This window comes from Muntiacus reevesi, chromosome 19 (genome assembly GCF_963930625.1).
Source record: "Muntiacus reevesi chromosome 19, mMunRee1.1, whole genome shotgun sequence".
In the NCBI taxonomy this organism is placed as follows: domain Eukaryota; kingdom Metazoa; phylum Chordata; class Mammalia; order Artiodactyla; family Cervidae; genus Muntiacus; species Muntiacus reevesi.
In genome coordinates this window covers 56,980,113-57,111,498 of record NC_089267.1, presented here as the reverse complement: position 1 = coordinate 57,111,498, position 131,386 = coordinate 56,980,113, and the positions used below count along the sequence as shown (strand labels likewise).

The window sequence follows — 131,386 nt, the reverse complement described above, 5'->3', positions numbered from 1 at the left end:
CTTTAGCTTCAGCATCAGTCCTTCTAATGAATATTCAGGGTTGATTTCCTTTAGGACTGACTGGCTTGATCTTGCAGTCCAAGGGACTCTATTAAGATAGTATTAAGTTTCATTAGTGGTTTTGGCCATTGTGGTGAGTTACTCGGTTTTCCTGGGTCTCTCCCAGATAGACGTGTTATGAAACTGATTGTCTCCTATTAGCCTTTCTCATATCAGGGCTTCCCTACTGGCTCAGTGGTAAAGAATGTGCGTGCCAATGCAGGAAACCCAGGTTTAATCTCCGGGTCAGGAAAATCCCTTGGAGAAGGGAATGGCAACCCACTCCTGTATTCTCGTCTGGGAAATCCCGTGGACAGAGGAGCCTGGTGGGCTACAGTCCTCGGGGTCGCAAGAGAGTCAGACACAACTGAGCGACTAACGCTTTTCACCTTCATGTCAATTTAATTCTTAGATCAAGCAGAAGAACCTAGAAAGGTAGAGGAAAACATCTTTCTCCCTGACAATGGCTAATGTCGTGAGAAATAAAATTTTAGGGTTTGATGACAGACTGGACATATTACACAAATGAAGTGATGAAGTAAAATTATTTTAAAGCAAGAAAAGAATATTTTAGCAAAATTTTCTCTGCCATCTCTGCCACTCTCCCTCCCTTTAATGTGCATTATGCACATGCCTTCTACTTTAACTGGGTCCCCTTAGAAGACATAGGAATGCCTACTCACCAAAAAAAAAAAGTAATTCCCTCCTGGCACTAGCGAGTAACCCCTTAGGAGATGATATTTTTCCCTTAATCCTTTAAGAGATCACGATGACCCACTACTCATCTTGTTGGACTATTTAAACTGTCAGAATGTCACTTTGATACAGATCCTTTTGTCTCAAAAACTTCTATAATCGTGCTTTAACATCTAAAAAGAGAATCGACCTCAGAGCTACTTGAAAAACTGTCTCCCGGCTTATAAACCCTCAGGTTGACTGGAATAAAATTTTAGATTTCTTTTCTTTCTATTTCTTTCTTAGATTGATTATTGATTCATTTTTTTCATCAACAGAAGCACCAAAAATGACCCTAGTTTTTCTTTCCAAACCAGAAAGTTGCCAAGTTTCCAACTAGCAAAAAGAATCCTAAGCCTATTTTTTTAATCAATTGGCTTTATTTTTTAGAACTATTTTATATTTACAGAAAATTGAGCTGAAAATACAGAATTCTCTCTCCCCCAACAGTTTCCTCATTATCGCCTTGCATTAGTATGGTACATTTATAAGAATCCTAAGCCTATTATTATGCCAGTAAATTTGGAAAACTCAGCAGTGGCCACAGGACTAGAAAAGGCCGGTTTTCATTCCAATCCCAAAGAAAGGCAATGCCAAAGAATGCTCAAACTACCGCACAATTGCACTCATCTCACACACTAGTAAACTAATGTTCAAAATTATCCAAGACAGGCTTTAGCAATATGTGAACCATGAACTTCCAGATGTTCAAGCTGGTTTTAGAAAAGGCAGAGGAACCAGAGATCAAATTGCCAACAGCCTCTGGATCATCGAAAAAGCAAGAGAGTTCCAGAAAAACATCTATTTCTGCTTTATTGACTATGCCAAAGCCTGTGACTGTGTGGACCACAACAAACTCTGGAAAATTCTTAAAGAGATGGGAGTACCAGACCACCTGACCTGCCTCTTGAGAAACCTGTATGCAGGTCAGGAAGCAACAGTTAGAACTGGATATGGAACAACGGACTGGTTCCAAATAGGAAAAGGAGTACGTCAAGGCTGTATATTGTCACCCTGCTTATTTAACTTATATGCAGAGTACATCATGAGAAATGCTGGGCTGGAAGAAGCACAAGCTGGAATCAAGATTGTTGGGAGAAATATCAATAACCTCAGAGATGTAGATGACACCATCCTTATGGCAGAAAGTAAAGAGGAAGTAAAGAGCCTCTTGATGAAAGTGAAAGAGGAGAGTGAAAAAACTGGCTTAAAACTCAACATTCAGAAAACTAAGATCATGGCATCTGGTCCCATCACTTCATGGCAAACAGATGGGGAGACAGTGGAAACAGTGACAGACTTTATCTTCTTGGGCTCCTAAATCACTGCAGATGGTGACTGCAGCCATGAAATTAAAAGACGCTTCCTTCTTGGAAGAAAAGCTATGACCAACCTAGACAGCATATTAAAAAGCAGAGACATTACTTTGCCAACAAAGGTCCAGCTAATCATAGCTATGGTTTTTCCAGTAATTACATATGGATGTGAGAGTTGGACCGTAAAGAAAGCTGACCACTGAAGAATCGATGCTTTTGGACTGTGGTGTTGAAGACTCTTGAGAGTCTCTTGGACTGTAAGGAGATCCAACCAGTTCATCCTAAAGGAAATCAGTCCTGAATATTCATTGGAAGGACTGATGCTGAAGCTGAAACTCCAGTACTTTGGCCACCTGATGTGAAGAATTGACTCATTTGAAAAGACCCTGATGCTGGGAAAGATTGAAGATGGGAGGAGAAGGGGATGACAGAGGATGAGATGGCTGGATGGCATCACCGACTTGATGGACATGAATTTAAGCGAACTCCATGAGTTGGTGATGGACAGGGAGGCCAGGCATGCTGCAGTGTATGGGGTCGCAAAGAGTGGGACACAACTGAGAGACTGAAATAGAGAAAACTACTGTAGAACTTATTTCCCTTATCTGAAAATTGATGCCTATGCCATATTTGGCCACTAGATGGCGCAGAACACTAGGAAATGCAGCCTCACCGGGTTTTGGTGGCCGAGAAAGTAGGTCAGTGAGTCAGGTTCTTTCATTCCACACGTGGGTGCCAATTTCAAAGGGTGAATTCGGCCCCGGTTCATCAAATTCATATTAACACAGATAAGCCTAGCCATCGAGATGATTAAGAGTAACTAGCAAAGCACCTGTGCCGGGCAGCTTATGTAAGTATTCTTACTGGAAAATATGAAAATTTAAAAGGGGAAAAAAAAATTGTCTTCTAAACATTACTGTCAAGGCATGAAGATTTTTAGAGATATAAATAACAATCTGCTTCTGTGTGCAGTAAAAAACTTCCCTCTACTGTCTAAATTATGCAGAACACTGTCTGCCTCTCCATCAGAGAATAATAAGCCTTTTCATGCGAACAGTGCCTTGCACAAAATGTTTGGAGATTTTCTGATTTGAGTTAAACCTCCCAGTTCTGTGAGGCAGACATTTCACAGATGAGCAGACAGGCTCAGAGGGGGTCAGTAACTTGTCCTAAATCTCGCAGCCAAAAGCTAGAGATCCAGGCTGTGAAGTGGTGAGCGATGCCAGAATCGCCAGCAGAGTCGGAAACCTTTCTTCTTACCCAGTCTCTGCCTCCCGTGCCTACTAGAGCTTGAGGGAGAAAATCACCCTTAAAATCCCGATTTCTGTTTTTCCACTTGAAAACTGGTGAGATGGTCTCTAAGGCTGTTGCTGCTGCTAAGTCGCTTCAGTCGTGTCTGACCCTGTGCGACCCCATGGACGGCAGCCCCCCAGGCTCCTGGCCCTGGGATTCTCCAGGCAAGAACCCTGGAGCGGGTTGCATTGCCTTCTCCCGTCTCTAAGGCAGTGTACCTTAAATTTAAATGTATTCAGTCCCTGGAGACCTTGTTAACATGCAGATTCTGATACCACAGATGTGAACTGGAGCTGAGTGCGGGTCTAACCAGCTCCCCAGGCGATACTCACACTGCCGACTGGAGGGCCCCACTGCGGAGCCTTCCGATCTCAGGCCGCCGGTCACTCTCATGCTGGCAGGTAAGAGCCTGCCTGCCAGCACAGGTGGATGTAAGAGAAATGGGTTCAATCCCTGGGTGGGGAAGATCCCCTGGAGAAGGGAATGGCAACCCTCTCCAATATTCTAGCCTGGAGAATCCCATGGACCGAGGAGCCTGGTGGGCTGCAGTCCACGGGGCGGCAAAGAGTTGGACACGACTGAAGTGACTTAGCAATGACTAGCACCCGCAAGGGATGTGCCAACCGTAAGAAATGAGCAAGCCATACACCTGCAGTCAGGCTGGCAGTTCGGTGGCTATTTGAAAGGATCTCTGTTCCCTGGTATTGATCTACATTTTATGTATCTAGATTAGTCGGAGCCTAGCAGATCCTGCTGAAGAATGCAACTGTCATTCCAGCTATCAGCCACAATTTCCTTATCATTTTTGTTTTTTATTGCCGATGGATAGCATACCTGGCATCCCAGATGGAGTCGCCCCAGATTTCCTACTTGACATCTGATATGAAGTCCGTGTTTTATATCTTTGCAGTGCAAAACCATAATCTCGACCTAATTACATGCTGGGACACAGGTAAGCATCTTACTCCCTAAATAAATAACCCCAAGATTTTATATGCTCTCCACCCTGGAACATGCCTTAATCTCCACGTGCTAGGGAGTCATTAACCACAGCGTGTGCCTGAGACCCATTTGTCTGAGAGATTTTGCATTTGTCCCATGCAGTGCTTTACGATTTATAAAAGCATTTTCACCCGACTCATTTGATCCTACAAAAATGTGGTGAATTAGATAGGGAAGTTACCATCTTCCCTACTGCGGAGGAAGAGGCCAAGTCTCCAGAAAGCTCGTGAGAGGCAGGAGCACAGCCAGGGTGTCCTGACTAAGCCCCACGCGCCTTCCCCTGCGCGACCCGGCTCTTCTCTCCACGTCGTGTTCAACGCACGCGTGAATCTGTGAGCAAGCAGTGAGTTGATGCTGTAGGTGAAACGAAAGGAAACAAGGAGGTGGCGTAAGCTTGGCATCACCGTGTTAGAAGAAACTAGGAAATAAGAGGAGAACGTTGAGGCAGGTTGATGGCTCGGAAAAATCTGAACTTTCTGGCGACCTGTTTAAAAACTCCAGGTTTGATTTCTACAGACCCACAACTTCAAAGGTCATTGACTCTTTGTAGAATGAATGTCTTAAATCAGGCCCCAGTTTTAGGCTCAGCAAAACTCCACTCAAGCCTAATTCATTCATCCTATTCCAATGTCTACAGAATGCTGACTGCATGTGAGAAAATTTAGGAAATGCAAAGATGAATACACATTCTTGGGCCACAAAAAGTTTCTTATTTAATGTGTCTGTGAGTCGCTCAGTCGTGTCCAACTCTTTGTGACCCCATGGACGGCAGCCCACCAGGCTCCTCTGTCCATGGAACTCACCAGGCAAGAACACTGGAGTTGGTTGCCATCTCCTTCTCCAGAGGATCTTCCCGACCCAGGGACTGAACCCAAGTCTCTCGGACTGCAGGTGGATTCTCTACCGTCTGAGCTATCAGGGAAGCCCACTAGAGGGGGTTAATTATTTCAATTACTCATGGACTGATTCATTTCAAAATGTGATGCTGAACCTTGCTAGATGCCAAACACTATCCCAGGTGGAGAGTAACGGCAATGAGTGAGACCAGGCCCTTGGTGTTTTATTCCCACCTGAAAAACGATGAGATGGTCCTTAAGGCAGTGCACCTTCCATTTGGATGCACTCGGTTCCTGGAGATCTTGAAAAGGCACTTTCTGATTTAGTTGGTCTGGGGTGGGCCTGGGAGTCTGCACGTCTAACCAGTTCCCCTGGTGATGATCACGCTGCTGATGGGAGGACCACACTATGACGTCCTCCCTGACCTCAAAGACTTCACTCGGCCAGTATTGTTGATGTTCAGTCGCTGTTGTGGCGGACTCTCTGTGACCCCACGGACTGCAGCACGCCAGGCTTCCCTCTCCACCGTCTCCCAGAGTTTCCTCAGGCTCATGTCCATCGGGTGGGTGATGCCATCCAGCCATCTCATCCTCTGTCATCCCCTTCTCCTCCTGCCCTCAATCTTTCCCAGCATCAGGGTCTTTTCAGATGAGTCAGTTCTTCGCATCAGGTAGCCAAAGTATTGGAGCTTCAGCTTCAGCATCAGTCCTTCCAATGAATATTCAGGGTTGATTTCCTTTAGGATGGACTGGTTTCATCTCTTTGCTGTTCAAGGAAATTTCAAGAATTTTCTCCAACACCGCAGTTAGAGAGCATCAATTCTTCAGCACTCTGCTGTCTTTATGGTCCAACTCTCACATCATATAGGATACTGAAAAAATCAGAATGACAAGTGCCACAATGCAGGTAAGGAGGTACCAAGTTTCAAAGAATCATAGAGAAGGGCATCTGTTCCAATCTTGAAGAGTCAGGAGAAGTTTTCAAAAGAGACGTTTAAGCTGATCCAAGCTGACATAGAGGGGAAAACATATGTACACAGTCTTAGGAGCAATGCTATATGATAGATACTTAATAGCCATCTCTCCAGGGGTAGGTGAGAAGGCCCAAATTTGTGGATTTTGCCAATTTCCTTGATATAAATACTCCCACCATGGCGGACTTTAGGCAACCATCAGGACATCACTGAACACGTGACGGGGAGAAGATGTGCACCGAACTCACAGGTGGCCAGAAGTCCCCTTCAGAGCATCACAGCCTAGAGGTCGTATGATGCTTGCATCCTATGGGGCGGGACCTCACTGTGTGTTGGCAGGGGTCGGGCGGCAGGCAGGGGAGAGGAGTGCAGGCTAAAAAGGAGAGAAGGCTGGAGGGACCACACGTGCCGTTTTCAGCAGCCTGCACTTCATCCCAAGGTAAATGTGGAGCCGCTGAGCAGTTTTGAAAGGGAGTGACTTGGTGAGAATAACACCTGTAGAGTGACGGAGGCTGACCACTGTGTGCTGGATGCGAATAAGAGGAGATGGGGCAGGCCTGGGGAGCGGAGGCAGTGAGTCCGGACAATATCTACACTTTCCTGCCAAGCAAACCAACCAAGGACGAAAGCAAAACTGTTGGGTAACTTGCAGCCCCAAATCCCTGATTCAGAGATTTTTTTTTTTTTTTTTAACATGAAAGAAAAAGTGATTGCCTTTCAATGAATAAGACAGGGAATTCCCTGTCAGTACAGCTGTTGGAACTCCTGCTCTCACTACTGCGTTACATCCCTGGGTGGGGAACTAGGAGTCCACAAGCCCTTTGCTTGCTGAACTAAGATTCAACAAACAAATGTATGAAATCAATAAAGAGCCAGTAAAGAGAAGAGAGGACCGCTGATGGAGGAAGGTCTCTGAGAGCAGGTAAGGCTGGGACCCCAAGTTCAGATGGCTTAGTACAGGGCAGAGTAGTATAAGGACCACGAGATTGAGGACATGCAGTAAACGCTGAAAAACAATCCAAAGCAGTGCTCGGAGGACGAGCCTCTTGTCCGTTCTCCTCAATGCTGCCCGCCAGCGCCCGCAACATGGTGAATGACAGCTGCTCAGTCAAGCCTGACTCTTGGCAACCCCGTGGACTGCAGCCTGCCAGGCTCCTCTGTCCACGGAATTCTCCAGGCAAGAACACTGGAGCCGGTTGTCATTTCCTTCTCCAGGGGGAGCATGGTGGGTGCTCGGCAATTATTTGCCAAGTGAATTAATTCAGGAACAGCTAAGGGGAACTGCGGATGAGACCCACGCTCGGCGCCAGATCTGTGAAAATGACGGTGATGTGTATGCTCTTGAATTCTTACAACTGCTCTGAGAGGGGGACGGTCCTTCCCACCTTACAGATGAGGAGAGAAAGGTGTGGAGAGATACAGAAATGAAGGCGTTCAGGATGCGCCACCCCAAAACATATTGCTTTGGTATGATGGTCATTTCAAGCAGAAGGAATTTGAGAAACAGTTCCTCTCTGAAAGGTTCTCCGATCTTCCCTTTTCTGCCTAAAAAAAGAACAAAGTTTCCCAGGAGGAAGTTGCCCTCGCTGTACCAGGAAGAGAAGAACATCCTCGTCCCCAGAGATGGGGAATCGACACTGAAATGTACAATCGGTCTGTACAAACAAACTGAAATAACCCTTCTCTTCCGTGAATTCCCCGCATGGGTCTCCTAGTCACTTCCCCCCGACGCTCTGCCCCAGCCCGGGTCCTTTGTTTGGTCATTTCTTCAAAAGTTATCACTTCTTTGTCTAAAAACTACAGAAACTTCTTGCTTTGATCACTTCTTCGGGTTGTCCTTCTCTTGTAAAATTGGATTAAAATGTGTACACTTTTCCCTCTGTTACTATTGTTTTATGTCTTTAATTCTTAGGCCCAGGTGTAGCCCCTAAGAGAATGGAGAATTTTTTCCTCCCCTACAGAAACTTGCCTGTAATCACACAGCTAATGAGTGGCAGACGTGTGATTTAATCCAGGTCACTCTGATTCAAATTCCTGCTTTTTAACAATGATGATGATTTTAAATGTCTGGCTTTCACACATTCTGTCATGTTGCCATTTTACCCTATTTGCAAGGTATTGATGCCTGAACTCACCCCAGACCAACTGAATCAGAATCCCTGGATGTGAGACACAGGTATCAGTGTATTCTAAAAATTTCTTCAGGTGATTCTAATGTGCAGAGAAAGTTGGAACCTACCTCATTAACTCATTTCTTAGTTTGAGACTACAGATCTTTTCTAGATCTGCCATTTTATTTTGAAGGAAAATTTTTGCAAATACACCAAACAAAATGTTTCACTTTATTTTCATCGAGTCAGCAAAGTACCAGGCCTACAGTAAGCATCCTCCAATTGGACAGTGTTATCTAAAGCACTAATTTAATACCATTATAGAGAAGTAGTAACTATTTGAAGTAAAAATTGAAAATACTTCAGAAAGAAAGAGGAAAACTTGTGCTACCTGACGTCAATAGAGTAAGTATGGAAGTGAAAGTGAAGCTGGGTCCGACTCTTCGGGACCCCATGGACTGCAGCCCACCAGGCTGCTCCATCCATGGGATTTTCCAGGCAAGAACACTGGAGTGGGGTGCCATTGCCTTCTCCAGGGGATCTTCCCGACCCAGGGTTCAAACTCGGGTCTCCCCCATTGTAAGCAGACGCTTTTACCGGCTGAGCCACCATAAACAAGCTAATTACAGAGAGACAGAGGGTAGCACTGAAGCGTGCAGCGTGTGGCACCGTCAATTCCAGCTCAGCGCTCACCGGCGGTGACCTTCAGCAAGTTAACCTCCCTGTTCGCTATCTCCCTCTCCTACACGATGGAGCTGCTGGTAGTACCTACTTCCTGGGATTGTTGAGAGAAATGAAATGAGTTCTTATGTGCAACCACGTGGAGCATGGGAGCATCTTGTGTCACTCAGGGTTGTAATTGGAGTAAGAAAATTTTTGTCTGTTTTCTTCCCAGCTCTATCTTCTGTCCTTAGAACAGAGCCTGCCACCATGTGGCCTTCCATCAATGCTTATTATTGTTATTTTAAAAATAAGATAATTATGTAAAATAACTGTCCAGCCTGTGTGTGAATGGCACTCAAAAATATTCACTGAATCTAAAACTAAAACTACAAAATTTACTCATAAAGCATGTTATGACATCATACTTTTGAGGAACTTGGTAAACCACTCTAAAATAAAGACACTGATAGCACCATTTAAAAAATATGATTAGATAGTCAAGCTTTAAATTTTACATGTTATCATCCAAATAATATTGACCTTAGGTTAGAATAAAAATATGCAAAAATAAAAGTGATTCAATATTAAGACTGTAGAATCACAGTGACTTTACCCTTTTTCTTAGTTTTGTTATTACATCATCATTTTATAGGCTACCTGTTTTTCCCTACTGATGTTAACTTCTCAACAGCAATTGAAAAGGAGAAAGAAAAGACAGGAAATATTCCAACAACTGAACTGCACTGAATAGTTTAATGTTGCCCTTTTAATGGCTGGAAATTTTTCATGAAACAGCTCTGGCCACGATTTGTGAAACAAGTAATTTAGGAAGCTAGTGCTTTATGAGCAATTCATAGCCCTTAAGGAAGTTGGAGCAATGAAATGTACACTGTTCCTATGAGTCATCCCTCAGATACTGGCATTTTTTTTCCAACAAGCCTCTGTAATGAGAAAAAAAAATTATCATTTCACACAAGCTTCTGAGGCCTGTTATCACTTTGTAAATTGAATAACCCTTGGAGACAAGGCAATTCTACTGGCCTGACAGCATGGAAACAGCTTCCAGACCAATCGACTCCTGGAAACTGTTCTTGGACCAATCAACCACCTAGAAACAGTACCTGGACCAATCACTGTTTTCTAAGGACTATTTCTCCTAAAACCTGCCACTGCTGCCTTGCAAACCAAAGAAATAAAATGCACCTAAATTATTTCTGTGCTGACCTGTGTCCTAGCCCCTTTGGCGGCCTATTTAACAGGTACCTGGAACTCTGTGCCCTTCAGTGGAATTTGTTCTGTACTGAATAATTTTTTTAGCCATGTCGTATCCTTTGTGGAATAAGGTAAGGAATAAATACATTTAAGAATATATCAGGTTGTACATTGTAGTGGTTTTGATGTTATTTTATGAGTGTTTCTTTGTTCGTTCAAACTAGGTGGTTGTCAGCCTTGGCTGCACCTTCAAATCACCTAAGGAGCTTTTAAAATCCTTATGCTCAGACCTCCCCCTACATCAGTTACGTTAGAATTTCTGTATCAGTATTTATTAAAGTTTTGCAGATGATTCTCGTGTGCATCTTAAATGGAAAACAACTGCTTAACTGGAGCTTAGCTAGATTAGAAGTTCTCCAGAGGCAAGACGATTTCTTGTGCTTTGCTTTATTTCACCCCATGCAGCCTAGTACAGTTTTTCTACCCAAACTAGGAAACTGGTTGATAGTAAAAACATAGGGAGTTACGGACCGGTATCTGGGATTTGGGGTAAGATCAGAATCATGTGATCCTCTGCGCACCGGAAGTTTACAAGAGCTTGTTCTTCTGGGCTCGGATCTGTGTTTGAGGTCCAATTCTGTCACCACCCAACTCTCTGTCCTAAAGTAAGTTAATCATAAAATGAGGAAATAAAAGTATCTATTTGAAAAGGTGTCGTAAGTGTTATACTAGATAATGTAGGGAGAGCCCTTAGCCTGACCTTTGGTACATACTCCAGAAATATCAAACTAAGAATAAAAACAAAATGATTGCAATGAGCCACTTGCAAGAGTAATCCTTCCTAAAAGATGCTGCATGCCATTCATGGGGAAATTGAGAAAGTAACTGCGGGAACAGTGTTCTAAGTGACTCTGCAGGCCTGTTATTTAACTAAACAGAAATGTAATCTGATCAACCCTCCTGTCGTCTGAACATTTCAGGTGACATTATAGTAATTGAAGTGTCATTGCCTGCACAGACTATAAAAAGAAAAATCACTATAGAGATAGAAGAAAACAAGAAAAAAAAGAGGGAGAGTTTATGGCATATGTCTAGCACGGTATGGGAGAAAGAACATCCCTTCCATGGTGAAAGCATTTTGACTCCAGCTCTGGGATACTTTCCTGGATTATTAAAATAAAATAAGTGTGCAGTAACTCCAGCTACAACTTGATTCTCTAGAATCAATGAGCCCTTTTGGAGGAATTCCCTGAAAAGTATGAGGCCTCATTTAATTACACAGCCTGATGGATCTAAGTGCCAGAATCATAGAGAAGCCCTATCTTTTGTCCTCAAGGAACCCCTCTTAAAGTGTAGGAGGAAAGTTTTCCAAACTTAATCACATTTACAGGCTTCCCAGGTGGCACTAGTGGTAAAGAACGCACCTACGAATGCAGCAGACTTAAGAGCCGTGAGTTCCATCCCTGGGTGAGAAGATTCCTGGTGAGGGCATGACAACCCACTCCAGCATCCTTTTTTTTTTTTTTCTTTTTTTAGATTTTTTTTTTTAATTGAAAGAGTATACCTTATTTGATCATTTCAACTTTCCCTTTGCAGGATGCTTACAGAGACCCTTTACATTTTTTTTTCTTTCCCATTTATTTTTATTAGTTGGAGGCTAATTACTTTACAACATTGCAGTGGGTTTTGTCATACATTGACATGAATCAGCCATGGATTTACATGTGTTCCCCATCCCGATCCCCCCTCCCACCTCCCTCCCCACCCGATTCCTCTGGGTCTTCCCAGTGCACCAGCCCTGAGCACCCGTCTCAGGCATCCCACCTGGGCTGGTGATCTGTTTCACCCTTGATAGTATACTTGTTTCAATGCTGTCCTCTCAGAACATCCCACCCTCACCTTCTCCCATAGAGTCCCAAAGTCTGTTCTGTTCTTCTGTGTCTCTTTTTCTGTTTTGCATATAGGGTTATCGTTACCATCTTCCTAAATTCCATATATATGTGTTAGTATGCTGTAATGTTCTTTATCTCTCTGGCTTACTTCACTCTGTATAATGGGCTCCAGTTTTGTCCATCTCATTAGAACTGATTCAAATGAATTCTCTTTAATGGCTGAGTAACATTCCATGGTGTATATGTACCACAGCTTCCTTATCCATTCATCTGCTGATGGGCATCTAGGCTGCTTCCATGTCCTGGCTATTATAAACAGTGCTGCGATGAACACTGGGGTGCACGCGTCTCTTTCAGATCTGGATTCCTCAGTGTGTATGCCCAGAAGTGGTATTGCTGGGTCATATGGCAGTTCTGTTTCCAGTTTTTAAAGGAATCTCCACACTGTTTTCCATAGCGGCTGTACTAGTTTGCATTCCCACCAGCAGTGTAAGAGGGTTCCCTTTTCTCCACACCCTCTCCAGCATTTATTGCTTGTAGACTTTTGGATAGCAGCCATCCTGACTGGCGTGTAATGGTACCTCATTGTGGTTTTGATTTGCATTTCTCTGATGATGAGTGATGTTGAGCATCTTTTCATGTGTTTGTTAGCCATCTGTATGTCTTCTTTGGAGAACTGTCTGTTTAGTTCTTTGGCCCATTTTTTGATTGGGTCATTTATTTTTCTGGAATTGAGCTGCAGGAGCTGCTTGTATATTTTTGAGATTAATCCTTTGTCTGTTTCTTCATTTGCTATTATTTTCTCCCAATCTGAGGGCTGTCTTTTCACCTTACTTATAGTTTCCTTTGTTGTGCAAAAGCTTTTAAGTTTAATTAGGTCCCATTTGTTTATTTTTGCTTTTGTTTCCAATATTCTGGGAGGTGGGTCATAGAGGATCCTGCTCTGATTTATGTCGGAGAGTGTTTTGCCTATGTTCTCCTCTAGGAGTTTTATAGTTTCTGGTCTTACATCCACTCCAGTATTCTTGCCTGGAGACTCTCATGGACGAGGGCCTGGCGGGCTACAGTCCGTAGGGTCGCAAAGAGTCAAACACAACTGAAGCGACTTAGCATGCACAATCACATTTATTTCCCAGCTTGTTAGGGCAGGAACTTCTCCTTTGATTAACCTCTGTTAGTCACAATAATAATGCCACCTCCCATGTACATGAAGGATGTGATTCTTCCAGTATCTAAAAGAAGTCTTCAGCTACTGGCTTATGAGATTTCATTTTTACAGAGATATAGCCCCTGCCCCTCCATCCAGCTAGGAGTTTCACAAATATATATCATTGGTCATGAGTGAAATTGCAAATTTCTCCTACTACTACGAATATACAGGGAGGGATTAAACTTGCTGTGAAAACCGAAGGCCGTTTTTATTATATCATCCAGGAAGTAAAGCATTATTTAATGAATTAGAAACTATTTTCTAAACTATACCCCTGTGTCTTCAATGTTATTGCAGCCCCTTAGCAAGTTTTTCATAATAAATAATTCTCCTGTGACTTGAGAAAGCTAATATAGCAGCACAGATGCATAATTTATTTCCCAGAACATGGATAACACAGGCTCAAAATTGTAATTTGTCACAGATATATACTACGAATGTGATTATATACAATGGCATTTTTTCATACATTGTCTAGTTCTTCCAGTCACATGTGTTATTAACATGATTGTCATTTTTCCCACTGGATTCCCTTGACACCTTTTTTGAAAACCAATCAACTGTAAACATGTCCGTCTACTTCTGGATTCTATTCTGCCCCCGTTGATCTATTTACACCAACATCACTCTGTCTTGAAGACTGTAACTTTTTAGTAATTCTTGAAATCAGGAAATTCTGACACCTTGACAAGTTTGACAAAGTTCTAAAACTTTGTCTCTTTTAAAGTTCATTTTCTCTGTCTTTTGAAATTTCACAAAAAATTTACAAATCAGCTTGTAAATTTCTTTTTAAATGACCCTGCCATGATTCTGATTGGGATGGTTTTTACTCTAGATCAGTTTATGAAGGATTGACATCATGATAATATGAAGGCTTCTAATCATGAGCAATTTCCAGTTTCTACTCTATTTAGATTTTAATTTCTCTCTATAATATTTGTATTCTTCAGTGTAGATGTTCCGCACATTTTTTGTTAAATTTGTTCATTCTCAAGTATTTTGTTGTGCTGCTTTCGTAAATGGTATTTCTTTTTAAATTTCACCCGTGGCCCAGTAGCATAAAATAACTTGGTGAATGTCTGATATGCACTTGTAAAGTCTGTGCACTCTGCAATTTTTGGATCATGTAAATGTGTCAGTTAGGTCAAGTTGGTAAGAATGCTGTCCAAATCTATATCCTCACTGATTATCCTAACACATACTGAAAGAGAAGTATTAAAACCTCCAAGTGTGACTCAGATCGATTTCTGTCTTGTCAATTTTTGCTTTCGTATACTTTGATGCTCTGCTCTTAAGTGATCACACAGTTTGAACTGTTGTATTTTCTTGATTGATTGACCTTTTATTGTTACAATATCACTCCTGGTTCCTGAAAATACTCTTTGTCTTTAAATCTACTTCGCCTGATTTGTGGAAATACAGAAACACTAGCTTTCTGACGCTTAGTGTTTGCACGCTATAGAGAAACAGCTTAAAAATTAAAGAGGTTAAAAATTAAAGAAGGTTAAATGAAAAATCTATGTGTGTCTCTGTTTAAGTGTATTTCCTGTGAACAGATTATAGTTGGGCCTTGCTGGCAATCTTTATCTCTTAATTGGAAAGTTCAGTCCTTCACATTTGATATATTTATGTGGTAGGTGCGGCTTCCCAGGTGGCACAGTGGTAAAGAACCCGCCTGCCTGTGCAGGAGACACAAGAGACCTGGGTTTGATCCCTGGGTGGGGAAGATCCCCTGGAGGAGGGCATGGCAACCCACTCCAGTATTCTTGCCTGGAGAATGCCATGGACAGAGGAGCCTGGTGGGCTATAGTCCGTAGGGTCACACAGAGCCAGACACGACTGAAGCATCTTAGCACGTATGCATGCACACATTATAGGCAGATTTCAGTCTCCTATCTTGCTATTTGTTTTTAATTTGGTCTTCTTTTGGGTTGAGGTTTTTTGGTTTGGGTTTTGTGTGTGTGTGTGTGTGTGTGTTATTGTTGTTTATTTTTGTGTACTAGCTTATCCCTTCTATTGGCTTTTTAGCTCTTTTTTTTTTTTTTCTTTGCCGGATAGCTTGCATGATCTTAGCTCCCCAACCAGGGATCAAACCTGCACCCTTGACAGTGAAAGTACCAAGTCCTAAGTACTGGACTGCCAGGGAACTCCCCTTTAGGTAATATTTTTAAAGTGATTACTAGAAATTACAATATACATCCTTAATTTATCAAAATCTATCTTGAATTGATATTATACCACTTCACATATACTACGAAAGCCTTACTTATAACAGTATATGATAATTTTTGGTAAAAGTTGTACCTTTTTTGAAACTTCAAATTTTCATATACATGTTTATCAACATCCATCAAATGGAATACTTAAGATGTTTGTATATAAAGAACTATAAACAAATACTAAGCTCTAGATATTGGCATGCATACTGAAGTGTCCGGGATGAACTTGACTGATGTCTCTAACTGCTTTAATAGGCATCAAAAAATAAGGTGGATTGATGGATGGTGAGAGGAATGGCTAGATGGATAGACATGTGACAAAGTAAAGCTAGCAAATTTAGGCAATTCTTTCCATTCTTCTGCTTGTTTGAAAACTTTTATAATAAAATGTTGGATTAAAAAGCCAATTTTCTAATATGGCCTAAAAATCAAATTTTAATCTATTTTGCAACAATTAACTACATAATGAAACCTTAAGGGCAAAAGAATTATGCACATAAAGTGTTCTGGTGATGGCCTTCCACACTAGCCCAGTGATTCCTTGACCTTGGTTTTATTTTTTAATCAAAAATTTTTAAATTTTATTTATTTATTATTATTATTGTTATTTGACCACACCATGTGGCTTGCAGGATCTCAGTTCCCGGACCAGGAGTCGAACCCGGGCCCACGGCAGTGACAGCCCTGAGCCCTAACCACTGGAAGCCGGGGAAGCCCCCCCCGACCTGTTAGCTCCTAGCTTCCCCGCACTGTGGCACGGCTGCAGATCCCACGCGGGCTACCCAGCAGTCTCACAGGCAGCCCTCTTCCCGCTGCACGCCAAACACAGCGAACTTCCAGTCCCCAGGTGCCCTGGGATCCAGCTTGCCTGAGCCCCCAAGCCTCCGCAGACACCTTTCCTCGCCTGGAATGCTGCCCACCCCTCCAGCCCGCTCCATGTTTTGGAAAAGTCATGCTCACCGTTTGGATTTCAACACAAATGTCATTTCTCCTGAAATGAAGCAGAAGCAATCCCTCCTCTGCCAAAGGAGGTGGGGTTCCTGTCCTGGAGGAACTAAGGGGAAGCCCCTCCCAGGGCTGGAATTTCTCTGAACCGCTCACAGAATCAGAGTTTCCTTCTCAAGGAAGGCCGGCTGTGACCTCTGTAAGTTGTCCTTAGGCGAGGCATTCCCCTTCCTCATTATGCAGGCGTGTGTGAAACACCTAAAAATTCCCGATTATAGACCTGTTTGGGTTTTAAAACCGTGGTTGCTTGCTTTTCACGTTACATCATCAGGAGAGAAAAATGCCCCTCCCCTGTGTCCTAAATGAGCGAAGAGAGGTGTGATAGGGTATTACCCTGGACGCCTGGGAAGCAGCGCAGAGGGTCGGAACACTAGCAGCACACCCGCGCGTGCACACACACACACACACACACACACACTCACACTCCTCAGCAGCCCGTCGGCTGAACCCAGCCTCTGCAGTCTGCCCAGTCGCCCGCACCCCCTGCAAGGCCATCTGCACCTGTGCAGAGCTCCACCCTCGGCCAGAGATGGAAGCAGTGCCTTTGTAACAATGGTGACGAACTGGAGTCACCAGGAACAGACAGCCAGTGAAAACGAGGCTTGCTTTCTACCCCTGGGGCCCTGAGTTGCCTGTCTTGTTAGAAGCAAAAGACAGAGCCAGACTTGATTCTGAAAAGAGAAGGAAAGCAGCTCCAAACTTGACAAAGCCCAGAGCGGCCTTCAGCGCCACAGCTCCCTGTGGTTCTCTTCGTAAAACCAGCCCGTCCTTCCGGCCCTGTTCCTCTCTGCATCAGCGTCTAAGCTCCATGAAGGCAGAACCACCATCTGTCTGGCTCCCTGTGGTATACCTCAGCAGGTAGTGCAAAATAAGACTTTCATAAACGCTGGTTGAAGAAAGACAAGGCATCCCTGTCTCTCTTCTTCATTGCAATACCATTCTGTATCTTAATCATGGGCTTCCCGGGTAACTCAGCTGGTAAAGAATCTGCCTGCAATGCCGGCAATCCCAGTTCAAATCCTGGATTGGGAAGATCCCCTGGAGAAGCAATAGGCTGCCCACTCCAGCATTCTCGGGCTTCCCTGCTGACTCAGGTAGTCAAGAATCTGCCTGCAATACGGGAGACCTGAGTTCGATCCCTGGGTTGAGAAGATCCCCTGGAAGAGGGCATAGCAAACCACTCCAGTATTCTTGCCTGGAGAATCCCTATGGACAGAGGAGCCTGGAGGACTACAGGGGCAAATGCTCAAAATTCTCCAAGCCAGCCTTCAACAGTACATGAACTGAGAAATTCCAGATGTTCAAGCTGGATTTAGAAAAGGCAAAGGAACCAGACATCAGATTGCCAACATCTGTTGGATCATAGAAAAAGCAAGAGAGCTCCAGAAAAACATCTACTTCTGCTTTATTGACTATGCCAAAGACTTGACTGTGTGGATCACAACAAACTGTGTAAAATTCTTCAAGAGATGGGACTATCCAACCATCTTACCTGCCTCCTGAGAAATCTGTACGCGGGCCAAGAAGCAACAGTTAGAACCAGACATGGAACAACAGACTGGTTCCAAATTGGGAAAGGAGTGTGTCAAGGCTGTATGTTGTCACCCTGCTTATTATATGCAGAGTACATCATGCGAAATGCAGGGTTAGAAAAAGTGCAAGCTGGAATCAAGATTGCTGGGAGAAATATCAATAACCTCAAATACACAGATGACACCACACTTGTGGCAGAAAGTGAAGAGGAACTAAAGAGGCTCTTCATAAAAATAAAGGAGAGTGAAAAGTCTGACTTAAAACTCAACATTCAAAAAACGAAGATCATGGCATCCGGCCCCATCACTTCATGGCAGATAGATGGGGAAACAATGGAAACAGTGAGAGACTTTATTTTCTTGGGCTCCAAAATCACTGCAGATGGTGACTGCAACCATGAAATTAAAAGATACTTGCTCCTTGGAAGAGAAGTTATGACCAACCAAGACAGCATATTAAAAAGCAGAGACATTAGTTTGCCGGCAAAAGTCTGTCTAGTCAAAGCTATGGTTTTTCCGATAATTATGTATGGATGTGAGAGTTGGACCATAAAGTAAGCTGAGCGCCAAAGAATTGATGCTTTTGAACTGTGGTGTTGGAGAAGACTCTTGAGAGTCCCTTGGACTACAAGGAGATCCAACCAGTCCATCCTAAAGAAAGTCCTAATGTTCACTGGAAGGACTGATGTTGAAGCTGAAACTCCAATACTTTGACCACCTGACTCATTTGAAAAGACCCTGATGCTGGAAAAGACTGAAGGCAGGAGAAGGGGACGACAGAGGATGAGATGGCTGGATGGCATCACTGACTCAATGGACATCAGTTTGAGCAGGCTCCAGGAGTTGGTGATGGTCAGGGAAGTCTGGCGTGCTGCAGTCCATGGGGTCACAAAGAGTCAGACACGACTGAGCAACTGTCATTACATTATCTTAATCCTGACTGCCACTGTATTGTATGCATTCTGCACTGCATTCATTCATTCTTTTCTTTAATCATTTATTCAACTGGCATTTATACATCTGCTAAATGTTGAGGGAGCAAGTATTACTAGTTCAGACTCCTTACCCTTAAGAAGCTCATAATCCATAAGAAGTCCAGAGACCAGCAAGGAAACCACATGTGGAAGTGCCTCATGCGGGGCATGAAGGAGACAGACAGGAGTGTAAAATAGCAGTGAGGAACTCTCCCCTATCAAACTAGCAAACATAAAAACAGGAGAGTAATAGTCGGTCCCCACTTGTTCCTTTCTAACAGAAGCCTCAGTTTTTCTTTGGGTGTTCCTGCTTCATACATGCAGTCAGATGACTCAAGAGAAGCTGACTTTATCCGAGAAACCAAAGGCAGATTCCTAATAAACCAAAGATCACAGTCCCATTCAGCGGGTGGCCAGTAATTGGCTCAAAAACGCAGGCTTAAGGTTAGAGTTAGATTCCCCCAGCAACTATTCTATGTCCAAGGAGAGGCACATGACCTACAAGTGCTTTTAAATTTGACCCAGTCAGACCTAAAAGTGGAACTTTATTCCATCATCAGGGTAGCATTTCACCCCTTCACAAGCCAGGAAGAGGCTATCTCAGCTTTGATGTGAGGGGGCCCTGAGGACAATGTCAGCCCATGGCGGGAGTGTGGAGCAACTGCAGAGAGGAGAGAGCTATAGAAAAACAGAGGAGAAACTCAAATTATAGCCTGCCTGAAGCCTGCCCTACTTCTGGGCTCTTGTTACAGCAGTGATTATGATGCATTCCTTATTGTTCGGGACATTCTGAGATGGCTCTTAACTTGGATCCAGAAGTACTCTAACTGAAAAAGCAAAGGCATTGTGAAGCTGTGTAATAATACAGGGAAATGTTTAAGCTAATACTACCAGCACCGCCCCCCCACCAAAAGTAGACAAGTAATGCACACATAGGGATTACAGCAATATTTTAAAATCTACAAGAATGAAAATACTTAAAATAGTATAGAAGTGGTTTAAAAAAAATAACCATGATTGTATTTGGATAGGTGTTAGTCATTCAGTCATGTCCGACTCTCTGCGACCCAATGGATTGTACCCCACCAGGCTCTTCTATCCATGAGATTCTCCAGGCAAGAATACTGGAGTGGGTTGCCATGCCCTCCTCCAGGGGATCTTCCCAACCCAGGGATTGAACCCAGGTCTCCTGCATTGCAGGCAGATTCTTTACCATCTGAGCCACCAGGGATAGATGTACTATTGAGGAATAATTTTTAGCTCTCACAACTTTCTGTAATAAATATATGTTACTGTTATGGTGAAAAATGTTTGAAGATTTAGTGGAAGCATAAAGGAGTGGATGCCTCATATCTGCAGTAGTTGGAGCAGGCTTTACAAGGAAGTAAGGCAAGCTGATGCTATCAGGAAAAGTCATTCACCCGAGGCAATTCTAGGTCACACTCACTTTCTTTGTTAGATTTGGGCAAAGAAATGAACTCTTACCAGCCTCGTTTTACTTTTCAGCCTCACAGCAGGCAGACTCTTAGCTCTCCATGCGTGCTAGGTTCATTCAGTCGTGTTGGACTCTGTGACCCCGTGGACTGTAGCCCACCAGGCTCGTCTGTCCATGGGAATTCTCCAGGCAAGAGCACTGGGGTTGGCTGCCATGCCCTCCTCCAGGGGATGTTCCCAACCCAGGGATCGAACCCGCATCTCAAGTCTCCTGCATTGGCAGACGGATTCTTCACCACTATGGCCACTTGGAAAGCCCCCTTAGTTCTCTGACCAGGGATCAAACCTGCGTCCCCTGCATTTGAAGGCCAGAGTCTTAACCAATGGACTGACAGGGAAGTCCCTCAGGGTCCTCATTTTAAGCTACGGATAATGTGACCTGCCTCACAGAGTGTTAGCTGGAGGTGATGTTGGTAGCGACTGATGTTATGTCAGAGGCAGAGTCATGAATGTGCATGGCCGGTTCAGAGAGATTAGAATATTTTAGTATGTTTGGAATACAGGGCCCATGTCAAACCTGGAGCAGTAGCCAGTTCAAGAAGGGCCTTGCGTGTCCCGTGAGAGATAGAGCTTCCAGTAACCTGAAGCCTTATCCCGTTTGGGAAAGTCGGATTCAGCTGTCACTGGAAATTGTTCTAGGATTCCACCTGGGCCCACTGTGGTTGCTTAGGCATGTACTGAGCCTGCTACACACCGTCTATATTACAACCTGAGAAAAGGCAGAAGTGCAAATGCTCCCCAGGGCAGGGTGCTTCCTACCATGAGAAAGTTAATTCATAGCTTGCACCAGGAGGCTGGCAGGAATACAGAAGAGCTATCAGCTTCTGAGGCCAACTGGCCATCCTGAGAGGGACTGGGATGTCTCTCCTCAAAAAGGACGCTGGTCCAGTGGCAGCATCAGTATGCTAGCGTGGTAGGCCGCTTCAGTCATGCCCGACTCTTTGCAGTCCCAAGGACTGCAGCCCTCCAGGCTCCTCTGATGGTAGGATTCTCTAGGCAAGAATACAGGAGTTGGTTGCCACGCCCTCCTCCAGAGGATCTTACGTCTCCTCCATTGGCAGGCTGGTTCTTGACCACTAGCGCCCCCTGGGAAGACCACGGCAGCATCATTTTAGGGTGTCTTTATGGGAGCGTGAGGACAAGGAAAGCAGAGGATGCTGCCAAGTCTTTTTTTTTTTTTTAATTGAAGTATAGTTGATTTACAATGTCTTGTTAGTTTCAGGCGTATAGCACAGTTGATTCATATAAATATATTCTTTTTCAGATTCCTTTCTCTTACATGCTATTACAAAATATTGAGTCGAGTTCCCTTTACTATACAGTAGGTCCGTTGGTTGTCTGTTTTATATGGCAGTGTGCATATGTTAATCCCAAACCCCTAATTTTCTCTCCTCCCACCCAAGTCTTGTTTTGTTAAGCACAACGTTTACCAGATTGGAAATCACACCATTTGCCTGTGGTGTTTAGAGCATCTTTCTATCACCTCCATTACTTGTCAAGGAATTTGCTTGTCTCCTGTAGGCCAGTGGTTCTTCCCTCTTGTGGAGCCACAGACCTTTTCAAGACTGCTATGAGGGCTATATACGCTCTCCCAAGGAATGGACATAGTCATGTCAGTTGTCTGCACATCTTCAAAGGGTTCCTGGCCCCTTATCTGCTTGATATCTGTGGACCATGAGTTAAGGACCTTAGCAGCAGAGAATGGTGAGTCCTGGGAGGGTTTCATGAAAGGGAGTGGCCAATCACCCCAGCCGTGGGGTGAATCCAGAAATGGATTCGGAGGTCGGGGGAGTGAAGGTGGTGCTCGTTTTAAAGAACTCACCTGCCAACGTAGGAGACATAAGAGATGCAGGTTCAGTCCCTGGGTGGGAAGATCCCCTGGAGCAGGGCATGGCAGCCCACTCCAGTGTTCTTGCCTGGAGAATCCCACGGACAGAGGAGCCTGGCGGGCTACGGTCCACAGGCTCACAAAGAGTCGGACACGACTGAACTGACTTAGCACACACTCACAGCGTGGACAAGAGACCCAAGGCAGGAAAACCACTTCTGAGGCCGCCACAAACTTCCACAGGCCTGAGCCAGAGCCCAGCCACCGGCAGGAGGGAGAAGGTGGCAGCACAGCCTTTGGGGAGGTCTGTGGGGGCTGACGGAGCACCTGAGCCAGACGGTGGGTTAGGGGATCTTCATTTACCTTCAGTCGCCGTGGCTGAAACTTGGGAACGCCGGGAGAGTCAGTTCTGAGCCGCTTAATGTTTAGGCCTCTTATGCCCTCTCCCCACAAACACCGAAACCCAAATGTCCAATCTGGCAGAGGTTTATGACCTGTAATAGTTTTTTAAAAATGAAAATAACACAGAATAAATGTACTGAAAGTTCTGGTCCTTTGGAAGTATACTCCATGATAAACCTCCTGTCTCGTTTCTTTTCTTTTTTTCTATTTCAGAAGCTCAGTCGTGTCCTACTCTTTATAACCCCATGGACTATTCTCCAGTCCAGAATACTGGAGCAGGTAGCCTTTCCCTTCTCCAGGGGATCTTCCCAACCCAAGGATCGAACCCAGGTCTTAACTTCAAACAATAAAAATAGAAACAACTTCTCAGAAAGCATCATTCTATATTCTAACATAACTCTAACTTTTGGATAATGTTAGCTGAAGTAGCCACCCAGAAACAATCAATTTTCAAAAGAACATAGAGTACTCCTACAGAGACTTTTTACCGATATGGGTTTCCTTTTTTAACTTAATGACTCACCAGTAAAATCCCTTAGAATTGGAAGGCTCTGTCCTTGGTGAGTGTGCCAGTGTGAGTCACTGATTTATCCCCTGAGTATCGTTTGGAAGAGACTGCTGTGTAAAGCTGAGAGCTGTAAACCTGTAAACCATGAGTCTTTTTAGTCTAGTTTCCCTAAAAATCAATGGTGTGCAGCGCTTGAGAGCGGAATCATGAATGGAGTGGAGGAGAGGACTATGGAATCTTTGCTGTGCTAATCTTCTATGTAAAAATGTCTACTGAACCTACATTCAAAAGATCAGTGGCAGATTCAGCATGAATAAAAGCAGAGAACCAGGCCCTGGGATGGGCAGACCGAGGTGGTTGACCATGATTACAAGGACTGATGTCGTGAAGCTGGGTAAATGATCCTTTGTTGTTGCTGAGTCACTCAGCCGTGTCCAACTCTTCGAGACCCCATGGACTGCAGCCCACCAGGCTCCTCTGTCCATGGAATTTTCAAGGCAAGAGAACTGCAGTGGGGTGCTGTTTCCTTCCTCAGGGTAGAGGGTGGGCAGTCAATAATCCTGAATTTATCAAAGGGAAGGAACACCCCCCAAAAAATTATTCTTGTAAATATATCACTACAAAATATACTGAGTGTCATGAAGGCCATGTGCATGGTACTCGGATAATGTCTAACTGGGGATTGACTTGGTCTAGGAATGTTGGAGAAATTTTCTTTCGTTTTTTTTTGAGGCATTTTCTTTGGATGACTCAGTTTTCCATTGCTGCACAACTAGCTACCCCAAAATGTAATGACTAAAAGCAACCATCTAGAAGAGGAGCCTTTTACTCTACTTGCTCACAACTGTGTGATTTGGGTGGAGCTGGTTCGCTCCCCTGCTGGTCTTGTCAGGGGTCACTCTCGCAGCTGCGTGCAGCTGGCCCGGAGGCTGGACCACAGCTAGGGTTCTCAGGAGGAGCCTCTCCATCTGGTCTCTCCAGCAGGGGAATCAGGCCTTTGTTACAGTGGCCCAGTCTTCCAAGAGCACAAAAGTAGAAGTTGCCAACTTTTCTTAAGGGTCAGCCTCGGGGCTGGCACAGCCACTTGGGTGCTGAATTCTGTTGCTTCCCGCAGTCACAGCACCAACCCAGAGGCAAGGGGAGGAGGCTACAAAAGGACACGAACCCTGGAAGGTGTAATCCCCCGGGAGCCACGCTGAAACAAACTACCAGCGACACCAGTCAGGGAACTGGTAGATGAGTAGGAGCTACCTGGACAGAGAGGGTGGAAGACTGTTCCAGGCAGGGGCAATGAGAGGCGCAAAGGAGCTTCTAAGTGACTGAGAGAAAACCGGCGAAGCTGGAATACAGAAAGCCAGGGGAGGCTGCTTACAGGCCGCAAAGGGCCAGACCACACCACGCCATTGCATATTTCTTAGCTGTCTTCCATGTGCAAGCGGTAACATTCCAGGAGAAACTGGCCTAAGCAAAAATATAAGCAAAAACCAAGAAATCAGTAGAAAAAGAGAGAGGGAGAGAGAGAGAATTGCTTAGTTCCTGGTCCTGAAAATTGATTAGTTCATGGCCCTGAAAAGGCCAGGGCCAGTTCACTTCAAGTATGGCCGTATCGGGACTTCCCTGGGGCCCAGTGGCTGAGACTCCGCCCTCCCAACGCATGGGGCCTGGGTCAGATCCCCGGTCGTGGAACTAGATCCCATGTGCCACAGCTAAAGATCCCATATGCAACCACGAAGACCTGGGGCAACAAGTCAGCAGACAAGTATGGCGTTATCTGTTGAGGCAATCTGAGAACGAGTTGGAAAAGAATTTCCAGACACAGAGCATTTCAGAAGGGAGTGAATTAAGAACAAAGAGCAGAGATAAAGTGGTCACTGCAAGCACAGGCAGGTCGACTTCCCGACAGACCAGGAAAAGCCGACACCTTTCATGGGTTAGTAGCCAATTTTTAGAACTTCAAGACGAAGAGCAGTCCTCCTGGAAGGCTGGCGTTAGGTGATTGGTTAGGGCGCTATAGGGTGACTACTGAGGTGGGCCTTTTTGCCTGATTTGGGTCAGGAAGGGTGCTGGTGGTGGTCAGGCGGCCTTTCAGCAAGGTTACAGAGAGGCTCTGTCAGCTTTTGAGGTGACCTTCGTTCTGGTTCTGCTTTTGCCGCCTTGGTAAAGGCCTCGCACCAGCAGAATCCAGGGCTGGGATGGCGTGGCCAGGATCCGTCTACCTCCGCCTCTTAGCTCTGCCTTCCTCTTGGCTGCCTTTTCTCTCAGCCACTGAAGCTCTAGTTTCACATCCTCCCAGATTTAAGTCCTATAGAGAAGAGAGCTCTTTTCTCTCTGATTAAACATTCAATGGCCCAGGACAGTATCAGAACCAATCTGGGGACCAATAGGAATCAGATGGCATGCTCTAATTAGGATAACTTAGAAAGAATTCATTTATAAGAGGACCATCTTATACGAGTGAGTGCTGTGTGGAGCTGGCTCGTAATAGTTTATAAAAACTGACTCAGCATTTCCTCCCAACTCTGTGCTCGGTGTTTTCACACTGGTGTCTTGAGATGGGCCATGATAGGAATACTTAAACCGGAGCGATCGGCAGGCGCTACAGTTAAGGCTCTCCCACACCCCTCGGCCCCAGCTATCTACCAGCATATCCCCAGCCTATTTTGAAGATGTGGGAGAGATACAGGGATCCTGCGAGGACCCAGGGCTAACAGCAGTAAAGGTCCAAAAGAGCAGGAGGAGAGGGAGGTTACCAGAATCCAAGAGAGAGGAGTTGTGACACCAATAGTCTGAGGGGTATCACAGGAAAGGAGCTGGAGAATAAATATCCCAACCTTATTTTCTGCACCAAACAGGGTAATATTGTTTTATAGATTCTAGAAAGAAAAAACTGAAATGAACTAATCAGTGTTTAATCAATTCATACTAACAGAATGTAGAGTATTTAGCTGCCAATTAATTTGCCTAATGTCAAAGTACAGTGCTGGCTTGAGGAAGTCCCCATCATTTCCTTACTGGAAACTCCCGTGGCCTGACAGTTTAGGAGCCAATCCTACTCTTGTCATGGACTTCCTCCTCTCACTGGTTCCAAATTCACTTCTACGTATAACCTGAAGAACTTTTCCCATTGATATGGGAATTTAGTATACAACAAAATGGTGTTTAAAACCTTAGGGAAAGATAAAGTCAAAGGGTTAGTCGCTGAGTCATGTCCAACTCTTTGTGACCCCATGAACTGTAGCCCGCCAGGCTCCTGTGTCCATGGGATTCTCCAGGCAATCTGCAGTGGGAAAAAAAAAGAACACTGCAGTGGATTGCCATTCCCTTTCCAGGGAATCTTCCTGACCTGATCGAACGGGTCTCCCGCATTGTAGGCAGATTCTTTACCATCTGAACCACCAGGGAAGAGAAAAGATAAAGTACTTAATAAATAGTATTAGGACAATTGTCTAGTCATTTGGAAAATAAAATCAGATCCCTACCTTATACCTAAAGTGTATGTTAAATGTCCTCAAAACAATCTGTACAATGATTCTCAATTTTCTGTGGTCCTTATTCTCTCTATAGTTTCCTTTTGTGACTTTTTGCACCAGATAACTTTGTGTAAGTTATATTAAAAAGATTAAAATGTGCATGAGAAAATAAACCATTCCCTTATGGTAAATAGCACTAAAGCCATTCATTCTATTTAATCCAAAAGTTTAGTTGATGAGGCTACTTATATGTGTAATTCAAAAGCATTTCAAAAGACATGAATCCAAATGGTGAGATTTTTCTTGTTTTTCTCTTTAAATTCCACTCAAGGGCACTGTTTATTTTAACAGAGACAGGCAGTTTACAAGTGCAAAATTGTAAAAAGCTGTATTTGGAAAACCTGAATTAACAGAGACACCACAATCTAATGTATTCAGCAATGATTTGTGCCTCTTAGAGGTAGTTCAGGCCACTGCTGCCTGGCTTGACCCCTAATTCAGCTCTGTCTGCAGTATTTACATTTCTGGTAGGCACAGCCTTTCAGAGTAATGAATTCTGCATTTTCATGCATGCTATATAAACAGGTATTTCCCTTTTATTTTTATTAGAAGGATTTTCAAGCTTAAGAAATGTTACCTATTTTTTTTTTCAGGTTTGAGAAAGTAATCTGTGATTATTCTTCATGAATTTAAGACTTAAAATTTTTTTTTCAAATAGAATCTTTTTTATTATTACTACCAGACCTACCTAATTCTTTCTGCCTTGATCATCTTTAACATCCTTCTCTGGGTTTTTTTCTAGCTCTGTCTTACACTAGAGAGACCAAAATCCTATGAAATATTCATCATGTAAAATATTCCAGGACCAGGCACTCCGTTAATTATAGTCACCGCTCTTTTTCTACAACAATCCCCAGTCTTTTCATTCATTTCTCTGATATATCTCGCAGACCTGTGCTTGTCAGAGACAGAACCTTATTGGAGAGTTCACAACCTGTGCCTCCATTCTGGCATGAACTGAATCCAACCAAAACAAAAGTCACCCTTGATACCATAATCTTTCCTTCACCAAATATTTATATGAGTTCAAGAATGTGCCAAGCATGGTGCTAGGCATGTAGACATGGGACTAGGCAGTGTTTCTAAAATATTAATAAGAAGTAAGAGCACCTTGCCTTTTCCTTGGCAGAGACGGCCTTGTTGAACTGGGTTTTGTGTCTGTCTATTCTTCATTTGGTACCTTCACTTGAATCCTGACTCTTCTGCTTGCCAGCTGAGATGATGGGCAAGTTATTTTAAAATACTTTATATTATTTTATATAGTAAAGGGATTTCACAGATGTTAAGCTAAGGATCTTGAGCTGGGTAAGTATCCTGGGTAAGTACCAAACTGTAGAGTTTGGTACCCAAGGCTTCACCCTCCTGAAATAAACACAATTTGAAGTAAGGGTTTGTTCACATTCATCACAAAGGAAAAAAAAAATCATCAGACCCTAAGAAACACACCTAAACAGCCTAATGGGGAAACATATGAAATTAAAAATCATAGATAGATATAGATACGTAAATGTTATGGAATTCACTCCATCTCCTATTAATGTAGCGATTTAATACACACTTAGGGGCTTAATTCAACACCAATTTATTCTCTTACAGTTCTGGAGATCAGAAGTCAGAAATGAGTCCTAAAGGTTGAAAGTCGATACGTGTGGCAGGGCTGGTTCTTCCTGGAGGCTCCAGAGGAGAATCTGTGCTCATTTCTCCCAGCTTTCCAAGGCTGCCAGCAACCTTTGGCTCACGGCTGCCTCACTGCAGTCGCTGCTCTATCATCACACTGCCGTCTCCTCCTCTCTCTGACCCTCCCGTTTTCCTCTTATGAGGCCCCTTGTGATTACTCTAGACCCACCTGGATAAACCAGGATACTTACCCAGTTCAAGATCCTTAATTAACATCTGTGCAGTCCCTTTACTATATAAAATAATAGAAAGTATTTTAAAATAATTTGCCCAATATCTCTGCTGGCAAGCAGAGGAGTCAGGATTCAGATGAAGGTGTCTGCCCAGAGCCTCTGCTCCAAAGCATGATGCTGTCAAAGAAATGAAAGAGAGGGCGTTCCAGGACAAGAAAACAGTATATTTAAAGGCCAAGAAGCTTGGAAGAGCTAGCACCTGCAAGTTGTAACCGGGGTCAGGATGTGAAGGGAAGAATGAGGGAGAATAAAGATGGTAAGGGAGACAGAGATTCAAGGTGATGGACTCCGTGGGAGAGCGAGTGAGGAATATTTTTTCTGCCAATAGTGGCAGATCCTTAAAAGATTTTACAAAGAAAGATAACCTGATTTGATGGCTGTTTGGGAAAGATCACTGGTGGCAGCATTTTGGAAGAAAATTACAGAGGTGTGAATTGAGTGACAAAGTTATACTAAAGATCCAGGTAAGAGCTGATGGGAGCCTACACTGAAGCCTGGGAGGACAGGAAGACCGATCAGAAGAGTCATGGAAGAGGTAGAATCGGCTGGATTTTGCTGACAATATCCATATGAGTGTGAGGGAGGTAAAGAGGGCAGATTTAAGCACGTCTCAAGATTCTGGCGTGGCGACTGGGTGTCGGTAAATTAACAAGGCACCTCCCAGCTGCTGCAGTGGGGAAGAATCCACCGCCAATTCAGGAGTCAGAGGAGACTGGGGTTTGATCCCTGGGCTGGGAAGATCCCCTGGAGGAGGACGTGGCAACCTCTCCGGTATTCTTGCCTGGAGCATCCCGTGGACAGAGGAGCCTGGCGGGCTACAGTCCCTGGGGTCACAGAGAGTCGGACACGACTGAGTGACTGACCACGATAGAGAACAGTTAAGTTTCACTATTAGGTGGCATGACAGGCCTTCTATTTTGATTAAGAAGAGTCATGGAGAGCTTTCTACGTTCTGAGAAACTGCACTCCTACGCTGCCAAGAGACAACCCTCTCGCCAGTGACTCAGGTCCGACAGCCAGTCACAGGGTCCTTGCATCCTAGCCACCTGCTCTGACCTTATTCCCACCACCTACTGAACTGAAAACAGTGATGCCAACACAGTAAACCGCCCCCACCCACAGCCTAGTCCAAACCTGCATGGTCTTGCTCTGTGACTAAGCAGACATTCCAAGAAGACTTCAGGAAAGAGTAAAAGCTTTTCTATCTCCCTGGGAGGGATGAGGCTCCCTGTGGGTCTAAGATAAATAGTGTCCACGAAAGTGAGCAAAAGCACAAGGCAGCTTAAAATAAAGCCCTGACTTGAGAAGTATATTCCGTTCAGAGGAAAGTGATACCATTTTTACTCTCCTAAAACAGTCAGGAAAGATACTATTATAACTTTTATTGAGCATCTAGTGCCAAACCACCACCTTGAGAAATATTGTCCCATTTTCCAAAAAAGGTAAAAGGACTTCCGTAAATCATCCAGATGCTTAAAGGGGAAGAACCTGGGTGAGAACTTAGGAAAGACTGTCTTCAAGCTGGAGCTCCAGGAAGGCTTGGGGAACGAGGGTGGGCAGGTGAACGGGGCAGCAGATCAGGGAGAATCACAAGAGGAAAAGCAAAGGGGCAGGACTCGGCACGTTTTAATTATTCCCCAAAAGAAGCCCTTCTGACTGGAGACTTTCAGTTCGCCCACAACTGCTTGGTGTTCTAAGCATTTCATCATGGCGGTAAACATCAGATATTGTTTCATAACACAGGCATACGCCTGGAATATTCAGTGACAGCTCACTGCCATGAATTATTATTGCAAAATAGCAGCTGTGAAGAGATCATGAGGCAGCGGCCCCTCCTCTGTACGCTTGGGTATGAACTGCGGGCTTTCCAAGTCCATAGGAACCAGGCCAGACGCTCATTCCAGTTATGGAGTTTCATTGGTCACCTTCCAGATAGTCGTTTTATTGGTGAGAATGATGACTAACTAGCAGGCTGATTTACATGCAAGTTCCTACTTGGCCTTTTTCCTGTCAGCAAAATCTACTAGTGTCTTCTAGCTAACTTCCAACTTCAGTATAAAAAATAATTACACTCCAGGCAGTGAAATACATCCAAGGGACCAGCAAAGAAAGGTTAAGGAGGAGTCCAGCCCAGGGACAACGTGGGCTGGACGTTACCAGGAAAAGCAAGAGCAAGCTAGCCAAGAAGTGTCGCAAGGAAAGAATTTTCTGGAGCCTTACACAAACTGTGGTTACTATCCTGGGCAATGTTATAGTTTCACTGCTGGTTTGTATTAACTAGTACTAGAAACACATAGTAAGTGACCTAATTCTTTTCCAGTGGATTTTCCCTTTTTTAGAGCTATACCCTGGTTGGCTGCTTTGTTTAATAATTTACTAAATCAACAGTCAGTATGACTTTGAGCTCAACCCTGAATTAAATTTTCAAATATGTTTTTATAATATTTAATAAATATGAATTCAGTTTTTCTAAGGATTTTTAGGTATAATTTTATATTTCATGAAATTTACCCATTTTAAGTATACAATTCAATAACTTTTAATATTTTTACAGAGTCGTGCATTAATCACCACATGAAGAATTCTTTGGGTTTTTGGCCATACCAGATGGCTTATGGGTGAGATCCCTGACCCGGGACTGAACCCAGGGCTATGGCAGGGGAAGAGCTATGTCCTAACCACCAGACCTCCCGGGGACTCCCGAACATTCATTTTTGAGCTTATTTTTTATTTGAATCTTTCAATAGATGATAATTTTCAAGAGTAAATGATAAGCCACAGAAAGGTCTGTCATCTAAGTTACTGACTCAAGTTTTATTGAGTTTTTGTGAGTGGCCAGAGGTCTCCTGTCTGTCCTTTCAGATGCCTGTGTTTGAAGAGAGTGTGTCCAGATAACGTGGTTTATTGTTCCGACTCATCCTGTGGTTTCCCTGTTACTTGATCTTCCCTGAAGTAAATGACCGCTGAGTAGGCTGAGGACTAAGGAGGCCTGCCAGTTGGCCTCATTATCACACGTGGCAACCAGCGACCAAACAAGTCTTGATGTCACTAGTAAGTGCTTTGTAACCAAGCATTGCAACGATTCTTGACAGCAACTGTGTGAAGTCCCCTCATGGATCAACAGTGCCACGTATTTCTATTCTTGCTTTAGCATTGATTCCAGTTCCCTTCACCTGCCTACATCAATCACTATGACCTTGAAGTGTGGGACGAATCTCTTTCCAGTTTTCCTCTTTCCCACAGGGACCTCTGTGACCTTGATTCTGGCTTTATTTCCTTTATGCTTAAAATGATAATCCATTTCCTCTGCCAAAGGCATCTTCATTACTGTCTCCTTGTCCCCTCTCTTCACAAACTATTCCTATAGCACATACCAGCATTTTAGTTATGGGCACCTCATACTCTGAAATTGAAAACTTGGTCTGTGGAGCTTCTGAATTCTAAGGTTCTATAGTCAGTTCTTCCAGGAGTTGCCTTCAAAATCGTCTTAAGCAAACCACTTTCTGACCACTGCCTCCAGTCTTTGCAGCTCTGACTTCAGTAATTCTTTCTTTGTCTGGGATCCATAATCCGTTAGTCCTCAAACTATTTCACTGTCCATAACATCATCATGTCTGTCCTGAACTATCTTCCGTCCATGATTCATTACTCCTACACCTCTCCCTTCAGCAAACTTGCCTAACCCATGGCAAAACCAGCTGTCCGTCAGCTCCACCAGCGCAGCTGGGTGAGGCTGGAGGACCACCGGCCGTGTGGAGAGGCTGACGCTAAGTCACGGCCGCCAGCCTCACGTCCCCTTGGTGCCACCTGGCAGCCCTATACCATTGTCCTCCGTCGTGCCCTCTGCCCCTCTCCAAGGCAGCTGTTTCACACCTTCCTTTCTCTCCTAAACCTCACATGGATGACCTTACCTCCCATTTCCTTAAGAAAAGAGAAGCAACCAGAAAAAAGCCTTCTAGGACCTCCCGTTATCACACTGCCTTATCCTCTATCACATGTCGCCATAGATAAACTATCCAAGCTCCCCGTTCAATATCATTGTCTCCGCTTGTGCACTAGATTCGCTGTTCTCTCACCTACTCAAAGACGTGGCTTCAGAAATTATTCCTCTCTCCCTTGCATACTCGAATTTTCCTCTCTACTAGATCATTCTCCTTAGTCTATGAATATGTCCTAAAATATCCTCATCTTAGCACATAACAATATTTACCTCTCAATTTCACTTTCATCCCCCTTCTGGTGGCTCAGATGGTGAAGAACCCACCTGCAGTGCAGGAGACCAGGGTTTGATCCCTGAACTGGGAAGATTCTCTAGAGAAGGAAATGGCAACCCACTCCAGCATTCTCGCCTGGAGAATTCCATGGACAGAGGAGCCTGGTGGGCTACGGTCCATGGGGTCGCGAAGGGTGGGACACAAGTGAACAACTAGCACTTTCCCTTTCACTTTCCCGGCTGCCACACTATCTATCTGCTTCCCTTTTAACAAAACTTCAAAATATACATTGTCAGTGCGTGCTGTCTCCAATCTGTCTCTTCCCATTCTCTTTGGCATCTCCTCTAATCAACTTTTCATTGCTTTTGTCATGATCCCCTGTGAGGTTCATGCTGTTAACTTCGACAGTCAAACCAGTGTTTCCACAGCTGATCTTTCTCCGTTCCCCAGAACACTTTCTCCCCTTGGCTTCCAAGACAGCTCTCACTGCCGCTCTCTCTCACTGGCTGCCCTTTCTGTCTTCTCTGCTGATTCCTCCTCTGTGGATCCAGTGTCTCAGGGCTGAGTACTCAGAACATTTTCCCTCCTCTTGCTGTACCCCCAGATGATCTTAAGCAGCCTGTAGCTTTAAACACTATTAGTATGCTGGTGACTCCTAAATATACATCTCAAGTCAGATCTCTCCTTCGACCTCCAGATTCATATTCAATTGCCTGCTTGAAAACTGCCAACGTATGTTTCTCAGGCCTATTGAATGTGTATACCCAAAACAGAATACCCAGTTCCCAACCCCCAGATTTGGGCCTCTTGCAGTTTCCTACATCGCAGTGATTGGCTTATCAGTTGCTCAGTCCAAACATTTGGATTCACCTTGATCTCTCCCTTTCTCTCACGCTAAGACTGCATACTTAAGATTGGGACCTGAACCCACAACTTCTGGCTTAGGAGGAAGCTTGAGCCCACAATCTCCCAGCTGAAATTGCACACCTAGGTCTCAGGAATTAATGAAACTCATGCTCTTTATATTTGGGTGCAGAAGGAATTCAGCAAAGGCAAAGTGATAGGGGAGAAACGGATGTGTTGAGAGAGTCACACGCCATAGACAGAATGTGAGAGCCATGTTGGAAGGTGAGAGATCCCAGAATATGACATGGTGAGCTCTTATGGGCTGGGTAATTTCATAGGCTAATGAGTGGGAGGATTATTCCAATTATCTGGGGGAGGGGAGAGGACTTCCAGGAATTGGGCCACCGCCCGCCTCCTTTTTGGACTTCTATGGTTGGCTTCAAAACTGTCACGGCCCTTGTTGCTGGGTCATTTAGCCAATGTACTGCAATGAGCATATAGCGAGGCCCAAGGCCCATGGAAGTAAATCTTTCACCATTTTGGGTCTAATAGGTTCTAGCTAGTGTATGTCACATCTTCACCCACAGCACAATGAAAGATCTGCATGATGCAGCGAAGATCCTGAATGCCACAACTAAGACCCAACACAGCCAAATAAATAAAGAAATTTTAAAAGTTAAAAAACAAACAAATAAATAGGTGCTGAAGGTTTATTGTAAGACAAGCACTTTGCATGCTCTTAATTTTGACTGTCTAAATATAAACACACTACTAAAGTGTTGTGGCCTTTTCCTTAAAAAGACAAAATAGAAGTCACAGAGGAAATGTCTCATTTAATTTTCTGTACACGATCCTGAATATTTCACTTTTATTCATATTGAAATAATCAGTGCTGAAAATCTTTCTAAAAGGATTTATGCCTCATGGAAATCTAACCTTCAATATTCACTTTAGAGGAAGAAGCACCTACTTAAGATTTTCAAATAAGATGACCTTGTAGGTTTTCTTCCTAAAAATTAAAAAAAATAAAACTAGAGTTTCCTTCAAAGATATATTACCCAACCTAGCTTGGAACACACAGCACCCAGTATCAATTCTATGCTCCTTTCTGCGGTTCTGTGGGTTTTACCGTGTTATTCTGTAACACTGTGTTTTCTAGCAAACGTCCTTCCTTAGCCTCGGGGCCTCTTCCTGCCTCTTCCTGCCTCTTCGGAGGAGGGGCCGCCAGCCTCTATCAGATCTCCCCTCCCAAGCTCCCCTCTTCCGGGTTGAGAGGTTGCGCATTATTTGTTGAAATCAGCTTCTCCCACACAGACCTGGTGGTTTCAGACGTGGGAAAGCACCCGCGCGGAGGGCAGACTTTCTGAGGCCAGCCTTGCAGGGCTGCCCCATGAGGGGGGAGGGGGGCACATCAGGTGCTCCGGCTCCTGATCCCGGCCCCGCGCGGGCCCTCCGGCTCCTGATCCCGGCCCCGCGCGGGCCCCCAGGCTCCTGATCCCAGCCCCGCGCGGGCCCTCCACTCCTGATCCCGGCCCCGCGCGGGCCCTCCTGGCTCCTGATCCCGGCCCCGCGCGGGTCCCCCACTCCTGATCCCGGCCCCACGCGGACCCTCCGGCTCCTGATCCCGGCCCCGCGCGGGCCCCCAGGCTCCTGATCCCAGCCCCACGCGGACCCTCCGGCTCCTGATCCCGGCCCCACGCGGGCCCTCCTGGCTCCTGATCCCGGCCCCGCGCGGGCCCTCCACTCCTGATCCCGGCCCCGCGCGGGCCCTCCACTCCTGATCCCGGCCCCGCGCGGACCCTCCACTCCTGATCCCGGCCCCACGCGGGCCCTCCCGGCTCCTGATCCCAGCCCCGCGCGGGCCCTCCACTCCTGATCCCAGCCCCACGCGGACCCTCCACTCCTGATCCCGGCCCCGCGCGGGCCCTCCACTCCTGATCCCGGCCCCGCGCGGGCCCTCCGGCTCCTGATCCCGGCCCCGCGCGGGCCCTCCACTCCTGATCCCGGCCCCACGCGGACCCGCCACTCCTAATGCCAGCCCCGCGCGGGCCCTCCACTCCTGATCCCGGCCCCACGCGGACCCGCCACTCCTGATCCCGGCCCCACGCGGGCCCTCCCGGCTCCTGATCCCAGCCCCGCGCGGGCCCTCCACTCCTGATCCCGGCCCCGCGCGGGCCCTCCACTCCTGATCCCGGCCCCGCGCGGGCCCTCCACTCCTGATCCCGGCCCCACGCGGGCCCTCCCGGCTCCTGATCCCAGCCCCGCGCGGGCCCTCCACTCCTGATCCCGGCCCCACGCGGACCCGCCACTCCTAATGCCAGCCCCGCGCGGGCCCTCCACTCCTGATCCCGGCCCCACGCGGACCCGCCACTCCTGATCCCGGCCCCGCGCGGGCCCCCCGGCTCCTGATCCCGGCCCCACGCGGACCCTCCACTCCTAATGCCAGCCCCGCGCGGGCCCTCCAGATCCTAATCCCGGCCCCGCGCGGCCCTCCGGCTCCTGATCCCAGCCCCACGCGGACCCTCCACTCCTGATCCCGGCCCCGCGCGGGCCCTCCACTCCTGATCCCGGCCCCGCGCGGGCCCTCCGGCTCCTGATCCCAGCCCCACGGGCTCCCCGGCTCCTGATCCCGGCTCCGCGCGGGCCCCCCACTCCTGATCCCGGCCCCACGCGGGCCCCACGGCTCCTGATCCCAGCCCCGCCCGGGCCCTCCGGCTCCTAATCCCAGCCCCGCGCAGGCCCTCCACTCCTGATCCCGGCCCCGCGCGGGCCCTCCACTCCTGATCCCGGCCCCGCGCGGGCCCTCCACTCCTGATCCCGGCCCCACGCGGACCCTCCGGCTCCTGATCCCGGCCCCACACGGGCCCTCCAGCATGTCACACGTTCATCCAGGGCTTCAGTGTCCCCAAGTTAAACACATGGGCCAGGAGCCTGTCAAGCCCCCTGTCCCTGTTCCTCAGATGCCGTGGAGATGGGAAAATGTAATGATGGATTCCTCTGAGGCTGTCAGAGGGGAACCGAGGGGATATTGAGGATCATCGTTTTCTCTTGGCAAAGAAAGCTGTAAATGGTGAATAAAAGTTCATCTACTCGTGTACAGAGTTGTGCTGAGGCAGTCTGGGGAAGAGAAATAGTACCTTAGAAAGGAGATTTAAAAAAAAAAAAAAAAAGAAAGGAGATTTTTCTTTCCATAATACCAAATAATGGAATTTTCAAACACTTCTCAGAAACGCTAGTAACTAGATTTCTTGGAGTCATTTTCAGAGCGGTTATATCTTTTGGGTTTGGGGTTGGTGGGTAATTTCTATTTCCTCTTTTTTATCTTTTTATATATCCTCTGAATCTTTTACTAATATATATTAATTCTGTGATCAAGATAGGTATTTTTTAAAAGAAAGAAGTAAATGGCTTTAACTGTGCAAATGGAGGACAGAAGAGAGAGAAACTGTAAAACTAATAATGATGAAACTGACATTTACTGAATATCATTTGTTACTACTGGCTAGTAACAAGCTCACTTACTTCTCAATTCTGAATATGTAAACGTCCTATTTTACATATAAGAAAAACAAGGCAGAGAGGAGTCAAATAACTCTTCTAAAGTCAGGGAGCTGGTAAATGCAGGCACTGGGGCTTCACCAGGATGGTCTAACAGAAGGGCCTCTGCCGTTTTATCCCCATGCTCTGCTGCTTTCTAAACAGTCTACAAATTAGTCAGAACATTGTTTAACTTTAGAGGACAGGGTTTTTTTGTTGCTGTTTTTTCTTTTTTTTTTAGGACAGTTTTTTTTTTTTTTTTAATACAAACTACATTTTATTCAGGTTAATATTTCCTGAACACACATGACAAAAGTTAAATGGTTTAGAGTAGCCTGTGATTAAAGTTTGCGGTGGATGGTGGAAAGGAGGGATTGAGAGTTTGGGGTTAGCAGACACAAACTTACACAGGGAAGATGAACAACATGGTCCTGCTATGTAGCAGAGGAACTATATTAAATATCCCCTAATAAACCGTCCTGGAAAAGAACAGACACATGTCTGACTCGGCAGAGATTAACCAGCACTGTAAGGCAGCGTGTGCCTGTGTGCGTCAGTCGTGTCCGGCTCTCTGCGACCCCGTGGACGGCAGCCCACCAGGCTCCTCTGTCCATGGAATTCTCCACGCAAGAATACTGGAGTGGGTTGTCATTTCCTACTCCAGGGGATCTCCCCGACCCAGGGATCTAACCCGCCTCTCTTTTTGTCTCCTGCATTAGCAGGCCGATTCTCTACCACTGAGCCACCTGCCTCAGAGGCCTAAGCAAACCCAGATGGGACCTATAAATACCTCAAGGTTAAGAAAGCCAAACCTCAGGACCACCAGTCACAAACAGTAAGCAAGCTTTCCCGTATAAGGCAGGAGTGTAAGCTGTAGCCAACCCAACAGTTTCCTTGCTCTGAATCTACCTTTCCTCTGTAAGTTTTCCCCTGCTCCTATTGGTGGACAGCACTACTAAAGACTTCTATTTTGGTGCTGCTGATTCCAACTGATTTCTGCTCCAATAAACTCTTAAAATCTTTAATACGCCCCAGTTTGTCTTTTAACAGCTGATATCTGGATCATTTTGCGTAGGCACCTCAAAGAGATTCGGAAGACGATTCGAATGGTTTGGAGGGTTGGGAAGCATTAGGAGCTGCCAATCAGCTTTCAAAAATGTGTGTACAGGCACTTCCCTGGTGGTCCAGGGGCTAAGACTCCACACTCCCAATGCAAGGGACCCGGGTTCAGTCCCCGGTCAGGGAACTAGACCCCACATGCCACGGCTAAGAGTCCACATGCAGCACCTAAAGATGCCACAAAGCGGGCTTCCCTGGAGGCTCAATGGTAAAGAATCTGCCTACCAATGCTGGAGACACGGGTTTGATCCCCAACCTGGGAAGACCCCACATGCCAAGGAGCAACTGACCCTATGTGCCACCACTGTTGAGTCTGTGCTCTCGAACCCAAGAGCTGCAACAAGAGAAACCCCTGCAATGAGAAGCCCATGCGCTGCAACTGCAGAAAAGCCCAAGGAGCAGCAAGGATCCAGCACAGCCAAAAATAAATAAAATTACATGGAGTTATTTTTTAAAAAAGATCTCACATACCACAACAATTTATTTTATATATATGTGTGTGTGTGTGTGTGTGTGTGTGTGTGTTGGCCCTGCCAGGCAGAGCTTCCCTACCAGTGATTGAACCCAGGCCATGGGAGGGGAAACCCCAAATCCTAACCACTAGGCCATCAGGGAACTCCCCCAAAAGAAAAAATTTTTTAAAGTACAATCTATCCATAAGACAGAGGATGAGATGGTTGGATGGCATCATCGACTCAATGGACACCCATTTGAGCAAACTCCAGGAGTTGGTGATGGACGGGGAAGCCTGGTATGCTGCAGTTCGTGGGGTCGCAGAGTCGGACTCAACTGAGTGGCTGAACTGATCCATTGGACAAGATTCTATCCGCAGAGCAAATGGTCCAGGAGAAACCGCACAGCCAAGGGGGCCTCATCACCATGATCTCATTTTGTGTCAACAGCGTGGTCCCTGTCCTGCTCACAGCCAGAACTCTGACTCCTGAGGGCTGCTAACTGTCGGTCTTCTTTCTCCTCTCATCCTCCACTTCCTGATTTTTCAATCTGCTCTCTCCCATGGCTGGATCCATTCCGCTTTGTGTGTGTGTGTGTATGTGTGTGTGTGTGTGTGTGTGCGCGTGTATGTGCGCGCGCGTGCACGCACACTCCTGTGAGTGCTCAGTTCTGTGTGACTCTTTGCCACCCCATGGACTGTGCCCGCTAGGCTCCTCTGTCCATGGAATTTTCCAGACAGTAATGCTGGAGTGGGCACCTATTTCTTACTCCAGGGTATCTACCCAATCCAGGGATTAAACCCGTGTCTCTTGCATCTCCTGCATTGGCAGGCAGATTCCTTACCACTAATCACCTGGGAAGCTTCACACCACCTTTCAGGATGCCGGATGACAGAAGCAATTTCAAGGTTCAGAACTGAAGAAAGGCCTCAGTCTCAGTAAACATTAGCCGGATGAATGAGTAATGACTATAGGTGTGGTCATTTCACCTAATATCCCAGGGTGGGGAAGGACACAGGACTGCAAGATATAATAAAGACTACCTATGCTAACCAACTAGGTTCTAATTGTGGGGGGTGGGGGAGCTTAGAAGGGCGGCAGCTTGGTTCACTGGAGCCTGCAAGCCAAGTTCGGACTCTGACTTTGCTCCTTCCTTGTCGTGGAACTTCGATTTCTTTCCTTGAGCCTCAGTCAATAGGCTTATTTAAAATGCCTAGCTCAGGACCCAGGTGGCGCAGTGGTAAAGAACCCACCTGCCAACTCAGGAGTTGCAGGAGCCGTGGGTTTTATCCCTGGGTCAGGAAGATCCCCTAGAGAAGGAAATGGCAACTCACTCCAGTATTCTCGCCTGGGAAATCCCATAGACAAAGGAGCCTATAGTCCAAGGGATTGCAAGAGTTGGGCAGGACCGAGCAAACACACACCACTCAGGACTTCCTTGGACGCCCAGTGGTTAAGACTGTGCTCTCAGTGCAGGGAGAACGGGTTTGATCCCTGGTCTGGGAACTAAGATCCCACATGCCACACAGCTCAGCCTTAAGAAAGAAAAATGCCTGACTTTCAGGGATGCTATGTTTTGGGCATGAGAAGTGTCTCCTCGGGCTCTTCTCTGGTCCTTGCTTTTATTCCGGCTGCATAAAGGAGACCCCAAGTTGATGGGTTATGAATTGGGCCACAAGTGAATGGGGCTCTCTTTCTTTCTTATTTATCTTTTCTGAGGGTCAGCATGGAAGGAGACACCCCGCCCGCCCCCTCTGCCCCCAACACACACACTCACTGTTTCTCTCTTAACCCTCCCTTCTCTTTCTGGGTGTATGTTTCAGAGTAATAGGAGGTCAGATCGATCTCAGCTCTTTCTTTCCAGGTGGCTGAAGTGGCAGAGAAGACAGGAAGCATTTCCTTTTTAAGAAAAGACCTGTCCGTCCTGTTGTCTTTTCTTCTGGCATCTCATCGCTTCAACCCCCTGTCTCCCATGTGACCAACTGGTCATAACACTTGGGTTTAGGATTAAAAGAAGGAAGGGTCTGATTGAGTCATTATCGCTGGAGTACCCTGCCCCAGGGTTTCACATACAAGTCCAGCAACAATTAATGGTTAAAGCATATTCAGATTGAAATTTGATGACAGGTCATCTCAGACATGCAAAGAAAATGCTGAAGATGGAGCTTCAAATTGCCAGTGAAAGTATCTCAGTTTTCTAACGTGAGACAGTGTTATGCCAAGGTGACAACTCTCTGCCAAAGCTGTTTCTCTCACTTTTTTCTGTTCCTCCTGGAGACAGTGTCTAGAGGGTGCTGCTTAGGTGACCTCATCGTGACTCTTCTCTGGACTGTCACCACCGTGTGCTGCAAGAACGCCAGTCTGGTCTTGTCCTTGAGCTGTCGATCCTAAAGTCTGCTCTCTGGGCTCTCCTCCTTTCCCCCCATTCCTGTGACTGGCAGGAACTTCTCTTGCATCACATCTGCCTCCTCACCAAGGTGAAATCTGTAAACACCTACTTCCCACAAGTGTAGCAGCAGAATGGCTCCTGGGGAAACATTGTTTATGGAATAGAAAACACACACACACATAGATCCCTCCACACACACACACACACACACAATCTTTGTCACGCTGCATTCCTTTATCGCTGTCTGTTGTCTGAATATCACCTTTGGAAATCGTACGGGGAAAGAAACCTGGAATTTGGGATTATTCCCCAAAATTCATAAGGTCATGCTTTTAAATAATTTCTAGTATCGCTACGTGTGACTTCATTTCCCATTATACTCTTTCATGCTCTCCCCATAACCGAACATTCAGGGATTTTCCATTTTGCTTGCTACCGTAACTGCAGCATCTGAAATAGCACATGGCCCACTGGAGGTGCTCACTAAGGATTTGTTGAATGACTGAGTGGTCAGTCACATCCTCTGTGTTTGGACTTATCCAGTTCCACTCTCGGGGCAGTCCCACTTCCCTTCACTCCAGGTCCCTGCAGAGCGGTGCACAAGAGCTTGCACGCTGCCGGGAGCAGTCACCAGCTTGGAGGCGGTAGTTGAAGCGGTGGGTCTTAGCAAGGTCCCCCAGGAAGAGCAAGAAGGAGCCTGTGTGGGGCCAAGAGTGGTCCTAGAGCAGCAGTGCTCAAACTTCTGAATCTCAGAACCTCTGTACACTTCAAAGAATTGCTGAGGACCCCAAGGAACTCTCTTTACATGGGTTATGTCAATACTTCTTCTACTAAAAGTAAAACAAAAAATTAAAAATATTTATTAATTTATTGAAAATGGACAAAAATATTACATGTTAGCATAAATAGTATATTTTAAAAACAATTATATTTTCTTTTTTTAATTGAAGCATAATTGACTTAAATATCATGTTAGTATCAGGTATATAGGACAAGTGATTTGTTTATATGTTAATATATGTAGTCTTTTTCAGATTCTTTTCCCTTATAAATTACTACAAAATATTGACTATGTTTCCTTGTCCCATTCAGTAGGTCCTTGTTGGTTATCTGTTTTGTATATAGTAATGTGTATAAAGCATAGCTGTATTTTCCAAAACAGAAGTTACCAAGAGGAGTGACATTTACTTTTTTTCAAGTCTCTTGTGTCTGGTTTGAAAAAGGCAGCTGAATTCTTATATCTGCTCCTCTGTTCAACCAGCTGTGATATATTTTGGTTGAAATCAGGTCTCACATAGAGATAGAGTTGAAAAGGGGAGGATCCTGCGGACTCCGGTGGTTTCTGACCGAATTCTGAAAACTGCTGTCCTGAAGCGACACTTGCGGGACATTCTTGGTGGCTCAGTGGTTAAGACTCTGAACTTCTACTGCATGGCGCAGGCGTTCAGTCCCAGGACAGAGAACGAAGATCCCTCAGGCCTCAGGGCCTGGGCAAAATAATAATGACAATGATGGTAAAGTAGCTGTTTAAACTTAACCAATAAGCAGACTGTTGCCGCAGCAATAGTGACCCTCTCTGTCACAAAGCTCCTCGCTCTCCTTGGGCAGTCGCTAAGTCGTGTACGACTCTCTGCGACCCTGTGGGCTGCAGCTCGCCAGACAGATCTGTCCATGGGATTCTCCTGGCAAGAATACTTCTCCAGGGGATCTTCCCGGACCAGAGATCGAATGTGCGTCTCCTGCATGGACAGGCGGATTCTTTACCTGGGAAGCCCCCCGAGTTTTAGCCCTCCAGAAACTCCAGATCCTGCTAGAAGAGCAGAACTCCCGTTTCTCACCTCCCCTGCCTCCCATTTCTCCACTTACGATTGCCCGGTTCTTCAATCATATGTGACAGCTGGCAGTCTGGAACAGAAAAGATAGATGAAATATACGTTCCTGAGGGAAGGTGCTGAGGGAAGAGGGGAGTGGACTAGACATCCTAGGAAGGGGGTTAGGGGAAGAAAACACGCTACCCATCTTCAGCGAGATGAGGTTAGGAAGTGCAAGCGTGTTTATGAACAAAGATGACTCAGTGCCTGGGCGGAAACAAGGAAACAAACAATAAAGCCCAACCTGCTGGGTGTGTGTGCAAAGAACCGGTTCTCAGAGGGGGAGGAGTTGGTGTTATAAATTAACAATAGCATGATTACGCTTTTACAGCCTGCTTCCTACTTATTGGGGGAACTGATGGAAAGAGAGCTGACAACCAAACTGAGCTCTGAGACTCGTGAATTCTCAGCACACTGGCGTGGCCTTGCTGCCCCGGGTGGGAAGGCTTTAGGCAACAAGGGTTTGTAAACCGTTCCCCTCGGGCCGGCACCACCACCTACACCTCCGCCGTGCATCCTGCGCGTCTGCTTTATGCAGGGAAGGCGCCGGCAGCAGCCGACAGGGGTCCTAGCCAGGTCCCCGGGACCACCTGCCACGTGTGGCCCAGCTCTGCTTGGACGGCTGTCTCCGTGTGTGTGTGCACATGTGCACGCACCTGAGTGGTTGTATGCTGATGCAACTAGAGGCAAGAGCCACACCCACATGGAAATAGAAGATTTTTGTGTCTAAGAACCTCTTAACCTGTTAGCTCAGTGAATAAGTAGAAGCAAGGATTGGGTTTTTTGTTTTTTAATATAACAACTTATTGAGATAAATTTGAATGCCATAAAATTTACAGCTTTAAAGTTTACAATTCAATGAATTTTAGAATATTTACAGAATTATGCAACCACCATCAATATCTAATTTTAAAACATTTTTATAAAAATAAACACTGTTTCTTTTCCAAAAAGAAACCCCACTGAACATGTTTTCAAGGTTTTTATCCATGCTACAGCATGTACCAGTATTTTGTTTCTTTTTGTGGGCAAATAATACTCTATGGTTTGAATATACCACATCTTAGTGATCTCTTTATTCATCTACAGATACCCATTAATTGGCAACCATTTGGGTTGTTGTGACTATTATAAATAAGGCTACTATGCATATTTATGCCACAGCTACTGAGGCACGAGACACTGGAGTCTGCGCCACAGTGAAAGATCCCGCTCAATGCAATGAAGACCCCAAGTGCTGCAACTTAGACTGGACGCAGCCAAACATAAATATTTTTTTTAAAAAAGTCAATCTCATCCAAAAATATCCTCATGGAAACATCCACAACAGTGTTTGACCACATACTGGAGAACTGTGGCCCAGCACGTTAACACATACAATTAATCTTCGCATTTGGAAATTTAAAAATAAAAAAATTCAAAATAAAGTAAAAGTAGTGTTGCAGTGAAACACGAAAAGTTTTGTTTTTCTCTTCGTCCTTTGAGCCCTTCTCTGATTTAACTGGTCCCGATCTTCAGTCTGCATTGATAACTAAACTTCCTTCTTTTCAGAAGACTGACCTGTTAGGTAAACTACATCACAGAACAACTGCCCTCTAACTCTGCATGAACCACATTATGCGCCCGTTATCTTTTAAGTTTATGCTAGCCGCCTCCTGATGCTTAACTTTATAGCCCTCTCTCTACAAACCACCCCTTATAGTTTGTTTTTCTCTCTTTCTGCAAATTGCAGTGCAATCCCAAAAAAACAATGGACCCTGCTACTGGGACCAACTGTTAGACCCAAATGACCGGCCTACCTGATGCCAGCTATTGAGTGTTTTTGAAACCATGCAAAAAGAAAGAAGAATACAGGATCCTTACATCTTTGCTCTTTGTTTCCAACCCCTGACCAACTTTAGGAACACCCTCGATTCCCCATGGAGGGGAGACACAATCCGTGAGTCACGAGCCTGCTTCTCTCCTGTGCTGGCTTGAGGATTAAAGCCATCTTTAGATTTTGTACAAACTCTGTCTCCATATTTTCTTTCTGGTAGGCAGAGGAAGCCAAGATTCTGGCAGCAATTATAGCTTCTAATTAGTCTCCTTGCCTTTCAACTTTGGATGTCTTGGCACTCTCTAACTCTGCCAAAATACACTCCCCAGCACAAGACAAAAATACTTCCCCACCTTCTTGAGGTACTCACAACACCAGAGTTCTCCAGCAGGGCCCTGAGTGCCCCTCTCAGTAAGACCTTCATCGAAATTTCCAGTTTCTCCGGATTATTTTCTTTCCTACCCATACCTGCCCTGCATACTGTCATCTCTCCACCTTTGCTTTAAGGTTGAAGTCCTGTTCAGTTCAGTTCAATCGTTCAGTTGTGTCTGATTCTTTGCAACCCCATGGACTACAGCACACGAGGCTTCCCTGTCCATCAACAAATCCCAGAGCTTGCTCAAACTCATGACCATCAAGTCGGTGATGCCATCCAACCATCTCACTCTCTGTCATCCGCTTCTACCCCTGCCTTCAATCTTTCCCAGCATCAGGGTCTTTTAAAATGAGTCAGTTCTTAGCATCAGGTGGCCAAAGTATTGGAGCTTCAGCTTCAGCATCAGTCCTTCCAATGAATACTCAGGGTTGATATCCTTTAGGATTGACCAGTTTGATCTCCTTGCATTCCAAGGGACTCTCAAGAGTCTTCTCCAACACCACAACTCAAAAGCATCAATTCTTCAGCGCTCAGCTTTCTTTATAATCCAGCTCTCATATCCATACATAACTACTGGAAAAACCATAGCCTTGACTAGATAGACCTTTGTTGGCAAAGTAATGTCTCTGCTTTTTAATATGCTATCTAGGTTGGTCATAGCTTTTCTTCCAAGGAGGAAGCATCTTTTAATTTCATGGCTGCAGTCACCATCTGCAGTGATTTTAGAGCCCAAGAAAATAAAGTCTGTCATGATTTCCATTGTTTCCCCATCTATTTGCCATGAAGTGATGGGACCGGATGCCATGATCTTAGTTTTCTGAATGTTGAGCTTTAAACCAACTTTTTCACTCTCCTCTTTCACTTTCATCAAGAGGCTCTTTACTTCCTCTTTACTTTCTGCCATAAGGGTGGTGTCATCTGCATATCTGAGGTTATTGATATTTCTCCTGGCAATCTTGAATCCAGCTTGTGCTTCATCCAGCCTGACATTTCACATGATGTACTCTGCATATAAGTTAAATAAGCAGGGTGACAATCTACAGCCTTGACGTACTCCTTTCCTAATTTGAAACCAGTCCGTTGTTCCATGTCCAGTTCTAACTGTTGCTTCTTGACCTGCATACAGATTTTCAGGAGGCAGGTCAGGTGGTCTGATATTCCCATGCCCTTCAGAATTTTTCACAGTTTGTTGTGATCTATACAGTCAAAGGCTTTGGTGTAATCAATAAAGCAGAGATAGATGTTTTTCTGGGATTCTGTTGCTTTTTCTATGATCCAATGGATGTTGACAATTTGATCTCTGGTTCCTCTGCCTTTTCTAAATCTAGCTTGAACATCTGGAACCCCATGAACAGCATGAAAAGGCAAAAAGATATGACACAGAAAGATGCAGTCCTATAGTCTACTTTTTAAAAAATCATGCTATTTCTTTACAAAGAAAAATAAGTGTGGTGTCATAAATCAAACTCCCTCCACCCACCCTTGCTTCCTGTCCATGTCTTCTCCCTTCCGGCAAACTTCTAATCTTATTACGGTTCTTTTAGTGTCAACCTTCATATTTTAAAGTAAAACCCTAATAATGATATATTTGGGGAGATTTCCTGGTGGCTCAGTTACAAAAAATCTGCCTGCCAATGCCAGAGACTTGGGTTTGATCCCTGGGTCAGGGAGACCCCCTGGAGAAGGAAATGGCAACCCTCTCAAGTATTCTTGCCAAGGAAATCAGAGGAACCTGGCAGGCTACAGTTCATGGGGTCACAAAAGAGTTGGACAGAACTTAGTGACTAAACAACAATAATATATTTATTTTTTGGCTGAATATAAACTGATGACTTTCTCCTATGATGAGGTTTTCACTCTGTTATCACCTAGATCCCATCTATACACATACACTTATGTGTTAAAAAAAGAAAGAAAGAAAGGAAAAAACCCTGAATATTCATTAGAAGGACTGATGCTGAAGCTGAAGCTCCAATACTTTGGCCACCTGATGGAAAGAGTCAACTCATTGGAAAAGATCCTGATGCTGGGAAAAATTGAAGGCAAAAGGAGAAGAGGGTGGTAGAGGATGAGATAGATGGCATCATGGAATCAATGCACATGAATCTGAGCAAACTCTGGGAGATAGTGAAGGACAGCGAAGTCTAGTGTGTGAAGAGTCAGACACGACTTCTCGACTGAACAACAACAAATACCTGTGTACCTATGTTCTCCTTCCCCAGCCTACTATGGGTAAATCTTGTTTGAATTCTATTAATATTTGTCATAAAACAAAAGCAGACTGAGTAAATCTAAAGGACTAATTGGCTTTATTATTTTTTTTTTTAAGATTTTTTGATGGGGATCATTTTTAAAGTCTTGATTGAATTTGTTACAGTGCTGCTTCTGTTTTACGTTTTGGTGTTTTGGCCTCGAGGCGTGTGGAATCTTAGCTCCCCAACCAGGGATGGACTCTGCATCCCCTGCGTTGGAAGGGAGAGTTTCAGCTGGACTGCCAGGGAGGTCCCTGATGCTCCAGAGGCGTTTGTGTAAAATGGAAGGTTTCTATAGCAGAAAGAGGGTGGGACAAGGAAATGACAAGAGTGGATTATTTCAGGGACATCACCCTCCATGAGAGGAAGGCTGGGGGTCAGGGTGTGGGAGGGGAGGGCCTTAGGCAGGTTACTACACTAGTCCTACCAGGAAATTTCACACTCAATGGTTTTCAGACCTTCTGGGAGAGGTTAAACCTCCATTAGATTAGGTACTATGTCTTGGTGTGATTTGCCACAGTGACTTCAGGGCTTGTTGCTTCTTTTTAACAGGTATTTACATGTAACCAGTTTTACTCTGAATATAGTCTCTTGCTTTGGGGCTTTTTCTCTTCACCACTGCCTTGCTCCTACCTTGACTGTATTTTCCTGGTTTCATTTTCCATTTGTTACTGCTGTTCGGGCGCTAAGTCATGATCCCAACCCGGGGATCGAACCTGAGTCTACTGCATTGGCAGGCGGATTCTCTACCACTGAATCAGCAGGGAAGCCCATTTCCCCAGCATTCATTAGTCCCCAGGCTCTCTGCCAAAAATGTACATCTCGTTGCAATTCCTTCAAACATATTGAGGACTCTATCCATTTCACCTTTTTCTAAGCAATCCTCCGCTCCCCCAGAGTCATCCACCTTCCTGCCGCAAGCTGTCTTGCCTTCCAGGCCACAGTACGGCTGCTGCCCGGAGCTCACCTCTCAACCTGACCCTGAGAATTCCTTCTACTCCCCTCTGGTGTGGGATCTCACGTTTCCTAGGTTCCATGACTTCCTCTTTGTCATTTTATTCTCTTCAATGAAGCGCCTCTTCTAGTAGCTTCCCAACGAAAAAAATGCATGGGAGAAATTTCACAAGTTGTTCTGTATTTGAAGATCTTTTATTGCGCCATATGCTTGAATGATGGTTTGGGAGGTATCTTAGTTCCAGCAGCTATAACAAAGTACCGTAGACAAGGACTTCCCTGTAGCTCAGATGGTGAAGAATTTGCCTGCAATGCAGGAGGCCTGGGTTCGATCCCTGGGTGGGGAAGATCCTCTGGAGAAAAGAATGGCAATCCACTCCAGTATTCTTGCCTAGAGAATCCCATGGACAGAGGAGCCTCGTGGGCTACAGTCCATGGGGTCACAAAAACTTGGACACAACTGCCTGACTAACATACACAGGTGGTTATAAATAACAGAAGTTTCTTTCTAACAGTTCTGCAGGCAGGAAGTCCCAAATCAGGGTGCCAGCCTGGATGGGTTCTAGGGAAAGCCCTCTTCTGAGTTATAGGCTGCAGAATTTTCATTGTATCCTCACATGGGAGAGAGCACAGACAAGGAATCAAACTCTCGGAACTGTTACAAGGGCACTAAATCCCATTCATGAGAGCTCCAAGTACATGACTGTATCACCCCCCACCCCCAAAAGCCCCACCTCTTAATATTATCAGGCAGGGGAAAACAGGTCCCATACAAAGTATCGAGATCAGAATACTATCTGAAATATCAGCTTGAAGCCAGAAGACAATGGAATGATGACCTCCATCCCTGGTCCTGGCAGATTCCGCATGCCAAGGAGCAGCCACAACTATGGAAGCCCACACTCTAGAACCCATGCTCTGCAACAAGAGGCGCCACCGTGATGGGAAGCCTGCACAACACGGCTGAATCTCTCAACTAGAGAAAGCTCATGGGCAATAACAGAGCCAGCACAACCAAAACTAATTTTTAAAATTTCTCCTACGTTCTCTGTGTCCTGCAAGTACCTTTTATTCCTGCTTGTTTGTTTCTCGGTGATCCTTGCCTGACTGCTTGCAGTTCAGGGAATAGCAAAAAGAAGCCGACGGTAAGCTCAGTGTACATGGCATGAATTACTGGCCAATGAACATCTTTATGAGATGATCTGGCTGGGCTGTCTCTTAAAGAATCTTTGCTGTCAGTATTTACGCTAATCACATATGCACTTGTGTATATGCAGAATAACTGTAATATGCTTAACTTACTAATTTTGCGGAAAGATCACTCTCATCTCTCCTGAAATTCAAAAGGCTGATGACATCAGTTTAGATTACAGAAATGAGTCATACTTGGCTGCAAGTCATAATCAATATCTCAGAGAAAATTTGGTAAAATATCAATATCACAGCTTCATTCTGAGTTTCCCTGTACTTTTCTTTGGCTCTGCAATTCAAACATTGTTTTGGTCTCCCTCTCTGTGTTCAGCAATGTAAAAAGAAAAAAAAAAGATATAACTCAGGGATGGTCAGCTTCATTTTCTTATACAAATCTTAAATTTCTGAGGATGGAATAAGGACACAGGAAAGATAACTCAGGCAGTGCTGATTTGGTTGCTTTGGACAAATCTTAAATCTTTCTGGATATGGTAAGGACATGGAAAATCTTCTTTCTTAGGAAAAATTAATAGAAAAATAATTGGCCAAACTTCATTTTTCTTTTTTGTGCTCTAGGGTTACAAGCTACAAAAACAAAAACAAAAACAAAAAAAACCCAATACTCTACATGATCCAACTTAGACCTGAAAATCAAGAGCATTTCTTTAAAACAAAGATTCATTTTGGAACCTTTTACCATCACATAGTTGAAAGAGCCCTGAGTCTGAAATTCTACCTTATTATCTCACCCTAAGCTGGAATCAAGATTGCTGGGAGAAATATCAATAACCTCAGATATGCAGATGACACCACCCTTATGGCAGAAAGTGAAGAACTACTAAAGAGCCTCTTGATGAAAGTGAAAGAGGAGAGTAGAAAATTTGGCTTAAAGCTCAACATTCAGAAAACTAAGATCATGGCATCCAGTCCCAACACTTCATGGCAAACAGATGGGGAAACAGTGGAAACAGTGACAGACTTTATTTTGGAGGGCTCCAAAATCACTGCAGATGGTGACTGCAGCCATGAAATTAAAAGATGCTTACTCCTTGAAAGGAAAGTCATGACCAACTTTGACAGCATATTAAAAGCCAGACATTACTTTGTCCACAAAGGTCCGCCTAGCCAAGGCTATGGTTTTTCCAGTGGTCATGTATGGATGTGAGAGTTGGACTGTGAAGAAAGCTGAGCACCGAAGAATTGATGCTTTTGAACTGTGGTGCTGGAGAAGACTCTTGAGAGTCCCTTGGACTGCAAGGAGATCCAACCAGTTCAATCTGAAGGAGATCAGTCCTGGGTGTTCATTGGAAGGACTGATGCTGAAGCTGAGACTCCAATACTTTGGCCACCTCATGCAAAGAGCTGATTCATTTGAAAAGACTCTGATGCTGGGAAAGATTGAGGGCAGTAGGAGAAGGGGATGACAGAGGATAAGATGGCTGGATGGCATCATTGACTCGATGGACATGGGTTTGGGTAGACTTCGGGAGTTTGTGATGGACAGGGAGGCCTGGCGTGCTGCGGTTCATGGGGTTGCAAAGAGTCAGACACAACTGAGCAGCTGAGCTGACCTGATCTCACCCTAAGCTCAAATACAGTAAAAACTGGGGCACTGTACTATTTCATAGAAATGAGGTATGCTATTTTCTTCATGGAATTTTAGCTGACTAGGATAAGATTGAATTGACTGTTCGGGAACCTGAAAAATAAAGGCAATTTGACAGGGCGTATTTCTATTCATTTTCCTTAATTTATTTTAAGTTTTCTGGAAGTAGTTTAAGTATTTTCTGGAAATGTCAAATGAAATAAGCAAAGATAAACAGATTGGTTTAAAAGTGGATTTTCATGTTTTTACTGAACAAAAGTAAGAACACTTTTTCTATAAGGGGTTCATAGGCAAATTAAAAAAAGAAACCAACTTAATTATTTTGGGTTCTTTTGTTTATGAGAAACAAAACAAAATTTTTAATTCATTTGGCTTTAAAAGGAAGAACATCAAAAATAAAACCTTACTAAACCCCAACGATCATATTTTCTCCCCAAATTGCCCCTCTGGATTTTCACAGTCTTGTCAAACTACTATTTCTCTCCAAACCAACCATTAGAAAGTCAGGAAGCATCCTGTCCACTCTCCCTTCTCCTTGCCTCCTCTTCCTCATCCTCCCCCCATGTCTGGTCTCCCATCTCAGTCACCAGGTCACAGGCTTTTATTTCCAGGTCTACCTTTCCATTTCCTCTGAACTATCTTAGTCCAAGTCCTCAGGTGCCTCCCAGGTTAGTTAGTGGAATTTGCCTCACTGCCTCCAATCTGTTTTTAGAGGAACTTCAAGCTTCTTTGCCTAAAGAGTCTGGGAAGTAAAGGAGTGAAATGATCTGGATGAGAACAAGCAGGATTTTATTTTTTTTAATTGAAGGATAATCACTTTACAAAATTTTGTTGGTTTCTGCCGAACATCAACATGAATCAGCCGTAGGAGTACATCTGTCCCTTCCCTCTTGAGCCTTCCTCTCATCTCCCTCCCTAACCCACCCCTTTAGGTTGTTACAGAGCCCCTGTTTTTTTGTTCCTAAATTGTGTTAATTGGAGGATAATTACTTTACAATATCTTGATGGCTTCTGCCATACATTGACATGAATCAGCCATGGGTGCACACGTGTCCCTCGATCCCAAAGCCCCCTCCCAACCTCCCTCCACAACTTATCTCCCGGGCTGTCCCAGAGCACTGGCTTTGAGTGCCCTGCTTCACGCATCGAACTTGTACTGGTCATCTCTTTTACCTACTTGTTTCAATGCTACTCTCTCAAATCATCCCACCCTCACCTTCTCCCACATAGTCCAAAAGTCTGTTCTTTACATCTGTGTCTCTCTTGCTGCCTTGCATATAGGGTCATTGTTAGCATTTTTCTAAATTCCATATATGTGCATTAACATACTGTAATGGTGTTTCTCTTTCTCATTTACTTCACTCTGTATAATAGACTCCAGTTTCATCTACCTCATTAGAACGGAGTCAAACTCATTCCTTTTTTATAGCTGAGTAACATTTTTTGTGTATATGTACCACACTTTCTTATCTGCCAATGGACATCTAGGTTGCTCCCATGTCCTGGCTATTATAAACAGTGCTGCGATGAACATTGGGGTGCACGTGTCTCTTTCAGATCTGGTTTCCTCGGTGTGTATGCCCAGCAGTGGAATTGCTCGGTCATACGGCAGTTCTATTTGCAGTTTTTTAAGGAATCTCCACACTGTTCTCCATAGTGGCTGTACTAGTTTGCATTCCCACCAACAGTGTAACAGGGTTCCCTTTTCTGCACATCCTTTCTAGCATTTATTGTTCATAGACTTTTTAATGGTGGCCATTCTGACCAGCATGAGATGATACCTCATTATGGTTTTGATTTGCATTTCTCTAATAATGAGTGATGTTGAGCATCTTTTCATACGTTTATTAGCCATCTGTATGTCTTCTTTGAAGAAATGTCTGTATAGTTCTTTGGCCCACTTTTTGATTGGGTTGTTCATTTTTCTGATATTGAGCTGCATGAGCTGCTTGTATATTTTGGAGATTAATTCTTTGTCAGTTGTTTCATTGCCATTATTTTCTCCCATTCTGAAAGTCAGGCAGCCTTTTTAAAGGGCAGCCTCTATTCAGCTCTAGCCAACAGTGGCTTCAGCAAGCATGATGGGACAATGTTGCTAGAAATCCAACTTTCTCAGAAAAATCAGAGATTTCAAGAGTTTCCACAAGTTCTCGCACTTCTGTTGAATTTCTGGGAATTATATATCCAAACAGAGGGATGTGTAGTGCCTGGAAAATAGGTTATGCAATATACTGGGCTGGCCAAGCCAATCAATGATTGTCATGTCCATAGTTCCTAAACTGGTCCTAAGTGGTTCCTTAGAAAGTGCCTCGCCATCCTGGCTCATCATTCTCGGCAGGAGAGTCCCAGAGAAGATCTAGTAAGAAAGTTCTGTTGAACCAGGATGATGGTGATGAATCATCCAATCGTCCAGTGAGAACCAATCCAAACTGGACCAACCAGCTTCCCTCTGGAGTTTGAACTCCAGATAAACAGTGTGTTAATTGGTAGTGATACTACGTCGAGGCAGAAATATACAAAAGCACGGAGTAGCTAAATCATGGAGATGACAGGACATTAGACCAAGCAAACATCTTCTGTTTGGGAGTCACAAAATAAACCTAGTTATCTAGGGTTGCGCTGGATGCTGAAGAAGTTTTGAGTTTCTTCATTCCAGATCTTTTAGGCACTGTACAGTAATTCCTATTCTTCCCATGAGTTCTGTGTATAAAGGTTTCCTAGGGCCCTATGAGGCCTGACATGTGGTCAGTCTTCTCTCTCTTAATACTGTGTCCGTATCATTAAAACAGATACCTTGTTACTTTAGGTAATCTGAGTGAATTCTTGCAATGAAGAAACACAACAATGTATTTATTCAGTGTTCTTTTTTTTTTTTTTTTAAGAGGTGATTTTCTCAAACCTTGATAAACTGCAAAATGCTTGTCCTAACTACTTCTTTTCTGTGATCCTCTGCCTTTCTCTCCAAATTGTTTTGATGTTTAAAACTGTTCTGTAATACTTACTAAGAACACTGTTTACTAATGGAAAAATATATCAGCAAGTCTAATTAATGTGCCAGTCTAAAAGTCTAAAAAATGTGCCAGTATTTTAGAGTGCGTGGGAAGCCTGGCGTGCTGCAGTCCATGGGGTGGAAAAGAGTTGGAGGAGACAGAACAATACACCTCAGGGGTGTGGCCCTCAGGCAGGTTACTTTATCTTTCAGTTCAGTTGCTCAGTCTCGTCTGACTCTTTTCAACCCCATGAACTGCAGCACGCCAGGCTTCCCTGTTCATCAACAACTCCTGGAGCTTGCTCAAATTCATGTCCATCGAGTCGGTGATGTCCTCCAACCATCTCATCCTCCGTCGTTGTCCCCTTCTCCTTCTGCCCTCAGTCTTTCCCAACCTCAGGGTCTCTATCAATGCTCTTTGCATCAGGTGGCCAAACTATTGGGGCTTCAGCTTCAGCATCAGTCCTTGCAATGAATATTCAGGACTGATTTCCTTTAGTATTGACTGGTTGGATCTCCTTGCAGTCCAAGGGACTCTCAAGAGTCTTCTCCAACACCAGAGTTCAAAAGCATCAATTCTTCAGCACTCACTTTATCTTTAGAGACTTTATGTATCATTTACATCTACAAGTAGATAGAATATCTCCTTTAAAGGATTGAAGAATTAAGTGATAATAGATGAAAAAGTGCTTTGAAAAAGTAGAAACTCTAACAAAAACAAAAGAACAATTAGCTCATTCCAGAGGTTCCACAATCTTTGCCTGCTCTTTTCCACCAGCTCTTGCTAGGCTATACTTTTTACTTGGATCTTAAACCCAACTTCAGTTTAGAGACCTGAGAACTTCAATTAAAGGTTCTCTAAGATCTTTGACAACAAAATCTTTTACAGGGATTCCCAGGTGGCTCAGTGGTAAAGAATCCGCCTGCCAATGCAGGAGACATGGGTTCCATCCGCGGATGGAGAAGGAAATGGCAACCCACTCCAGTATTATTGCCTAGAAAATCCCATGGACAGAGAAGCCTGGTGGGCTACAGTCCATGAGGTCGCTAAAAGAGTTGGACACAATTTAGTGACTAAACAGCAACAAGATCTTTTACAGGACTGGAAGTATATGACTCCCATTCATCCCATGATCATGAACAATTTACTATGTAGTAAGTGTTGGAAACACAAAAATGAGTAAAATCCAGTAAAAAACGTGAAATCCAGCAATGAAAAATAATGAAATGTAGCATTCACAAAGTTTATATAAAGTTATTAGGAAGCATCATTCTGGCTATTGCCTCTTTTCGACTCTGCTATCAATCACAAAATACTTCTCAAGCACACAAAGCTGAAGAATACTGATTAAACGGTGGTAAGATACAGAGAAGTTGAAAGATTATTGTGGCATTCTAATAACCTATAATCTAGTGTTGCAAGCAGTACGATGGTGTTAAAATTTAGCCTTGCCTAACGTGGAGTTCAAATTCTGTTAGCTTACTTATTGTATGACATTTGACAAGTACTTTTTGCCTCTCTAAGCCTGCTTTCAGGATTCCCTGGTGGCTCAGAGGGTAAAGAGTCTGCCTGCAATGCAAGAGACCTGAGTGTGATCCCTGGGTCAGAAAGATCCCTTGGCGAAGAAAAGGGCAACCCACTCTAGTATTCTTGCCTGGAAAATCCCATGGAAGGAGGAGCCTGGTGGGCTACAGTCCATAGGGTCACAGAGAGTCGGACACTGAGCGACTTCACTTTCACTTGCAAGCCTCTGTTCTCTCCTGCTAACCAGGGATAAAATATAGTATTTATTCCTGAGAGTTCTTTCGAGGTTCAAACGAGATAATTTACTTAAAAAACAGGTCATGGCATATAAGTGCTAGATATATAGCCACAATTCTTTCTGTGTGAGCGCAGTACGGGGAGATGAAGAATTTCTATCAACACAGAGCAAGTAAAATGCAGTGTGTCGCAGAACTGTTTCACTTTCTCCCTTCGAGACGCAACCTTCCTCCTTTGCTTCCTTCTCAGTACCAAGCACTGTTTCGCGATCCAAAGTCCCACCGTATGCAGTCAGCATTTCCAACGCGCAGTTACGGATTATGGAGAACTTTTTATATATTAAGAAGTGAGTTTCATCACGTCACTCTCTTAATTTTTGTCCCGATTACCATGGCTAATGAGCAGCGTTTCTCTCCCAGGTTAATGAAAAAACGTGAGCCACACTTCATCAAATGTCATGTAAATGTGGACTGGTTTTCCGACTGCGAGGAATGAAACTCTTACAACGTACTCTGAAATCTTAAAATTAAAAAAAGAATAATTGCACGATAATAATGCGATTATGTTGGGCTTGAAATAAACACTTCCCCAAGGTCAGTGGCTGGGGAGTAGGCGTCAGTGGTCTTGACGCTTTCGGATTCTTTCTCCCTGGCTCCGGCCCCCAGCCCCCACGCCCAAAGCAGCCTAGATCTGGCTGGCTGATCACGCTTTCAGGGCAAAGTGCGAGGGTAAGTGAGGGGGAGCCAGGGTGGGGGGCTGGGCAGGCGGGGCTGAAGCGGAACTTCATTGTTCGCGGGACCGACTCTTCCCGACAGAGCCCGTCGGCCGCGCCTGCGCAGTGCGCGCTCTTTGTGCCCGGCTGCGGCAGCGGGTTGTTTGTGTGCGTCTCTTCCAGGCGGTGGAGGCGGAGCCTGATGGGCGTGACCTGCCCTGTCGCGCCCCGATTGGGCTTTCTCAGGAAGGTGGGCGGGCGTAGGGCGGGGCTTCAGATAACAACACTCAGAGCGGAGGCTGGGGAAATTTGTTGCTGCGCCGCCACCGCCCGAGCCATGGCCCGCGACTCACTCCGGCTCTCTTAGCAGCAGCCGCCGCCAGCGCCGCCGCCCTGGGGTCTGTGGCCTCGCTCGCTCCTTCTGCTCCTGCCGAGCCACTTTTCCGCTCAGCGCTATGACCGTCGTTTCTGTGCCTCAGCGGGAGCCGCTTGTTCTGGGCGGCCGCCTTTCGTCCATGGGCTTCTCCAGCCGCGGTTACTTCGGCGCCCTCCCGATGGTTACCACTGCTCCTCCGCCTTTACCCCGGATCCCGGACCCCCGGGCGCTACCTCCCACCCTCTTCCTCCCTCACTTCCTAGGGGGAGACGGTCCCTGCCTGGCCCCGCAGCCTCGCGCCCCGGCACCTCTTCCCAGCTGCAGCCTCGCCGCGGCGGGGGGCACCCCTCGGGCGGCACCAAAGAAGCGACGAAAGAAGAAGGTGCGGGCCAGCCCGTCGGGGCAGCTACCCAGCCGCTTCCACCAGTACCAGCAGCACCGGCCGAGCCTGGAGGGCGGGCGGAGCCCCGCGACGGGCCACTGCGGAGCGCAGCAAGTCCCGGACCAGGCCCAGGCCGCCGCCTGGGTCCCAGCTCCTGCGACCGCAACCCGAGCTGAGGAAGCGAGCCCCTTACTTGGCCCGCTGCCGCCCGCGGCGCCCGGCCAACCCTCGCTGAGAAGAGAGGTGAGGGCCGCGAGGGGGGCAGGGGGGCCGTTGGCGTTCCGGCCGCGAGGCGGCCACGGCGGGCCCCGAGCTCTGGGGCCCTGCGCCGGGGGGCGGGGGCCGGGGGCCGGGGCGAGGGGCGGCTGTTTACTCGGGAGGGAAGTTTCCGTGACGCCGGCTCCCTTCTGGCTGGGGGGAGGGGGAGGCTTGCGCTGGCGCCGCTGATTGGCTGCGCGGAGCCGGCCAATGAGCGGAGCCGCTGCGCCCAGCAACAGCCCGGATTTAGAAGGCTGGCGGCCTTCCAGGGGGTTTCGGCGTCGCGGGCGCGCGGGGCGCGGGGGAGGGAAGCGGCCCGCGGGGCTGACGTCAGCGCGCGCTACGTGCGGAGCGCTCCGGCGCCCATGAAGGAGGCGGGCGGGCGGCGATGGGGGCCCGCGGCGCGAGCCGGCCGCCGCTAGCGCCCAAGCCGGCCGGGACGCGCGTCCGGCCTCTGGGCGCCCCGTGTGGGGTGCGCAGCGGGCCGCCAGCCGCTCGCTCGCGTTGCCTCTTTGTTGCGTTGTGCGGTGCCTGGTGTGGGGCGCCGCTCCTTGCCGGGCCGGCCTCCTTAGCTGTACTTTTCCACTTTGCAAGTTGGCAGCGGCGACGGTGGAGCTGGGTTGTCTCTGAAGCGGTAATTCTCTGTGTCTGTCGGGTGAACGGAGTTGACGGTTTAACCGTCCCCACTGTGCCAGGCTTCCTCAGTGGAAGGCAGTGTTATGCCCAAACGGATGAACTTTTCGAAAGAAAAGTTATCAGTTGAATTGACGTTATGATGCCCAGTTGCTGTTAAAGGACTAAGATAAAACTGATTAAAACTTAGATGGTATTAAGTCGCTAAGGTAACATTTACATCGAAATAAGACACTTTTCCTTTAATTTCAAAGGTTTTCATAATAATGAAAATAAGTTAGTGCCATTTGTTGAAAGAATGTTTGTTTAAGAGGTTTGTAGCTTATCTAGCTGTGCCCTTGCAAAAATTAAATTTGTCCACTGTGAGTCCTAAAAATTTTGTATAGGTTCTTTTTTCAACTCCATGGCCTTCCCTGGTGGCTCAGACGGTGGAGAATCCGCCTGCAGTGCGGGAGACCCGGGTTCAGTCCTTGGGTCGGGAAGATCCCCTGGAGAAGGGAATGGCAACCCACTCCAGCATTCTTGCCTGGGAAATCTCATGGACAGAGGAGCCTGTCCGGCTAGAGGCCGTGGTGTCACAAAGAGTGGGACACGACTGAGCGTCTTACACTTCCATGGCTCTTCTGAAGTATTAGTGATAATGTAAAAACGAGCTTTTATACTTGTTACATAGTAAGATTACTTTTTCTAGAACCATATTCGAATCTGGGCGCGCTCTGGTGCAGTTACCACTTTTGACTTCCTTAAGTTACCTTGTGCTCTGGCTTGCTATTTGTGTCCTACTTCCCTAGGGCATTAGAAGTTTTGAAAGGACAGTGATCTAACAGATTATCTTGTCTTTCCATCCTCTCATCCTTTCCTATAAGGATCACTTGAGTTAGGAAAGTGAGTAGAATTAAGGCAGTAAAGTTCTTGAAGCAATTGTTAAAACAGAAAGTAGGGGGCAGGCGGAAATCGCCTTTACCGTTACGTATAAAAGTGGAAAGGATGATAGAGTTTTTTTAGTATTTAAGTTTCTGAAATTTTATTTTCAGAAGCTGGGAGATCATTTTTAATGTATATACTTAGTAACCATTGTCAAAGCATTTTCTCACTCCTCACATTTCCTGGCTCCTGCTAATCATATTTTTCTGAAATATTTTTTCGAGTACCTGTCTTACAAGGTAGATAGTGTATCTGTTAACATAGTTTTTCTTTCAAATCTGCCAAAGCATTTGAAAATTTCTCTTGGAAAACTCCGACTGTAAAAACACTGACCTTTGTTAGGAGAGGTTGGCATACTTGTTTGGCAGAGAGCTCATTACTTTTCTTTCCAGAAAGATGAACTTAGTTACCTTGGGCCTTTTACTGTGCGTTTTAGAATCAGCTCATACAGTGCACTAGTAACAGTGATTTAACTATTTTCAGTGGTAAAATTAGATGTGTGCATATTTGGACATGATTGCTTAAGTGCAGCAAGCACATTTAATCAAGACAGTGAATGAAAGTCCAGGAGAACTTTAAAAAAAAATAAATAATAGATACATGGTGAGGTTCATGACTGCTTTTTTATCATGAGACTGTATTCACTTTTATTTTTATTATGTTCCTTGTCTTTGTAGGTTTTAAAATCAAAGATGGGAAAATCGGAGAAAATTGCCATTCCCCACGGCCAACTTGTTCATGGTATACCCTTGTGTGAACAACCAAAGATAAACAGACAGAAAAACAAATATAACTTACCACTAACCAAGATCACCTCTGCAAAACGAAATGAAAATAACTTTTGGCAGGATTCTGTTTCATCTGATATAATTCAGAAGCAGGAAAAAAAGCCTTTTAAAAATACTGAGAATATTAAAAATAAGCATTTGAAGAAATCATCATTTCTAACTGAAGTGAGCCAAAAGGAGAATTATGCTGGGGCAAAGTTTAGTGATCCACCATCTCCTAGTGTTCTTCCAAAGCCTCCTAGTCACTGGATGGGAACCACCATCGAGAATTCCAACCAAAATAGGGAGTTGATGGCAGTACACTTAAAAACTCTCTTAAAAGTTCAGACTTAGATCTCAGTATGTATGTAAAACATAGTTTTTCCAAAATCCCTGGACTCCTTGAAAAGAAGTGGTACAGAAATGGAAAATTGCCTTGTTAACATACAAGGGCAGAAGATGAGTTTAAAAAATTACAAACAGCTTGTATTATATTTTATATTTTGTAAATACTGTATACCATGTATTATGTGTATATTGTTCATACTTGAGAGGTACATTATAGTTTTGTTATGAAAGTATGTATTTTGCCCTGCCCAAACGGTAGGTGTTTTGTATATATACAATGGAGAAATTTTAAGTGTGCTAAGGCACATATAAGACCGATTTATTTGCACAAGGTACTGAGATTTTTTTCAAGAAACAGCTGTTGAATCTCAAGGCGAAGATCTCAATGTGAACAGTTTACTAATGCACTACTGAAGTTAAATCTGTGGCACAATCATTGTAAACATAGGGTTTGTCTATGTTTCTCTAAATTGATTTCTGCCTTCTAATCTGTAATTACTGGAAAACTTCTATTCCCATTTTTACCAAACTTAATTTCTGGTTTTTGGTTTATATCCATTCAGATTTAAAATTTTAATGCCAACAAAATCGGTTGTAATCAAATTTTAAAACAATAATAATAATTTGGCCCCCCCCTTTTAAGTCTTGACTCTTTGTGTGTGATTGTTTTTCATGTTTGAATGTGTAACTAGGAGATGGATTTTAGCTTTCCATTTCACTGGCTAAATGTTTATACTAATTGTATGTCCTCTTGAAATTTGGAGAGTCTAATTTAACACTACTACCTCTAAGGGGAGGAATTCCCCATGTTACCAATGGAAATAGTTGTGGGCAAAAGTATAGCTGATTTAGTTTATAGCTTAGAATATGTTTTTATTTTTGAACTGTTTCGTACCATTTGACTTACCACATTTACAATGAAAGAAAATGGCACTTGTTTGGTTTTCAGATTTTGTTTTCAAACTTTCAGTATACTGGTTTTCAAAATCAGTATATTGATACTGAATGGGATACTTGAATCAAAGCAAATATAACATGTTAAAATAATAGATGGAGATTTTGGAATCTGAAGCTTGCTTGAAGTTACTGTAGCATATGTGTTTTTTACTTTAAAATTCAAACTTCTACTCAATAGTGTATAAGGTCTATTCCAATAAGAAATTCTAGAACACAGTTTTCCCTTTTCATTATACAAAGACAAGGTTATCCCAAACAGTACAAAGGAAAAAGTGGTCATGAGTCATTGATCAATATTTAGACATGTGAAAATGTAAAGTTGTTAAAAGGTTATATATGATTTTATAAAATAGTTTAGATGAGAAGGTGCTACCATTCTGAGGGGAAGAAATGAGTCATAAGTTTCAATTTCTTGGATCCTTTGGTTCACACAAGGGAGGACCCAACTTTAGAATCCTGTTGACTTGACAAGCAGTGCCAGGATGGTATGATGACTTGTTACTGCCGCCACAAAATCTCAACAATTTACAACTTGTAAACAACCCATCCAGCCATTTCGCTTTGGCACTGATTGTAACATGCCTTGTTCTTATGAATTTAGAGAAAGTTACACTTAATTTACATACAGATCTATATAGCTAGATTTTTAAAAAGCATTTAGAGAAACTAAGATACAGGTGCACTTTCAACCTTGTAAAGACTTTTTTTTTTTCTTTTAGCCGAGAGGAGTGTTAATACACTGGTAAAGAAGATGGCTAAATTTTTTAAGGGATGATATAAGGAAGTTATAAAAAATTTTACAGTTTGAAAAGTGGTTGAAAATAGACTACAGATATATTTAGTGAGAACGTGTTTACAAATTTAAGTTGAATAGGTTTGGTTTTACAGTAAAACAGCTGTTTAGCAGTCTTAGTCTCTTCAGACTACTGTAACAAAATACTAGAGACTGGGTAGCTTGTAAACAAAATTCCTCAGTTCTGTAGGCTGGGAAGGCTTAAGATCAAGGCATCAGCAGGTTTGGCGTCTAGGGCTTCCCAGCTGGTGCTAGTGGTGAAGAGTGTGCTTGCCAATGCAGGAGATGGAGGCTCCATCCCAGGATCAGGAAGATCCCCTAGAGGAGGGCATGGCAACCCACTCCAGTATTCTGACCTGGAGAATCACGGGTGGAGGAGCCTGGTGAGCTACAGTCCATAGGGCTGCAAAGAATCTGGACAGGACTGAAGCGAGTTAGCACGTAAGCATACCTTCATGAGGTTTGTAGCAGGTGACCTTTGGCTGTGTCTGCGCGTGGCATGGGCGGGGGAGCTTTTGGGCTCCCTTTTATAAGGACTTGAATCCCATTCATGAGGGTTCCTGTCCTCCTAATCACTTGCAAAGTCTCCACCTCCTATTACTATCACCTTGGGGGCTGGATTTCAACATAAAAATTCAGACCATAGTGCAGCCTCATTATTCAGCAATTATTTTTCCCCTATTGGAGTTTCTTGAAATATTTCCTCCCAATGTTCCTGTAATTTGTTTTGTGGGGGTATAAAGTACACTGCAGTTTTCTGCTACAGACCTAAATTTTAACTAATGGCCTAGTTTAACATTGCAAAGGAGTAAAAGGTGTATGTGAGTGGGAAAAAATTGTTCCATGCAGTGGCACTTCCCCTGCAAAACACATATGTGACTAGAATCTTATACTGAAGTGTCTTTAGGTAAATTTGTACAATTTGATACTGAGTTTATTCAGTTCATACCACTGATGCAGTGATAATATAGAAAGTTGCTTTTATTTGCATTAATCTTGGTGCTAAGTAATTTGTGTCCTTGCAGAATGAGAAAGGAAAAAGTAATAAAAGACCAAATTACAATATTAAAAGATTGATGGGAGCCATTCTTTTCAAACTAAAGGTGGTTTGTGGTTTTTAAGTTAAAATTCAAACTTGAGGGTAGTTTACAAATTTGAAGATCTGAATGTATTATCAAGTAATTTGCATTTTACTCTTAACCGGCTTTCAGGTTTCTAGGCATTACTATACCCCGTTCCTTCACAAATTATAAAACTAGTACAAATGTGGGAAATGAATGGGATCCAGTTATGCTGTACTTAAAACCACTTGTATTTCTTTTGCCTAGTACTTCATCCATAGTATTTGTTCTGTCTTCACCTGCCTTCCTTAAAAGCCCTGACTCAGCGTTCGGTGTGGAGAAGGAACCAAACGCAGGCCCATCCCAGTGCTGCTGTCCCTCAGCACCAGGGCCCAGCATGGACCTAGTAATCGGGGCATGGTGGGCATCCACCTGACAGGGAAATGAGGATTACGAGGAACTGTGAGTGTGGTGGATAAACTAGACCCCTCTGATGCCTCAGCTCCCAGCATGTTCTCAAGGGCATTTCACTGGGGAGGAATAGGGCTGTCATAGCTCAAAACCACCAACCTCTGCCCTATTTATTCCTGGTTCCTCCAGAAGCAGTGCTGGGGAGAAACATGAATATTCAGTGGTTTGAGATTACCAAAAAATGCAAGGCAAGTATTTCATGGGGGAAGCTGGTTTTGTGATTGAGGCGGTGGGTTAATTTTGAGTTGAGTCCACAGGGCCGGAACGGGATGCGACTGAGCGACTGACCCTTTCCCTGAGCTCCTGTGGTAGCCTAGATGGTGAAGAATCTGCCTGCAGTGCCAGAGACCAGGATTCAATCCTTGAGTTTGGAGGATCCCTGGAGAAGATGGTGGCAACCTATCCAGTACTCTTGCCTGGGAAATCCCATGCACAGAGGAGTCTGATGGGCTACAGCCCACGGGGGTGCAGGCGAACATGGCTGAGCAACAGACACCTTCTCCATTAAGCAATCAGTTCTAGAGAGGAAGATGCGAAGGGACTTCTGTGTGATAGTGGCATTTTTGTATGAGTCTTCGTTCCCGCTCACATAAATGCAGATGTCTTCCTTACAGATGGGAAATTCATTTTAGGAGTGAAGCCCATAGTTAAAAATTCCCCCAATTGTTAAGTCACCAAGTTTAGTTTTTTAAAATAGTATGTTGTAAATATTACCACTAATTGGCCTCCATGAGTTCTGAAGTCTCCAAAATCTAACATTCCATCAGATGGCTCATTTATGTGCATATGCGCATCCTTAGTATAATAAAAATCCTAACAATGAAACTAATAGTCCTTGTCTTGGATAAAAACTTCAACCACTACTCCCCTCTTTGTTTGAAATACCTGTTTTGTGTCATTTTTGAGCAGCATGTCTACTCTTTGGAGTGAGGGGAATTAAGTGTGAAGTTTGTTCAAGAGATAGCTAACTGTTGGACAACACAGGTTCAAACTGAGCAGGTCCACTTTACACACGTATTTTTAAAATTTTAAATACTTCATGATCTTCAGTTGGCTGAATCCCAGGATGTGGAACCTTGGGTATGGAGGAATTACAGATAAGACTATAATTTATATGCATGTCTCCTTCAACTGCACCCAACCTGAGTTGCTCAGGGGTCAACTGTACAAGGATAACTGGCAAAACTAAAAGTTAACAGCATAGGTAGGTGAGGAAGAAATGGCCACCGTAACTAAAATACAAGCTGCGTTCCTTCACCCTACACCCTACCGAATGTCTTTAGAGGAGGTAAAAACAAGTCAAGTCACTGTCTTCCAGCAGGTGGTTACTATAGTGAGTAGGGATCATCTCCTTGGGAATCAGACACTCTGGAAGGAGCATTGCGTGGGGCCTTAAAATAGTCTATGACATGCAAAAAAAAGCTGCATAACTGTCAGAGGCAAAAGTTTTAGCAGTCTTCTATGAAAAGATGTGGACTACCCAGTAGCTTGAGAAGTGCAGAGTCGGAAGATCCAGTCTTGAACGGTGTATTGGGGTAATAATATGAGGGGCTTTAAATTCCATGTTTAAGAGTTTCAACTTTATAAGCATGTCAGTCATCAGAGGTTTATGAACAAGGTAGTAAGATTCTAAAAGAAAATATAAAAAGTGGAGTATAGTTTGGAAAGGGAAAGCTTGGACACGAAAGCCACTTGAGATTGAGTAGTTTTTTTAAAAACCTAAAGGACATTATCAGAGGTTATGCAGAGGCATGGACTTGTTTGGGAGATGTTTTGGAGGTAGAATTCAGAATCGAGAAACTGAAGCATAAGAGAGCCATTAGGAAGATAAAGCCAGCAATTAAGGAACTCTGGAAGGGGCTGGAACTGTAGAGGAAGGTAATTTCGATTTGCATGTTGAACTGTGCGACGTGTGTAGGATATCCAAGTGGAGATACACAGCAAGTAAGGTCAGGTAAGGCCAAGAGGCACAGCCGTGGTAACTGCGCAAAAACTGCACTAATTACAACATGAATATGAAACAAGTATTGTCTTCCTGTGTTTTCTCCTTTTCCCCTCCTTAGGTTAGCACCTTTACCAGTACTCCTGACCTCACCCTTTCTGCCTCCTATGGACTCCAGACTTCCATCTATGATAGTAAATGGTTTAAAGTGTTTCCTCTGAAACAGTATTAAATGATTGGTTAGTTACTACTGACCTGTAAAAGTCCATTAGTAATGGTTCGATACTAAATTCTGGATTCAAAACCGACAGCAGGGGGCCGGTAGCTGAAAAGGAGGCAGTTTCTTTCCCTTTTCTGAATTTCAAACTGGGTAAAACTGATTTTTTATAATACAAGTTTTTTGTAAATCTTACCCTTTCTAATGACCGTCCCATTTTATTGCTAAATATGTTTTTCTTTATCGGACGGTGGAAGCCCCGGACTCCCATGTCCTTTATGCAGCGGATACCCGCTTCGGGCTGAGGGAGTCAAGCAGATGTTCTTACACGTGGGTATGAAAGGCTGACAGTCTCATCATCTTCCTCTGTATTTATAATTTTGAGGGGCATTGCTGAATGAAAACATGTAGAAATCACAAGCCTGCTCTACTAGCCCTGAGGTAACTCCTCCAAATTGTTTTTGTGTACTTTATTCCTCTCCTGAATCCATAAATCTTTAAAGTTTCCAAATAGGGAAACTATGTCTCTTATGAAATGAATTGCTGTAAGCACACACTACCCGTGTAATTCGAGCTCACTTGTTTTTGTATCTGAAAGGAATTTCGGAGTACATTTTATAGACTGCTTCTTATAAACACTCATAAAAAATTAATCTTTGAAGGAAACTTTCTTGATAATTTTAGGATTCTCTGAAGGTATGGGATGAAGTTTTAAGAGTTAGCTATAATCTACTTTATGCTTGAATTAAACTTTTTCTTTAAATCTCTTGGATTAGATGTTTTACTCTGACAGTTTTCAGATTACTTTTCATATCCTTTGCAATTTTCTTGGGAGTTCTAAATTGAATATGCTAAGAAGTATGAGTAATATTTCCAACACCCAAGAATTGTATTTGCCAAAACTAAACTTGTGAATTACAATTTAAGATTTATAGGTGTTACATTTACTAAGGGTTCATTGTCAAGGTCTTAGAATTCATTTTCTAAAGGAGTTTGTTGTTGTTTAGTCATTAAGTCGTGTTGGGACTCTTTGGGACCCCATGGACTGTGGCCCACCAGGTTTTTCTATCCATGGGATTTCTCAGGCAAGAATACATGAGTGGATTGCCATTTCCTTCCCCGGGGGGCTCTTCCCAACCCAGGAACTGAACCCACATCTCCTGCTTGGCAAGCAGACTCTTCACCACTGAGTCACCAGATAAAGTGAAAGTGAAAGCAGGTCAGTCGTGGCGAAACTTTGTGACCCCAAGGACTACACAGTCCATGGAATTCTCTAGGCCAGAACACTGGAGTGGGTAGCCTTTCCCTTCTCCAGGGGATGTTCCCAACCCAGGGATCAAACCCAGGTCTCCCGCATTGCGGGCAGATTCTTTATCAGCTGAGCCACCAGGGAAGCCCCATTTATACAGCGCTGCGTGCTGAGCTGTGTCTGTCTTCGTGACCCTCTGAACTGTAGCCGGCCAGGCTCCTCTGTCCATGGGATCCTTCAAGCTACTCCTAAATCGTTACAGATAGTTCCTTTGTTCTAAGATTAGAAATTAACCTGATTAGTTGTCAAAGCCGAATTACAAACCAGTCTAGAATCTTGAGGAGAATGTGGCAGGATGAACACATTCTGGTGACTCTCTGATTATTTCTGACAGGGAAATGTTTGATTTCATTGAACTCAAATTGCCTTCAAACAAGAAAATCTTTACTTCACTCTTCTTGGCAGTACGGAGCCAGAGGGCTTTGGCTCTTCCTATCAAAATCTTGGGAGAGATCTACAATTTGGGAGATCTTCTTGCTATAAAATGAGGGCTGTCAACAGTCCCTTTCAACGTTGAAATTACCCTTAAAGTGACCAGACATTAAGGCTCTCACATTAATAGAACAAAAGGATTATCAAAGGTTAGACTTCCCTTTCCAGCCAGCCTTCCAAGGGTGCTAGTCACTGCGCTCAGTCCAGTCTCTATTTGTGTGTTTCTTAGGTTACTGTAAATCATCTGACCGTTGAAACTACACCCTGAATTTTAAAACTAAGAAAACAGGATTATGTTTATAAAAGATAATCAAGATTTTTTTTATCAGTCTTTTGCTAACTGGAAAAGCCCACTTATGAACATTCCAATTTTCAAAAACTTACTAAATGTTAAAATCAAAATAACTGAGGAAAGGATGTGATAAAGCAAGCATAATTTACTGTTCAACTGTAGACTCTACGTAATTAATGAGTATATGGGTATTCATTGTAAGATTGCCTTACTAAAGAGTTCTACAACAAAGTGTTAACAGAATTGGGGAAAATGAAGGCTGCTTATACACGGTAAAAATTATAATATGCTAGTAGCTTCCCTGGTGGCTCAGTCAGGAAAGAATCCGCCTACAGTGCAGGAGACCTGGGTTTGATCTCTGGTTCGAGGACATCCCCTGGAGAAGAAAATGGCAACGCACTCCGGTATTCTTGCCTGGGAAATCCCACGGACAGAGGAGCCCGGCAGCCACAGTTCATGGGTCGATCTAGCGATTAAACCGCATCACTCCTACATTATACACAAATTAAGTATTTGCCAACAATTCCAAAAATTCATCTACATTAAATATAAAGCACTAAACAGTCAATCTTTTGAGGCTGTAAACTGGATGCTTTTTCTTTGCACTTTCAACTAGGCCTCTTAGTTGCTCATAACTTCTAAAATAACACAATCTAGTCAATGACTGAAATACCGAAGTCATTGTAAATACCTGAAAAATTAGAGGAATGATCATGTCCTTAAGCACTGGCTTATTGGGGAAATGTGACAATTGTTATCTAATGTTAATGCTGAAATAAATTTTAAAGCTTGGAACTAAAGTTGGAGGAGGAGGAGGAGGAGGTAGGTGGAGACTGCAGAGATTCTGCAGGGCATTTATCGTCACTGCCCATGGTTTGCGAGGAAAGTTAAAAAATCATCTACAGTGGGATAACCTGCACTTCAAGCAGTGTGAGGAAATACCTGTTTGATGAGATGCCCAAAGGAGAAGAAAGGGGATGGCTAGAGGGCTGGTTGGCACCGAGGTGACCAGAAAGCAGACGGACAAAGCAGTGTGCAACTCTCTGTCTCCTACTCTTTAAAATCTTTAATGCTGAATTAACATCCGTGGAACTAATGAAAAGTTAAAAGCGTTTAAATTTATTCTTCAAGTGTAGTTCCACTTTCCATGATAGATATTCATGTAAAACCACACATTTTAGTCAAAAGTAGGTAACAGGTGATGGACAAAAGTGTGGTCACCGAAACCTCTTTGAGTATTAGTTATACTTGACTACTGGCAACCAGCTAAGAGAACCTCATACAAGTGCTTTTCATGCATGAGATACTGTAGAATAAAATTTTATTATCCATGTTTTTAAGTGGCATTAAAAAAAAAAAACCCACACAGATTATATGACAAGACTAGGGGATGAATTATAAAGTATAAAACAATACCAAAAATGGTTAACTTAATATACACATTAAAAATTATAATGAATATCTTAACAAACCTAGAGCCTGAGTATTTCTAATTCAGCTACATTGAACATTTTAAGGCCAAAGTCTTATGGTTTACTGACAGTGATGAATGTAAATAGTTTTCCTTAAGGTTCTTATGAAATTATGTTTCAGTGTTAAAATAAATTTAAGTAACACACTCCTCATTTTTAAAATGTAAAAATGCCCTGAAACATTCAACCAATTATACAGCTTACATCAGAGTACTTTTCCTCAAGGTGTAAAGTACTGCAACAAAGCGGATGCTGCCTCACAAATAGGAATGGTTTTTAGTTTCGCCTCACAAAAAAATCATTCATTTTTCTTACTACTGAAACAGGCTATCACTTGAGCCTGGAAGACTGTTTTATATTGAGATTTCTGTTGAAATAAGTCAATGTAACAGCATGTTAAGACTACTCATCAGGAGTACGCTAAGAAAACTTAGAGTGTAGTTGTTTCTTTAGGAAACAGCTGCTCATAGCAAAGAATCCTGAGTTTCCTCAATCTACATCCATTTCTAAAAAGCATATAGTTCTTAGGATTCGGGAAGCTGTAACTTTGCTTGTTTCAGTGATACTTTTTCTGAGAAACTACTCATCCTATACAAGCTGCAATACATAAGATCGAATAGTGATAAACATGTGGTCGATCCACTTCTAGCAAAAGCACTGATTACTGGCTAGATATTCTCTTATTTGGAGACTGACCCTTTAAATTTTCTATCCAGAAAGAACCTGAAACCTGACACACCATTAAGATATTCTTGATTTTAATTTATAGTCTATTTAAATACTAGTTTACAAACTAAGTAGACTTTAAGAGGTAGGTTTAATATGGTGTTTTGAGTTGTGTGAACCAAACATGCTTAAAATTGTATAATACATGTAAAAATGGTAGCCATCAACCCCCTTGAACATCTACAAGTTGATACTAATTTTTTTCATATATTCAAAATTGTGGTAGAACATAAGCTTCAATTAAGAGTAATCATATAACCTTTCCCCCAAATATAATTAAAACAGTATACCATGTTTTGTGGGGGGATTATTCCTGGGGTATAGTAGCCTAGGTGTATTTTAAATTCCCAGTTACTTCACGACTCCTTTATAGCCCACCCACCTTCTTTGTGGGCTGTCCCAGTCTGAGTTCCTGGGATGGGATCAGAGCACCAGGAACATGCTCTGAGTTGGGGGTGGAGCCGGGAGGGATTCAGGGAAGCCCAGTCAAGAAGGAAGTGCTTACTCCCCTAAAGCTGTTTATGTGAGGCAATGGGGCCTGGTCTGGGATGCACAAGCTTGGTTATTTGCTTGATTTAAGAGCATCTTGTACAAGATACAAATTTTGCAGAGGGCCTAAACTGACCTGGAAGACCAATGCTGGAGCAAATGCCATGATCCTAAATATTCTATTTTCATCAAGGGAGTGATTCAGATGCTAAGTTCATAACCTTCACTTAATGCTTAAATGTTTTCTAACTGAATATATGAGTTTTGAGACTAATATCTGGATGTATCACTGAACCACTGGCTTTTAAACTACTAGGAATCACGGACTTGTTTTAAAATCTACAGGTGCTAGATCTGAAGCTTTGGTTTCATGACCTGGATTAAGATCCTCTGCATAAGTAGCAATGTTATACAAGTACCCCAGATACTTGGCCACCCTGTTTGGAAAACAAATTTAATTTTTAACTCCAAATAGGAAATTACAATTTTAATGTAGTTTAGAATTATGGGCTTCCCTGAAAAGCTCAGTTGGTAAAGAATGCACCTGCAATGCAGGAGACCCTGGTTTGATTCCTGGGTTGGAAGATTTGCTGGAGAAGGGATAGGCTACCCACTTCAGTATTCTTGGCTTTCCCTCGTGGCTCAGCTGGTGAATCCACCTGCAATGCAGGAGACCTGGGTTCGATCCCTGGGTTGGGAAGATCCTCTGGAGAAGGGAAAGGCTACCCACTCCGGCATTCTGGCCTGGAGAATTCTAGGGTTGCAAAGAGTTGGACATGACTAAGCAACTTTTACTTTTCTTTAGAAGAACTGTAAAAGTATTTCTAAATGTTTCTTCTTTTAAACTCTGATTTTGCCTCATGCAATGGAACTGGAATAAAGACAGCTACTCGAGTATATTTATAATAGAAGAGCATGTCTTAGAATAGTAGTACCTCAAGTAATATATATTTATCTCAGATAACACATAAAGTCCTAAAATTAGTTAATATTTTACATTTAAAGATAAATAGCCCAGTGGCACAAGATTAAATCCTAGACTCCTGATAAAGAATTTTAGCGTGTTTTCCCATTATCTGTCTGCAGCTGCGAAATACCAGTTGCTATACAGTAATTATGTGTATTACTTATAAGAGAAAGAAAACAAGCAATCAAAGTGGCCATCTTTACCTTCTCTGACATATCTGATCCTCTATGAATCCTGAACAAATGGAGGTAGGAAGTGCCCCTATATTTAAAGTGGGCAAGTACCTAAATAAATATACTATCTTTAAAGGAAATGATCACAGATAGGTAATACATTTGCTTTATTTAACAATCTTACCCTAAGCATCCTCTCTTAAAAGGCCCAAGAAACAATTCTATAGCAGAAGTGAATCCTAGAACAGATGTACCCAGAATACAATTTTCCAGGGTATCAGCACAGTTGTTAATCACAGAACCCAGTTTCACTGAAGCCTATAATCGTTTCTTTTCCTAATTCTACTATCTCCTTTTCCTCTAAATATAAAAGTTTAGCATGTATCTGTCAAAGACTCGTCTTCCACAAAGACAAGCGTGGTGATGGGGGAGGGGAGTATGGAGCCCACCACCGCCCGGCTACAAAGTCCGTTGTGTGGCCTTGTTTGGGCAGGTCACTGAAGCTCTCTTCATCTCACCTGGTCTGCAGTGGTACTGCCCTTACCAAGCTCTTGTGATGAGTGAGTAATGTAAAACTTCACAGAGCACTGCCAAGCACAGAGTGAACAACCATAAGTTTAAACTGTTATCATTCGTTTTTCCATCAAACCAAACAGTATCCTCATAAGCAGTCTAGCAATTACAATGGACAACCAAATCAGAGTAAATCGAAGGATTAAGCATGTTCAGAAACACGGACTTACTAACTTTTTACTAAAATATTATTAAATGTAGACACTATAATCACTTGTAGTATCCACAATAACTACATACATGTGTACATAAACCAAAACATTTATTTAGAAAATACAAAAAATTACTGTTTGTCTTGCTCTTTCTTCAGACTATCCTTTCAATTTTCAGTAGTGCCACATAATTTTATAACTAAATTTTATTACATCTGAACACTTCAAAGAGCTGTAGTTTTGAAATAAATTTTGCTATGATTAAATAGAGAAAATCTATTCAGAAAGTACAGAATACACGAATTTATGGTACTTATCCAATTACCACCAGCATATAAATTATTTTGTAAAGTTATTTCTTACACACAGGATGTAAAATGCAAAAAAAAAAAAAATGGAATTTGTATTCAAAACAAACAGAAGAAACACTGGCTCCTATAAGCTAAAAATATAAGACAGATTTTTTTTCTTAACCATTCTAGATACAAATATTAACTATATGGGCTGAGAACTTTTAATTTCAATATAATTCAACAAGGTACACAGTAAAGCTCTATAAATATATCCCCTATAATAACCATATGCAAAACCATTTTATCACAAATACTACCAAACCCTCTGAAAAACGTAAACTATTTTTAAACACATTTTTAAAGAAATTCTGTTTTAACAACTACAAAAGAATATCAATAAAGCTATTTGGCTTTAAAAAATGAAGGGCAGTGTAATGTAAATCCCAGTACTGCGAAGCTGTTTTCTGAGAATGCAGTCTTGAGTTTAATACAAGGTACTAAACATTTTCAAAAATAAACAAAACTTATTCTATACCATTTACTCTTGAACAAAAGCTCTGAAAGGAAACCACTAAGTAACAGATGAAAAGCAGGTATGTAGAATTAACGGTATAAAATGTGATTTTATACAAAATGTACCATCTTCGTATGTATAAGGCTTGATATGAATATTTTTGGACTATGAGTGTTGCACATTTTTATAGCAGTCTCAAACCGTTCAAAATGCAGTATTTTTAAACGTTTTGGTATTTCTGACAGGAATGAACATGATACAGATACAACTTAATATCAATTTATCTATACTGCTCCACTCAGGAACCTTTTTTGAGCTTAGGAAAGAATTTCTTTTGAATGCTTGATCTCTACATAAACTCTACTTTTAGAAATGTCAGTATTTTATGATATAGAACTAATGCCACCAGGAATTGGCCCAAGTTTAAAGAGAAAGCACAAAGGAGACATACAGTGTCAAACAGTCTTAAGTCTGCCTTATGCAATTATACAGTCGTCATTACTTTTAATGAAAGTAAAGTGCTTTATAAAGTAAAAAATATTTTTTTTACTTACTGTTAATACTTAATATCCAAATCAAATTTTCTAATTTAGTTCCACTTTATACATTTCTTCTAAAAAGTACTCTTCTGCCACGATGTAAGCAAAAAAGGCTCCATAAAATGGGACACCACTCACATCATACTTGTGGTGTGGGCCCTTACACGGAGACCAAATCTTCATTAACCCAAGTGAGAGAGCCTTTATTTCTTATACATGCCCAAAGTAACTAATTATCAACTCACATTTTCTGTAAGCCTTCAAGAATTTTTATTCAACACAATGAGAAGTTTAATGCCTATATTAAAGCCACGGAGCACTCTTCTGTTGCTGCTCACCAGCTGTTTTTATGACGATAACTCCGCGACCTGGAATGTGATCCAAAGTGAGAGTGTTTCGCTGTCTGTGCTTTTGTTTCAGAATTGGTATACGCTTTGGGAGATTTACATGGGGATCTTGCTATGGAGTCAGAATGTCTTCCATGTGATCTTGATTTTGTTCCTGAGCTAGTCTGCTTCTGAGGTGAGCTTGACTGTGATTTTCCTATTGACTTGGACCTTTTCTGCAAGGACTTGGACCTTGACCGTTCTCTAGAACCAGAATTCCTTCTTGGAGTTCTTGACTGCCGTGCTGAGGTAGACCGCCTGGGTAGTGATTTGGAGCGAGATTTAGACTGGCTGTAAGAAAATCGCCTGTGTCGAGACCTGCAAACACCCATAACGTCAGAGTATATATTTCGTACAGAAATAGTTAATAGGTTAGGAAACAACACTTTCAGAAACTTACATACTTTACATAACATTGGTTGCACTTTTGTCGGAGAAAAAAATTCTAATTTTATTATGCGTGCTTTTGGTTCAAAAATTATGTACAAGTTTGTAATATTTGACCAAAAGATTCTGACTTTCCTGGGTATCTTTTATGAGTCAGTTCTGAAAAATATATTTTGCATATTTAGTCTGGGTTACATAACCCTAAGAGCTAAGAAAATCTGAAAGGGAAAAAAAGATAAAAAGAAAATATTTAAAGAATATTAAATAATGTTAATAAAAACAAAAACCTAGATGGAGGACTTCTGAACCTTGCCATGACAGAGCAGCTTGTTCTAGACCAATCTTACCACTAAAAAAAAGCTGTATTAAAAGGTTAGACAACACTTACAAAACAACTGTTAAAAGGCATTGGAGAATAACCATCAAAAGCAGAAGCTGAAGGGTTACAAGCCACGAGGTTACAGAGGTAAGGGCCACCAAGGGTTACAAACGGTCTCTTTTCCTGAGACCGTTTTCCAAAAGCCAGAAGGGAGAATTAAGCCCAACTAGAAAATAGCTACTGGACTAAGCTGAAGAGACAGAGATTAGAATTCAGGGCCATCAAAATGGCTAAGACTTAACAGACAAAAATCCCAGAGATGAGGAAAATGCAGACAAACCACCCCATCCCAATCTAAACTCTGCCTATAAATTTTCCTCAAGTCACTGGCCACCATCTATGTTGCACATGTAAGACTCCAAGAGGTTAGCAAAAAACAGCAGCTGAAAGATTGAACATCTGAGTGAACAATGCAAAGAAACAGAGGAAAACAACAAAATGGAAAAGACTAGAGATCTCTTCAAGAAAATCAGAGATACCAAGGGAACATTTCATGCAAAGATGGGCACAAGAAAGGGCAGAAATGGTATGGACCTAACAGAAGTAGAAGATATTAAGAGGTGGCAAGAATACACAGAAGAACTATACAAAAAAGATCCTAATGACCCAGATAACCACTATGGTGTGATCACTCACCTAGAGCCAGACATCCTGGAGTGTGAAGTCAAGTGGCCTTACGAAGCATCACTACGAATAAAGCTAATGGAGGTGATGGAATTCCAGCTGAGCTGTTTCAAATCCTAAAAGATGATGCTGTTAAAGTGCTGCACTTAACAGGTCAGCAAATTTGGAAAACTCAGCAGTGGCCACAGGACTGGAAAAGGTCAGTTTTCATTCCAATCCCAAAGAAGTGCAATGCCAAAAAATGTTCAAACTACCAAACAATTGCGCTCACTGCACATGCTAGCAAGGTAATGCTCAAAATCCGTTAAGCCAGGGGTCAACAGTGCAACTTCCAGATGTACAGGCTGGATTTAGAAAAGGCAGAGAAACCAGAGATCAAATTGCCAACATCCACTGGATCATAGGAAAAGCAAGGGAACTTCAAAAAACATCTACTTCTGCTTCATTGACTACGCTAAAGCCTTTGACTGTGTAGATCACAACGAACTGTGGAAAATTCTTCGAGAGATAGGAATACCGGATCACTTTACCTGCCTCCTGAGAAAACCATATGCAGGTCAAGAAGCAACAGTTAGAACAAGACATGGAACAATGGACTGGTTCAAAACTGGGAAAAGAGTACATCAAGGCTGTATATTGTCACTCTACTTATTTGATTCATATGCAGAGTACATCATGCGAAATGCCAGGCTGGATGAAGCACAAGCTGGAATCAAGATTGCCAGGAGAAATATCAATAACCTCAGATACGCAGATGATACCACTGTGATGGCAAAAAGTGAACAGGAAAGAGCCTCTTGATGAAGATGAAAGAGGAGAGTGAAAAACAGTCAGAAAAGGAAGATCATGGCATCCGGTCCCATCACTTCATGGCAAATAGTAGGGAAACAACGGAAACAGTGACAGACTTTATCTTCCCAGGCTCCAAAATCACCGCAGATGGTGACCACAGCCAAGGAAATTAAAAGATACTTGCTCCTTGGAAGAAAAGCTATGACAAACCTAGACAGCATGTTAAAAAGCAGAGACATCACTTTGGTAACAAAGGTCTGTATAGTCAAGGCTATATGGCTTTCCAGTAGTAATGTACAGATGTGAGAACTGGACCATAAAGAAGGCTGAGTGCCAAAGAACTGATGCTTTCCAGTTGTAGTGCTGGAAAAGACTCCCGAAAGTCCCTTCAACAGCAAGGTGATCCAAACAGTCCATCCTAAAGGAAATCATTCCTGAATATTCACTGGAAGGACTGAGGCTGAAGCTCTGATACTCTGGCCACCTGATGCAAAGAGCTGACTCACTGGAAAAGACCCTGACGCTGGAAAGGAGTGAGGGCAGGAGAAGGGGTGACAAGGTGAAATGGTTGGATGGCATCAACTCAATGGACATGAGTCTGAGCAAACTCCAGGTGACAGTGAAGGACAGGGAACCCTGGCGTGCTGCAGTCCGTGGGGTCTTGAAGAGTCTGACAGGAGTGAGTGGCTGAACAACAAACAGTGTAACTACGTACAAAAACCACTGAGGTCAGAGAGGTTAAGCAACAGTCTTAACCTTTAGAACAATGCAGAACTGTAACGAGAGCAAAGCAGAACTGTACTGTCTTACAAGAAAATGTGGTTCTTTCTATTCCTGATACTCCACAATGATTGGAAACTGGCAGTCTTTTTTGTTTATTTTTCTCCAGACAAGTAGTATACTTTACTGCCACTAGAAGGCAGAATATGCTGTGAATATTCACTTCTCTAGATCAATCAGGAGAAAAGTTGGTTGATTAAGGCTCTAATGCATTTGGAAACAGCTTATATTTTTAATCAATCACATGGACAATTTTCTCCTTTTCTTTTACTCTTTTTCACCAAGACCACTGGTTATCATTTAGTAAGTTAGGACAGTACTGCTTTAGGTACAATATTATATCTAGTTTGATTTTTTTGTATATAAACCATTAACTTATAGTAATGTGAAATGCTGAATATCATTCATATGACTCATGTCCTTTGTGAAGTCAGAAGCAATACCAGTGGTACTGGTGTGACTTTGCTACACACATGGCATATAAAATTTCTTAATTTGTTCTCACCACATTTTAGGTTCTATAAATGTAACTTGTATTTGAGTATATTGGTGTCAAAATCTCAGATAATCAATCAGTAGTAAGATGGCTTTCCTTTAGCCATGTAACAAAATGGATTATTCTCCACAGATTCACAAGAGGTCTATACTCTTACACTATCAGACCAAGTATGATAAAAAGAATCAAATTCCAGACCGAAACATAACTGTTCCTAAATATTTCTTCATCCACCTTGGAGATGGCTCAATCCTGACCTGGGTTCTCCTGGCTTATAAAAGGAGCTCAAGGCTTCCTCTTACTTGCATGCCTCCCTAAGAATATGCCAAAATCAAAACATTTGTTTCAAACCCAAGGTGAAGGACTGATCTGACATGTTAAGATTCTAGGGCTCTGAATAGGCCACATTTTCTAGTAATCAGGATTCTCAGATATTTCTCTCTTCCTGTCTTTTCTTTCCACTTGGCTGGAGGGACTGGAGCCGGGCCACTTTAGTCTTGTTTTTAGAACGAGGTACTTGGGGAAAGACTGCCTAGCTCAGGAACACACACTCTGTGTTGGGCTCTTCCTTGTATGGGCTCCTGGGAGCTGAGGAACAGAGGGAGTGGAGTGAAAGTGAGCAGCTCTGCAGATGAGCTCTGATTTGAGGTTATGTTGTCACTGGACAGCTTAGATATACTATATATGGCCCAGGAGAGCCAACTCTTTCTTTTCTTATCACTAACTGTGCCATGTGGCATCTGGGATCTTAGTTCCCCAACCAGGGATCAAACCCAAGATAAGTCACCTGCAGTGGAAGCCTGAAGACGTTAACCACTGGATTGTGAGGGAAGCCCCAGGAGTCAACTCTTTATTACTCATAGAAAGAGGATATTAGCGTAAACGCTGATCAATCTTTAAGGACAGAATTCACCTTAAAATTCTATATGCCTATAAAAAAAATTACAGCATTAAAACTCAAGAGAAAAACAGTTAAGTGGTAGAATTTAGGCATGCTAATACAATTTCAGTTATGACTAAAACAACATCACCAAGCAATTTCCACTGCAATTTCCTATTATTCTAACAGAAACTAAATTCTAGCAGGAAAAACAGACAACTTGTAAATATCTTCTTCTGAAAAATCTACTACTTTTATATTTTCTTCCTACAACGCTAGCATACTTGGAATTTATTCTTGAAATAATTTGCTTTCTACAAATACACTGATTCACATTTTGATCAACTTCCTTTCACAAATGATTACATTTTATTTCATATGAGTTTTTAATTATCAGGCCTCAGATTCTTAATTTGGGGGTTCATTTAAAAAAATTTTATTTAAAATCCTCATATTATTGTCAAGTATACATCTTTATTAAATTTTTGCTTTTTCCCCTCAGTATATATTATCTATTAAAAAGGTTAAACTTAAGTCAGGCATAAAATGAACACACTGGAAGGTAGCTAACAAACCCAAGTTAAAATAACAATACATTATAAATTGAGAGGAGCATATCCTTCTTAAAAAGTTGATTCTTTATGTATATTAAGTAAAATGATTCTGGTGTCCTGTTTTTGAAAATTCTTTAAAATGTTTTCTGGAAACAGCAGAAAATTAAGTTTTCAATCCCCTTTTATTTTGTACTCACTCTTTAAGGCTATCCGACCGCCGCCTATTTCTTCCCCATGAGGAACTTCTACTTCGGGTTCTTCTTTGGCTAGGGCTTCTTGATCTCCTATGATCACTTGGAGAACAAGGGTGACGTTCTTTTGATTTCATCTGCCCTGGTGCTAGAATATGAGGTTCAAGATTTATAATTCATTACCTGAAAACCTCAATAAACAATCATTCAATAAATAAGCCACTCAAATAGCATTATATTCTGAAATAATTTTAAACTAAAAAAATCTGTCATTGTTGAAACTCATCCTGCTAAAAAAGCAAGATCTGCTATTAAGTCACACTTACTTTTGCGATCACCTTGTGCAAACTGTATTTCAATCTGACGGCCACATACCCACTTTCTATTGAGGTTATAAAGCGCGTCTTCAGCATCACGAACATCTTCAAATATGACTAGCTGTTAAGGACACTTTGAACATCAGATATCAAAAATATTATTTTTTAAAAATAATTTACAGATGGCATGAAATTATTAGGAAAAACAAGCTCAAGTTTTTAAGGTCATATCTCTAACATAATTGAAGAATCAGAAAAAATATCGTTATCAAATGCCCATTATGATTCTTAAAAGTGAGTCTGAAAATGAACAGAAACAAATCTCTAACTGTATTTTTAATGTATACATTAAAAGTTGTAGAATGCATGTAATTTGAAACATGAGAATAAGTTCAATACCGGCTAGTATTATCAAATAAAACATTTAGGCAGGACTCACTCCCTTCTCAGATGAAAGATTTACCAGGTTTTTCAGTATTTCAGGTAAAAATCAGTACACAGAAGCCTTCATTCTGAAATTAAAATTACTCTTTCATTAAAAGGCTTTTTAAATTAATTTAGGAGAAATTACTTATAAACAAAAGTATACACATATAAGTGAGCTAAAACATATATTCAAAACTGATTTTGTCCTTTCAAAGTGATCATATTTGACTTTGAACCTACTGCTGTAAAATACCTTTATGTTTTTATTGCTTCGGATATAATTATAAAAGAAATAAACAATCTGTTAACATCTGGAATTATATATCCCACTGAATTCCTTTATCTATGTAAATTATATAATAAACCTAACTAAAATGGAAACAAACTATATAAACCAACTAGCTGTATTTCAGGAGGTTGTCACTGGTTTAACTTTTTGAAAACAGAAAAAGCTTAAGTAATGCAATACAAATGAGACTTAGGCAATTACCTCAGTGTCACTTGATCTTGAACCTTGACCTTTATTCTTTAGGGCTTGCAAGACGGACTTTATAAGAGACGCAGAACCAACAAAATCAGACTTGGCTTTGATCCTGGAACTCTGAGTAAATAGGAAAGCCGAAGTCTCAACCTGGTGTTGGCTCCGTCCTTTGCTCGGTAAGGACGTCCCCTCTTCCAAGTCTTTACATCTGTGTCCACCCTCCCTCTTTACTCCTTGACGCTTGCGCTTTAGGTGCCTTTTGTCTTGCCTGCTCGGTTTATGCTTGGATTCTAGCTAACAGGTTGGTTCAAACTGAGGGGCGCTTGCCAGCTACTGTGGACTGCTTTAGATTTTCTGAGATAAAGAAATAAACACATTTAATTAGGCTATATTATTTCATAAAATATGCTGAGTATGTGTGTGTATACATACATGATATGCACATGTATGTAGTCTATGCACATGCACACAGTAAAATAAAGGATATTGAACATAAGCAAATCCTCTTGGGCGGCGGGTGTAGAAGTCAAGTGGAATGTAAACGTCTACTATAGGGCCATATCGACCAAACTCACGGCGCAAGTCCTCAGGCCTGAAGTATTTTAGAAATAAGGTAAAGAAATATGAATAGCTGGATTTAAATATTTTGCCTACAGAAATTCAGTTGAAACCTTCAGCAGAAAGTATATTTTCCGGACTAGAATTATCTAAAATTGTCTCTCATAGGAATCACCCAAGGTTTAGAAAAGAAAGGAAAAATAAAACAACAAATTCTCAGTTCTAAGTTCTAGAGATTCTGATTCAAGAGATCTGGAAGTCTGTATTTTAATAAGCACTCTAAGTGGCTTTTATGTTTAGTCAGGTTTGGGATACTGATCCAGCATATTCACTTAATTTTTTTGCTTTTTTACTGAAGCATAGTTGATTTACAATACTGTGTTAGCTTCAAGTGTACAGCATAGTGATTTAGTTTTTATATATTTTCTACATATTCCTTTTCAAATTCTTTTCCCTTATAGGTTATTATAAAATATTGAGTACAGTTCCCTGTGCTAAAACAGTAGGTCCTTGTTGGTTATTTATTTTCTATAGAGCATATGCACTTTTGAAAGTTACTCCTATTACAAGACTTTTCAACTGTCAAAATACAGAGTACTACTAACTATTCATTAAGAACACATTCATTTGTCTCACTATAATTTCATATTTATGTTAAATGTTTTCAGATAGAAATAAGATTCTAAAGAAGTCCTAAAGTTACTTCTCAGGCTTTAAAAGAAAAATCGATGCTTTATTAGTAAACATAAAGAAAAAAAACTACCAGAGCCTCAAATCTGACAAGTATTTTTGAGTCACTTACATGCTTTCTGCTGTCATAGGTACTAAAGAGGGGACACCAAGGAAACACAAACCATAATATTTCTCTTCAGGAGTTACAATTTAACTGGAGAGACAGAACATTAAAAACTGACAGTTACAATGCATTTATATACCAGCCACTGCTCACCTTAAGACCACTTAATTCCCATAACAGATCTTTACAAATGTTGCTTACAGATGATGGTGCAGACAGATGAAGTCACCTAATGTCACCGAGTCAGAAAGAGACAGAGCTGGAAGCAAACTCCCACAATCTGACACTAGTCTGGCTTCCTAATGACTATATCCTACTGCCTCTTGGAGCTCATAGAGATTCAAAATCAGCTATGAGCACAAAACACAGCTTGGAGGAATTAAAAGAGTATTTCAAAACATACTCCGTAGAAAAAAGGGCCCAAAGATGAGCACAAAGCTTCTAACTTGAGCAAATGGAAGAAAGACGGTGTCCAAGATAAAAATTAGATAACTGGAAAAGACAGTTAGATTGAAGATTGAGGAGAGGCAAAAGAAGAAACTTTCACGTTTAGAAATGCCAAATTTGAGGTGATGGTGAAACAGCCTTAAGAGTTCTATTCTATGAGCAACTGAAAACTGTGGTTATACAAATTCAATTTTATTTTTTCTCAAGACTGTAAGTCAGTGATTAAAGCTAGAGATATGAATTTAAGAATTACATAAAGATTCAACTAACACTAACCAAGTAGTCAATATTACGTTGATATCATGACAATTTCATTTTATTTTTATTATTTTATTTTTAATATTCACTATATCATGCTTAACTGCCTGCCTTTCCTGAGTGACTGTTACCTTTAAATTTAGAGGACAATGACAATGTCTTTTTCTTTCATTTATTCATTCAACAAATACTTACTGAGTATGTACTATGGACCAGGCTCTAGGAATATGATGGAGAACAAGAAAGACACAATTCCTGCTCCCGTAAAACACAGACTACAGAGCAAAAAATCTCAACCATTCCTGAATATTGGAATCATCTGTAAAGGAGATGTCATGGAAGCAGGCATTCCAGCCTGATCCTTTAATCCCTGACCTAATTTGCGCTTCCCATGGTGAGCCCCAGTTATGCTTAATTTTTTAAGGGTTTCATAAGCAATTCTGAGGCTCAGGGTTGAGAATCACTTCTAAAGCAGATGTCTTCACTAGTATATCTCGTACCTAACATAGTTGCTTGGCATATAGGAGACCTCAGAATATACCTGCTGTATTAAAGAATGAAGGACACATTACTGTACCAGTCAAGGAGACTGAAAGTGAGTTACCTTGCCCAAAGATACACACAGCCAGTAGCAAAGCTAGAATTCAAATGAGTACCTTCAGAGGCAACCAATTCCATCAACCAAATGTGAGTGGCTGACAGAAAAGGATACTAGATATATAAAGGAGGCTAGGGCAATGTGTCATAGAGACTTAGAACCCCAGAAGTCTGAGGGAATGAACCTTCTCAAAAGAACTGGCTCTTATTCAGTCTCCTCTTCATCTTAGCTGTTAGCTGTTTTATTTTTTTCCATTTATTTTCGTATTTCTGGTATAATCTATTTTGATGTTAAACACCCATGTATCCATCAACATTTATTATGCCTTAATACTTACTATACTTGTATTTTCAGTATTTTTTAAGAAGATACTATATTCTTCTCCCTCAGAAATAATCACTGGTGTGCATCATTCCTCTACATAACTTTGTATTTCTACTGCAAATCTATATAAATGGTATTAAATCACCTATAAATGATATCAGATTACCTGCAAAATTTTGCACCTTGCCTTTTCCACCCTTGAGATTTCTCCATGGTGCTCTAGTTCACTCATTTTAACTCTGTATTGGTATTGTTATGGATAAACCACAATTTTACACACACTTCTATGGGTGAGCATTTAATATGCTTCCTTTTTTTTAACTGCAAATTGTGCTTAGCATAGTTTTCTGGGATGCACCACTAGCCATGCAATTGATGGTCTGGAGAGTATACATATCTTCAGCTTTCCTACATGTTCTCCAAAATGGCCAAATCAACTTATACTCCTCAAGACATGCATCAGAATGCCTAAGAATCCAACTCCTCACTCCCTGCCATGCTGAAGGATATAAAGTGAATGGGTATCTCATTATTTGAATTTTAATTTCTGTATACACCAGTTAGGTTCAACATCTTTACATGCTTATGGGTCATTTATTCTAGGGTCAGAATTTCTGGGCTAAAGAGGATATATACATTTAATTTCTATGAAACAGCCAAACAGTTCTGCAAAATGGTTGTTAACATTTTATACTCCCACCAACAACATGTACATTTCAGTTCTGCCCACTCTGTCAGCACTTTGTATTGTCAGTCTTTTGAATTTTAGCCATTCAAGAGGGTGTTAAGTGGAATCTTGCTGTGGTTTCAATTTGTACTGCAATTTTTGCATTTCAATTTGTACATCTGCATTGTACAAATGATGCTGAGCACTTTTTCACATGCTAATTGGACATTCACATGTATTTCTCTTGAACATGTAGGAGCTTTTTGTCCATTTTTAATAATAACATTTGTCTTTTCATTGTTGACTTATACAAGCTCATTACTATTTCTAGAAAAAGTCCTTTGTGAGATATAGGCTTTCTGAATACTTCCTCCCAGTCCCTGGCTCACCTGTTTACTTTCTTAATGAACAGAAATTTTAATTTTGGAGAAACCTGATTTTTCAATATTCCCTTTTAAGGTAATGACTTTGTCTTATAATAAATCTGCCTGTCCCTAACTCATACAGATATCTTCCTTTGCTTTCTTCTAAAAGCTTTACAATTTTATCTTTTACATATCAATTAATGATCCACTTCAAATTATGTGGGACAGGGGTTGAAGTACATTTTTTCCCTATATAGATCCAGTTGTTACAGCGTCATTTGGTGGAAAGTTTTTTTTCTAAAGGCTTTAGTGCCTTTGTCAAAAATCAATTGACTCTATATGTGTGGTTTATGGACCCTCTTTCTGTTCTATAGATCTATTCGTCTATCCTTAGGCCAATAACAAAGTTTTGATTATTGAAACTTTTTAGTAAATCTTTAAGCCAGGGAATATAAGCCTTCCAGCTTCAGTGACCTTTTAAAAAATTATTTTGGCTATTCAGATCCTTTGCATATTAATATATTTTAGAATTAATTTGTTCCTATTTTTAAAAAGCATTTGATCAGGAATGCCTTGAATCTATAATATAATCAACTGGGATGGAACTGATAACATAACAGTTCACCTTCCAATCTAAGAACACACACTATATTTATTAATTTATATTGGTCTTTGATTGCTCTTGGCCATGTGTTGTTATCTTCAATGCAAAGGTTTTTACGTGGTTTTGCAAAACTTATTCCTAAGTATGTTTTTTGATACTAAGATAAAAGGAATTTTAAAAGTTTTTGTTGTTTGCTGTTAGTATATACAAATAGAATTTTCACTAAATTTACTTCATATTCTGGTGACTTAAGGAAACTATTAGTGACTGTAGCTTTATGTAAACAAACATGTCACCTAAGAATAGGGACAGGTTTTACTTTTACCTTTATAATTTTTATGTCTTTATTTTCCTTGCCTTGTTACATTGGTTAGGACCTGCAATAAAATGTTGAATAGTGGTTGTAAGAGTTGACATCCTTGTCTTGTTCTGATCTTAGGGAGAAAGCATTCAGTTTCATTATTAAGTATGTTGTTAGCTAAAGGTTTTTCATAGATGCCCAAAAGCTGAGGAAGTTCCCTTCTATGTGTGTGTGTGTGTTATTTGGCCTGCACAATGTTTATAAACATTTAACAAAAAGTGCTGAAACATGGAAATGCCAATATTTTTATAGCTTTTAAAACTACAAAAATGGCAATTTAGTCTGATTCAACTTAGAAACTGCCAACAGTTTGAAACTGACAGTTTACACACACAAAATACAGGCTTTTGACTTCTTTTGAAAATTAAAACGATGTGGCCACAAGTCCAAATGTCTATGCAGCATACAGCAGTTACAGCTGAAGCCTGGTAGCAGCCACTGTCCTCTTGAGATGGCACATGTTCTTTTCCATTTGCGACAGTCCACACCATTCTATTGGGCTTTAATCTGACACTTTCACTCATTCATTCATATTACCATGGTTGGCCTCTGTGGCCACTGGAATTGGAAACCTTACTTTTTTTTTGTTGGCGCACTGCATTCTTATTGAGTATACAAGTGGTCTGTTTAACCACAGCAATTTTTTTAACCTTACCCAAATTATAAATTTTGCTTACTTTCTATTTAATATGCTGATAAACAAGTTGAGCGAAGACATGTAAACACAAGCATACTTAGGATGTTAAAGTATGTTAACTCACAGTCTATAGTTGTGACATGCATATATATATATTAGCAGAAATCGAGTTTCTAAGAAAGACTTAAAATTTACTTCTCAAAAGTAAATTATGATGATTACTCTTGATGGCTCTGGAGTCAAAGGCTCCAATATATTTCCAGCCTTGAAGCCCCAGGTAAGTCACTGAAACTCTGAATTTCAGCTTCCCCTTAGGTACCACAAGATAATCTTGCATAACAATAAAGGCTAGGATGGGGAGGAGGGCTGTGGAGTAAATTAAGCAAACCCAGTAAAACGAAAATATCTACTAACCTCCGCCCCCCCCCATCCCCTCTGGCTCCTACTGAGGGAGAAAGACACAGCTGTAAGAAGTCAACATTAGAAACTATGCAGACAGAATTCTCCCAAGGGGGGCGGGTGGGATGAATGCAACAGAATCGACCAGGGAAGTCTCTCCAAACCATTATGATGGGTGTTTACACTGCACTCCAAACTTTAAAGGAAAACACATAAATCTCATTCACCGTAGTTATCCTTTGTATACAGTATAAGGCTGTGCAACAAATAAATTAACGAGCGCCACCTGTAAGGAAACCAGCCTACTGACTACAGTCGTCAGGCCCGAAGTACGCGCTATTCGTAACGCGCTCTCAGCATCCCCAGCTCCTTCCCAGCCAGGTGGGGAGACGCGCGGCTTTATCCCTGCCCAGCGACAAACGGGCGAGACGCCGGCCCTCGCCCGAGGAGCTCTCAGGGGCGGAGGCGGCGGGCACCGCGGCTCCCGGCCAGGGGCGGCCGGCGCGCCTCCTGTTCTCTCGGCGAGGAACGGGCACCGGCCAGCCGCCCAGGTGCGGGGGGCGGCCACGGGCGGCGGGGCCCGGAGACGGGCCGCGCCGGGGCGGAAGGCCGGGCGGGAGGGCGGAGGCGCGAGTCCCTCCCAGGCCCCGGGCAGCCCGAGGACCCGCGCCGGCCTCGGGAGAGGCTCCCCCACGGCGAGCCCCGGGCCGGCCGGCGGCGAGGAGCGGGTGGCCCCGCCGGGCGCCGCGTCGCGGCCGCTACCCGCCCCTCCCCCGCGCGCCAACCTGCGGACCCGCCGCCGCTCACCTGGTGGCGTCCGCGACGTTCCTGACGAACAGGGAGGTGTTGGGGGGTCTCGTGTAGCGAGACATGGCCGCGTCCTGCGTTCCCTCAGGGGTCTGCCCGGCCGCCGGGCTCGCTCTGTCTCCCGCCGCCGCCGCCGCCGCCGCCGCCGCCGCCACAGCAGCTCCGCCGGCCCGCGGCGCGACCCCCTCGCCTCGGCCTCGGCCCCGCCAGCGCGCAGCCGCAGAGGCGGGCGCGGGGGCAGCGCTGTGCGGCGCGAGTCCGTCCGCGCGGACCACGCGGGGGCGGGGCGGGGGCGGGGCCGGGCCGTGTGCGGGGGCGGGGCCGAGCGCGAGCGGGAGGGGCGGGGCCGGGCGGCGTGCGGGAGGGGCGGGGCCGGGCGCGTGCGGGAGAGGGGGCGGGGCCGGGCGCGTGCGGGAGAGGGGGAGGGGCCGGGCGGCGTGCGGGAGGGGCGGGGCCGGGCGCGTGCGGGAGGGGCGGGGCCGGGCGGCGTGCGGGAGGGGGCGGGGCCGGGAGGGGGTCCCAGGATTCGAGGGCCTCTTCGAAGGACGCGGCGCGCGAGCCCCGGGGTGGAGGGCATCGGGGAAGGGGCAGCGCCGGGGTCCCCGGGGGGTCGAAAGGGACTCTCGGAGGGTGCGGCTGGGGTCGGAGTGTAATAGGAGGGCATGGACGAGAGCGGCCCTACGGGCTGAAGCAGGTGAACCGCGGGTTAGAAAGCATCCGGAGAAAAGATGTTGCGAGTCGGAGGTGGGCGGGGTTCGACCTCGCCACAGCCGGATGGTCACTGGGGCCTTCACGATTGCATCCTCGGCCCCAGACCTTGGCAATGGTTCTGCCTCCTGCCCGTGGAATGCTGAGACATTAGACTTTCAAACTGTGAGGATTTTTTTTGATTCTTCATCCATTATTCGTTTGGAGTACACCATTCAGCTATGAGTACATTCATTCAGATGTTTATTGAGCACCTGCTTGCACCGAGAACTATTCTAGGTGTGGGACCCAGCAAAAACAAAAGCCACGTCCCTGCCCTCATAGAACTTACATTCTTGAGCAAAGACCAGACAATAAAAGAATGAACAAGTGAATACGTGGTGTGGAAGAAAGCGATGAAAATGCAGAAGCAATTAAGCAAATTTAAATTATCCCCTCCCTGCCTCTCCAATACGCCTTAGCCACCCCTTCTTACTCCTCGTGCCTTCACATTTGCTACTGTGGTCAGAAAAACGTGTTACCAGGACTGAAACCAGGTGGCTTGTAATTATAGTAGCACCCCTTTTCATTCTCAGAAGTGGCTAATTTGGGAGGGTAAATAATATGGTCGTCCTACCTAGCCCATGGCTGTCTCAAAGGCTGTGAGTTTCCCAAGGTCAGCAAATGCTTCTGGAATAGTGGCCATTCGTTCAAAATGTGATTCCTTAGCGCACAGCAAGCTCTGGGCTAGCCTGGGGATCTAAGGGGTGAGAGTGGGATCACATTCTTTGAAGCTTACAACTTGGTAGAGGCAGCAGAATCTAATTATCACACTAATAAAGATAAGCCTATGGTAGAGGTATGAAAACAGCTACATGCAGGACTTCCCTCGTGATCCAGTGGTTAAAAATCCATCTTGCAATGCAGGTGATACAGGTTCAATGCCTGGTGGGGGAACTAAGATACCACATGCCTTGGAGCAACTGAGTCTGAGGACCACAACCAGACAGGCCATGCACCACCACGAAAGACCCCACATGATGCAAGAAAGATCCTGTGGGCTGCAAGACCTGATGCTGTCAAATGAATAAATTTTTTTTTTCTTAAAAGTAGCTACATGCTGCTGGAAGGGTACCTTATGGGGGTTGGCAAGCAAGGCTAGAGGATCACTGACCTTTACCCTGAAGAGGCCTTACAGGAATATCTGAAGAATGAAGAGGAGCAATCCATGCACTGGAACAGCATGTGCAAAGGCTTTGAGGCAATACAGGGAAATGAAAGGCAGCAAACAGGAGCAGCAAGGTGAAGAAGAAGAAAATGAGGCTGGAGGGCAGGCTGAGTGTATGGTAGGAAAGTTTGATTTTCTCAGTTCAGTTCAGTTGCTCAGTTGTGTCCGACTCTTTGTGACTCATGGACTGCAGCACGCCAGACTTCCCTGTCCATCACCACTCCCGAAGGTTGCTCAAACGCATGTCCATCGAGTCGGTGATACTATCCAACCATCTCATCCTCTGTCGTCCCCTTCTCCTCCTGCCCTCAATCTTTCCCAGCATCAGGGTCTTTTCCAATGAGTGAGTTCTTCGCATCAGGTGGCCAAAGTATTGGAGTTTCAGCTTCAGCATCAGTCCTTCCAATGAATATTCAGGACGGATCTCCTTTAGGATGGACTGGTTGGATCTCCTTGCAGTCCAAGAGACTCCAGAGAGTCTTCTCCAACACCACAGTTCAAAAGCATGAATTCTTCGGCGCTCAGCTTTCTTTATAGTCCAACTCTCACATACATACATGACTATTGGAAAAACCATACCTTTGATTAGATGGATCTTTGTTGGCAAAGTAACGTCTCTGCTTTTTAATAGGCTGTCTATAACTTTTTTGAAACAAATTACCACAAATTCAGTGGTTTAAAAGAACAGAATTGTATTCTTTCACGGTTTAGGAGGCCAGAAATCTGAAATCAGTGCGGCAGGGCCGCACTCTCTCTTAAGGCACTAGAGGAGCATCCTTCCTTGCTTCTTCTGGTCCCTGGTGCCTCTAATCTCCGCTTCCATCTTCATACAGCTTTCTCCTCTTTGTTTTATGAGGACACTTGTCATTGGATTTAGGGCCCACCCAAGTAATCCAGGATGATCTCATCTCAACATCCTTAACTTAATTGCAAAGACTCTTTTTCCAAATAAGATTAGGACTTGGGCCTATCTTTTCTGGGGCCACCATTCAACCCACTACACTGACCTTGCCGAGGAAAGAGATTTGGTAGGAAGTGAGAATTATTAATAAACCTCTTCCCTTGGGCTTCCCAGATGGCGCTAGTGGTTAAAGAACCTGCCTGCCAAGGCAGGAGATGTAAGAGATGTGGGTTCGATCCCTGGGTCGGGAAGATCCCCTGAAGGAGGGCATGGCAGCCTACTCCAGTATTCTTGCCTGGAGAATCCCACAGACGGAGCCTGCTGGGCTACAGTCCATGGGGTCACAAAGAGCTGGGCACAACTGAAGTGACCTAGCACGCGTGCACGCACACTGACACGTTAGGTGGGGTAAACATTCACTGGGCTCTATGTAAACCATGAGCCTATTAGTTAAAGATACATGCATCGGTCTGCTCACTTATAAACAGGGCTGTTTCTAGGTGGAGGCGTTACACTCTGATTTTCACTTTCTTTTCCTTACAGTTGGTACTGTCGGGTTATTTTTAAAATGCTTTTTATAATTGGAAGAACTCTACGAATCTCTTTACAGTTTGAATAAAGCTTCTATTGGCATATCTGAAAAGACCTAATGGGTAGGTAGTAGGTTTTTTTCCTGTTCCTATTGATAGAAGCATTTGAGGAAAGGGACTTAAACTGTGGAAGTTCAGTTACAAACTTGAACTTTAAAGCTAGCTGGAATTGATTTAAAATAAGTTATGGAAATGGTAACCATGTCAGAGATGGATACGATAAGTAGCTTGACTATAGTAACCATGCGTGTCTATATATCCAATTATCACGTTGTATACTTTAAATGTGTACAGTTTTAATTTAAAATAATAAATAAGTTACGGAACCCTAACTGTTTATATGACATAAAATGTATGTTCCTCCTATTTCCAAATTCGATTCGAGGCAACGAAGTGTAGGGAAACTGCTGTCTAGTGGGAAGGCTGGAGGCGGGCTGTCGTCACGAAGGGACAACTGCAGAATGTTACCCAGAGGGTCCGGCTGCCCCAGCATCTGAGGCAGCCACTGTGCTTGACCCTGCCCTTGGCATTTGCTGGTACTCTTACTTAAAGTGAAAGTGAGAGTTACTCAGTCGTGTCCAACTCTTTTCGACCCCATGGACTATACAGACCAGGGAATTCTCCAGGCCAAACACTGGAGTGGGTAGCCTTTCCCTTCCCTGGGGGATCTTCCTAAACCAGGGACTGAGCCCAGGTCTCCCGCATTGCAGGCAGATTCTTTGCCAGCTGAGCCACAAGGGCAGATACTCTTACTTAAAGAAGCAAAGAAAAGGTGTTAGGTCAAGACTAAATATGCTGCCTGTGACCAGGTTCACGAACATATTCATATTTACCCTGAGACTAGACTTTAGTTAGATGCATTTAGTAAAAGTATCGCTTTAATGAATCATTGCCTTAAGGCATTAAATGGTACCCCCCAAGGCTTGGGAGAGTTAATGTTCTCTCTAAACTGCCAGAGAATTCCCAAGGGATATACCACTGGCAAAATCTGATGACGGTTTAATAACTATAGCCCCTGTTGTATAGCAGAGTTATACGTATCATTCTTTGCGGCAGTTACTATTTGCTTCCATTTAATACAGTTTTCATGGGAATTCCCCAGCTGTCCAGTAGATACGACTCTGCTTTCACTACCAAGGGTGCAGTTTCAGGGAACGAAAATCCTGCAAGCTGAGGAGCATGGCCAGTACATAATAATAATAATGCAGTTTCAAAATTACACTTTATATTCACCATAAAAAAAGAGGTAATAATTATGCGATGTGATAGAATGTTAATGTTAATCATGTTGCCATACATAAATCTATCAAACAAATGTTATACACCTTAAATGTAGGCAATGTTATGTCAGTTCTAGCTCCATAAAATAAATAAGTAATTAATAAATGCTACAATCTAATGCTTCTTGTTTTTCCCTATAAGAGAGACTTTGATTGGAAAATATTTTAGGAAAATTAGGTTATTTCTCATTTAAATAATATCATTACTTTACCTAGCTCACTTTTCAAAAGTAAATAGATTTTAAACTTCTTCACTGAAATCACAGTTCCATAGAGAACATAGCATGAAAAATTCAGAATCTTTTTTTAACTTGCTAAAACTGTCGTAGTGGACAAATCTTTAAAATCAGGCATCTGTAAGTTATGTTTAAAATAAAAGCACTTACGATTTTATTTCTAATGTTTGAAACTTGACTCCTAAGCCCTGTCTCTGGGAAAATTGCTGATAACTCACTTTTCATTTAGCATCTAAAGTGAAAGTGAAAGTTTGGCTGCCCTGTGACAGGTGAGATCTCAGTTCCCTGAAGAGGGATGGAACCCACATCCCCTGCATTGGAAGGTGGATTCTTAACCCCTGGACCACCAGGGAAGTCCCAAGGCTAGCCCTATTTCTAATTACCATGGATGAAGGCTGGTTTATAAAAGCAAACCATGTATTTTTGTTTTTCATTCTGAACAAACACACACACACACACACAATTGAAATAGAGCTGATGTACGCTAGTATATTAGTTTCAGGAGTACCACGTAGCAATTTCACATTTACATATATTATGAAATGATCACCACAGTAAGTCTAGTAATCATCCATCCTCATACAAAGCTATTACAGTATCATTAACCATATCTTTATGCTGTGTATTATATCCCCGTGGCTCACTTTATAACCAGAGGTTTATACCTCTTAACGTCCTCCACTTGTTTTGCCCACCTTTCTGCCACTTTCTCCTCTGGCAACCACCCACCCACTTGTTCTCTGTATCTATGAGGCTGTTTTGTGCAACATGTATTTGTTATTCTACGGCAAGCCTACAATGCCTGTGGCTGTATAATATCACTTTTTTTTTCCAGTTCTTAAATGGGTCAAAATAGTCTCATTATCAAATCTGTAACTAAAGAGTCAAATCATAAAAAACTAGTATATTTTAATCAGATTAATTAACTAGTTTTGTTTTTGACTATCATAGTGGAGAACTAGACGTAATTGAAAATTAAATTGTACTTGGATATGCATGAGTGTGTTGAAATTTGGATGATGAAAAGTACTTTGGATAAGTAAATTCCACAGTAATGAAGTCAGTTGGTATTATCTTATGCTGTGAACTAATTCTCCAACAGATGGTGCTAGCTTGCCTCTAGTGACAGCTATTCTGGTCTATCCTCCCTTAAAATGTACCGTGACCTTGATGGTGTTGATGATGGAAAGCGATGTGGTGATTCGAATAGAATGTCTTGTAAACATTCTTCTATTGCCCCTGAACTTTGACTAATAAGACATCATTTCACACAATCCAATTGGAGAGTATATCCTCTTATGAGGATTATGAACATTTCTTCCATGATAGTTCAGCTGGTAAAGAATCAGCCTGCAATGCAGGAGACCCTGGTTTGATTCCTGGGTTGGGAAGATCGCCTGGAGAAGGGATAGGCTACCCACTCCAGTATTTTTGGGCTTCCCTGGTGGCTCAGATGGTAAAAAATCCGCCTGCAGTGCAGGAGACCTGGATTCGATCCCTGGGCTGGGAAGATCCCCTGGAGAAGGGCATGGCAACCCACTCCAGTATTCTTCCCTGGAGAAACTCCATGGACAGAGGAGCCTGGCGGGCTACAGTCCATGGGGTCGCAAAGAGTCGGACACGACTGAGTGACTCAGCACAGCATAGCTATGGGAAACCATTTTAAAGGTAATTTATATGATAACAATGAGTATTATTTAACTTTTTCAGAAAAGTCAGATTAGAGAAGGCTTGTCTCTTTAACTATATATCCCCCCAAATTACACCAAATCTCAAAAATGTTGGAGGTGGATGTTTCTTCCTAACTTAATTTGACAAAATTTAGTGATCTACTAAACATAGTACTAGGATGAAAATAGATGTTTCCTAATTCTGAAGGACTTAGCCCAATTTCCCAGCATTAAGTCATTTTCACATATCCTGTAAGAGTTTTACCATGATGATTCACTTTGTTACCATTATAAACTCACTATCTTTCTTTAAATTATCTTTTATTTTAGAAGAAAAATCTATTATTGATATTAATTATTAAAATTTCACAGGCAAAAAGCAATCATCAGAAGATATCATGAAGTGGGATTTCCCTAGTGGTCCAGTGGTTAAGCCTCTGTGCTTCCAAGGTGGGGGCATGGGTTCAATCCCTGGACGAGGAACAGAGCCCACATGCTGTGAGGTGAGGTCAGAAAATAAAAAAAAGAAAGGAAAGAAAATATTTTGAAGAAATATATAAACTTCAGCCAATTTATGTAGGTATCTACATAGTTTCAAGCCTGACACCTGCTCTCTCTTTAAAAAGGGAAATTAATCAGACAATAATAGAGAGATGTTAAAGCCGTGCATGTGCGTATGCCTGCTTAGTCACTCAGTCGTGTCCGACCCTTTGCGACCCCATGGACTGTAGCCCTCCAGGCTGTCCATGGGATTCTCCCGACAAGAATGTTGGAGTGGGTCGCCATTCCCTTCTCTAGAGGATCTTCCCGACCCCGGGATCAAACCCAGGTCTCCTGCACTGCAGGCGGATTCTTTACCATCTGAGCCACAGGGAAGCTATTAACTAGCACAAAACTAAAGCTTTCTCCCTAAAGTATTAAGAGGGGAATAACTCTCACACTGTGCAATTCAATATTTAATGTCGTATCAGTGGGACACATAAAACCATTTACAGTACCACCAGTGGTTGAGTGTTTTACCTTTGGGGGAACATTCTAGCTAGAGAAAGAGAGAGAGAGTGATGCATGTGAACAAATCATTATTATACAATTTCATTAGCACCACATACAGATATTTCAAAGTACTATGGAGGACATGATAGAAAGAGGTTAGTTCTCTACGGGGACATGAAACCACAATTTATTTTAGATAAAACTGATATTTGAGCTATTTATTGAAGGATAAACACAACTTTACTGAGGAATAGAGAAATCAGGGCATTTCAGGGAGATGAGCAAAGGGACAGTGTGGTGGGAACGGTATGGTGTACTGAACTCCGGGGGAGGAAAGAATGAACGGTAAAGAGGTTGGAATTGAGATCAGGAGCCAGATTTTGAGAGGATCTGCATGTATACCATGCCAAGGAGCTTTGGCTTAATCCTTTGGGCAATGGAACTCCAGCACAAGTTTTTAAGCAGGGGATTAAGAAGATCAGATCTGTGTTTTACAAGGATGATTCTGACAGAAATGCGGAGGATGAATTGGAAGGAATAGTGAAGTAGAAACTGGCACAAACAGATCAGTTAAAAGGCTCTTGCATGTGGTATGTTTTCTCTTTAAAAAAATATTTCTTAAGTCAGACAGAGAAAGACAAATACTACACGCTCTCACTTACCAATGAAATCTAAAATAATGGAGCTCGTAGCTACAGAGAACAGACTGATGGCTGCCAAAGCCGGGGGGCAGGGGCTGAAGGAAATGAATGAAAGTGATCAAAAGCGAGAAAATAAGTCCTGGGGGTAAAACGTGCAGCGCGATGACTAGAGTTCACAATACTGTATTATACGTTTGAAAGTTGCTGAGAGTGAATTTTAAAAGTTCTCATCACAAGGAAACAAACATTTTTATCTGTGTGTGGTAATGCATGTTGACGACACTTTTTGCGGCAATCAATTCACAATATATACATACATCAAATCATTATATCGTACACCTAAAACTAATACAATGTTACAAGTCAACTACGCGCACATATGCCAAGTGGCTTCAGCCATGTCTGACTCTTTGTGACCCCATGGACTGTGACCCGCCAGGTTCCTCTCCAGGAAAGAATTCTGGAGTGGGTTGCCATTTCCTTCCCCAATGTCAATTATACCTCAATTTAAATACTATTTCTCAGCTTTGCCCACTGAAAAGGCTTAGAAACAATGACCGGTAGTACTTAGCACCCTGAAAGTATGGATTATAGTCTTTAAATATAATTTTTTTCTCAAAGGAACCATGACTGTGAAACGGTGGCTAATGTCAGGTCTGGGGAGAGAAATGTAGAAAATAAATCTAGAGTATTTTGTCAAATCAGAAGTAGAGAAGCTATTAAAGTCCTCTGGAGTCCTATCAAAAGGATTCAAAAGGCAGTAATAGCTAAAGAGGGGACAATTTGAGTATCAATAAGTGCAATGCTGTCTATAATAGCCAGGACATGGAAGCAACCTAGATGCCCATCAGCAGACGAATGGATAAGAAAGCTATGGTACATATACACAATGGAATATTACTCAGCCATTAAAAAGAATTCATTTGATTCAGTTCTAATGAGGTGAATGAAACTGAAGCCCATTATACAGAGTGAAGTAAGCCAGAAAGAAAAACACCAATACAGTATACTAACACATATATATGGAATTTAGAAAGATGGTAACGATAACCCTATATGTAAAGCAGAAAAAGAGACACAGATGTATAGAACAGAGTTTTGGACTCTGTGGGAGAAGGTGAGGGTGGGATGATCTGAGAGAATAGCATTGAAGCAAGTATACTATCAAGGGTGAAACAGATCACCAGCCCAGGCTGGATGCATGAGACAAGTGCTCGGGCCTGGTGCACTGGGAAGACCCAGAGGGATCGGGTGGAGAGGGAAGTGGGAGGGGGGATCGGGATGGGGAATACATGTAAATCCATGGCTGATTCATGTCAATGTATGGCAAAAACCACTACAATACTTTAAAGTAATTAGCCTCCAACTAATAAAAATAATTGGGAAAAAATATAAATAAAGGTTAAAAATTTTAAGAACAACAACAAAAAGAATAAGTGTGAAGCATCATTTATTTGTAAGTGTGCAAGGTCCCACTCATACTAAAAAATAAGTCTGATTGATCACCTTTTGAACCTAACTTCTCTGTATAAACTTATACCTCAAGGAAACCCAAATGGTTGATGAGAGAAGTTTTCTTTCTAAAAGTATTTCAGTCAGTAAAATAAAGAAGGAACGATAGAATTAAAGAAGGAACAATAGAATTAAAGAGAAAGTGCTCAGTGTCCGACTCTTTGTGACCACGGACACAAAGCCCATGGAGTCCACCAGGCTCCTGCATCCATGGGATTTCCCAGGCAAGAATACTGGAATGGGTTGCCATTTCCTTCTCCAGGGACAGAATTAAAATATCACAGTTTTGAACTTCTAGAGAAATAATGGATCTAGGCAATGACCATGAATGGCTGTTCAATTAACACAAAGAAACAACCAGTTATATGCCCTCTTGAAGGAAGTTCATATCGGTATACTCTTGCAAAAACCTTGAGTGATCCAGCCTATAGAACTTTCTTTGCTATTGGAAGTATTCTGTATCTGTACTGTCCCAATACCAGAGGAAAGCAGTTAACAAGTTTCACTATGTGGCAATCTAGAGGAGTAACTACCCGGTTTCTTTAACAAATAAATTGCAAACATTTTCTAAAAGGAGGGAAGCTAATGTGAACCAGAGGAGGTGGTGGCCTCCGATTTTGTGGTTGGGGACGCTGACACTGAACGAGGGGTTCCTGCTGCCGAGCTAGGGGGCTGCCTTGTTGAAGTGAGGTCAGAGACGGCGGAGTGAATGGGGAGCAAGAGGGGTGGGCTGATGATTTCAACCCTGTGTATCTGTACAACGGCATTCAGCTCAGAATGAAAGACATGGGCCAACATGGGTGAACCCCAAACACATGATGCTGAACAAAAGAAGTCAGATACAAAAGATCATGATGCCATTTGTGCCAAGAGTTCAAATTAATATATGTTGATAAAAATCAGAGACGACTGCCTTCAGGAAGTAGGGATTCCTGGAAGGGGGAATGAGGGAACTTTCTGAAGGTGATGAAACTGTCCTACATCCAGACTGGCACGCTGGTTATACAGGTGTATATTTGTCAAAAGTCATCAAATTATATACATTTAAGATATGTATTCACAGAACATATATATTACCTTAATAAAAAAAAATGTTTCAGGACTTTCCTTGCTGGGGGCACAGTCTCAATCCCTAGTAGGGGAACTAAGATCCCACATGCCACAAAGCATGTCTTGAAAAAATAAAGGTACTTTCTTTTTTCTTTAAAAAAAAAAAAAGGTTCTTTTTTTAATTAAGAAGAGAGGAGGGGGTCAGTGGACAGTAACTGTAAGAAACTAAAAACTTGATCTATCCATTCTTTGGGGCTTCCTTGGTGACTCGGTGGTAAAGAATCTGCCTGCAATGCAGGAGACACAGGAGATGTAGGTTTGATCCCTGGGTCAAGAAGATCCCCTGGAGATGGAAATGGCAACCCACTCCAGTATTCTTGCCTGGAGATTCCCATGGACAGCAAGCGAGGCTGGCTTCAGTCCACAGGGCTGCAAAGACTCATGTAAGACTGAAGTGACTTAGCACGCATCCGTTCTCTGAACCAGCGCCACTGGTGGCTTGCTTCGGTTGCTAGTGTGGGATGTTGCCAGCGTAACTAAGGGGATCTCAGAAGTTTTCGTGAGCTGGGTAGGGGCATGGTTACTCCACAGGGCTCTGTGGTGGGCTTCAGTGTCATGGGAGGGATTTAATTCACTCTAGAGTTTGGCTTCAGGCATCCTTGGGAAGCCACAAGCAGTGGTGGTGGAGCCCTGGCTGGGTGAGGGGTACCCAGGCCCTGCCCTCTGCAGCCTCCAGCTAGAATCTAAGATGTGTGCACCAGTCATCAGCCTTTTGGTGGGTCTCATATGTGGTGCTAGTGGTAAAGAGCCTGACTGTCAATGCAGGAGACCTAAGAGATGCTGGCTCAGTCTGTGGGTTGGGAAGATCCCCTAGAGGAGGAAATGACAACCCACTTCAGTAGGCTTGCCTGGAAAATCCCATGGACAGAGGAGCCTGGCAGGCTCTAGTTGCAAAGAGTTGGACACGACTGAAGCAACCTAGAATATTTGTTCAGACTTATTGTCTAAAAGCTGACTTTATGTGAAACAGGGAATGCTGCTTTTACAAATGCTGGCTGAAAAATCACAAACATTGGTGGCACTAATTTAAGAGAAGTGTAAACTCGTTGGCAAGGATGGCACTGTGCAAAGTGGGGATGCAGCGACTGAGTCATCTCTGCAGAATACAAGCCTAGAGAGAGTTATCAAAGATTCAGAGCCTAGCAGAAGCATAGGGAGTACAGACGAATACCAACTGTATCCTGAAGGAGGAAACAATAAAATAATACTTCCCTAGTAAAAGAGAGAGATGAAGAGAGAGCCAGATACTCAGGAAAAAAGGAGATGATGACTGAAGTTACAAGACTGATCTGGTCACTGACATAGGAGTGACCGCATCTCAATAAACTTCTCCAAACAACAGCTTCAGGCTGACTTTCCCTTGCCTTCTCCTACCAGGGTTGTGGACGCTGCCATCAATAAACGAAGCTGAGTCACATCCTTCTGAACTTCAGTCTCCACTGTCAGAGAGACAGCATGTAATGGGGACAATGTCATCACCAGGCAGTGGATGCCTCTGCTCTGTGAATTCTCTAGACGCCTTCCATCCTGCCCCTTTTCGAATATTCCTGAATGTATCAGTCACATGAAGGCAATGAGATTGATGTAACTGCTCCCTCCTTATCCCATTGCTTCTCTGACGCCAGCCAGGAAATTACGGGAACCTTTGGTCTTGAATGTCCATCAATCGTGCTGTCGTGTCCACGGGTTGCCGGGCAGCGGTCTAGGAATTCGTTTTCAGCAGAGAAGTCTCGAGCAGCTATGTCGGGTAATTTTAGGAGCTGAGAGCCTGGAGTTCTGCACTGAAGCCAGTCCTGATCTGTGTCAGAGGCCACCTCCTTAGACCTGGGAGCCCCCTCTCAATCTTGTTGTGCACAACAAAGAAGACAGCATGCTGTAGCCTAGAACACCGGACATGGACAGTCTTCTTTATTTTTAATCACCTGCAGTCTTTCAGGCTAACATACGCTTCCTTGAACTGAGAGCTTCAGAAATAGCATAAATGTCAGTTGCAGGCATCTCTGGGATTTACAGGAGAAGGAAATGGCAACCCTCTCCAGTGTTCTTGCCTGGAGAACTCCACGGGCAGAGGAGCCTGGTGGGCTACAGTCTGTGGGGTCGCAAAGAGCAAAGAGTTGGACACGGCTGAGCAGCTAACACACACTGGGATTTGTGATCCCAGGCCTTTAGAGCGCCAATAAGGTGATCTTGCCGAGACACCCTTAAACATCTAGTGACTTCTTTGTTCTCTGTTCTTATTTAAGAAACGTCAGAATGCCTTAAAAGCTTGGCTAGGGGCTGCTAACTGATGGCGTCACTGTGCAGTTTCCTGTAGACCTATACTCAGGCCTTACTTTGTAGATGTGCAAATATTAGCATCTGAACGGTTTTTTCCTCTTGGGTTTTCTTTGTTCGTTTGTATTGTTATTGTTGTATGTTTCAGAAGAGGGTGTAAACATGGCTGCTATTATTCTAGGAGTCGAGTAAGGGCAAGGGAATTAAGTTCTCACAATGCTGGATATAAAATTTAACTTTACCTCTTTGTTTTACTTTTTTGTCTTACTTTCCTAAAATATTCCTGAGGCGAGAGTTCTGGTTCAACTTTTCCAGTGAGAATGCCTGTCTTCTGTTGGGGTGGGAAAGTTTTAGGTGCCTAGCTGTGCAATGTTAGGGCTGGCATCTAGAGATCGAATTGCTTTTTATACAGACTTTCAACTGATCTTGTTTTTATTCCACGCCCCATTCGAAGTGACAGATAGCTCCAATTCTGCAGCCGTTTTTGTCTTGCTTTTTGGCTTTTCTGATGCAGATGCCTTTTGGCGCTGTTGTTGCAGCACGTGGGGAATGGAACCGGGCCCCCTGCATCGGCAGCATGGAGTCTTAACCACTGGGCCACCAGGGGAGTCCCCGACTGCAGATGCTTAAACGTCAGCTTTCTCTGCTTTGTTGAGTCTCCATTTGTCCACCTGTTTGCCATTTTCCAAGTAGTAGTCTAGCAGCAAATCACCCATCTGAAAAGACTACACATCTCAGCCTCCTTTGTATAGTTACGGTCACATTACTAAATTCTGGCCAAAGGGGAAATGCTATGAAAAATATCTGGAATAGCCCCTTAACAGGACTTGATTTGGCTGTAGGGCACATCCTTTTATCCTTCTCTTCTTCCTGAAAGGTAAACATGATAGCTGAAACACCAGTAATTATTCTGAATTCCTGAGAGAATCTTCAGCAAGGAAGCCACATACTGAGGATGACAAAGCAGAAACATAGGAGCCTTGGTCCCTGGTGGCTGTAGAGTTACCCAAGACTAAAACCAGACTTCTTTTATGCTGACAGTAATCCTGATAAATTCTGTCAGGTACCACTTTCCTTCAGAGGGGGAAAGACTATGACACAGTGATAACTGTGTACACGGCATCACTGAGCATGCTGCGGACAGGACAGAACGTGCTTTTTGACTAGGAGGATTAAAAATAGACTTCTCTCTCCTTAACAATTTCCCTATCTAGTGACTGGAAGAATTTCCAACAGACTGACTTTTACCTCCTCTCCTTTGAGTCTTTGTTTCTGCTCCACTAACTCACATATTAATACTTACAGGGTCATCCATTGTAGGAAAAGTCACATTGCAATGCATCTTCTGGTTCTGCAATTTTACAAGAGGGGATCCCAGGTGAGCTGGCGCAGAGGGCAGTAGGAATATTCCTGAAAGTCATTTCTATACCTGGAAGGCTAGTAATACTTACCTCTACACAAAAGTACTGCATCACACATGATCACACTCCATGAAACTCAGACCAATGTGTGTGCAGTTCAGCTTCCCATTAACTGGATCCCAAAATGCTTATGGCCTTTCCAACGAGACATAACTAAGGGGAAGTCACCTTAGTTATGTCAGAGGGAACGTCAGAATGGAAAGAAATAGTGGTCCTAGCTGACTGTGATTGAAATATCTTTGGCAAATTCTACTCAAATATATGACCACGTGAGATCACTTCTAGACACTTCATGGGCTTGGAAGCAGCCTGTGTGAGTGAGGGACCCTGAAGCTTAAGCTCCATTAGCTTCATGGTATACATGCGTCCCGATTGGACAGGTGGAATAATATTTATCAAACAGGACACTTAGTTTACTTATGTTGTTGCAGTCACAGTACCAGGAGAAACAACAGTCACTATGCCCAAAATGTTCAGTTGAATGAGACGCAAGAACATCCTTTTATTCACAATCCAAGCACTTCTCTGTGATCTTAAACACTGCCTTCTGCATAAATTCCTCCCAAACTTCACTTCTGTTCCCGCCCCCCCTTTTTTTTGTTTCTCCCTCTTTTTGTGGTGCAGGAATTTCACACTGTCTCATCCTCTTTGTTGGATCTGTTTCCAAATATCTTGCTGACCGAGACCCATTCTTAGCAAATGAGTCATGTTCACCTAAATCTGCTAATTCAGTACAATTTACTTCTAACTTATTAGTACACAAGTAGTTTTCAAACACATATATCCACGTGAGACTTTAATCCTTCATATAATCCTAACCAGATATATCATGCATACTGTTATACTGTACTCAGAAAAGTTTCATGTTTTGTACACATTAATTTTGTACATTTCCTCAGAATATATTTTTCTTTTGAGCAAGACTACACTTCGTGATGGGGGCTTCCCAGGTGACGCTAGCAGTAAAGAACCGCCTGGCAATGCAGGAGACCAAAAGACGTGGGTTCGATCTTTGGGTCGGGAAGATCCCCGGAGAAAGGCATGGCAGCCCACCCCAGCATTCTTGCCTGGAGAACCCCATGGACAGAGGAGCCTGGCGGGCTAGGGTCCATGGGGTCACAGAGTCAGACACAGCTTGGCGACTGCAGAACACCACTTCATTGTAAGTGAAAGAAAATGGCAGCGTAGCAACGGGGTGGACGGTTTCTCTGGTATGAGCAGCAGAGGCTAAAAGCAGAATCCATTGCTACAGAACTTTTACCGTGATAGTTTTCATAAGATGTGTCCCGGGATTGTTCTGCCAGCTTTTAAGGCTTTTTTGCTTCCACAGGCTTGCTGTCTTATCAGAGCCATAGGCTGCTTAAGCGGATACTCTGGAGAGCAGTGTAATTTCCTTGCACACATGGGTTTAAATTCTACCGAAACTTTACTAATAACTGCTGTTTCAGATACCACATCAATCAAAGTTAACTAACAAACAGTTGCTGAGATTCTATATCGATGTAAAAATATACAATAATGGAATGGAAAAATAATACAATAATGGAAATATAGGCACTCCGATGTCAGAAAGGGACGTAAGAGGCACTTTTCAGAAAGAATTTGGGAATTTGAAACCAGATTGTTGGTTACGATTTGCGGAGTTTATTTCACAGCATTAGTATCTGAAGATCAAATTATCTTGGATTAGCAGCTATGGTGGATCATCCTATTGTGCAACGCAGAAACTTGGGTAGAATTTGATCTTGCGTAAAATTCATGTATCCATCAGCTGAGAGAGGACAAATAGGCTGGTCATGGACTGGCAATTTTGGCCTTTTTACTCCTTTAATTTAGCCTTTTTTTCTTCATCTTCACCTTCATTGTGGATTCCCCGGGCTAAAAATGGCATATTTATGTGTGCTTAACTGTATATATTGCAGACTTAATTTTTAAAATAAAATTATTTAGATGAGACAGGAGCAGTGTAAACATTTCAAAGCTGCAAAATGTTTCCTTGCTACCCCTCTTTTTGTCACTCTCTCCTTCATATACATGCATTTTCAATTTCTTTTAATAGTTTCTCTAGTATTCTCAAATTATATGGTATAGAGTCTGTTAATGATAAGTATAAACCTTGAACATTTCTGTGTAATAACTTTGACTTTAGACCTTTTATTCCCATTTCAAATATTAATTTTGGCTCACTTCTATTCAGGAGTATTCACTGTTCTACAATTAACCTTGCTCTGTGTTGAACTCTGGTATTGAGTGTTATGGTCAAATCTGGGTTTTGAAGCTTTCAAAGCCACGTGATAGATAAATTATTACCTGTCCTCATGATTGCAGATCACTGCATAGGCAAGTGCTCCTGGAGAAAGAGAGTGAACTCTTGGCAACAACAACACTTGGGTAAAATTATAAAGTAATTTTAAACAAGAAAAAGAAAAACAAACACACAAGAACATCAATTGCTGCCTTTTTTTTTTTTTTAAATACAGTCCAAGCAGAGAACTTTTATTAAACAGCGGATAGTGGGAGTGGGCCAACCTCGAGGGAGAGGCCAACTGCTGCCATTTGATATGAATTAGACAGTGAATAAAATATGTTTTTCTGAAATGATAAGTGACATTCTAGATTTTTAAAAACTGGCCAGCTATCATGTTTGCCTGAAAAAAATTAAAATATTGAATGAAATCTCTCTTCTCTCATAAGTGAGCTTGAATGAACTTTTCTCCTAAGCCATATTAGTTTATAACAAAGGAAGTTAGTTTCAGTGAAGTCAAATAGCTTATAATAATAACAATAATTAAATATGTGTTAGCTGACATAAAATGCATTAGAGCAAATAGAGAGGTGAAAAGCACCTTTTGAAGAAATTTTAATCTGATTCATACTTATTACCTTATAAAAACATGTAATTTCAAGGAATGATCTCTAGAAAGGAAATGAACATTTTCAATTCTAATGTTATCATAAATATACATTAACAATTTTTAATTTTTCAAAGCCAATACACAGGAAGCCTTTCTGAAAAACGTATCTAGTTTTGTTATGTGTTTACCATACGTGTCTCTTTTTAGAAATACTTATTATTATAGCCCATAATGAGAGATTACTCAGAACAAGCCATCTGCTTTGCTGGTATGTGGTTATCTTTTGGTAACTGTTATGGACTGAATTGCACTTCCCCAGATTCATAGGTTGAAGTTCTGACTCCCCACGCGACTGTCTTTGAAGACAGGGCCTTTAGGGCATTAAGGTTAAATGAGGTCATAAGGATGGACTCCTAATCTAATAGGATCCGTGTCCTTGGAAGAGGCAAAGACACCAGATCTCTCTCTCTCTCTTTCTCTTCTCCGCTCCCCACTCATCCTCCCCAGCACAGAGGGAAGGTCATTTGAGGACAAAATGAGAAAATGGTTGTCTGCAACCACAGGAAGAAAGTCCTCACCGAACACCAATCCCGACAGCAACTTGATCTTGGACTTCCAGCCTCCAGAGAGTGAGTAAATAAACTTCTGTTGTTCAAGCTACCTAGGCTCTGCTATTTTGTTATGGCAGCCTGGGCGGACTCAGATAGTAGATAAAGGCAGAATTAAAAGGACTGTACATTAAATAAAATCCTGAGTCTGCGGATTGGCAAGGTCCGACCTGACGCACAGTGCAGAGACAGCACCAGATTCACCTTGGGGAGCATCAACACACCAGTTTTGAACAGAGGAGATGCTTCTAGTTAAAGCCTTGCAACATAAGTAATGTGATGGTGATGACGCATCTACTTCAGTCAGCTGGTCACTAAATTACAGGTTCTAACAGTATTTCAAGAATTGCATAAGAGATTGAGAATTTGCCATTTCTATTATTGTTTTCTACTGTAGAAATTTTATTATTTTCTCTCAAAGCCATTCAGATGTCTGGACTTAGTAAATGGAGCGATTCAAAGCAAAGGCTTGATACTCTTTTTTTTTTTTTAATTTGCTTATTTGGCTGTGTTGGGTCTCAGCTGCAGCACACAGGGTCTTTGTTGCGTCTTGCAGGACCTTTCATTGCGGCTCTTGGGCTTAGTTGTTTCCTATTTTATTTATTTACTTATTTGTTTTGGCTATGCCACACAGCTTGGGGGATCTCAGTGCCCTGATCAGGGGTGAAACCCTGGCCCTCGGCACCAAAATCTTGGAGTCCTCACCACTGGACTGCTAGAGAATTCCCCTGACATATTACATTCAAAAATCAGAAATAAGGAAAATGACACTCAAGAAGAGAGCAAAAGGGAGGGTGCGGAGGAGAGGAACCTACAGAATGTGTTGGTAGATTGTGCCAGGTCTGTTTTCCTCACCACCATGATCAACTCACAGTGAAAAGCATGCTTACTAGTAAATCTGTGCTTTAAAAAGGAAAATGTTTCACTGAAGCAGGTAGGCAGCATGATTAAAGAATGGGGTCCTAGGGGAGTATCTTTACCCTGAAATGGGTCATACCCATAACTGAGTCTAATCTCCTCGTTTTACAGGTGAGGACCTGAATGAGCTAAGGAACACTGGTCAAGTGTCAAGGACGGAGATGAGGTCCCTGTCTCTGGTCACATAAACATAGGCTACACAATTCAGACACACGTTTTAAAAATGTGAACTCAATTATAATGTTACCATAACCACTAATATTTAAACGTTCTCAGCCATTAATTAAGCTAAACTAGGAATTATCCCTAGAGTTGAGCAGACTCCCCTAAAACCTTTTAACTTGGAAATCATCATGCTATGGGGGGGAACTATCAATATAATACTCAGGAAGGCTTTGTGGTTCTTACAGGCACCTCTTTCTCAATAGACCACTTGATTGAGGTATGAATGACATATCAAGAGCTATACATATTTAATGTATGCACCTTGATGATCTTGGATTTAAGTATATATCAGTGAAAACATCACCACAGTCTATGCCATCAACGTATCCATCACCTCCAAAAGCATCCTCCTGCCTTCATTATTATTTTTTTTTGTGATAAGGACACGTCACATAACATCTACTCTTACCCAATTCTTAAAATGGTTTTTGGCTGCGGGGGGTCTTTGTGTGGGGCACAGGCTCGCTAGTTGTGATGCGTCGGCTTAGTTGCCTTGGCATGCGGGCTCTTAGTTCCCAGACCAGGGATCAAACCCGTGTCCCCTGCATTGGAAGGCAGATTCTTAATCACTGGAACACCAGGGAGGCCAATGCTTGATTGTCCGCACAGGCACTCCACTGTCCAGTGGAGCTCCAGGAATTCTTCACCTTGCATGACTGAAATGCCGCACCCTTTGACCACTTCTCTTCAGGCACTGAGCCTCCTAGCTTGGCTCAGTTTCCAGTTAACCAAGTACCAGGAGCTTATTGGTTTCACGTTAACAGACAAAATATTTCAAATGTTAACTAGTAAAAAGACTTAACTTGGCTTTTCTGCCTTTTTTGGCCAGCCAGAAGTTTCACCACTGTCTCTTCTCTCTCTGTGTGTTGGTCTTACACTTGGCAGCAAAACAGAACAGGGAGCACTTGATGCAGAAGGCCGCAGAGAACACCCTAACTGCACTTTTCCTGATCGGTTTTATTGGCTGCTTCTCATTTGCTTCCCGTTTCATGTTCCATGGTACCTCTAATTCCTACATGTTTATTTATTAATTTTTAGACCACACATTTTAAAAGTCACTAATGGCTCTTCATGATCACATCCTTTATAAAGCTTCTTGAGTATTTTAAGCATCCCATGACCATCCATGCAATCCAGTCCTGCTAGCAACTCAAAACAAGTAGCAGCAGGACTTTCCCGGTGGTCCAGAGGTTATGAATCTGCGCTTCCACCACAGGGGACGCAGGTTCGATCCCTAGCCAGGGAACTAAGATCCCACAGGCTTCACGCTGTGGCCAAAAATAAACAAGTGACATCAAGATGACTGAGAAGTCTGAGAGGTGAATCCTTGGTAAAGGTGATTATTAATGTGATGCGTGCATGGCCAAGCTGTACACATTGCCTGAGAGAAGACCTTGAAGAGATGTCCTCTCTTGAAGGACCTAGTACTGCATCGGGTCCAAGTTCTAAATGCTGTATCAACAAGGGTAGGGGAGCCATGAAAGTGGTCTCCATCCTCCCGAACCACAACCTCAGGGGGAACGCTGTCCCAGCACGAGCCGGGCTGTGGCCTCGCAGTGCCGTGGAGCCCCAGTCCTAGGGGATCGGCAGCAAAGACGCCTTTCCTCTGAGCGGCCCACTGTCCTCACGTCCAGGAGCGCTTACGGTGAGCAAGGCAGCTCGTCTCACTGCCAAGAGGGAGGGAAGTCAAAGGGAGCCTCAAGTAACTCAGTACCAGGACATTCCAGGCTTTAAAATAGCTGCCTTTACCTCATGGGTCATTTGAAGAAATCTATACAGACCTTGAAAACAAGTTGTACTGGAACCTTACCCAACAGAAGCAAGGTCCTGCCAGACATTTCTGCTCATTCCCTTGTTTTTGTTTTCCAGAGCTTCTTCCTCGGTTTAACATTTTTCCTGCCTACTCACTCACTCCCTGGACAGTTTAATTCTCCTCTGGGTATAAGCCAGTATCACAGAAGATACATGGGCATGCAGTTTCCTCAGCTCCTCCTCTTTCCTCCCAGCCACGGCTAGGCTCCAGTATGGTGGCATCCACCGCCTCTGACACACGTCCCTCCACTGGCCCCTCACCTTCTCACTGTCCCTATCCGTGGAATGACTTTACCACCCACCTGGCCATTCCCACTAGACACCTGTCATCCCGCCTCCTTTGCTCATTTCTCTTCCCCCAAAAGGATGCCTTTCAAACAGACGTCGAGTCTGGCCACTTCTGTCTGCAGAATGTTTTTAGAGTCCAGGGACTTTGCAGGAAGTTTTTAGCTTGTCTCAGCCCAAAGTGTCTCTGTTTCCATTTATCCTCCACATCATCATCAATTATTCTTCCAGAACAAAAATCTGATTTTATTTCTGTCCTGTTTAGTAACATCTGATAGTCACCCACTGTCTCCTCAACAGTGTAGGACTTCTCGGGAGGTCCAGTGAGTGAGATTCCACGCTCTCAGTATAGAGGGGCTGGGTTTCATCCCTGGTCAGGGAACTAGATCCCACAGGCCGTAACTCAGACCCAGTGCAGCCAAATCATAAATAAAATAGATAAATGTAAAAAAAAAAAAGTGTATACAACTCTGCTATGTTCCTTCACCCTCAATCAAAACTCATCTTTCTGCCAACCCGTTCTTTCGGTTCACTTGTTGTTATTGTTGTCCAGTTGCTCAGTCGTGTCCGGCTCTTTGAGACCCCATGGACTGCAGCACGCCAGGCTTCCCTGTCCATCACCAACTCCCGGAACTTGCTCAAACTCATGTCCACTGAGTCAGTGATGCCATCCAACCATCTCATCCTCTGTCACCCTTTTCTCCTTCTGCCTTCAAACTTTCCCGGCATCAGGGTCTTTTCCAATGAGTTGACCCTTCACATCAGGTGGCCAAAGGATTGGAGTTTTGGCTTCCTCACCAGTTCTTCCAATGAATATTCAGGATTGATTTCTTTTAGTATTGACTGGTTTGATCTCCTTGCTGTCCAAGGGACTCTCAAGAGTCTTCTCCAGCACCACAGTTTGAAAGCATCAATTCTCTGGTTACTCAGCCTTACAGCCAGCTTTCCCAACATCTTAGCCCAGAAGTGGTTTCTTAATGTGCTATTTAATTTTTCATTCTATTTCTTCTTCTGGGTTCTCAACATATTTTTTTCTTTCTCATTTAGGTCATGCTTTGCAAATCTATGGTGAGGGTTTTATTTTATTATAATCATAAGAATATCAACCTTATCCAAGTCTGCTGTCTTGCCAGAAAGGGTTCTAAATCTGAAGTCCAGAATACTATCCGGTCTAAGTAAGTAAGTGTTAGTCGCTCAGTTGTGCCCGAGTCTGCGGCCCCATGGACTGCAGCCCACCAGGCTCCTCTGTCCATGAGATTTTCCAGGCAAGGATACTGGAGTGGGGTGCCATCTCCTTCTCCAGGTCTAGTCTTAGTCTTCTGCAATTTGGCAAGTTTCAGTCATTGACATTGTTGCCTTCCCAGGGTAAAGGAAATATTTGATCTACTCTTCCCAACAAAGCACTCATTTGTCATGAATTTCCTGTTCTAAAAGATATGGAATCAGGTGTCATGGAGGCTCATTTCCGGAGCAGAGAGAGAAGTATTGGACTTTAAAATCAATCCTTTAATGAGAACACTTTCTACCCACCCATCCCCAAAACAAAGGTCAAAATTAACACCTTTATACTAAATTCTGGGTATTGTATTATTTTTGCAGATATAGCACCTAGTAAAGGAAGGGAAGTACTCCACATTTTTAAAGATTATTTCTGGGAAAAACAATTACAGGCTCCTTAGTGGCAGCACATAGACAGTTGTATGAACATTATGAGTATAAATGACAGTGATAGTGAGAACTACTGAGCTGACCTCATTCAAGAAGGCATATGTCCAACTCCATCAGCTTCCAGAAGCCATTCTTCCTGCCTCTCAACTCCCACAGGCAAAGGACTGAGAAGTCTGGGAAGGAGAATCACATTGACACACACAGTATCTGCAGGTATTTATCATAGCTGAGTGGGTGATTGCTACCATTACTCCATTAGCCTACTAGATTCAAGAAGAAAAATCAACCAACAAACATTTATTGACAAGGAAAGGTTGTATCACCACCACACCATGTCAGAAACACAGTGGGAAGGCAAAAGAAGTCTAAAGACTGGAGGCGAAGATATATATTCAACAAATTATCACAATTTATTAAGTAAATTAAGAATACAGTAAGAAATACAGGCTGCCAACAATAGAAACCCAACACATGAATGCATGCTTGTGCATACACACAAAACAAAGCTCGAAATGAATCTACTTCTCTCTGCCTCAAATGACAGCTTTGTTAATTCACAGGTCATATAAATAGCAGCTTCTATATAGAATTTCTACGTATCCCTTTTCTGTTGTTGTTTATAGCTGCCTGATAAAAGCAAGCAAACATGAGTGCTACTGATGTCAACAGGCAGGGCTGATGCAGTAAATTTATTCAAAATGAGTAACTGTTATGGGTTCTGGTGTCAACTGACAAGCTATAGATGAATTTAAGAATTTGGATAAGCAATAGAACACAGTGGCTGAAAGTAGGTCCCTGGAGCCAGACTGGCTTCTGTTCTATACTTATCTATACACATCTAAGAGATCCACTACTTACTAGCAGTGAAATCTCATACAGGTAAAGTGAAGGTAAACAATCTCATTAACAACCTCATCAGTTGGTTGTTATGAGAATTAAATGAGTTAATGCTTGTAAAGCACTTAGCTCCTGTTACAGAGGAAGTGCTCTACAAATGTCACCTATTGTTTTTACTCAAACAAAGCCAGTTTTTTAGCCAGCTGAACACAGTAATACTGATCTCATGGACTCAAAGGAGATTATTGCAGAAGTGTATCTCGGTAGGTTTACTAAGTGTAGACAAGAGGGTCCCGGAACTTAATTCCACACTTGTCTCTAGGGCTGAGTTTTGGTCACCCTGAGAATGACAATATTTTCTGATCTAGAGTGTGACATTACTCTAGTATTTTAACATACCCTAGTATGTTAGCATGTGTAGTAGTTACAGCAGCAGTAGCTGGTCTTCATGTATATTAGCTTTCTTTAGACTAGAAGTGTATTTTCAAAAAAAAATACATTTTGGGGACTTCCCTGGTGGTCCAGTGGTTGAGACTTCCCCTTCCAATGAAGGGGGTGCGGGTTCAATCCCTGGTTGGGGAGGTAACATCCCACATAAAACAGAAGCAATACTGTAGCAATTCAATGAAGACTTTAAAAATGATTCATACCAAAAAGTATTTTTTAAAATATATTTGTCTTATTATGTGAATATATTCTGTCTGATTTCACCTAATTGTGACAAATTAAGGAAAGAGGTGATAGGGTCTGAAATGCTGATGGAAGCTTTTACTATGTGGAACACCTTAGATTATAAATCTCTACCGTGCTATTAATAGTTATATCATCAACAACAGTTTTTCAGACTTTGTGCTTCACTCTGGAGCATCTTGAATTTCTTCATTGGGTAATCTAAAACCGAGTTATAATGTGGACACCAACTGCACACCTCATGTTACTTGAGTTCAGCCTCAAAATTGTAAATGAAAACAAAATATGCTCTCTCTCAACGCTGTTACTATTTTAAAAAGTCAAATCAACAAAGTAGTATGAGTATATATAACCAAATATCTTTTAATTAACATTGTTTTGCGCTTAAAAAACAAACCACAAAACCTCATTTTAAATTCTTAATTCTAATTCTACTCTACTCAAATAGACTATGAAGGGAATACAAACCTAGTGCTTTCTGCATTCCAGGCGCTGTTCCAGTCGTTAGTAAGTTCTGATTCTAATGAGAAAGCCATGTACAGTAGTTTCAGCTTTTCTGTTACACAGAAACCTCAAGGAGAAGAAAGTGCAAACGGAAGAGTGAAGTTCGTAGTCTACAGACCGGGGTTCTTTGCAAACCATTTATATCGGCACCCAGTTTTATGAACTAAAAACCTTGTATAAATTTGTATTGCTATTCTAGAAACAGAGTGGCTTATTCCTGTTTTAGGGAGAGCTGGTTTTTCAGGCGGACTGTGTTGCACTTGACCCCCGGCTGGTTCAGCGATGAAGAATCCACCTGCAAAGCAGCGCGCGGCGGGGCTGAGGCGGGGGCGGGGGAGGGTTGCGTTTGGACCCCTGGGTCGGGAAGACCCCCGGCAGAAGGAGACGGCAACCCACGCCAGCATTCCTGCCTGGGAAGTCTCGTGGACAGAGGAGCCCGGCGGGCTACAGTCGACCGGGTCGCAAAGAATCGGACACGGCTTATCGACTGCAAACAACAAATGTTCACTGGGCCTGCTCTGATTCCTATTCGCCGTCCCCATTCTGCTTCTGTGGACAGATGCAGCGCCGGGCAAGGAATGATGCCCTTAGGGCAAAGATCGGCTGTCAGGCCGGCCCCGGGGACCCAGGGTCGCCGGGACCACCCCCGCCGACCGGGGGCGGAGCACCTGCGGGCCGCGGAAGGGCGGAGCACCTGCGGGCGAGGCTCTGGAGGCGGGGCCGGGGACTCGGGGCGGCCTCCCGGGAGCGGTGGCGACGACCTCCGCGGGCGCCGGGCGGGTCCGCAGGCTCGGTGGGCCCGGGAGCGAGCCAGCCGGCGGTCCAGGGGGAGAGCTGCTGACCGGCCAGCGGCTGTGGGCACGATGCGGCCCGGAGAGGAGCGGCCGGTGGAAGGGGGTGCCTGCGCCAGCGTCTCCGAGCTGGAGCTGCTGAAGCTGCGCGCCGCGGAGTGCATCGACGCGGCGGCCGAGCGCCTGGGGGCCCTGAGCCGCGCCATCTGGAGCGCGCCCGAGCTGGCCTACGAGGAGCATCAGGCCCACGGCGTGCTGACGCGCTTCTTCCGGAGCGAGGCCCCGGCCGGGGCGTGGGCGGTGCAGCCGCACTACCAGCTGGCCACGGCCTTCCGCGCCGAGTGGGGGTCGCCGGGGGGCTGGGCGGCGCCGCGCCCGCTGCACCTGGGCTTCCTCTGCGAGTACGACGCGCTGCCCGGCCTCGGGCACGCCTGCGGCCACAACCTCATCGCCGAGGTCGGGGCGGCGGCCGCCCTGGGCGTGAAGGGGGCGCTGGAGAGCCTCGCCGGGCTGCCTCTGCCGGTGAAGGTGAGCTGGGACCCGGGAGAGGGCTGCCCTTGCCCGCCCAGTCCGGACCTAGCGGAGGGGGGCGGCCGCTGGCGCTTCGCGCGCATCAGTCCCTTCGCACCCGGGGCCGGCGTCGGAGACCGCGCTCCAGTCCTGGCCTTTGCCAGACTGGGCGGAGCCCCTGCATCAAAGTCAGTATGCATGAGTTGCCGACCTGGCGACAGTTTGCAGATTTTTGCTTTTTCTCTCCTGTGCAGTTGTAAACAATTGAGTCGACCTTCTCCCTTAGGAAAGAACCTTAGAACCAAGCCTGGTTTCCGTGATGGCTTATTTTTGGTAACGGGCGATCGCAATTGGCTGGCAAGGTTGTGCAATCTCTAGAAGGAAGCAGTTATTGCAGGGAAACCTGCAGGCCCTCTTTTGTTAGACTCCAAAACATTTTTTTGTTTGTGGCAGTTCTAGAAGCTGTTGTGATTCGAATCATTGGAGTTTGGATACGAAATGTTCACCCGTTAGAACCACAAAACCTCTAGAAGTATACAGAAAATGGGAGGAGAGTGACCATTAAGAACATAGATGAGTTGATCCTTAAGTCTTATGGTTTATTTCGCGATTTAAAGAAATTAACTCGAAATTAAACAGGGAAATGTTGTTTATGTTAGCCATAAGGCAAGTTTAATCTTGTGTTACTCTGTTTTTCCAGATGGTATATTCTTCATGTTGTGAACTAAGATACAGTCAACACCATTCTGGTTAAGGGAAGACTAGTGTTATATTTTATATTCTTTAGCCCATTTTTTCCCCAGCGCCAGTAACCTTTCCGTTTTATTCTAACAGCTCCATCTTTTGTGGTTTTTTCTGTTTAGCTGCCTTCTCTTTTCTGCCTCTGACTGGGCCTTTGTTTTTTCATCTGGCTAGGATTTTGTTTTGTTTCGGGGAGGAGGTGTCCTTTGCTGTTGCATGAAACACTGGAGAGGTTTAACTTTAAACCAGGTTTATGAAAGGTTCAGAGAAGTCAGCAAGATTTAACCTGAAAAGTCGTCAGATTTCTTGAGTCAAAGGTTAAGAGTAAAAAGCAGCTTAATATAAGAGTTTGAATGCCTGGAAATATACACACTTCTGATTTTGAACCGTAATACTCAGAATTAGAAGGTTATCTATCTTACCTGAAAACGGAGTTTATGTTGATTCTCTTTGCAAGCCAAGACTTTTTCCAGCTTTTTTCATTGTGTTCTTACACACGACCTTGAAAGTGTATTAGTTGTTTATAGATAATTTTTCTTTACTTTAAAAAATTGTTTGAAGAAGTTAAAGTTTAAATATCGAAGTAAAATGTTTATTCTGTAAAGTTCTCTTTTGTTTAATTAGGTGTTTGGTGACCAATAAATCTGCCTGGTTGAGCTGGTGGAATCGAATTAGTAAGTTTGTGTAACAGTTGGCCGTCTCTAACCGTGGTATTAAGACTTATTTAATACTTTTCATAAAGGATTAATGTGTTAAGACCTTTTACAGAGGTAGTTTAGTAAAGAAACAAAGGTCAGGCCTGAAGGTCAAAATATCTCATCCCAGCTCTGCCTTAAGACTTGCTCTGTGACCTGGGGCAAGACACTTCACTCCCTACCTCCAAACCATCTTTCTTAAAATGATGACGGGGTCTCTTACCTACCTCACAGGGTTGTTGTGAGGATAGCTAGTCAGTAGCTAGAAAGTTCCTACCAGTAAAGTGATTATGAATCATTATATACATATACATTAAATAAAAGCTTTAAGAGAGCAGTCCTAAATAATTTTGAGGGACTTAGTATATAGTACTTGTCTTTTTTCATCTTTGACATTAGTTATATAAAATTGCGTTAGAAGATTGGGAAAAATTTCCTGTAGAGGTTTTAGTACATACTTTGCAATAAATTGGTATAATAATGTCAACTGCAAGTTTGTGATTAATTTAGCACCATAGATTTACGCCCACTGCATTATTTAAGAGTCAGAGAACAAAATCTCTCTTCATAGTTTGATATAGATTGTGAATATATATGCAAGGAAATCTGACTGACATTTCCTACTAGGAATTTTTGTACCTCTGACACAGGTATTTCTTTCTAGGTGATTGTCCTGGGAACCCCTGCAGAAGAAGATGGTGGTGGCAAAATTGATTTAATTGAAGCCGGGGCTTTCAAAAATCTTGATGTTGTTTTTATGGCCCATCCATCTCAAGAGAATGCCGCTTATCTACCTGACGTTGCTGAACATGAGTGAGTAATCAAGTTGAAAGAGATTTCTTATTATTCACTTATTTTTGTATCAGGGTGCATCATTGAAGTGGTTTAAATTTTTACATCAGATGTTTCAACCGTAATAGTTAATGGTTAGTTAGTAGTCTGGTTCCAAGGAGCCACTGCTCAGGTGCTTCAGGAAAACCCTCCATTCTCTGCAGTAGCTAGAGAGGAACAGAGGGACCAGGCCGGCCATGCCAGTGATAGTTCAGTTATCCTGCCTCTCTCTGCATCCCTTGTTTTCAGAGGGTGAGTATTTTAACTGTCCTGGTGTCTTTGGCCTTATCACTAGGGTTTGGTGTTGTGACAGGAGGAGGAGTCTTCCATCTTTGGTTTCAGGGATGATGTATAGCAGTACACCTCTGGAAAACCTTAGAGATTGGAAATCTCTGCCAATGTCTCTGGCTAGAAGGGGTCAGTGGCTGCAGGCAGGCGTCCCAGTCCATTAGCCTTCTAGGATTTAGGGTTAGGTAGGCTTATTGGCTTGATCCTGAAGTCAGCCCTTTTGGCCTCAGGCCTTTTCTTAGTATCTGACTTCTTAGATTTTCATTGGCCATCTTTTAAGGTGGAAAAAAGAACAAGAACAAAAATTAAATTTAAAAAAAATTACTCATCTATTTATTCTAAAAATCTGTAACAATAAATAAAGCACTGTGTCCCTATTACTCACCTCCCTCACATCCAGTCCTTTTCTGGAGCTATATATTTACCAGAGCATTTAGGGTATATTTATAGCCATAAAATAGGTACTTGTATAAACTAAATTTTAAAGGAGGATTCCCCCAAAAAATATTCTTCTAAATATATTGTTGATCTTGCTCTTGCTTTTTAAATTAAACAGTATGTCTTGAATATGATTCCATATCACTTTTTGAATGTTTTTAAGCCTAAAATACTAATACTAATACAAAACAAGCATTAACATTTCTTTTCCTGTAGTTTATTGTGCTTTAATTGTACATAGATTTGAATCCTAGAAAAAATAGTGCTAGAATCCTTTTCATAAAGGATATCCTTTTCCATTTTATAATATTTATCAGTAGTTTTGTTAAAATTCCAGTTTCTGGGTGAGGGTGATAAGATATATTGAAGAAATAAAGAGTATCCTAAAATTTTTTTTTTTTCTAAAATTTTTTAAATGTATTTTACTTGAATGCTGTTACTTGTTTTTGTTTTGCTAACTGAATGTTTGGAATCAGTAAAGAAATGTCATGAGCCTCCTGAATCTACTCATTAAAAAAAAATCTAAGTGACTTTTTATTAATTTACACGTGGGTATTATTATTCAGTCTTAAAAAGTATCATCTAAGCAAGTCATCTTTGTAAATAACTATTTAATATTCAATCCTTTCTCTAAACCTTCAGTTCAGTTCAGTTCAGTCGCTCAGTCTTGTCAAACTCTTTGCGACCCCATGGACTGCAGCACATCAGGCCTCCCTGTCCATCACCAACTCCCGGAGTTTACTCAAGCTTATGTCCATTGAGTCAGTGATGCCATCCAGCCATCTCATCCTCTGTCGTCCCCTTCTCCTCCTGCCTTCAATCTTTCCCAGCATCAGGGTCTTTTCAAATGAGTCAGTTCTTCGCATCAGGTGGCCAAAGTATTGGAGTTTCAGCCCCAGCATCAGTCCTTCCAATGAACACCCAGTACTGATCTCCTTTAGGATGGACTGGTGGGATCTCCTTGCGGTCCAAGGGACTCTCAAGAGTCTTCTCCAACACCACAGTTCAAAAGCATCGCTTCTTTGGTGCTCAGCTTTCTTTATAGTCCGACTCTCACATCCACCCATGACTACTGGAAAAACCACAGCTTTGACTAGACGGACGTTTGTTGGCAAAGTAATGTCTCTGCTTTATAATATGCTGTCTAGTTTGGTCATAATTTTTCTTTCAAGGAGTAAGGGTCTTTTAATTTCATGGCTGCAGTCACCATCTGCAGTGATTTTGGAGCCCAAGAAAATAAAGTCTATCACTGTTTCTACTGTTTCCCCATCTATTTGCCATGAAGTGATGGGACTGGATGCCATGATCCTGTTTTCTGAATATTGAGCTTTAAACCAACTTTTTCACTCTCCTCTTTCACTTTCATCAAGAGGCTCTTTAGTTCTTCTTTGCTTTCTGCCAGAAGGGTGGTGTCATCTGCCTATCTGAGGTTACTGATATTTCTCCCGGCAATCTTGATTCCAGCTTGTGCTTCATCCAGCCCAGTGTTTCTCATGATGTACTCTGCATATAAGTTAAATAAGCAGGGTGACAATATACAACCTTGACATACTCCTTTTCCTATTTGGAACCAGTCTGTTGTTCCATGTCCAGTTTTAACTGTTGCTTCCTGACCTGCATACAGGTTTCTCAAGAGGCAGGTCAGGTGGTCTGGTATTCCCATCTCTTTAAGAATTTTCCAGAGTTTTTTGTGATCCACATGGCCAAAGGCTTTGGCATAGTCAATAAAGCAGAAGTAGATATTTTCTGAAACTCTCTTGCTTTTTTGATGATCTAGTGGATGTTGGCAATTTGATCTCTGGTTCCTCTGCCTTTTCTTTTCTTTTTTTTTTATTTGTAGTATTGTTTGCCTCATTCTTAATGTTGGGTTTTTTTCCCCCACTTATTTTTATTCGTTGGAGGCTAATTACTTTACAATATTGTAGTGGTTTTTGCCATACATTGACATGAATCAGCCATGGATTTACATGTATTCCCCATCCTGATCCCCCCACCCCTCTTCCTTTTCTAAAACCAGGTTGAACATCTGGAAGTTTGCGGTTCACATATTGCTGAAGCCTGGCTTGGAGAATTTTGAGCATTACTTTGCTAGCTTGTGAGATGAGTGCAATTGTGCGGAAGTTTGAGCATTCTTTGGCATTGCCTTTCTTTGGGATTGGAATGAAAACTGACCTTTTCCAGTCCTGTGGCCACTGCTGAGTTTTCCAAATTTACTGGCATATTGAGTGCAGCACTTTGACAGCATCATCCTTTAGGATTTGGAATAGCTCAACTGGAATTCTGTCATCTCCACTAATTTTGTTCGTAGTGATGCTTCTTAAGACCCACTTGACTTCGCATTCCAGGATATCTGGCTCTGGTGATCACGCCATCGTGATTATCTGGGTCGTGAAGGTCTTTTTTGTATAGTTCTTCTGTGTATTCTTGCCACCTCTTCTTAATATCTTCTGCTTCTGTTAGGTGCATACCATTTCTGTCCTTTATTGTGCCCACCCTTGCATGATATCTTCCCCTGGTATCTCTAATTTTCTTGAAGAGATCTCTAGTCTTTCCCATTCTGTTGTTTTCTTCTATTTGTATTGATCGCTGAGAAAGGCTTTCTTATCTCTCGTTGCTTTTCTTTGGAACTCTGCATTCAGATGGGAATATCTTTCCTTTCTCCTTTGCCTTTTGCTTCTCTTCTATTCACAGCTATTTGTAAGGCCTCCTCAGACAACTGTTTTGCCTTTTTGCATTTCTTTTCCTTGGGGATGGTCTTGATCCCTGTGTCCTGTACAATGTCACGAACCTCCGTACATAGTTCTTCAGGCACTCTGTGTATCAGATCTAATCCCTTGAAATTTGTTTTTTATTGTATCTGAGTAGTTAGACTAGGGCGAGAACTATTTGAAAATGGGAAAACAATGTATAAAATTTTAAGGCATTAGTGATACGGGTATTCTGGAACGTTAATAAAGTATTGGTCAGGAACAGCTGACTTAAAGCAAGAGTATTTTATAAAACTGTGAGTTTAATTTGATTTTTAGAGGTTTTCTTAACCCATTTCAAATATTATATCCTGAGAAGTCTCTGGCAGTCCACTGGTTAGAACTGTGCACCCTCTGCTGAGGTCACAGAATTTGATCCCTACTCAGAGAGCTAAAAATCCACAAGCTGGCTGGCTCTGCCAAAAAATAAATAAATAAATAAAACCACACACACACACACACACACACACACACACACAAATGTGACCTCCTTTGTGTCTTTCCCTGACCTTTCCGCGCCCATGAGACAGATTATCTGAGTTTCTGCAGACCTTTGATATAGAACTGTCACAATACAGCGTAGAAGACAGGAGCCATCTTTTTTTTGTAATACCAGCAGTTAATACAGTATTGGATTGTTTATTTAAATGTAATGGTGTACAGATTTAATTTGAAGAGGAGGTTGAGCACAATTCTTTTTGGACTGCCTTCTTTGTCTTAGTTCCTGGATTACATATAAACTAGAACTAGGATATGTAAATCGCTACCTTATTGCTGCAGATAATTTGCAAATAAAAACTCCGGCCGTGTGAATTACTTTTGAATAATAACTGGATTTTCTCTGTTTAGTGACACAGAGAAAGCCATTCCTGACGATGTTCTGTCTCCTAGTGTGACTGTGAAGTTCTACGGGAAGGCGTCTCACGCCGCCGCCTATCCCTGGGAAGGGCTGAACGCCTTGGATGCTGCCGTCCTCGCGTACACCAATCTGTCCGTGCTGAGACAGCAGCTGAAGCCCGCCTGGAGAGTTCACGGTACACATGTCAGATGCTTTGGGTATAGACGGCGCTCAATATAGCCGAGTGCAACACAGTTCTTTAATAGACTCTGATGAAAAACAATTGGGTTTAAAATAAGTACAAAAGTTTTTCTAAATGTAATAAAAACATCTGGGAACATTTTACGTACTCTATGAATATTCAAAAAATTTTTTAACATTTTCAGAAATTCCTGGGGCAGGATAGTAGATGTTTGTTTACGTGTGGCTAAGATTATTTGTACATAAATAGAATGGTCATTTTGAGTATTAAAACTGATGTTTTTATGTAAGGATCTCTGTTCTTTCTGTTGGTATTTGAAAGTTAGAACTTGATTTCCCAGTTATCCTGTTTCTTGATAACAAAATTTCATTGTCTCACTTTAAAAAAAGTGATGGTTACTGGTTTTATATACTCAAGTGCTGTTAACCCTAAGTAAAAGTATTATGCACAATTAAAAATTATGTGTGGCACCTTAATGTAAGTATAGTAATAAAGTGCTGCCTTGAAGTTGCAGGTTTATTTTTTAGTTTTATTTCCTTATGCTTTGGGAAATTATTATACTTCACATCTGTTCTTTACCCGCTTTTGCTGTACTCTGAAATTAGTAACTGCACTTTTACCAATTTTCTACTTTAGTTTCTTTAAAAGGACCAACCATGAATATGTAAAAATACTTTTAAAAAAAATCAGGTCATAAAATATTAGGCTTTACTTATTTATTTTAGTTATTATTTTGAATGGATACATCTTCCTTCCCAGTGTAGTTCCAAATAAATGCATTTGTTTTGACAGTTGAGAGTATACTTTTTGATCTTTCATTTGTATTGGTTTCTTATTGACATAAAAATAGCTTCAAATATTTTCCCAGAGCCAAATGCCATTTAAAATGGGATTCCTAAGATATGAGGGTAATTATAGAACCTCATACCGTTGGGGTTTTTCCTTATGTCAAAAGTTTAACAAAATATACAACTATAAGAAAGCCCCCTGAAATAAAAGTCTCTTCCAGAAGGCTAACAATACTTATAAAAATTTCTGACAGTTTCTTTTTAGTCAAGAATAATAATTTATTAACATCATGTAAATTCCTCAGGCTAAAGTACATATAGACAGTTATTTTATTTTTCCTGTTAGCCAGAAAATGTCACACTATGCATAGAAACTTGTTGTATAACATCAAAATCTTTGATTGGTATCTATGTGAAGGTAATAAGTTTAAACTATTTTTCTGTATATGGCTGTTTTTAAACTAAAGGAATGGTCTCCAAGCTCCAAGTTCAATTCCAGTAATTTGGTTCTTTTTATAGGTATAATAAAAAATGGTGGTGTAAAACCCAATATCATTCCCTCTTATTCTGAGTTAATCTATTACTTCCGTGCACCCTCAATGAAAGAGCTTCCAGTTTTGACCAAAAAGGCAGAAGATTGCTTCAGAGCTGCAGCTTTGGCCACTGGGTGCACAGTAAGAGCTTTTAAGAGTTAATCTAAGTTATGACCAGAAGCATATATGTGGGCTGGGACTGTTGATATTAAGTTACATTAGAACCTAATTTTGCCTTTCTTGCGTTTGGCAGTGTCTTGAATTTGCAAAAATCAGTTGATTTGAAAGTCTTTCATTCTTATTTATTTTACGCGGTGTTCGCATAGGGAAGACCACAGTGGTCTTATCACATAGGACTCAGAAGAACTGGTATTGCTAAGCTAGAATCCCTGCCTTTCTGCACGCTATCTTTTTCCTTATTGGCAGTTATGCTTTTAGAATTGCTCTGTATGGCCGCTGTGAAGGCAACTTGACGGCAAAATCAGCCACACCTATCTTTTGTCTCTATTCCTCCCGTCACGGTTACTGCTTTTGACATCATAATTTACACCCTTTTCTTTTGTGTGTCCCTTAACTCCTTACTGTAGTTACAGGTGATTCTGCTACTTTTGTCTTTTAACCTCCCTACTCGCTTTAAAGTGGTTGATCTTCTACTTTTACCATGTATCTACCCTTGACAATGAGATTTTTCCTTTTGTAATTTTCATATTTTTAGTCATGGCCTTTTTTTTTTTTTTTTTTTTTTGCTTAAACAGTCCTTTAGACATTTCTTAGAAAGTTGGGGCTTTGTGATACTGAACTCTTAGCTTCTGCTTGTCTGTAAAACTTGTGATCTCTGCTTCAAATCTGAATGAAAGCTTTCTCAGGCAGAGTATTGTTGGTTGTAGGTTTTCCCTTCCGTCACTTTGAGTATATCGTGCTACTCCCTCTGGCCTGCCGAGTTTCTGCTGGAAAGTCAGCTGATAGCCTTATGGGAATTTCCTTGTAGGTTACCTGTTGCTTTTCTCTTTTGCTTCTTATATTCTGTCTTCATCTTTAATTTTTGCTCTTTAATGACAGCATGGTCCTTTTCGGGTTGAATCTGTTTGGTATTCTCTGTGTCTCCTGGACTAGACGTCTGTTTACTTTCCCAGATTAGGGTAGTTTTTAGCTAGTATGTCTTCAAGTGTGATCTCTGCTGCTTTCTCTCTCTTCTCCTTTTGGGATCCCTATAATACAAATGTTAATACTCTTGATGTTGTCCCAAAGGGCTCTTAAAACTGTCTTCATTTTTTAAAAAAAGTTTTTCTTTTTTCTTCTCGGCTTGAGTGATTATCACTACTTTGCTCATCTGTTACTCGGTATCATTTAATCTACTGTTGATTTCTTCTCGTGTATTTCTTATTTCAGTTACTGTATTCTTTAGCTCTGTGTAGTTATTTTTTATATTTTCCAACTCTTTGTTTAAAATTTCTCATTCTATTCATCCATTCTTCTCGTGAGTTCTTTGAACATCTTTATGATTATTACTTTAAATATCTTATCAGCTAGATTGCTTATCTCCTCTTATATTTAAATAGTCTTTAAATAATTTTTATGTTTTTGATGACTTACAGTATCTGTTGGGCTTCCCTGGTAGCTCAGCTCATAAAGAATCCACCTGCAATGCGGGAGACCTGGGTTCAGTCCCTGGGTTGGGAAGATCCCCTGGGGAAGGGAAGAGCTACCCACTCTAGTATTCTGGCCTGGAGAATTCCTTGGAGTCGCAGAGAGTCAGACACAGCTGTGTGACTTAGTATGTTTAGATTTTCATTGTTTCTAACGTAGATGTTGCTAAGAGTAGAATAATATCTCTGCCATTTTATAATTGGTTTTTGCTAATGTTATTGGAATTGTCTTTAGTTTGTGGGAATATGGCCCGTTTTTTATTTAATCAAATCTAAATCTGTAAATCCTCTTAGCTGGGCACATGTAAACTGCTTCTGCATCTTAATGCACTGAAATTAATAAATGAGGACCATAGTCAACCCCGCCACACTGTGGATCTTCTGTCTTTCTCTTAAAGTGCGCTGTACCTTTCAGATGAGGTAGTGGTATCAGGGTCAGTCTGTATACTGAAGATTAGTGAACCTTGATTTGTCTTTTAGGGGCTCTAGCCTGGAGCAGTGCTTCTTACGTGGCGCTGGGACCGCCTGCATCAGCGGTACTCGGGGGTGCCGGTTAAAGTGGGGTTCCCGGCCGCCCCACTCCTGGTTTAGGGGGCTGACCTTGAGACTTGCTGGTGGGTAGAGCTCGGCGGCCTTGTGTGCTTTGGCGCATGGATTGCGTAAAGGAGATAGGGTCCTGGGACCTCTCGTCAGAGAAAAATGTGTTTTTTTTAAAGTAAAGGTTTGAGGGTTTATATCCTGAAGGGTAGGTGCCTCCTTTTAAAACTAATTTCTGCTAGAGAACCAGTGCTGGTTTGAAAATTAGATCGTGAGTTCAAGTTTCTTAATTTTAAATTTGTGTTATAATTTTATTAGGTGGAAATTGACAGTGGAGCACATGATTATTACAATGTTCTTCCCAATAAGAGTCTGTGGAAAGCTTATGTGGAAAACGGAAAAAAGCTAGGAATAGACTTCATTTCAGAAGATGCTATGTTCAGTGGCCCTTCAGGTAATTAAGTTCTTTCAAACATGCCATGCTGTTTGAGGAAGGGAAGTACTATCCAAGGTTAAATGGTTTTGCCTAACAGCTTTGGAGGTTGGGGGAGGTATTGCTTATGCTTTTTAATGACACTTTTTTACAAACTTAATGGTTAGGAGAAAGACATTAAAGAACCCTTCAGTGAATGTAGGATGTCATGGGAACAGATTTGCTTTCAGAAACAGCCAACCTACTCTTGGCTTTATAGTCTAAGTGTTTCTAGTGTTTAAATTTGCTTAGTTCTAATTTTTAAGTAAGCTACTTAAAGGGGAAATCGAATTTTAATTCATTCTCAGTTATCAGTAAGCAGGTTACTAAGGACTTGGTTACATGGGGACATTTTCAGTTTCTGAGAAATAACAAACAACTATTAGAATTTAAACACTCATAAGTATATCAGGTTATTTTCAATTTTTTCTCCTTTTAAGAGATTATTGCTAATATGTTTCCATGTTAGAAATGTATCTCCTAAAATACAGTGGATGTTGATGAGTAGACTGGGAGACTTGGAGGTAAAAACAGGGTGTGGATGTCATTCAACGAGACAAGAGTTCAAGGGAAAGAGCAGGCTGAAATAGGGTGGGTTGGTATAAGTTATTCATTTGTTAAATTTGAGGTGTTCACAGGACTTCTAAGGAAAGCTGTCCAGTAACCTATTCCAAAAGGTGTCTAGGTCGAGAGTTGGGGGTTGTCAACACGTGAGAGGTGATTGAAGACACAGGTTCAGTGTTGAGGAGGTTGCCTGAGGACACAGAGGAAGGAGGAACCCAGAGATGAAGCCCTCGGGGTCGCCAGCGCTCTGGAGACGGGCGCCAGAAGTGACTGGAGAGGCAGTCGTAGAGAAAGCCAGTCGGGAGAGAGTGGGCCCAGAAGGGTAGAGAATTTCTGGAAGGGAGGGAGTTGTAAATCAGGTCAGGTGTATATAAGGTATATTAAGATACACGTGCTCCTTTGGACTAGCAATTAAAAATTCATGATGTGTCTTACCTTTCCAAGGATCTACCGATTTTGGAAATGTTTCTTTTGTGGTTCCCGGGATTCATCCGTATTTTTACATTGGATCTAATGCCTTGAATCATACAGAACAGTACACTGAAGCTGCAGGTGAGAGCTGATGTTCTGACATGCGTTCTTTCTGTAGTAATAGCTGCCTTTCTACATGCTTAGTTTAGCCCATTATCACTTCTTTACCGAACACCCCAGGAAATAAACTATATGGTGGTGGTCAGTTGGAGAGGCAATTTAGATATTGAGAGCTAACCTGAAAATGAATAAATTAGTTGTAATACACATGAAATTACCTTTATTTAACTTCTCTCCTGCTTAGGATCACAAGAAGCTCAGTTCTACACTTTGAGAACAGCCAAAGCTCTGGCGATGACTGCACTGGATGTTATTTTTAAACCAGAGTTGCTGGAAAGAATCAGAGAGGACTTCAAATTGAAACTTCAAGAAGAAGAGTTTTAAATGCAGTAGAATAAAAGGAGGGTTTAGGAGCTACTTACAGATCATTCAGAAGAAGTGATGATTTTTTTCCTGTAATGTTTTTTAATGAGCGAGGAGGGCATGGCTTGTTTTTCAGTCTTAAAGGAGTCAAATTCCTCTTACCTGAAAGGTGAGGACACGGTGTGGAAAAAACATATTACCTCACCTCATATCTAGAGTGAAAATTTCGCAAATCTGTGGCTGATGAAATTGTAACCTTTCAGAGCTGGCATTTCATAAACAACCTGGATGACACATGGTTTATCGGTGATAATATTTTATAAAGCCATATGGTGTGTGAATGTATTTTAAAAGATCCAAGAGATTTCGGGCCTTATATTCATAATGGGCACATGAAAGATATTTTTGGTATTGGTAACACTGTTCTATAAAGTTGTTTAAAAATTCCCGTTCTAAATTTAGGGAAGATTCATTTGGAATATCTGTATCTGTTTTGGTCTAGAGACTGTCTTCATTGATAATAAAAGTAGGCTTTTAATCAGAAGTGGTGTGGGAAATAACTAGAAACTCAGGTGCAAAGAATGAGCTTACGTTACCGTTTGAAAGCAAATGAAAATGTTCTTTTTTGTACATAACTTACTCTGAGAAGTGGCATTGAAGTGCTATTTCTCATTCCATATTATTGTAATAGGGAAAATGGTAGCTGGGTAGGAGTAGACTCCTCCTGTGAGGTTTTGGCGTCGTGGCCCCAGGTGCCCTAGAGGAATATGGTGAGGGGAGTGATGTCTGCTTATCTTGAATGTTAATGTCATGGAACTGGTCCCCTTTACCCAGCAGCCCTGTTCAGGCTTCTCCTCAGAAGCCAGCCTGTCCAGCCTGAGTAAACTCAGTATTTTATTAAATTTAGGGGACAGAATTCTAAGCCTCCTTAAGCCCCATGCTAGTATAAACTAAGAAGTATTATATTAGTTTTTCCTGGTGTGACTTTCTTTATCATGATAAAAGAATGTGAAAAGTATCCAGTAAAACAAATACATTAAGCTGTGAATATAGTAAAGGTCCACGAGTCTTTATTTTAAAGGGAGTCCTCAAATTTGAGCCATAAGCATTCCAAAAATGGAAGGGGGAAAGAGAGCAAAGTGAGCATTTGGTCTCAGCTGTAAGCAAGTCAGCTTGTATGCTCTGAGACTTCCGCTTCTCATTTGGAAAGTTAGATTTGATCCCTTATCCTTATAGTCTTTTAAACCTCTATTTCGTCTTTTATCTGAAGTTATTTAAAGTTAAAAGAAGGAGAGGGGATTTGAGAGGAGAGTTAGTATTTAAGAATGCTTTCCTTCTGTATCTGCCGTCTGCAGACGGGCCTGATTTGGCAAGCAGCCTGATTGTTTACGGCTAGCATGCTGAAAATGAGCTGTTCTTTTTTAAAGGGCGCAGGAAGAAAGAGCATCAGAGAGCAAATTGTGTGACCTGCAACACCTAAAATATTTACTGTCCGCCCCTTTGTAAGATCAAGTTTGCCTGTCCATCCTGTATAACAAAAACTGGCTCTCTTAGACGTACATCATATAATCAGATCTTATCCTGGAAGAAAACTTCAAGCCTCTGAATTGAAAACACTGAGAAAGGGACTTAGCAGTGCCCATGATGCGTCAGTGGTCTGTCCTCACTGGGGGTTCTGGCTGTTTTGAAGTTTGCTTTCTTTTAGTATCCAGCCTTAAGGCTGTCCCCTGTGCAGGCCTCTCTTCTTACTCCTTGTATCAGCTTTTAGAACTCGATCCTCCATGACATTCTTTGTCTCATTTTTAAAAATTAGAGTAGATCTCTGGGTCTGGAAGACCCCCTGGAGAAGGGAATGGCTACCCACTCCAGTATTCTTGCCTGGAGAATTCCATTTCCCCCTAGATCTCACCCTGACATTTTATGTTATTTAGTATAATTCAGACTTTATTCTTTATATTTCAGACTTTTAAAATCCCCTCTTCGTTTTTATTTACTAGTGAGTTAACTGAGCCACATTACATTAAAGTGTGTAAATAAATACGTAAATAAATGCTGAGTCAAAATCTCCTGTCCAGAGGAACAACTGTAGCTCATCTTCACTGCAGTTAGAGTTGGGGAGACTACTTCCTTTGTGAAGGTATTATTTGCTCAGACGTGCAGACTCTGCGGCACATGGACTGCAGCCCTCCAGGCTCCTCTGTCCATGGGATCTCCCAGGCAAGAATGCTGGAGTGGGGTGCGTTCCCTTCTCCAGGGGATCTTCCCGACCCAGGGATCAAAGCCAGGTCTCCTGCATTGCAGGCGGATTCTTTACCGTTTCAGCAGGGAAACCCACTTCTTTGTAATGGTAGTTTTTCCTTTTGGAACTAAGGTCTTTCTTTATCCTCATACTTCAGTGGCATGTTTGTAATGGGCTAAATTTTCATAAATGTTTATACTTAGCTTAAATTATCATTGTGTTGACTGGGCCTCACATTTTAGATTAAATCTCCAAAGATTATTTGGAGGATAAATGGAGAACCACTCAATTACAGGAGAACAGTGTCACTTCTAGATAAAAAGGGTTTTATATATATATATATATGTATATACATATACTCTATATATGTAAATGATGAGTATTTTTAGGAGGTTGACACATGAGTAAGACTTTTTCAAAATGGAATTTTGTGCCTTGATTTTGAGAAAAGGGGCGACTGACTTTTTCTCCCAGAATCAGTTTGAATAAGGACACTTGACTGTCTCTTAGATTCGGTGATTGCATGTTACTCCTCTGCCTGATTATGTGTTCTTTGAAGCCGCTGTCTTTTCTGTATGTTTAATTTCCTTTAAGTGCATTAAAACCTGACTCATTTGAAAGAAAAAACAGGCCAAGCTAAGTTAGTATAAAGTTTAAAATAATTTGACTTTTAAAATAGTGAATTAACTTCTAACCTAAACTAGAGACATAGGTGGACCTGCTTGAGTATCTTGGTTTTTATGGAAAAAGGTTTTATTACATGGTTTTTTGTTTCTTTTTAAACTTTCACTGTTCACAGGCTGAACTGAAAGCCTTTTCCTCAAATACCAACTTTTAGCTATTTTTGTTAAATTAATAGACCTAAATTATATACTCCAGATTAATGGGTTAAATTTAATAACAGATTGAACATGTTTTTTCTTTTGTGACTTAATTTTAAAAGCAGGCCTGACTGAATATGGGACCTGTATAAAACGATTATGTGGTACTTCTCACTACTAAGTTGCTATATACTATGTAATGATTAAGTGTCGCTAATATTTAGCTAGCCTCTTAAAATTCTCAGGTTCTATTAGTTTTAAAAACTACTCATATTTTATGAATTATTCAGGAATGTTTCCCTTTTAATTGCTTCTTCCTGTAACACCCATAAGGGCTGGGACATTTAGGTTAAATTAGGACATTTTCATGTGTTCATGAATACTTGTATAAACTGAGTGTTTCGATTTCCCACAATCCTCCAGAGGACTGTTTGTTTATTAGTAAGTTGTAGTGATCTTTTCAACAGTTGAGTTCGGTGAACATTTGTCAAGGAGAGCCTACTTCTAAGCACTGGGGGTGAGGTAAAGAGGAAGATATGGTTCATGCTCCCAAAAACTTGTGGTTGGTGGTAACTTCTCATAAGATTTGCTTCATTTAAGCAGCACTGGGTTTGAGGGAACACCTGAAGGCTGCTGTCTTGGAAATTTTTGAGGAAGTGTTTCTGAAATATTTTAAAATACCTGAGTCATCTCAGTCTTTTTGAATAGAAGAAATTGATATGAGAAGTCTTCTTAAAGAATGTCTAATTTTATAATATGTTCTTTTTAGAAAACCTTTCAGATAGTTGTATTTTATATATTTCTTACTTTTTATCTGAAGCATCTCTGGTCTTCTGGAAAATGTTCTACGTAGTACTAGCCTTCAAAAGATCAAAGTAAATTTTCATTGTAAAATAAGTCAGTTGTCTTGTTGCTAGCTAGCAACTCTTTATAAGTGTGTAAGGTATGAAAAACTGCTTCTTTATTTTTGTTTATACTTCAGCAAGCCTCTTTCAAACAAATTATATAGTTAAGGATGGTGCATTTGATATGTATGAAGTTAATATTTTCAAGTAAAATCAGTCTACTACCATCAGATCATAGTCATTTTAAAAATATTTTAATGCATACATATATTAAAGTATGTATGAAAAAATCTATAATGTTAATAAATGTATTTATCAAATAACAATTGTGGTTTTTTTTCAACCTATATAGGGGGTTTTGAAAATATATGAATATAAAGCACAATTACCCAAATACACTGTGACATAATCTTTTTAAAAAATTTATTTTTTGGAGAGGATAATTTCTTTACAACGTTGTGTTGGTTTCTGCTGTATATATTATAGTCTCCTATTCAGTATTACAGATGTTGATTTGCTTTGCTTTTATACTATAATGTCATGTTATTTATATGAGAATTTAAAAAGAACAATTATTTTTGTTTAAAAATGAGTGTTTTACTAGTCTCAGATGCTGAGAAATGCCAGGACAAGTGTTACGTGATGAGATGTAGGTACATAATTAGGTACATAATTTTCTTAAAAAATTTTTTTCAACTTCAGTACAAAGTCATACCATGTAGTAGCTTAAATGCAACAGAGCAGATTTTTAGATTCTTATCAATGTCTAGAGAATAAGTGCCTCATATGAAAAAAATTACAAGTGTCCGTGTTTTTTTTGGTTTGAACTGGCTTTCAAAATAGAGTCCAAATCTGTTCTTTTTTTCCCAATGATTAAAATGTAAAATGAGCTTTGATTAGTATAGTGGATCACAGCATCCAGTCACTTTAAAAAATAAACCTCAGAAATACAAAACAGAAAAAAATATCAAATCAAGGTCTTCAATAGACAAAATTCTTGTTTAGCTCAAAAACCTAAGTAGACATTGCCCCATTGAGTAAACAGTGAATTGCCTTTGAGAGAGTTTGGACTTTTATCTATTAGTTGTGTTGCTAATGCCTGACACCTTTTTGCTTGACCCGAGAGAATGGAAAGCAGTTCAAAAACGTCATGTTTTCCCACTTGAGCTTAATTTATTTAAGGAATAACCAAACCTAGATCCAAGCATTGTTGCTGCCTATGAATGATATGGATTCAGGATTAACCATCACTTCAAGCCTTGTCATCAGACCTGACTCATTCCTCATAGGAGGATCATGTGTTGTATATGAGAAGCTTCAAAGAGTTTGATGCGAATCTAAGTTCCCCTGAACTCTAAGAATTCTCGTTTGCTTTTAGCTTGATAGAGGAGTAAGATGTCACCTGTGAAGAAGTAGACTTAGGTGCAGTTGAAATCTTAGCAAAACTTTAAGCTGTCGTCCGTTAATCTCTGAAAGTGGTGAGGGGCTAGTTATTGTTCAGCCTAATGTTTCCTCAAAGATGGAGCGGTTGCCCACAGCAACTGTTTGGTATACCTCCCATTGTCCTAGAAAGCTTTTAGCTTCTGGCCATCCATCCAGAGTCACAAAACCCACTCAGGTGGGTTGTGTGTTTTTAAGACAAGCTCTTTTGTAAAAAATATGTATGTAAGAAGAGC

At 42.6% G+C, this 131,386-nt stretch overlaps 4 protein-coding genes and 1 long non-coding RNA gene across 10 annotated transcripts; 3 read left to right on the top strand and 2 right to left on the bottom strand.

Annotated features, from left to right (window-relative positions):
- Positions 1-35,070: 35,070 nt before the first annotated feature.
- On the bottom strand, positions 35,071-36,620 carry LOC136150719 (spidroin-2-like). The gene is made up of 2 exons (XM_065911413.1): positions 36,261-36,620; positions 35,071-36,150 (listed from the first exon to the last, which is right to left on the bottom strand). Exons 1-2 carry the CDS (start codon positions 36,618-36,620, stop codon positions 35,071-35,073), a joined length of 1,440 nt encoding a protein of 479 aa, XP_065767485.1.
- A 20,446-nt stretch (positions 36,621-57,066) lies between these two features.
- On the top strand, positions 57,067-61,101 carry PNRC1 (proline rich nuclear receptor coactivator 1). The gene is made up of 2 exons (XM_065911310.1): positions 57,067-57,772; positions 60,022-61,101. Exons 1-2 carry the CDS (start codon positions 57,227-57,229, stop codon positions 60,463-60,465), a joined length of 990 nt encoding a protein of 329 aa, XP_065767382.1. The 5' UTR covers positions 57,067-57,226; the 3' UTR covers positions 60,466-61,101.
- Positions 61,102-72,574: 11,473 nt separating this feature from the next.
- Positions 72,575-87,600, bottom strand: SRSF12 (serine and arginine rich splicing factor 12). Of its 5 annotated transcripts, none has more exons than XM_065911489.1 (5): positions 87,346-87,600; positions 81,012-81,116; positions 79,627-79,730; positions 79,307-79,448; positions 72,575-74,535 (listed from the first exon to the last, which is right to left on the bottom strand). In XM_065911489.1, exons 1-5 carry the CDS (start codon positions 87,408-87,410, stop codon positions 74,166-74,168), a joined length of 786 nt encoding a protein of 261 aa, XP_065767561.1. In that variant the 5' UTR covers positions 87,411-87,600; the 3' UTR covers positions 72,575-74,165. The 5 variants fall into 5 exon arrangements, with proteins under 5 accessions (XP_065767561.1, XP_065767562.1, XP_065767563.1 ...); XM_065911490.1 differs by lacking the exon at positions 81,012-81,116 and adding an exon at positions 80,534-80,644 and having other exon boundaries at positions 79,627-79,750; positions 87,346-87,450; XM_065911491.1 differs by lacking the exon at positions 81,012-81,116 and having other exon boundaries at positions 79,627-79,750; positions 87,346-87,362.
- LOC136150771 (uncharacterized) lies at positions 74,250-105,861 on the top strand. Its single transcript, XR_010659930.1, has 3 exons — positions 74,250-74,353; positions 80,576-80,700; positions 105,251-105,861. It is a non-coding gene; the product is annotated as an uncharacterized lncRNA (long non-coding RNA).
- Positions 105,862-112,820: 6,959 nt separating this feature from the next.
- PM20D2 (peptidase M20 domain containing 2) lies at positions 112,821-130,540 on the top strand. Of its 2 annotated transcripts, XM_065911488.1 has the most exons (7): positions 112,846-113,609; positions 115,692-115,840; positions 120,223-120,365; positions 121,679-121,833; positions 124,194-124,329; positions 125,356-125,463; positions 125,687-130,540. In XM_065911488.1, exons 1-7 carry the CDS (start codon positions 112,869-112,871, stop codon positions 125,824-125,826), a joined length of 1,572 nt encoding a protein of 523 aa, XP_065767560.1. In that variant the 5' UTR covers positions 112,846-112,868; the 3' UTR covers positions 125,827-130,540. The 2 variants fall into 2 exon arrangements, 1 of the variants encoding a protein (XP_065767560.1); XR_010659929.1 differs by lacking the exons at positions 121,679-121,833; positions 125,687-130,540 and having other exon boundaries at positions 112,821-113,609; positions 125,356-125,367.
- The last annotated feature ends 846 nt before the right edge of the window (positions 130,541-131,386 follow it).

What these genes read in the sequence shown, in the direction of transcription:
- PM20D2 (XM_065911488.1), top strand. Translation starts at nt 112,869, where the DNA reads ATGATGCCCTTAGGGCAAAGATCGGCTGTCAGGCCGGCCCCGGGGACC. An exon ending in GGCTGCCTCTGCCGGTGAAG is followed by an intron (nt 113,610 to 115,691) that starts GTGAGCTGGGAC and finishes ATTTCTTTCTAG; the next exon opens with GTGATTGTCCTGGGAACCCC. An exon ending in CCTGACGTTGCTGAACATGA is followed by an intron (nt 115,841 to 120,222) that starts GTGAGTAATCAA and finishes TCTGTCTCCTAG; the next exon opens with TGTGACTGTGAAGTTCTACG.
- LOC136150719 (XM_065911413.1), bottom strand. Translation starts at nt 36,620, where the DNA reads ATGCTGGAGGGCCCGTGTGGGGCCGGGATCAGGAGCCGGAGGGTCCGC. An exon ending in ATCAGGAGTGGAGGGTCCGC is followed by an intron (nt 36,151 to 36,260) that starts GTGGGGCTGGGA and finishes GGCCGGGATCAG; the next exon opens with GAGCCGGGGGGCCCGCGCGG.
- SRSF12 (XM_065911489.1), bottom strand. Translation starts at nt 87,410, where the DNA reads ATGTCTCGCTACACGAGACCCCCCAACACCTCCCTGTTCGTCAGGAAC. An exon ending in TGCACAAGGTGATCGCAAAA is followed by an intron (nt 79,449 to 79,626) that starts GTAAGTGTGACT and finishes CTCATATTCTAG; the next exon opens with CACCAGGGCAGATGAAATCA. An exon ending in CGGTCGGATAGCCTTAAAGA is followed by an intron (nt 74,536 to 79,306) that starts GTGAGTACAAAA and finishes GGGTGTTTGCAG; the next exon opens with GTCTCGACACAGGCGATTTT.
- PNRC1 (XM_065911310.1), top strand. Translation starts at nt 57,227, where the DNA reads ATGACCGTCGTTTCTGTGCCTCAGCGGGAGCCGCTTGTTCTGGGCGGC. An exon ending in AACCCTCGCTGAGAAGAGAG is followed by an intron (nt 57,773 to 60,021) that starts GTGAGGGCCGCG and finishes TTGTCTTTGTAG; the next exon opens with GTTTTAAAATCAAAGATGGG.